We start from the raw sequence: 144,179 nt of genomic DNA, 5'->3' as shown, positions 1-144,179 counted from the left end.
TGGGATCATGACCTGAGCCGAAGGCAGACACTTAACGACTGAGCCACCCAGGTGCCCCGAAGAAGATTTATGATCCCTGCCCTTTGAAATTTTGATTTGTAAGTTTGTGGTTGGATCCAAGAACCATCATTCTTAATAAACACCACAGGTGCTGTTCACCTTATCGATTGTCTATTGATTCATATCGGTTTCTTTCTTAGAGCATAATTGAAATTCCAAACTTTGGAGACACCCAGCATAGTCCAACTTTGGTAGGTCCTACTCCTAACTTTATGGCCTTAGGCATTTCCCCCACTAAGAGTTCAGAAGTAGATGGGTGTCAGAGCCAGTCTCATTGATTGATTGATTGATTCATTCATTCATTCATTCGTTCAACAAAGTTTTTTGAGCACCTGCATCAGTGAAACAAATAGACATAAATCCCTTACATTCTAACTAGGAGGAAAGAGCCAGTAGATCGATACATACACTAGGTGGGCAGTACTGTAGAAAAAAATAAGCTGGGTAGGGAGGTTGTGAGTGCAGAGTATATTGTGGTTTTCAGTGGGCCATCCTGGGTAGGCCTCATTGGCAGAGTGACTTGAAAGTGAGCCATGTGGCTCTCCAGAAGCTGAGTGTCCCAGGCAAAGAGGACAGCCAGTCTAACGTCCCTGATCAGAAGCTGAGCACACCTGGCATGAGAAAGGGAGTGGTGTGACAGGGGCTGAGGTCTGAAAGGGTACGGGGAGCCAGGTCATGCCCTTATAGGGCATTGCAAGGTCATTGGCTTGTACTCAAGTGAAATGGGGAGCCACTGGAAGATTCTGAGCAGTGACATGATCTGACTTACATTTTGAAAGTATCACCCAGGCTGCTGCAGGGGGAATAGGAGCAGAAACAGGCAGATGACTCTGGTAATACAGGTGAGATGTTGATGGCTGGGAACGGGGTGGTAGCGGCGGATGTGGGGAGAGGTGGTTGGATGCTGTATATGTTTCGAAGGCAGAACCAATCATTTTCCGACTGATTAGATGTGAATATTGGAGAAGAGAGATATCAATGAGGACTCTAATCAGGGTGAATCTTGGAATTTTTGCTTGGAATGCTGAGCAGAAGCATCCCCAAATAAGGAAGCGCATGGTCCACATGTTGCTGGCAGCCATCCTGTGTTCATGAGGAGATCCAACCTGAGAGTGGAGCCAATGCTGTGTTTGGTGGGGCAGAGTGGCAGGAAGAAACTGTCCTGAGGGCAGTGCTGAGCCCGAGTCCACACCTGAAGCCTGATCCACCTCTGCACTTCCAGTTACAAGAGCCAATGAGTCCCCTTTGTTACTTTGTTATTTGCATCCCAAACTGCTGACTGGGAGATGTCTTTCAGATGCACTATGTGCCTAAAGGAAATTTTTACAGCCCTATCAGAGCTACCCTCCAGACCTCAGGGGTAACTTTGTCCAGATGTTCTCTCTCATGCCTCTCTCATCTCATTGGTCCCTTGGCACATTGTCATCCCCTTAAGATAAGGGTACTGACTCAAGAGCAGGCCCAGATGGACCTGGCATGGCAGAACGTCTGAAGTGATTAGCCCAACATCCCTGTTAGTAGTAGTAGTCTTAGCTGTGCCCGCATTTCACAGAGTTGAGAGTGGAGATTAGGGGACTTACCCAAGATCAAAAAGTTTTCTATTTCAAATCCAAGATTAGTTTGTCTGATTAGCCAATCACAATCCATGTGTCACATAGAAGAGAGTAGAGCTTTTCAGGAGGAGGCCACCTGGCTGGTTACTTCACTGATTGGCAGTATATTAGGACAGATACCACAGATCTGATACTTAGCTTTACAGATGCAGTAATTATTGGGCCCCTTCACTCAGGGTGATTAAGCTGAGAGGGATTAATTCATCATAGTCAAACTTACAAGAGACTGATGTATAAATCAGTTTGTCATGTTATTTATAATAGGAAGTGTTTTTCAGACTTGAACTTGTGGACCCTTGAATGTATCCCCATTTGAGAAGTATTGCTTTTATACTTACATTATGAGACTTTAGGTGATCACCTGATTGAAATAATCATAAAGGTAAATCCAGTCTGGGCATTGATATTACATGGCATTACTCTGTAAAAAGGTGGTGATCCAGGTGATGCTTGTGTTAAAATTTTTATGTATCTTTCAAATGAAAACACAGCATTTAAAGATTATCCTAAGGAATTCATGGACCTCTGAATATTTGATTAAAGACTCCAATATGAAAAACAATGCAATAGGAGAAAGGCTTTGTTTGAACATTGGGGCCGGTTATGTATACAGGATGCTCTAAAGCAAGTCTACTCAGGAAACCGGATTGTAGATCTGAAGGCAGATTGTTGGGTGTAGAATAAGGGCAGAGGGAGTTGGCTGTTCTCAGGGAACACAGCCCTTAGACAAGGGGAGCTAGTTATCCTATCTGTACTTGTCCTACAAATACTTATGTTTAAGACTACCAGTCATGGAGAACAGAGTCCCATCTTTCTTGCATAGTGGCAGAGAAGCACTGACAAATTATTATTCACTAACTTCCTTTTCCTAGACTCATCTTGAATCTGTGAACCCTCCCTGCCAAAGCATCATTTCTAGGTAAATAGGAAGTGTGCTCTCTTCCTAACAAGGAAGGAGCTTGGACCAGATTGGTGGAATGCCAAAGCCCACGCATGCTCTTTTCAGTTAGCATGTAGCTAGTTTCTATCACTGAACTAAAATTATGAGGGACCCTTATATTCTATAGGAGACAGTAAAAGCAGCTTTAAAAAAAATCTTTTCCAGTGTAGTCTACAGCAGAATCTGAGAATCCATCATTCTTCTCAAATGACTTCACCCTGTGTTCTTCGCCTACTCCTATTTTAGATCTGCCTTTAACAAACCCTCCCCTTTCCCACCTCCAGCCTCAACTGAGGAACTGGGGAGCACTCACAGCGCATTGTCACATACTCCCTCCTAGCTTTGGAACCAGACTGGACTAGAGCCAGACTCAGCGCTGGGCTGCCTCCAAGCGGGCTAGAGAATGCATCCTGTTCCCAGACAGCCATTCCAAGGGCAGCGTTCAATCGCCAGTTCTTCCCTGGCCCATCAGAGCCCAGCAAGGGCATGTAATCCCTTAGGCCATTTGGCCGATGCCTGCCTGTTCTCTAGTAGGGTCAGAAGTAGGGGGAGGGGTGCCTGGGAGGCAATGAGAAATGAGAAGGCTTCCAGGGAGCAGTGCTCTGGAGTATTCAGTCCTTAACACTAAGCCAGTATCCCTTCTGGCTGGTCAGTGCCTAGGCCATACCAGTTGTTAAATATTTTGTATATCAGCCCTGCATCTAAGACAGGCAGCACTCAACCAAATGGCGTAGAAGAAACTGGATTCAAATGCATGGTACAGCAGTAAGACGTTCCCATTGTGTGTGAGGCCCGGGTTAGGTGTGTTGAGGCCGACACTAGAGGGCGGGGAAGTTGGGTGTTGCTGGAAGCTGGAAATCAGGGAATGATATCACCTTTCATTAATTACTTGCATAACCTTGGGCAAAAGAACACCTGGGTTCCAGTTCTGGTGATCGGATCCCGAGCAAATCACTTCATCTTGTCACAGTTAATTCATCTACGCAATAGCAGGATGGTTGAGGTGATAGTGAGACACGGGGTTGCTTGGTGCAGGTAGGAAGTCAGGAATGCAGACTTGAGAATGGATAGGGCAGGGATAGTGTTTATTTCTAGGCTGAGCCTTCCTATGGAAGAAAGCATCCATTTTCTTCCTGTGCTTTAACAGGATGTAGTTAGTGGTTCTAGACCAGGCTGTGGAGTTGAGCATCTGGCAAAAGATGGAAATCATAAACAGGTGTATTCAACGTCAACCTGATAATTTGCCCAAGAGTCTCAGTATTTTTGCGCCAAGCAGGATGTGTCTCTTGTCGAGTCAAATCATAATTAAACCATGCTTCTTTTTTCTTTGTAAAAACAATTTTTTCTTGTCATTTAAGTTCTTTCTTATTTCTCCTCTGAAAGGGCTCATGTCACGCAGCCACATGGGACATTGCCATCTGAGCACAGAGTAGGCTGGTTTAGTTGGTTTAGTTCACTATCACTGCTTTTAGTACTTGGTGTAACAAACAAAAAAAGAATCCTTTGTTGGTTATATTTTTTTCTGTGTAAGTAGAATTGCTTAATAGAAGAAAAGGAACTAGAACAACTGTTACTAAATGACCCAAAAGCAGAAGTTGAGTTCATTTCACATGAGTATTCAAGTGTTTCAGCCACGTACTCTGGTCTTGGCAGCTTGGATTTGGGGAAGGCCTGAACTGTGTCGTGCAAAGTCAGAAGTGAAGGTCTATGAGCCACCAGAGGAAAGTGGGCAGGAGGTAGACGTGTGGAGGTAGTAGCGTTGGGGGTGAATCTCGGAGCAGAACCACTCAGCATGAGCCCCCCTCAGAAACCGAGTTATAATCACATAACAGACACACACTGCATACTTTCTAATTTCTCAGAACACGTTGTGTTTCAGGAACTTTGTCGAAACTGGCTCTGTGCAAGACCAAACCCCTGACTGGCTGAACAGTAAGATAATTTTCTAGATTGGGGAGCCATTTGGCATCTGAAAGTCTTGAAAATACCCGTATTATGAAATAGCTTAGAGTCTGGGACAGAGGTTACGGTTTTAACAATATGCACTTAAATGTGAATTGTTATCATTGGTTGGACAGATATCAAATTTATCCAACACAGAGTTCCTAGCCTCTTTTATCCCCATAAAAGCCATAAATATAGTGCCAAGTGGGAAATAAAGGTTGCTGGGTGAGTGGTAAAACAGCCAATTGTTTCTCTGGCAAAGGGAATTTTCACAATTTGTTCATGTGCCGCTGAATTAACGCAAAGACTTGCTGTTGGCTATTAATTATCCCCTACACAAACTTGGTATCTGTTTTTCATCCTGATAAAAGGGCAGTTGTGATTGTAGTTCTTGGAGGAAGATGGTACCTGACAGAGAACAGCCCTGCCAGGTAGGGCCAGAGTTTTCACAGGGGGAGGTTTGTTACACAGAAAGGATTTGGGAGTGGTATTTTATCACATTCTACCTCAGAAAATTAAGTTTTCTGATTGCTTCTGTTGTTAAAACGCAAGTGTGGTAAATATGTGTAAGGCCCTCATTTCTGCATACTCTGTGCTGAACCCACTGTGAGGTTCCCCCAAAGGAGAAGGCTCTGCCTTTGTTCTCAACATGTTTGCCATCTGGCTGGGGGGGGGGGGGGGGGGGCGGTTATATCAATAGCTACCTACCTATGGTTCATGACTCTTATTAGCAAGACGATCCATCTAAATTTGACAAAGGCATTGCTCCAATTTGAGGGCTTAAAAAAAAAAACATCTCAGGCCAATGAAGATTATTAAAAGCACTTGCAACCACTTGCTCAGACCGGTAACCAGTTTCTTTGACCTGGTGACCAAAGATTTTTAGAAGTAATTCTTTAGTCGTGAGGCTGAGCTGCTGATTTTCATAGTATCTCCATCGCCTAGCTTGCTTGTGATGAAGAGAGCTTGCATGCTTCCCTGCTGTCCTCTTCTTTTTTTTTTTTTTTTTTTTTAAAGATTTTATTTATTTTTTAGAGAGCGAGCGAGAGAGAAACAGCATAAGAGGGGAGAGGGTCAGAGGGAGAAGCAGGCTCCCCGCTGAGCCGGGAACCCGATGTGGGACTCGATCCCAGGACCCTGGGATCATGACCTGAGCCGAAGGCAGACGCTTAACCATCTGAGCCACCCAGGTGCCCTGCTGTCCTCTTCTTGCCAGAAACAATGAGGACACCATGGCCTGTCCAACTCTCTTGTCTGTTCAACTGAGACACAAGTCGGTGCTCAACTCTTTTTTGTTTGGTTTTTGTTTTTCTGTGCTCAACTCTTACCTAGGTCACCAGTCAGAGCCCCCAGGTCCTCCCTAGTGGGTTCTTCAGTCACCGGCTGGTCTCAGAGTCTCTGGTCCCTCTACCTCCAGGTCCCTCCCATACAACAGAGCCAGACTAATGGTTCTCAGTGATGGCTTCCTCCTTATCAGGCCCCTCCTTAGGAATTTATTTAACCGTCATGCACAGAACTGAATGCAAGCTCCTCACCCTAGAATTTTCAGCCTTCCTCAGCTCCACCGGGCTTGGATGATCTCAGCGCCTACGCCTTGCTACAGTGAGCACTGCTCCTCTCCGGTGTCTGCTCTTCTTTCCTCTTCCACTTTCTCCTTTTCCCTTCCCCCCCTTTGCTCTCTATCCTTATACTGATCTCCTTGCCTTTGTTTGTACCGTTTCTCATTTTCTCAATAGACATGGAGCTTCTCCCTATACTGGGCAGTGTTTTGGGCCCTGGGGATACACACTCAGCAATTTGGATGACACCATCTCCTGTTTTCCCTCAGGCCAAGCACACACTGCCCTCAAGAGCCAATTCGAACCTCAGCATCCCAAAGGTCTCCTGACTGACTCCTTTGGACAATGAAGCCAGCCAAGTATAATGGTTAGGAGCAGAAGCTTGGGAATCAGATAAATCTCGGTTGGAATTTTTGCTCTGCAGCAAGCATGTGGCATACTAGGCAAGGTATGCAACCTATTTTTTTTTTTTTTAAGATTTTATTTATGTATTTGAGAAAGAGAGAGAGAGAGCACAAAAAGGGGGAGGGTTGGAGGGAGAAGCAGACTCCCCGCTGAGCAGGGAGCCCCGGAAGGTGCTCGATCCCTGGATTCAGCCTAAGGCAGCTTAACCAACTGAGCCACCCAGGCGTCCCCGGTACACAACCTTTGCAAGCCTTCTAGTGCCTTGTCTATCAAGTGGGGATCGTAGTTCATTGTGGGCTTGTCCAGAGAGTGGAGAAAGGGAGCAGTCCTTGGTGGTGTTGCCCTTATTATCTTTCTCTTCTCTCAAGCTTCAGCGGGCAAGTGGTGCCCGGTTACTTAAGAACAAGTGAATATTGCTTGCAGTGCTTTTGTGTGTCTCATGAAACTCCTTCCTCGCTGAGCAGCACGTAACACGTGCGTGTGAATGTATGGACAGTCAGACCACACTTGGCTGTCTCGTCTCTTCTGCTGGATCCCCAGTTCCTCAGGGACATTGGCTTCTGGCTGTCTTTTTAGACGACCTCCCCCCATCATGACGGACTCTTTCTGTGAACTGAAAGCCATCGAGCGAGATGGAGGTCTCTTGTTTGATCTGAGGCTAATGGGAGAGGGAAACTTTTACAAACCGGAGGGTGCCTGAATTTCCAGCTAGTGTTAAGCGGCCATAACAAAGTATAACCCATGGCTTCAATTTGGTCTGTCAAAGATGGAATTAAAAATAAATTTGAAGTTTCACAACATAGTTCTCTCTATTACGGGTGCTGCTGTGCATTAAAATCGTCTGTGTGAGGCTCATTGGGATGGGCAGAGATTCAATCACTGCTAATGGCTTAAGGAAATGGGGTGGTGAGAATTAGGGTCATCCATCCCAATTGGGGCAAGAAAGAGAAGCAGGAAATGTGTTTTTCAATCTTGACATCTTGCCAGCTGGAGCTAGAAGGAAATGTTTTTCTGAACTCATTGAGCAGCCTACTCACAAATCATAGAGATAGCAGCATTCAGTGAGAATAGATATAATTTTTATGTGGTCTAGCTAAAGACTTGCACCACCCACTCAGAGTTGTACAGAGCACTCCTTAGGGACCCTTGAAACTATACCACCCCAAGAGGTGGAAGCCCACTTTAGCAAATGCCATAACTGGCCTTATGCAATGGGGCTACTGACATATTTTCCAGTAACAGGAATTTATTATAAGAGAAATACAATACGCATATTTAACCATCAATAGGTGGCTAAGATTTCATTTACTTGGTATAATATTTAGGTATGGTATCTGGTTTTGCATGTTGATGTTAAATAGTCTTAAAAAGAATGAATATTCTGAACAGGTTACAAACCAACTTTGTCGTCTTTTTCTTACATGATCTCATCTGGTTCTTATGACAACCCCTGGGACAAGGTTCTGGGTAGAAAATTGTCGTCATGTTACAGGTGGAGAAAGAGAGAGGTTAAATGCTCAAGGTCACCAAGCCTCTAAGTAGGAGAGCCAGGATAAGAGTCCTAGTGGCCATTATGTTGTTTATTATTATTATTATTATGATAATGATGATGATTATATTGACTTTCTGACATACTTCTCTGCTTTTTCTTCTCTTCTGTCCTGTACTCAGAGATTTCTGGAATGCTTGTGCCCCTGAGCCGCTTCTGTCTGCCCTGGGCTGGGGAGTAGGGGGTCCCTGACTGGGTCCTTGACTTTCATGGGGGCAGGTAGGGGCTGGAAGCCTGGCCTGGCCTTCCTGGCCCATTTTCCTAGTTTTGCCTGCAGCCAAGCCTGAGTGGGATGGTTAGAACTGGAGCCCTTTCGTGTTTTTCTGGTTTCTAAAAATGAAACAAGGCAAGAAACCCCTGCAGCAGGGAGCCTTAGTTCCAGGCGGGGCGTTCCCTGCCAGGCTTCTCCTGGAGGAGGGTCTGCCTTAAGGCATTCCGTGTCCCCAATCTTGGTATGCGATCACTCTGACCAGTTTTAAAGATATATCACATCCAATGGCCAGATCTAACTATTGGCTTAGAGAAAAATGCAGTAGGTTACGTGGTTTCATTTCATTAAAAAACAAAAACAAAAAACCTTTCTTATAGTTGGGAGCCGCACATGTTTGCTAATTTATGCTGAAGCTTTATGAAGGGCAGGGCCCTAGCCCCACAGGAGTCAGGCTGGGTGACTTCAGACTGTCGAAGGAGCAGTGGTGACCTGCACTGGGGGACATTTGCTGGTTTGGTCGTGGGGTGCCTTTCGAAAGGGGCCAGGACTCTGGCAGTTCATAATCTGAAAGAGAGATCATTCACTCTCTTTTGGTCTTCTTCGCTTGAATTTGCTTTGGGTGGGAGGGGGGAGGGGAAGGGAAGGAACACACCCCGAATTCCAAGTAATGGAACTTCATTATGTTGGAAGCGCCAAGGTTGCGTGAATGGGGGAGGGTTTTTAACTGGCTTGCTCCCTGGTAGCTGGAACTCATCCACATTGCACATGTGCATTAATCCTTCAGCCTGTGCTTTTCATGGTTGTTGCTGAGGGCAAGGACCTGAGTTCTGGATGTTCACAAATCGGAACCATGCCAGGGGAAAGCCAGAAACATTTAGGAACTCTCCCCGGAGCATGCAAAATAGTCACCCCCTCTCGTTCAGGCCACTTGACACACTGCCTGGATACAGTGGATACGGTGGACTCCAAAGGCTGCGGGGGGAAGGCGTGACTTTGAAAGTCTTTTTAATAGGCTCTAGGAACATGCTTTCCCACATAAACTCGGAGACATCTGGGGAGAGAGAGAGATGGGAAGAAAGATGGGTGGAGGCAGGGAGACCTTCTCCGCAGAGACTGAGCCAGGAGGGCTGCAGCGGCCATCAGTGTGCCAGAGGAAGGCAGGCGGAGAGCCAAGAAGCTCTGAGCAAAAGCTAAGCGCAGCAGAGTCACTGGCCTAGAAGAGCTGGATGGTGCCCGCCAGTTGCCTCAGCAACAGGGGGTGGGAGGTTGGAACCCCCTGGAGTTCGTTAGAACTCTGGGCTTCAAGGGAGGGACTCCTTATCCTTTCCTAACTGCGGGCTGAGCAGCTGGAGAGTCTGAGGGGCCGTGGTGGTTTGGGGCTTCAGGAACCACTTTCTCCCTGGCCGGCGGAGTCCCCGGCCTTTGTGGGACCCGGGGGTGGGGGTGGGGTGGGGACTGTGTCACGGCTGCAGCTGTGTGTCTGTCTCTCCGGCTACAATCTGCGTGTAAAATCATACTTGTTCCTGCATCCTAACCCTTTCAGGATAGATGTTACTTAATTTTTAAGTTGGCCTTTTGCTGACTGGGACGTGTTCCTGTCCGGAGTCTCTGCATCATAGTTTCTGAGTCTCCAGTGTCCTCCACGACTTAAGTTTTTCCCCTCTCCCACGCAGGCAAGAAAGAAACTGAGCATCACGATGCTTCAAGTGTCTCATCTGCCAAGTTCTAAGCGGATCAGGCCCGGGGGAGAGGAGGTGGCCTCATGCACACCAGCTGTGTGCCGCCGGGGGGGGGGGGGGGCAGCCTCCCCCATGCCTCGGCACCACCCTCTCTCTTCAGCCCTCTTATTTTTTAAAACTAAACTGCATTCCCGAGGCTGCCATACTCAATTTCCTGGCTCCCAGAAATCTTTGGTGTGAGAGCAGGCAGAGGAATCTCCTGGGGTGTATTTGGAAGGAAGGGAGTAAGCTCAGGGTTGGATAACTTCCACAAGCAGAATCTAAATCAGTGGTTTTTAATCCTGCTGCACAATAGAATCATCTGGGAGCTGTTAAAAAATTGCAACGCCCAGGCCCTGGCCAGAGATTCAATTCAACGGGCCTGGACAAAGGGCTTTTTTTTTTTTTTTTTTGACAAAGGTATTTTGGGGAACAGTTCCCAGGCGCCTCTGGGATGTGACTAGGGTTGAGAACCCCTGATGTAAAGGTCCCCGTGTGCTACATAACGAGTCCAAACCTTATTTGTCTGCAGGAAACCCCCAAGTCTGGGCCAGTCAGGCAGCTGTGCTTGGTGGTGGAGACCTCGTTCTTCTCTTAATCTACCAGATACATCTTCTACAGAGTTCTAAACTTGAGCGAGGTGGCCCTGGGTAAGAAGAACCCAATAATGGCACAATTATAGTAAGGGAAGCTTTTGGAAAGTCAGCAGAGGAGAGATACAACCTCAGAGCCCTGGGGGGTGGGGGTGGGGAGAGGGAGAGATGAATTGATTTTTTTTCTTTACATCTAAAATAAAACCCAGAGGAGGGTGGGCGGCGGACAAGAGGAGGGAAGAAAGGGAAGTGAAACAGCAGATCGAGTCATGAACGAAAATGAGAGAATCCAGGAGACAACACCCCCGCCCTGCCTCGCACACCTGTTCTTTGAGAATCTCAGGAGGTGGAGCTTTTGACTCAATTAAAATTGCAAGTGGCCTTCCTTGGAAATCTGTCCCAAATCTCTGAATAGCTATGGCTCTGGCAGCTGCTTTGGGACAGTTATTTCAGTGTCCCAGAGGAAAGATATTTTGGGGTTTAGTCCTTGCCAGAAATAAGAAGCCAAGGGAAAAGGAGAAACATTACAGAATTTCCAAAAATATTTTGATAGCAATGCAAAACTTTGTGGAAGCTTAAGGAAGAATTAGAGTACACTCTTATTTTAAAAATGCCTAGTGGACTGGCTTTGCAGTTTGGCTAGTAGATGAGTTCAGTTATCCTGTGTTGTCATCTGCAGAAGGGCCTGTAGGTTCAGTTTGCAGATGTGGGAGTGTCTGTGTATATATGTGTATAGTATGGTTGTATACACTGATTTGTATAGTGATAGTTAGTGTCATGATTTGTATGTATGGAAGAGATAAGGTCTATTTAAGTTTTAAAATAATATGGAACTTCTCCTATTGGGGAAAATGAAGAAAATGACATCAGATCTAAGTCTAGCAGGAAAGTGAAGGACCGAAGGGCTTTAGCTAGTTATTTAAGTTGGACCATGCATCTCAAGAAACCAAACATGACCCTACCTACCTATGGGCATCAGGGCATCGTTGGCCCTTTCCCATAACTCAGGGGCCTGTCGTGGTCCTGCTGGGAAATAATGTGGTCTGAATGAAGCTTGTGGTTTTCCTCTCCCAATCCTTCTTCCTTCCACCAGCTCCTGCTTCTCGTGCGTGAAAGCAGGAAAAGTCTTAAAGTGTCTAACAGTCTTAGTGGTTAAAGGGCTTTGTTCCTCCCCTGTGGCCTGGCAATAAGACTATTTTATGGGTTCTTATTTTTAATTCGCTTAAGCTATTAGTTGTTGTTCTATAATATTTTATTTGTCATAATGTGCTCATTTTCTCTGGAAGCGCCTGAAGGCTGTGTTGTACGGGGTGCAATTTTAAAAATAAAATAAAATAATGTTAATTATGCCCTGGAGGTTGGCAGATGTGGACTTAAGAATTATTGCATTATAAGGGTATCCCTCAGTTATGTGCATACTCATAAATATCTGACCATCAGTCAGCTTGTCCGGGCAGCCAAATCTGTAGAATCATTTTGGGTTCAAGGGTACCGAAAGTGCCAAAGCTTTGTTTATCCCAGCAAAAAGGGCTTTATGCAATTTGGGACCAAATAACCAACATTTCCATAGGGGAAAATGAAAGTAGAGGATCTGAGAGAACAAGATTTTCTTAGCAGTCAAACATGGGAGCCCTTTGGAAGGATGGGCAGCTAATACTGATTCTCATTTTGCTCTAGCACTTAGCAATTGAGCAAACAATATCTGCTCCATAAAGGGTGTATTAAAAAACGGGCCCTAGTGGCTTTTTTTCCTCTAATTTTTCCTCAATAAGGGAAATAAATTGTATTTTTTATTTAAAAAAGGAAAGAAAAAAAGAAAGAAAAAGTATTTTTATTCATGGGATTATACCTGTAGGAATTTGTTTCATTTCTTTGAATTTTAAAATAAACATGTAAACCCCCCAGAGCAGAGTTTTAAGTTCATATTGTTACTAAATTTAAGATTGAGCTTAATTAAGAACGTCTTCAAGTTGAATTGGTAATTGGTAATTATAATTAAAATTTTATACTTCGCAGTTTATAAAAAGCGTTCACATGCTTGCTCACTTAACTTTCACAACGTGGAGAGGAAGATGAGGCAGGTTTTATTATCTCTACTTTGTGGATGGGGAGGCCAAAGCTCAGAAAAGTTAAGGATCTTTCCCCCAGTCATAAAACTGGTACATGAAGCGGGCGCCTGGGTGGCTCAGTTGGTTAAGCGTCCAACTCTTGATTTGGGCTCAGGTCATGATCTCAGGGTCCTGGGATTGAGCCCAGGGACTCCTCGGGCTCCATGCTCAGCGGGGAGTCTGCTTGTGAATCTCTCCCCCCCCCTCCCTTCCCCACTCGTGCGCGTTCTCTCTCTCAAATCAATAAATGAATCTTAAAAAACAAAACTGGTACATGAAGAATGTAAGTCTTCTGAGTCCAAATCCATGCTTTCCGGAACTGCTAATTAGTTGGTAAGGACTTAGAAGCTAAATAATCATGTACATATGTCTTGGATCATATAGTTTCTTACTAAGTTTTACATTTCGTTAGGGTTCTTTAAGAGAAAATCTCAAATGGTAAGCAAACTCACGCTCCCCAGGGTTTGGGCTCTCCCTGTCCCATATTCCTCAGCCTTGTTGGCTCAGGCAGCTGTTGTTCCTAATTCTGATACTGAATGAGATCTAGAAAAGTTCTCTTTCCTGGTAGTGTAGTCTAGCCCAACTGTGACAACACTGGACCCTCTCAAAATTGGCTCATCCTAGTAAACTGAGAAAACAATTATAAAAACATATACATGGATTAGTTTATGGAACACAGATTTTTAAAATTCTAATTTAACGACATGCAAAGACCCTTCTCCTCCAAAGACTTAGCTGAAAACAAACTCATTTGGGGCTCAGAGATGCAAATAACAGAGACAAGCAAGATAATGACTTCCAAGAGTTAAGATCTAGAGAAGATGCAAAATTACCACAAGGACTGACAGATGATTCAAGGATTTTTGTTCTGGTTAATGATGGATCCCACACATAGGCACGCAACACACGCTGTTGAATGATGAATACTTTAAACTTGTGATAAACTAAATAAGCAATGGGAAATTATCTAATTTATCTAACTGTGTTCACCCTAAAATTACCCTGTGTCCTAGGGCTGGTATCTGAGTAGTAGTGGTTAATTCAGAATCACTAGCTAAGCTGCTCTCCATGGAGCCACTAATTGGCCTGGCCTTTCCTACTACTACTTGCACGTTTTTGACTCTTGCCCGTGGAATGGTTTGTCTGACATTTATGACTCCATCCACCATCAGTTAGTAAACATACCCAGAATAACCTTACTGTAACAGTTCAGTCATTAAGCTAAAATGGTCAGCAAGAATCATGCAGTCTTCTAGAGACGTTGATTGTAGAGAACTAAGGGTGTGTTGATGTGTGGGCGGATATGTAAGTAAGTAAATATTCAACTGAGAAGAAAAGAAGAAAAAGAGAATGCTGCCATGTTTCTGCGTGTCCCTCTCCCTGCTAATCAGGCTCAGATCCCTTTGAAAATACTCTGCTGGTGTTCTACTCTGAAAACAGACTTACCACATAAAATGATTCATTAACATCATTTTACATGTCATGATGGCAGCCAGGGTTCTTGGAACACAGGAAAAGCCTGACACAAATAGGAAATAAACCAAATAGGGTCATAGGGCTAGAAAAATATCTGGCAGCCCTGTAGAAGGTGGAGGAGCCAACGGGAGCTCTGAACTGTGGTCCAGCCACACCCCCTCTGAGGCTGAGGCAGGGCGGCATCTTGTCTTGTCAGGGCTCTCCTTCACACAGGTTCAGGCTGCTCTCTCTCTGGTTTCTCTCCTCTTTAGAATGCAGTCCCATAGCCTGATGATTTTGCTCTTTTGCTTTGTTCCTACTAGCAGTTGTTTTTTTTGCTTTTCTACCAAACCCTGTTCTACCCAGGCCTGTGTCTTCTCAAGAAAGATGTCCTGGTGAGTGAGCTGTTCGAAGCACTGAACACATGGGTTAGCCCCAGGTGTTCCTCCCCAGAGGCCCATGGGGTTCCGTAGTTTGGGTTATAGGTGACCCTTGCCCTCCAAGCAGTTTACAACCGACCAAACAGATAAGGCAGGTAATTTATGCATGATGCATAAAGAAGTACATCAATTGGCTGGCAATATAAAGTATAAGGAATACATTTTAAATGCATAATTTACAAGGATATAGGGCCAGTTGCTTTTAGTAAAGAGGATAAAAAGTTCTGGCAGATAGGATGGATTTGCAAATTTGTTCATTCCCTCATCCAGTGGAACTAAGTCAATATGCTATGTTGGACACCGTAAGAGAGAGAAAATGGGGGTAAGACGTGATTCTTACTCTCAAAGGTTATGGTTTGTAGAAGAGACATGATACATGCACACAGATCTAAAACACAAGGTAAAAAGTGTTGTCACAAGAGGTACACAAACAAGGTGGAGGCAAGGGAGCAGTGACTTCTGGGGGGGGGGGTGGAGGTGGAGGCCTTTGAGGTGGGCTTGAAGCATAGGTGGGATTTCATGTTTCTATGTAACCAGAGCTTTGCCAGGTCACGGATGCCTCAAGGTAAAAATAAGTCATATTCACTGAAAAAACAGTGTTTTTCTGGTTTTGCCCATGTCTGTCATTACGGCATTCTCAAAATCTTATAAAATCTGCTTGCTCAATGTTTTCTTGGCAGTTGCCAGTTCTTAGCCTTTTGAGGATCCTATCCTCTTTTCAAAATCTGAGAAACTGATAGAACCTTTACCAGAAAAACATGTATGCCCAGTAAGTCGCACGCAATTTTCAGAAGTTTATGGGACCCCTGTAGCCTATTCTTGGATTCCTAGGAAGCATGGTCTCCAGTTTAAGAATGCCGGATGCAGGCAGGCCCTGAAGTGTTGGAAGCCATGGGTGTTCAGAGCTCTGGGAACTCCCAGGTACAGAAGCCACCCTGTGTTCTCTGGAGTCCTCAGTGCCCCTGGTGCAGGCTGATCTATATAAATCTCAAGGCCAGTTTTGGAGCCAAAGCAGTGCTCCTTGCTAGTGTGCATTCATTTGTGTACATGGCTAGAGAAACACCCCCCACACCAGAATTTGTGGAGGGTACACATATTTTTTACTGTTTCCCTGGTGATTCTGATACCTGTGAGGTATCCCCCATACCCACTGCCTTAGGATGTTGTTTTCTATGAGCTTCCTCCAACCCTCATGCTGAGAGACTGCTGGCAAGCCCATCAGACATGCCCAGACGAATCTGAATCCTGGCTCAGAGCCCAGCTTGGGCTCAAGCTGGGACATCCCTCCACTCCCCTTCCATGCTGAATTAATATTGAAACTGGATGGCAAAATAAGGTCACCAACAAGGAAACTCTAGAAAGCAGGCAGTTTACAAGTCTTAAAGAAAATGTTTTTTTTATTTTTTTTAAGATTTTATTTATTTGAGAGAGAGAGAGAGCACGAGTGGGGGTGGGTGGGGGGGGGGAGTTGGGGGAGGGGCAGAGGGAGAGGGAGAGGTAGATTCCCCGCTGGGCAGGGAGCCTGACTCAGGGCTCCATCCCAGGACCCTGAGATCATGACCTGAGTCGAAGGCAGATGCTTAACTAACTGAGCCACCCAGGCGCCCCAAGAAAATATTTCTATAACACAGCCTCATTGAGCAGGAGCTGGGCTCGGGCCTTTTCGAACCAGGGGTGTGACCTGGGGTCTGGCTGAATGTTGAGTTGTTCTGATGTACGGCTTCAGACTTAGACCAGCTTCTGGGAGTAGTGAGTATGTTGGGGTGAAAACCATATCCCATTTTCTGATTTTTATACCCTTTAACATCAGTTTGGTATCTCCCTCAGGACAGATGACCTGGTGGGCAGAGTAAGCATGTGCTTATAACACTCTCCTCCCAGTGCCTGCTCCCACCCTAATCAAGGCCATAGGGCTCTTGTCTCTATCGAGGGCCCCTTCTCAACTGGAAAGGGCGAATCAGGCAGAACCATAAGCACCCCTTTATTTCTGGAGGGCAGACTGTATCTCTGAAGACTTGGGACAAACACCTTGTTCATAGACCCCAGCACTTCCCGAGAAGGATCACATTTCTCACGGTTACTGACAAATACCCACTCTATCTGGTTATTGGATCAGGCACTTCAGAGAGGTACCATTTATGGTGAATTTGTGGCAGGGAGGCTACTGGGGAATGTGTGAGGAGGAGGCCTTCCCCAGGCCCTTGGATTCACGACACAAAAGTGAGAATGTTTACTGTCCGTGAACCAGGCCTTCTTCTTGCCTTAAGTTTTTCTTTTTTATTTGTTTCTTTTTTCTTGGCTTAAGTTTAATGTAAAACTTGAGCCATCTTACATGTTTTCATAAAAAAAAAAAAAAAAAGAGGAGGAAGGCTTTTAAATCTTTCTGGTTCTTACTTTCAGTCCTGGCATTTGCCCTAAAATTGTTGTGACTTTAGACGTCCTAAAATGGAGGCAAGGAGAAGGGGAAATAGGAAGAGAACTCCTGGCCCCCCTGAGCCAGGCTCTCCTCCCTGTTCAGAGGGAGCTGGGAGACCAGGGAAGGCTTGGAGGCAGGGGTACTCATACGAGGTGGGCTGGGGATCCCCACTGGGGAAAGCCCTAAAGCTATTAAAACAGACGATTTTTGAGGTTTGGGAGCTGAGTTGTCTTAAAAGACTTTTTTTTTTTTTTTTTTTAAACTGAGTTTTTACTATCTTTGGAATTTATTTCCTTGGAAGCCAGTGGCAGCCCAGATTTGGCAGCATTCAGGGCAGTGGGCTTTTGAATTTGTTTTATTTCTTTTTTCTCTCCTAAAGCTTGGTCCTGTGAGGACTCAGGTTATTGCCTCATTAGGAAAAAGAGCATATCAACCTTTGCTGGAATTACTGTGCTGCAGGATTCCTAGACTCACTGAGCTGCCCCGAACAGGAACAACCAGGATGCAGGACTGAACTCATAAAAACATAAAACATAAAAACAAACCCAAACAAACAAAAAACCAAAAACACCTACCAAAGGCAGAAAACAAATGAGAACACTTCATACCTCTGAAAATCTAAACATCATTAAAAAGCAAATGAAAAATAAATATTTGAAACTCATACAAGAGAAGTTTAATGTCCTTAATGCGCATTTTTATTTTTATTAAAGAGATTTTATTTATTTATTTGACAGAGACAGCGAGAGAGGAAACACAAGCAGGGGGAGGGGAGAGGGAGAAGCAGACTCCCCCCTGAGCAGGAAGCCCAATGCGGGGCTCCATCCCAGGACCCTAGGACCATGACCTGAGCTGAAGGCAGAGGCTTAACAACTGAGCCACCCAGGCGCCCTAATGCGCACTTTTAAATCAATAAGAAAATGATGAATGCCTTGAGAAAAAGTTGGATTTTAAAGGATACAAGCAAGCAGTGCACAGTATAAGAAATATACAAATGGCACTAACCATATAAAAATGCTCACCCTAGCAGAAACAGACCTAGAAACACAGAGAACAGACTGGTGGTTGCCAGAGGGAAGGGGGCAGTTGGGCAAAGTGGGCAAAGGGGAGTGGGAGGTCCAGGCTTCCAGTTATGGGATGAGAGGCACAGCATAAGGAATAAGTCAACGGTATTGTAATGGCATTGTATGTTGACGGATGGTGGCTACTCTAGTGATGAGCATAGCATAACTTCTAATAGAGATGTTGAATCACTATGGTGTATAACTGAAACTAATGTAAAATTGCGTGTCAACTACACTTCAGTAATCATATAAAAAAATGGTCACCCTCACTAGTAATCAAGGAAATGTAACTTTAAAAAATGCCATATTTTTTATCAAATTGGCAAAGATGAAAAATAAAAATAAAATCTGAGTTGTGAGGGTCACCTGGGTGGCTCAGTCGGTTAAGCATCTGCCTTCAGCTCAGGTCATGATCTCGGGGTCCTGGGATCAAGCCCCTTGTTGGGCTCCCTGCTCAGAGGGGGTCTGCTTCTCCCTCTCCCTCCCTCCCTCCCTCCCTCCCTCTTTCTCAAATAAATAAATAAAATCTTAAAAAAATGAGTTGGCGAGGGGCACCTGACTGGCTCAGTCAGTAGCGTATGCAACTCTTTATCTTGGGGTCCTGAGTTCGAGCCCCAAGTTGGGGGTAGAGTTTACTTAAAAAAAAAAACTGAGTTGGTGAGTATGTGGAGAAATGGGTACTTAATTTGATAAGTTGCTAGTGTGTGCATAAATTGGTAAAATCATTCTGGAGGTCAGTTTGGTGGTGCATATCAGAGGCCTTCAAATTGTGTGTACCCTTTGGTACAGTGAGTCTACTTTAATGAATTTGATCTTAGGAAATGATTATGGCTCTGTATAAATATTTAGCCACAAGGATGTTAAGTAATACACTTATACTATATTTTGCAGGTATTAAAAATGATGTCATAGATGTTTAATTATATAAAAGGGTATTGATGGTATATCAAATTTTAAGTTAATTAAAATGAGCATATAACGGTATAATCCAATTTTTGTAAAAGATGATGCAATGGATAGAAAAAACACTAACAGCATATACAAAAAAGCTGTAAAAGACTAACAGCATATACAAAAAAGCTAATAGTTGTAACTAGTGGTTTTCCTAGGGCGGTGGGATTATGGGTGATTTGATTTTCTTCCTTTTCATTTTTTCTCTTTTCTAAATTTTCTACAAAGATATATTTTCTTTTCATAACTAGAAAAAATAAACCTTCCTAGCTTTGTTTAGCCAAATGGTGGTATAGTTTTTACCCTCCGAGGACAGTACCAATGGAAAAGCCTCATGACTTCAAAGGTAACTTGGGTAATGAGCCCCGACTTCTCTGTCATTTTCAAAGTTTAAATAAGAATTTTTTGAATTTGAAGCAATTTGACTTTGCCCCTCGTAGAATAGTAATGTGAGAACTGTATCTAGAATAAAAAATTCACTCTAACTCTTGGACAAGTGATTTTATCTTCTTTTAAAAATTAAAGTGATGTTCTGAGAAATTTAAAGTCCACCATGGCTAATGTAACCAAGAAAATAAGCACTGACATTTGTAGAATTTAAAAATTAATTGGGGCCCCAAAGCTCCTGACACCAGTCTAAACATGAGAAAAACATCAGACAAATCCAAATTGACATTCTACAAAATACTTTATAATTACTCATCAAAAGAGTCAAGGTCATGAGAAATGAGGAAAGAAAGAGAAACTGTCACAGGCCAGAGAACACCAAGACACGACAACTAAACACGGTGTGGTATCCTGAATCAGATCCTGGAACAGGAAAGAAGGACATTAGTGGGAAAACTGGTGAAATCTAAATAAAGTCTGGAGTTCGGTTGGTGGTAACTCCCCAGTGTTGGTTTCTTACTGTTGACGGATATACCATGGTAAAATAAGATGTTGACTTAGTAGGGTGCCAAACAATCCTGATTTGCCTGGGAGAGTGATTTCTTGGGATATCGGTCTTTCGGTGCTGACACCAGGGCAGTCCCAAGAAAACTAGAATGATTGCTCAAGTCCAGTCCCCATTAGGGGCAACTGGGTTAGAGGTAGATGGGAACTCTCTATTATCTTTGTAACTTTTTTTGAAAGTCAAAGTATTCAAAAATAAAAAGTTTGCTAAAAAAGAACAAAATAAATTAAAAACAAAATATAAACAAACTAGGGATGACTGACTAATAATGGGATAATAGGCTAAAGAAGTTAAATATCCATCTATTCAATAAATGTATTGAAGTCCTACTCTGTGTTAAGATTTCTGCTGGTCCCTGCTTTCAAGTGGACAAAGCATATATATCCAAATATATACTGCTCTCCTTTTACTATCTTGCTGTGTTCAGAGACATGTGTTTGTGGGGAACTATGTGAGTTTATTCATTTGCCTTTTTATGCATTTACTTTTAGTATACATTAAATAAGCTTTAAATAGTTTGTACTTCTTTCCATTCCATTGCTTCATCCATGGACTTTATCCACGTTCAAAATATTAGTTGCTTGGCCTTTATTCATATGTTCTCATCTCCTCCTCAAAAAAGTTTCCATGATGGGGGTGCCTGGGTGGCTCCATCGGTTAAGTGTCTGCCTTCAGCTCAGGTTATGATTCCAGAATCCTGGGATTCCAAAATCCAAAATCCACTTCTCCCTCTGCCCCTCCCCCCTCCCACCTCATGCTTTCACGCGCACTCTCAAATAAATAAAGTTATGGGATGAGAGGCACAGCATAAGGAATAAGTCAACGGTATGATGAGTTAAACCCCCCTATGTACAGGAATAGGTCCCTATGCTCTTCTTATAGGCTTTTACTTTCAGTATTCTCAGATTTTTTAAAGTGAAGGTTTTCTCTATTTCCTTTTTTCCCGTTAAAAAAATTAATATATAATTTATATTCACTGAAACTCACCCATTTTGGGCATAATTCTATGAATTTTTGACTACTAGATTTTTTTTTTTAAAGATTGTTTATTTGAGAGAGAGACAGATAGTGACAGAGATACCGAGAGAGAGCACAAGCAGGGAGGAGAGGGAGAAGCAGGCTTCCCGCCGAGCAGGGAGCCCAATGCGGGGCTCGATCCCAGGACCCTGGAATCCTGACCTGAGCCGAAGGCAGATGCTTAACCGACTGAGCCACCCAGGCGCCCCTGACTACTAGATTTTGACTATTGTAACTCAAGTATTTTCTTCTTGATTCTTAATAGTTTCTTGAATTTATCAATAAAGGTGACTTGAAATACTTATAGACTATGTCTGTATCAGTTATAATAAGTAAAACCCTCATCAAATTATTGATCATTTCCTAAATATCCCTTTTCTCCTGAATATAAAATTCAGAATTTAAAAAAAAGTTTAATACATGTTTTATTTATTTTTTAAATAATCTCTACATCCAGTGTGGGGCTTAAACTCACAATCCCGAAATCAAGAGTCGCATGCTTTACTGACTGAGCCAGCCAGGCACCCCTAAAATTCAGAATTATTAAGTATAATTTACATGGAAGATAAGACTTTGGTAAACTTTGTAGAAAATCAATGGCTGGAAGTATCAGAAAGTTATGACTTAAAGAGTCAGCATGGATTCACATCTCATCTGCCTCAGTGATGTGAAATAACCTCTGGGTCTAATGACAAATATCAGCTGAGGGAAGCCATGAACCAATTACTTGGGATAAAGCACCATGAAAAGAATACTATACAAACAACTAATCTAGAAGTTAGAGAAGTATGGTATAGGGATGAACTACTTAAGTAGATTAAACATTGACTTTGATATCAACGTGTGGAAGAGTTTGGAACAGATGGATTACAAAGCTCCGGGGATCAATATTAGGACCAATTTTATTCATTTTATATGTCAGTGACTTAGAAGAGGGAACATGCAGTAAGCTTGTTGTACAAAACCAGAGGGAGGGACAGTCAGTACAAAAAGGAATGAAATAAGTTGACTAGACTAGGAACATAAGCAGATAAGTGGCTTACTCAATTCAGTGTGGAGGAAATATGAAGTAGAAAGATTATCTCGCAGTAATGTGAAATCAGAATGTTCAAAATAGAGTAAAAAAAGTAAAAACTCTTGAGATGTGTAAATAAGCATGCTAGAACTAAATGAAAATCATTCAAATGCTGTGAGACAGGGGTATTGACTACAGAATTTCAATATTCATGTAAATGTTAATATTTTAAATAAAATATTAAGTATATTTTAAATATACTAGACTAAGAAAATAACTCACTGGAATATATGTAATTAGAGCAAAAATAATAACACTTGCTGTTAAGTATGATAGAAACCTTAAATTATGGGTGGTCTATCAATACCAGAAACAAATTAGTCACCTAATTTGTGTCACCTAATTTATTAGTTATTATGATTTATAACTTACATATACGTTGCACAGATTTTATATATATACACACATATATATATCAAATGGTAGATAACAAAAATATTTGAAGATTTCTGATTAAGTTTTTGATGATTTGTTCAACTGGCGAATATTAGTTTTGTGGCCCCTTTACAATCAGCAGGTTATTAGCAGTTTCTTCGTTAAAATAAGAAGTCTGAAACTTTAACCCTAACAGATTCCAAATTTGTGGTTTATTGAAATTAATGAATTCAACAGATTTTGTTGGTTATCTTCTATTTGCTCACCACTGTAGATGTGTTTCTTGATCTCTTTTATTAACAAGGTACCTCTTTTGACAGAGCATACAAATCGAACGTTTTTCTTTAATATTTGAAATTCAAATAAATTAATGTCATAGCTTTAAAAAAAAACTCCCAGTGGGACAAACGAAGAGCTGTTTAGACCTCTCCCCTTCCTTAAATAATCATTGCATAGGAGCTGGGGAAGGTGAGACCTCCTGCTTGTACACAGAATGCATAGGATTTAAACAGTGGTGGCAACACAGTCCTAAGTGAAGGGTACATCCTCTAAGGGTAATGGAAAGTTGAAAGGGAGGGAATTACTAATTGCTGGAAGCAATGGCTTTTGGGAAGTGGTTAAGACTTGAGTGGAAGCTTAAAGGCACGTTAGAATTTGCATGAGAACAGGGGGGAGGGAAAGACAGTTCTGGTACTAAGGGTGATTAAATATAGGGCAGTGAGGGGTTTTTGAGAGAGACCCCGTGTGCATTACATCTTGGGAATCACTCACGTGGTAAAGCAAGGTAGAGGCAGATGAATTTGGTGGCAGATACAGAACAGAAAGGAGCAGGAAAGTCTGGAGTACCATCTAGAGCTGCAGAAGTCCAGCCAGAGCCAAGCATGCTTGCGTCTCTTTCAGAAGGAGCTGACCGCCCCTCAGTGTTTTCTGAATTCAAGGGGAACTCCTTTGGCAATGCATCTTTGTTATTTCTGTTCTATATTATCTGAATTTGTGTGTGTTTATATCTTGTCTCTTAACTGGATTATCTGCCTCTTGAGGGTAGGGGCCATGCAGTATCTGGAAGGGTAGCGTTCAATTAATTTTGTGGGTTCAATGAATAGATAGCTGAGAGAGATTCTGCAGCAAAGCTTGTTAACGCCTGGTAGCCGGCTGCCAGTGGGAGAAGAAAGAGATGTGTCAAAGGTAATTTCACGTCTGGGTGTCTGAGAGAATGTTGAGGACATTGCTGTCAGAGATAGGAATGTCAAAAGGGATGGGGGGGCTGGTTCTGTAGAGAGAGTTATGGGTTCAGCTTTGACCATTCTGAGTTGGAGGTAAATTTTGAGACATTAAGAGCATTTTTAGTGCTTGAGGAACTCAGGTGACAGAAGACAAAGGTAAGATTTGGGATTGAATTTAGAGACATGGCTGAAGTTCCAGGAATGGTGCCCCTTCCAGGGGATGAAAGATAAGTTCAGGGAATCAAAAACTGAGTCTGAAGTAATATTTGTATTTAGGAACTGGAAGGAGGAAAAGAAACCCTACAACTACACTGTCCAATATGGTAGTCACTCACTAGCCACACACGGCCATTTAAATTTAAATTAATGAATATGAAATACAATGAAAAATTCTGTCCTTTGATCACACTAGCCACATTTCAAGTGCTCAATAGCCACATGTGGTTAGTGGCTACCGTAATGGACAGTACAAACAGAATGCTTCCATCATCACAGATACCATTATTGGACAGCATTGAAAAGATATAAATATTCACTTGAGAGAAAACCAGAGAGCAAATGACCTTTCAAGGGAAGAGAGAGTTTTACAGTGTCAAATGCTGAAAAACATTGAAAACTGGTAGTGGTGGGGGTGGGGGTGGGGGTCCATGATTTTGTAATAAGGAAGTCATTGCCACCTTTCAGACAGCAATTTTAAGTAGCATGGTAGGCACAGAAATTGAGTATAGCCTTAAATTAGGAAGGCAGTAGGTAAAGAGCAAGTTATTGAGACCTTAGACAAGGAAAGGAAAGAAAGAAAGAAGACGATACTTAGAGAGAACTTCAGAGTCACAAGGAGGCTTTTTAAGGATGGGGAGACTGTTGATGTTTGAAGTTATGAAGGCCTGTGAAGATGGTAAGGGCTCTATCTAGTAAAAATGCTCTGTTTCTCTCTTTAGTCTTACATTCACAATACTCAGAACACTCCCCTTCCAGTCACCAAATATGCGTGTTTATTCCCACAACAACCAGCACCAGCTGAGTGTCCTACAGGTTCAATTCAGTTCTGGCACCATCTGCCTGGAGCTAGCCTCAGATCTTGTAGGTTAAGGGCTCAAGCCCACAAGACTGTTCCCACTTTAGACACCAATTGCAAGTATTTCTGACTAACAGACTATAAATCGGGGTTCTCACAACTCCCTCCTAGGGTTAGTGAATTTGTTGGAAAGTCTCACAGAACGCAGGGAAAAACTTACTTACCTTTACCAGTTTACCACAAAGAATATAGCTAAACAGCTGGATGAAGAAACACATAGGGCAAGGTAGGGGGAACGGGGTGTGTATCTTCTGTACCCACTCTGGGCATGCCATCTTTGTAGCACCTTCATGAGTTCAGCAGCCTGGAAGCTTCCAAACTCTCTACTTAAAGGATTTTTATGGAGCATCCATCACATAGGCATGTCTAATTACTAACTCATTTTCTAGTACCTTTCTGGGGGATGGGGGTGGGGCTGACAGCTCCAAGCCGCTAATCATGGCTTGGTCTTTCTAGTGACCAGCCCCCATCCAGGAGCCCTCCACAAGTCACTTCATTAGAACAAAAGATGCCCCTATCATTTATGACATTCCAAGGGATTTAGGAGCGCTGTGTTAAGATCCAGGGTCAAAGACCAAATATTTGAACACAAGATGCACCTAGTGCTCTTACCACTTGGGAAACCACAAGAGTTTTAGGAGCTCTGTGCCAGGAGCTTGGGGCAGAGATCAATGTATATATTTTCTATTATTTCATAGGCTTCCAAATCCATGGTTTGCATTTGCTTCTCTTTTTAGCTCTGGGTTCAAATTTACAGGAGTCTCTTGGATATCTCATGGATATCCTCCTAGCGCCTCCCCCAACTCAACACATCTAAAACTAAACTCATGATTGTCCATCCCATACCCATTCCCATTTTTTATATTCCTTATTCTGGCTCATCTTTCCAGTTACTAAAGCAGGAAAACTTAGTCATATGTGAATCATTCTCTCCTTCCCCTCCACTCCTTCAGTCAATCAGTTGCCTGGGCATGCTTATTTTACTACCTCTGCCGTAGACTGATTTATTAATTTATTCTCCTTGTTAAAATAATGATTATGAAGTATTTCAGGCAAACAGTAGTAATAGAGGACAGCATCACAATAACAACATACTCAGCATAACTTAAGTAAAACTTGCAAATGCAAACAAAGCCCCTTGAGAAACCCATTCAAATCTCATTCTCCTCTCCACGCCAAGGCTTATCACCATTTAAAATTTAGCATTTATCATTGCCATGCAAGATGTTATAGTTGTACTCCCCATCTAGGATATAAGTTGGTATGTTTTTAAACTTTATGTAAGTGGTATTATACTGTTTATCCTGCTGTAACTAGCTTTTTTTCACTCAATATTATTGAGATTTATCCATGATGAATCATCTTTTTTCATTTATTTTAAATGTTGCTTAATGAATACACTGTAATTTATTAATCATTGCGGGTTATACTATATATGTTACATATATAATACATATATATGTATGTATAGGTAAAATTGCATTTATTTTTTACTCCACTTCTTGGGTTGAAATGGAATGATGACATACATGGTGCAGCATTTCAACTCTTTTAGTGGTAACTGGAAAAACTCTATTCCTTCAAGGCAGGTAAAAACTATTTTCAATATTTTATACAGTTCTATCCAACTTTTTCCCTGCTACCTGGTTCTTTATTTTTTCCCCCTTTCTCTTACTTTCTATAACTAGGCCTTGGGTATAGTTGGCTCTTTGGGGCATACAGTTCACCCTTGAACAACATGGGGGTTAGGGGCGCTGACCCCTTGCACAGTTGAAAATCTGCATATAATGTTGAATCCCTCACAACCTAACTACTAATAGCCTGCTGTTGACTGGGAGCCTTGCCGATAACATAAACAGTCAATTAATTCATGTTTTGTATAGGTATTATATACAGTATCCTTACAATAAAGTAAGCCAGAGAAAATAAATGATATTGAGAAAATCATAAGAGAAAAAACATTTACAGTACTGTACTGTATTTACTGAAAAAAAAATCTGCGTAAAGTGGACCCACTTTACGTTTAGTTTAGTTCAAACCTGTATTATTCAAGGGTCAACTGTAGCTGATGGATATGTCTGCATTACAGGATTAAAGCATAGAAGAAATTCCATTATAAGATAGTGAATCATGAAGTAATGTATGAATATAGTTCATGCTGAAGGTTGTTGCTCATCATTTAATGACACCACACCTTAATGGAATCAGGTGATTATTGGTATCATTTGTTAAATAAAGCTACCTCATAAGTTTGCTAATTTACAACCAAGAGAATTTCTAGCATTCTTCATTATTCTAAGAAAGGTAGTTAAGAAGACACTTTCTAGCATTCAGTATTCTTCGAAGATAGATTAACAAGGTAGAAATACATAAACCATCTTTTTTCAGAAAATTGCAGTGACTCAGAAATCTGTCAGTGCGCTAAGCTTCCTGGACTGACATGAAGATGGTTTCGTAAGTGTCTAGGGATGTCAATAACCTAGATCAAAAGAATGGGATTCCTTGAATTATGAAAAGATGAGTCCTTTTGTACCATGATGATATCATTGGTGTGGAGCTTGAATGAAAATGAGGGTCTAACTCATTTGGGAAAAGTGATCTTGACAGAGGTGAACTATTATAAAGTTGAAGAAATTTTATCATACAGTATTTATGGGTTAATTGTAGTTTTTTATTCATCATTCATTTTCCCACAAGATAATAGTCTTGACAATCTTTCTGCTTAATATTAACCACCCACAATGTGTTAGGTCTTGGTGAGAGCATTCAAAATACGATCCCTAACATAAGGAGCTCACATTCCAAGACTCACTTTAAAACCTTCCTCTTCCGTACCCCCCTGGATCTCTTTAACCTGTTCACACTGGATTTCAAAAATCTTCAAGTCTGTTCTACTTACGTAATCACTATCATATTTCAGAAACATTCTGGTTGACATTGACTAGGTATACTTAACCCCCTTCATACTTCATCTTCCTTATACATATGGACCTATTTTATCTACTTTATTGTGTGTGTGTGTAAGTAATCACTACACCCAGCGTGGGGCTCAAACTCACCACTCTGAAGTCAAGAGTCAGCATGGTCTACCCACTGAACCAGCCAGGCTCCCCTGTTGTTTTTTGTTTTAAAGATTTTATTTACTTATTTGACAGAGAGAGATAGCGAGAGCAGGAACGCAAGCAGGGGGAGTGGGAGAGGGAGAAGCCCACTTCCCGCTGAGCAGGGAGCCCAATGCGGGGCTCGATCCCAGGACCCTGGGATCATAACCTGAGCCGAAGGCAGATGCTTAACGACTGAGCCACCCAGGTGCCCCACCTCTACTGTGTTTTTCATCTTCTTTCTTCTTTTTTCCATAATAGGTATGTGAATCTCTTAAACTGGTCATTTAAGAAAACTTGATATGTTGATTGGTAAAAACTGCCAACATGTGAGTTTGAATCCTTACTCTGCCACTTATTTGAAAAATGACCCTGAGCAAGTCCCATAATCTTGCTTAACTCAGTTTCCTCATCTATAAAGTGATAAACCTAGGATATTTATCTCCTAAGGCTGTGAGGATTAAAAATGTGAAGTAGGTGGTCCACAGTAAAAGCCCCAAAATGTTCTCTTTCTCTTTTGGTAGATTAAGAAAAAATAAGAAATATGGTTATCGAGGTGTATTTTTAAAAAAGTAGGGAAGATGAAGTATGAAGGGGGTTAAGTATACCTAGTCAATGTCAACCAGAATGTTTCTGAAATATGATAGTGATTATGTAAGTAGAACAGACTTGAAGATTTTTGAAATCCAGTGTGAACAGGTTAAAGAGATCCAGGGGGGTACGGAAGAGGAAGGTCACAATCATAGGCAACAAAGGTTATGTCAAAGAGACGTGGATTTAGGTGTAACTATAAAAAATCGCCACCTTTTTAGATGAAAATGGTTGAATATTGGCAGTTTCATATGGTCCACTTAACACATACTCAGGAGGGAAGAAAAGCAGAAAGGGCAGTCCTTCAGGTGTGGTGCAGTTAACCAGGGTTGTCGCTATTTTTAATACAGAATGGCTAGGCTCTTGCAGATGTGAATCAAGCATTATTTAGTAGCCTCTTCTCTTTGTAGAGAAAAAAGGGGTTGAAGAAGGTTGAAAAGTCATGCCATTGGGTGTAGAAGTCTTTTAGGCCCTTTGACATTCATGTTTCCAGAGGATTTAAGAAAACTTTACAAAAACACATCGGAAATAAAAAAAATGTGAGAAAACTGAGGAGAAGGGAAAATACAGTTAACACCCAGATCTCCTACTGTGATGTCAACAGTGGCTAGCACAGAGCTTCCTTCATAAAATCATCTTTGGAAAGGAGAAAGTATAAATGATATCCGGCATGGTGCTTCCCTTCCTGAGAGGCAACTGCAGTTCTGGATTCTTATGTAATGTGCCAGTAGTTGCCACTGAGTCTGCCTTCGACTGAGAAAACAGCTATCTTTTAATTAACACAAGCTGTACTCCAAGATTTGACTACAGTACTGGAAATAACTAAGAAAAGGTGTTCTGTCCAGAGACTATCTTCATCTTTAGCCTTAAGATCTTGCATGACAATCACTCTTTTAAGTGGGGTCTGAGAGGGTCCTCTGAATCTGATTCGTAGTAGTAATACTTTTGGTATACGTATCTCTTAAAAGCATTGCATTAAAAGCAGAATAGTTAGCTCTGGTAGGTTATTTTCTTTTCAGAAAGATTAGATGAAGTGTTTTTGCATCTTGTCAGAATGGTCTATGGACCAAAGAAGTTTGAAAATGATTTCTTCATTCCAATTAAGTGGTATCAATGAGGAAATAAATTCCTGTGGCCAAATACTTTGCTTTCTATGGGTGGCTGAACTAAGACTTTATAAAAGGGGCATGGAGATAGTATTTTAAGACCCATAAAACACATCGCCACTCCTGGAAAAACAGCTGAAAATGCCCGAAATCTCTCTTCTAGGGACAGAGCGATCCTCTATCCAACATATCCATGCCAGAAAAATGGTAATACTGTGCCTTCCCTTTTCCTCCCACTCGTTTTTACTTCTGTCCTCTTCAAGCCTCCCATTCCTCACCCCCCTCCATCAGCTTATTCTATGATGTTTTAATTTTCCTTTAAAATTTAAGTGTAAAATAGTACAGCATTTATACTACTTACCTTTTAAGGTTATTCTTCTATTTAAATATGAGACCGAAGTTCTTACTGTTAGGCAAGATCAACCCCATTCTTGGATCCAGAATTTCAAGCCGTTTTTTTGCATGTTTATGGATTTTAGGTCATTTCCCTGGGAAGTTCTGTCTTTTGTAAAATTAAATGCCAAGTAACCACGCGATGTTTTTGATCCTATGAGCATAGATCACAAGAATTGAGATGCAAATTTATTTAGTGTCTCACAAATGGGCTAAGAATTCTTTTTAGTTAGCACACACAAAATCTAGTTCAGTTGCTTGGACTTTCAACCCCATCCCCCAGCACAACTTTATCACACAAAAGACAATAATCACAATAATTGAAACGCGAATTCTTCAGTCAGCTAATAAACAGGGTTATTGTGGACAATGTTTTCGATTCTTAAATTTAAACTTTCTTGGCAATTAGCTCTAAAGGTAATCAGCAAAAATGTCTTAGTTGGCAAAACACACACACACACACACACACACACACACACACACAGACTGAGCATTCCTCCCGGATGACAGCAAGATATCAAGGATGAAAAGGGCAAAGGAGTGTTAAATATGTGAAACGAGATTTTAAATTAAAGAATAAGTAAAACGTTACAAGAAAAAAATAACTTAGCTGAGAATCACTATTTAAAAAATGTTAGCAATTGTTGATGGGCTTTTTCAGATGTTGACTTGTTACCAAGACGATCAAGAACCCGGGAATAATATATGTTTGAGCAGCAAAATGATTGAGTGGATTAAAAAAAATTCTGCCCTTTGAATATACGTATTAAATGAAATATAAGTGCCCGCTTTGGTGCCACTGGCCAGAATGAAAGCTCTCCTCCAGTAAGCGAGGTGAACTGAGATTTTTGTTTTAAATGCCTGCCTCCAGGGTACGTACAACTGGGAGACGGGTTGGAAACCTGGGGCTAAGGGGGATGGGAACGAGATGGCTCTGACTGTGAATCTAAGAGCTGAATGTGTGAGACAGAAAATCCTCCTCCAGCCTCGGAGGGGGTGTCTCCCCCAATACCAGCTCCCTCCCCCCCGGGCTCGTGGGGCGGGTCTGGTTTGCTTAGAAGCTGCAGCGGCCGTAGCAGCAGCCCCGGGGCTGAGCGGCGGCGGCCTCCTGGCAGCGCAGGGAAGCGGCGGCTCCGAGAGCGTGAGGCCCTGGGGAGATCCGGCGGAGGCTGCCGTCGGGATGGAGAAAGCGTCGAGTGGAACCGGAGCCGCCGGGGATGGATTTCCTCCCCAGCCCAGCTCCCTACAGCTTGGCTGGGCCTGCTCCAAGCACCTGCGAGGTGGAAGAGGCCTGCGTCTAGGGCCTGACAGCTGCAGCCGGCGAACGAGGCGGGCACAGCGGGGTAACAGTTGAGCCGTAGCCGCTCTCGGGAACCTACGCCGCCACGGCCGCTTATTGTCTCTCCCCTTCCACCCGGGGGCAAACAGGAAGCGCGCCGGCTGGCCGAGCGACGGACGGGTATTCGGGCCAATGAGCATTGGCGACGGAGAGCGTGGTGGCGAATGAGCGTGGAGAAGAGAGGCGGGACTTCCGGGCGGGCTGTCACCCTCTTCCCCCCTTTTGGGCTGGAGGCTCCACCTTTTGTGTTTCCCGCACAGTCAATCAAAATAGGAAAAAAAAATCCCCGGACCGCTCCGGCCGTGTCCGCCGCCGCTTCCCGCATCCTCTCCCGCCGCCGCCGCCTTCGCTCCTCACCATGTGTAAGGCGGCGGGGAGCCCCGCCTGAGGTGCCCTAAACACACTATGACCGGTACGTAAAGCCGAGAGAGAGCAACCCTTGCTGCCGCCGCCGCTGCCGCCGCCGCCGACCACAGCCAGCCCGGGGCCGCCGCCGCCGGCTCCCGGCCCCCTGTGTGCGACCGAGTGTCTGTGAGAGGCAGAAAGCCGCACTCCCCTCCGCCTCCCTCCCCTCCCGGCCAGCCACCGTCCACCCCTTAAGCCCCAGCAACGCCGTGTCCCTGCCGGGCCCTGGGGCGGGCGGCCCGGTCCGCCGGGAGCGCATCCCCCCGTGTGCGGGCGCGGGCGGCGGGCGGGCGTGTGTGAGTGACTGACGGTGCGAGAGGAGCGAGCGCGAGTGAGAGCGAGCGGCGCGAAGGGAAAGGGGAGGAGAGGAGAGGGGGCAGGGGCAGCGCGGGGAGGAGGAGGAGGAGGGAAAGAGGAGGAGGAGGAGGGTTACAGGCAGCGGCGGGCGGGGGCAGCAGCAGGAGGGGAGGAGGGATCCGCCGCCGCTGCCGCCGGGGGGCGGGTGGGGGAGGGGAAGGGGACTCGGTCCGGGCTTTCGGAGTAATTTCGCCTCGGCCCGCGGGCCCCCTCCCTCTCCTCCACCCGCCTTCCTCCCCACCCCCACCCCCCCGCGCTGTGCCTGCAGCTCCCGAAAAGCCCGTGAAACAAGAGGAAATGGCTGCCTTGGACGTGGACAGTGGCGGCGGCGGCGGCGGCAGCGGCGGCGGCCACGGCGAGTATCTGCAGCAGCAGCAGCAGCACGGAAACGGCGCGGTGGCGGCGGCGGCGGCGGCCCAGGTGAGGAGCGGCTGAGCCCCGGCCCGGCTCCCCCCTAGCGCCGCTTTCTCCTCCCCTCGCCTCTCCCCTCCCTCCGCGGCTCTCTCCTCCCCTCCCCCCGCCCCGGGAGCTGCCCGCCCGAGGCGCCAACGCTCCGACCCCGCCCGCGCTCCCCCTCCCGCCGCCTTTTTGTGAGTGTGTGTGTGAGTGTGTGTGTGTGTGAGAGTGTGAGCGTGCGAGCGTGTGCACCCTCCCGGGGGTGGGTTCCGGGCGGAAGGTGGAGGCCCGGCGCGCCGCCCGCCGCCCGCCTTCCCGCGGACGGCGGAGTCGGTGTGCGTGCGAGCGGGAGGACGCGAGCCGGAGTCGAGAAGGAGGAGGAGGAGGAGAGCGCGCGGGCTGGCGCTCGCCCGGGCTCAGCCTGCGAGGACCGAGGCGCACTTCCTGTGCGAGCGGCGGCCCGGCCCTAACCGCCACCCCCTCCCCCTGTCTCCCTCTCTGAACCCGCCCATCGGGGGTAGGACACTCAGCCGTCACCGCTCGCCCTGCTGGCCGCTACCTGCAGCAAGATAGGGCCGCCATCGCCGGGTGACGACGAGGAGGAGGCGGCTGCCGCAGCCGGGGCCCCCGCCGCCGCCGCCGCCGCCGGAGCGGTAAGTCTCGCGCGCGCGGCCCGCCCCCGCCAAGGCCCTGCGCCCGCCATCCCGGGCCTGCGGCGCGCCCGCCAGCCCGACAGGCCTCCCCGGCGCCCGCGCCTTCCGCGATACGGACGGATCGCGCAGCCGGGGCGCCCTTTCGGGCTCTTTCGCATGCCCGTGTGGATCGGAGGCCAGCCCAGGCTTTCTCTAAATTGTCACTGCGGCGCCTCGATCCAAATTGACTACAAAATGAAGTCAGAGAGGGCGGGGGTAGAGGACTCCAAAATGGATGTTTGAGCAATTCATATCAGTGCTGAAAACTCCTTCGCTGAACACTACAAAATTTTCAAGCACAGCCTATCGGCCATAGATAGTATCAACTACAGAGGCAGTGTCTTTAAGTCTTTAGTTTCTAGTATTTTTTGAACCTGGAGCTTTTTCTGCTGGAACTTACTAGAGCTTACTGATTTAAATCGCAAATTGCTAAAAAGAAACCAAAAAAGGAATGAAGGTTTATTCTTTGAATTACCCTTTTGTATGCAGCAGTGAACACTTTGTGAGTGCTTTTTAAATGGCCATTCTAAATTGTTGAATTTTAGTTTTTGCAGACTTAAATTTGCAGGAATTTTTCATAAGTGGAGTAAGTGAAACATTCAATTAGCGGCCGTTGAAATTGGCGAAGTTACTTAGATAATACTTTGGCTTTTGAAATTGAATATGAAATACCAGTGTTAGAAACAAAGGTACATGTAAGGAATGGTATTTATATGCATGCTAACGTATACTATACTTACAGTTGAATTTGGTTGGCAAAGCTGTAATTTCATTTTATTACGATTATTGGTCTGATAAGGTGTGGGGTTCTGTTTGTAGTGTCTTTAGTTTGGGGGCGGGGGGAGGAGCTGGTCAGTGTGTTGTATGAGGGCTTAATAAAATTAGCTAGGCACAATTTTTAAGACTGTTATTTGTGATTTTTATCTGTTTGAATCGTCGCTGTTGTGTTAAACATGTAGATGGATTCACTTACTAAAATACTAAAAAGCTCTCCCAGTCGTTTTTGGTTTCTTTTGAGGTGTATTATAGGAATTGATTTGTGTAGTGGTATTTTGATTGGTCACTATAGACAAAAAAGTATGATATTTGGCATAGTCTGCAAGAAATTCTTAGTATGTCTAGACACTAAAAGTGAAGCTAATGTTAAGCTGTATTGTTAAATACTGTATTTGTAATTTTAGTGCTTCAAATGACACTGTAGAGGGAGGGATGTGAATAGCTTTAATTTCTTAAAAATATTCTGGGTTTTGTGCTTTTGTAAGCTGATTAAAATGTAAAAGCATAAAATTATGTTTGTGAGAGGCATGGTTACTTCTAAACAAACTATGGATTGGTAAGCCTTTTTATGAATTCTCTCTCTAGCCCCACAGTGCCAAAACAAATTGACTATTTATCTTAAAATACCACTGCACAAGTAAAATTGCAAAGCAGATTGCTTCTTCCTGTCTTGTACAGTATTTTCAATTACAACGAAAAACTTCTTGTAGCTGCAACTTACCTAGTTTATGTAGCTCACTGATGGGGGAGGGGAGAAGTGAAGGAGGAAGTTATGGGTGAAAAATATGTATATGTACTTGTGTATGTGAATCTCAGCCCTGGCAATAGAACACTGTCTCTGGTCTTATCCTGATGTGCTCATACAGTTGTAGGGAGGTTGTTTCCATGCCTCTTCAACTCCTCCTCTCAGCTACCAAATCTCTACTGACATCACATTTCCCGCCAGATGAACATGAACTAGAATCAGTAGGAGCACTTTTCTTTGTATGTTTGGTACGCATGCATAAAATTTTTCACTGAGTAGAATTAGTAAGATTGGTTTGAATATGTTTGCCTTAGCAAGTGGCAAAATTAGTTTTCTAGTTTAAAAGTGAATTTCAGACATGTACATCTCAGAAAATGGAAGAGAATTTAAGTGATTTTTATGGGCATTTTTTTCTATTTAAAAATGTGCTTAGATAATCTTACTGTAATCATTCAATTACTGGGAATCATCAGAGGTCGTAGAGAGCTTTTTTGTAGCTGTGATTTTTTTAAATTTTATTTTGCAGTAATTTTATATTTATAGAAAAGTTGCAGAGATAGAACTGAGAGTTACCTTATGCCCTTCACCCAGCTTCCCCTAATGTTAGTATAACCATAGTGCATTTGTCAAAACTAGGAAACTAACAGTAATACAGTATTAACTAAAATACAGACTTTATTCTCATTTCACTTTTTTCCCCCACTAATGCCCATTTTCTGTCCAGGATCTAATCTAGGGTACCACATTGCATATAGTATTGTTGTGTTTAAAATCAAATAGAAATATACACATAAAATTCAACTTTGTGCTGGTTTAGTTTAGTATTTTAAGATTAAAAGGGCATTGAAAAGCCAGTCAGCTGCACTGGAGATTTGTTTTAAGAGTTTTGAATTTAGAATTTGTTATATTATGATATGGGTTCTTTCTGGATCCTGGCCAAGAATGGTTATCCCCAGTGCAGTGCTGAATAGGTCTAATCATAAACCATTCTCACCTGTAATGTCCCACAGCATGGACTCCCAAAGTTGGTTTGATGGCAGGTCTCTTTTTTGTACTTTATTATTAGAAGTTGTATAGTTGATTTTAGTAATAAACCAGGAAATATAAGATGTAGATCTTCATGCAATATGTTTGTCCAATCTGTATTGATGTGAGTTTCTGGGTTATTAATTTGCTTAGTCCACTTGTACTTTAGTTTAAATTGTAATCAATTAATTGGGTAATTGTTTTTATTTGAAATTGGTTTTGAGTTCTTCAGTGTTCCTTGAAGATTTTAAGAAACTTGAGTATTTGCCTAAGAGTGGTTCTTAGTTTGTTTCCACCTTAGCTTCATACTTGTTTTTGTTTCCAGTAACACTCTGCCCTTGCCTGTTTCTGGCTTTCAAAAAGCCATTTGTGGGAACTGAGAAGTTAATAATCCTTTCCGATTGCTATGCAATAAGTGGTATGAATTTTTCTTTTTTCCTTTCCACAGGTATTATCTGAGAAGATAGCCTCTTTTTTTTCCCCCATTCAACTGCCCCTCCCCCCCTCCATGCCTGGTTGCACTGGAGAATGCCCTTGTAATGAATTGCTATAGCAACGTCCCAGGGCTACTCTTGGTTTTGGTCCTTTTTACCTTGTGATTTTGTGTTTATGTACAGAGGGAGACTTAAGAGTACCTTCAGTTACAACTTTTTACAATAATGCCAACTTCCATGTCAGATGGTGTCTTGTTAGTTGTCTAAAAAGAATATTAGAATTACTGAGAGAGCACTGGTAGATTTTTCTTGAGGGTTATCTGAACCAAATACTAGTTCTTGCCTGGGTTACGTGTTTTTATGTCTCTCTTCTTTTGTTTCTGTAGTGTTTCCAATAGCCTAACATCAAACATTTTTACAACTGTTCTTTGGTCTCAGATGATTTTCTAATTCATATTTTTTCGTGGTGTACTGCTGATAAAATTTCTCTTACAAATGAATGGGCTTCGTAAAGGTTCTGTAGTTTGGAAATTTGGGGGGCTTCTTGTGGAATTATGGAAATAAATAAGTTTAAAATTGGTGTAGTTTTTCATAGAAGACTAATTATCTCAAGGTCAGTTTTATTGATCAGTTCAATCATTTTCTTTGCAATGATTTTAAAGTAAATACTTTTAACTATTCAATAAATATTTACTGATCTTTATGCCAGGAATTGTACTAGACATTCAGATCATCCTCTGTCCTCATAATCTTACTAATCATAATGTTACCTTAGGATTGTATAGTGCTTTATAGTTTGTAAAGCATAACACTTTCTTTTGGTTCTTATGACCCCACAAGGTAATAATTTTCCCATTTTTAACATAAAATTGAGTCCTGTTCTAAATCACACACAATTCCACAATTCTAGCTTAGGACTAGAAGTCAGTTCTGAGTTCTTTCCTTTCTAGTGTAATGTACTCCCCTCCCCCAGGCATAATGGTAGCTTAAAAATCATGAAGATCTAATAGTTTTCTGACTCCGTGTTTTCTCTCCAATTCCATTAAAACATTTAATACTTAGTAAATTTTTTGAAGCATAAATTTATTTCATTTAAAAGATCCTTTTTGTTGCCTTTTTTCTTAAATTATTTGTTGCTGGTTTTCCTCCCTCTGGGTTTGTGCTTCATAAATATTTCTTGTATATCCATTTCACCTTAGGTTTATTCAGAAAAGTTCAAATACATCATGCTGTCTTAGGTTTGGGGATTTCCCTTCAATTAATGGCCTGCATTGTTGGGAAAAGTGGTACCACAGTTTATTTTTATTTAACTTCTGGAGAGGGGTCCTTGGGTAGTACTTAACTCAGATTTGTCATTTGAGTAGCTGTATTTATTTTCACAGAATTTTTTGACTAAAAAGCTGTTCACTGATGGTTGAAAATCTGTCCTTACTACAATTTTGTAAAAAGTAATACTTAAGATGCCACAAATTTGACGTTTTTTTAAGGATGAAAAAGGACAAAATGCCAGTATTGTAAAATAATCTGTACCTGAGATACTGTATTCTTTGGTATAAGTTGAATAATTGTAAATTTAGTGCTGGTCAAAAAAAAAAATTCAACAGTCAATTCTCCAGAGGTAAACAACAACCTTAGAAAAATAAAGATTGGATTTTAGACATTATATTATAGTGTAGATTTCAGTATGAAGTATAGATGTAAATATCTTTATTTAAAATGCCAAGAGACTGAAATGAAACATGAATTATTGCTCTGATATTGGGAAAGATGACTTAGGCTTGTAATTCCTGTACCAGATAGAAGTTGAAGAATGACATGGAACTTTAATGACTGGTCTTTATTTTAGTAATTTATGTTTGATAAATTTAAATGTTTGTATTTAAAAGATGATTATTTTAGTTCAAGACTGTACATTTGTACTGGGTTCCACATTTTATCTGTCTTTAGTCTCTTCTGGCTTTCTTTCAGTCTCCTTCATTGGCTCTTAGTTATCTTTATAAAACACAGACCTGATTGCACCACTCACTTGCTTAAAAACCTTTTATAGCTTTCATTTACTATCTGTAGGATGAAGTCCAAACTCCTTAGCAGGATCTACAAAGCCATTAACTACAGGCCTTGATAAAAATGTCTAGTCTTGTTCCCCATTACTTTTCTCTATGAATATGAGCCTTTTCTGGATCTTCTCTTGAACTCCAAACTACACATTCTTTAGAGTTTCCTTTTGTCTGTGGCTGTTGTTTTATACCTTTATGAATGCCTCTGTCTCTCTTTTGTAGCTGCCTATGGTGAAGTCATAAATTTTATTCTAAGATTACTTAAAATATCTCTTGTGTGAGATCTTTTTTTTTCCCCCCCATCTTCTATGTTCCCAAAAAGCGTTTTGATCATATGGCTGGTGCACACCACTATTCACATAGTAGTAGCATGTATATGTATGTCTGCTTGGATAATTGGGAACCATTTGAAATAGAGATTGTTTATTTCATGAGCTTACTCATATGCTTATTTCAACTTGGCCAATATGCTCAAATCTCTTGAATCATTAAACTGTGGTTCATCCATTGAAGTAATGCTTTTCAACTATGCATCTGTGTGAAAATTAGGTAGTTTTTTAAGAAACTCTTAAAATCTTCTGGTTCTATAATGGTTGTATTAAATTTTGTGGAATGGTTCATACTGAGAGAACAGTGTATGTCTTAACCTTTTTGTGTGGTCATATACCTCCTTTGAGAATATGATGAAACCCTAGATTATCCCTTTGTCTCCCAATTGCACTTTCTCAAAAAGTTGCTATGTTCATTTAGAGGATTCATAGATCCCTTGAAGCCCAGGTGTGGGTCCTGCGTTGAGAATGCTGGGCTAGATACACTTACGTTTTCATTGTCTGGTGATACGCAGAGTCACAGGAAATTGCATATAGATCTAGAAGGAAGTGGCATAGGAATGGCTTTATTTTGAGGGTGAGTAATTCATATAGGATCTCATTCCCCATTATCTTTACCCTTGGTCTTAGTGGGAGACAAGCTCAGTATAGAATTAAAGGCCTGGCTTCTGCAGTTAGACTTGGCCTAGTTTTAAAAATCCTGTCTTGGCCATTTGAGACCTGTGTGATTTTTGTTTCTCAATTATTGCATTTGTGAAATGAGGATAGTGATAACACCTTCCTTACAGGATTGTTGTAAGGAGTAGATGATATAATCTTATAAATCATTATCATAGTACTTGGCATTAAGAGAATGGCTCCAGTGTGAGACATTACTTTATTCCCTCAAAAAATGTTATTCTTTGACATTGATGTATAAGATTTTATTGCTTTCTGCTTTCCTTTGTTGGTATTTTTCCAGTGTTGCCTAATCCACAAAATACGAGGATGACAAGTGAGAATTCTATCACATCACAGAATGCACAATGGATATGTCTTACTGCAAACATAAATAGAGTAGTAGGTAAAACCATCGTCTATATCCTCCAGCTTTTAGAGTCTAGGAAAACCTTTCAGATGGAGTGACTTTGCCATGTGGTCACAGGGCAATAATCTTAACTCATTAAAAATTTTTAAGGTCTCTTTTTTTTTTTTTCTTGGTAGTTCGTGGGAAAAGTAAAGAATTTGATGGCTTGCTAATGGAATAGCCTTAGCCAAGAAGTTTACTCTGGAGGACATTAATGTATGCCATAAAAGAGTAGCCTTAATAGTTTGACTTAAGGTTTACAGCAATAATATACAAATCTTAACTTCTCTAACTCAGATGACTTGATAACACTGTACTGGTTATGTTTGTTTTTTGTATACAAATATAATGTACCTAATTAGTGATATATATTTTTAGTAGGTTATATGTATTTTTTTTAACTCTTCAGTGTTTGAGATCTTTGGTTTGAGCTGTCCATCATCTTTCCTAGCCACTTACACTTCTGTTGATTTAACTGTATGGATTAGAGATCATAGGTGAGGAATTAGAAGACCAGTTCGTAAAACAACGATTACTCTGAAATTTTTTTCCTGTTCAAATAGCATGGGTTATCTTTGCAGTAACTAACAAAATTGGAAATAATAATTATTGTGGTTTATATAGTACTGCTTCAGTATTTGAAGTCTGCTGTGTTATTAAGAGAACTTTTAATTTCAGGTAGTAGAATTCTGTCAGTTCTTAGATTTTTTTGAGGACTGGTTTAAATATGCCACAAATATATATCACATAACATTTTTTGTTTTCTTTATCCAGACAGGTGATTTGGCTTCTGCACAGTTAGGAGGAGCACCAAACCGATGGGAAGTTTTGTCAGCCACACCTACAACTATAAAAGATGAAGCTGGTAATCTAGTACAGATTCCAAGTGCGGCTACTTCGAGTGGGCAGTATGTCCTTCCCCTTCAGAATTTGCAGAATCAACAAATATTTTCAGTTGCACCAGGATCAGATTCGTCAAATGGTACAGTGTCCAATGTGCAGTATCAAGTAATACCGCAGATTCAGTCAACAGATGGTCAGCAGGTTCAGATTGGTTTCACAGGCTCTTCAGATAATGGGGGTATAAATCAAGAAAGTGGCCAAATTCAGATCATTCCTGGCTCTAATCAAACCTTGCTTGCCTCTGGAACACCTCCTGCTAATATCCAGAATCTCATACCACAGACTGGTCAAGTCCAGGTTCAGGGAGTTGCAATTGGTGGTTCATCTTTTCCTGGCCAAACCCAAGTAGTTGCTAATGTGCCTCTTGGTCTGCCAGGAAATATTACCTTTGTACCAATCAATAGTGTCGATCTAGATTCTTTGGGACTCTCGGGCAGTTCTCAGACAATGACTGCAGGCATTAATGCCGATGGACATTTGATAAACACAGGACAAGCTATGGATAGTTCAGACAATTCAGAAAGGACTGGTGAGCGGGTTTCTCCTGATATTAATGAAACTAATACTGATACAGATTTATTTGTGCCAACATCATCTTCATCACAGTTGCCTGTTACTATAGATAGTACAGGTATATTACAACAAAACACAAATAGCTTGACTGCTTCTAGTGGGCAAGTCCATTCTTCAGATCTTCAGGGAAATTATATCCAGTCGCCTGTTTCTGAAGAGACACAGGCTCAGAATATTCAGGTTTCTACAGCACAGCCTGTTGTACAACATCTACAACTTCCAGAGTCTCAGCAGCCAACCAGTCAAGCCCAAATTGTGCAAGGCATTACACCACAGACAATCCATGGTGTGCAAGCCAGTGGTCAGAATATATCACAACAGGCTTTGCAAAATCTTCAGTTGCAGCTGAATCCTGGAACCTTTTTAATTCAGGCACAGACAGTGACCCCTTCTGGACAGATAACTTGGCAAACATTTCAAGTACAAGGGGTCCAGAACTTGCAGAATTTGCAAATACAGAATACTGCTGCCCAACAAATAACTTTGACGCCTGTTCAGACACTCACGCTTGGTCAAGTTGCAGCAGGTGGAGCCTTGACTTCAACTCCAGTTAGTCTAAGCACTGGTCAGTTGCCAAATCTACAGACAGTTACAGTGAACTCTATAGATTCTACTGGTATACAGCTACACCCAGGAGAGAATGCTGACAGTCCTGCAGGTGAGTCTTAAGTCTTGTCATGCCATAGATAAGTGATTTGTTGACATGCGGGGATATTTTTTGCTTTAAGGTGTTTTCTATATCTGTCTGTCTTTAAAGGTGATGATACATTTTCCTTTGTTTGTATGAAAAGTAGACATCAAGGTGTCTTCCAGATTGTTCTTGAAAGTTTTGAAGTCAAGGATTCATTTCTTCATTATGCCACAAATTACGTTTGTAGTTTTTCTTTAATTTTATATCTGTTTTCACATCTGATTGGTATTGTCAAGCATTACAAAATTTTTTTGGCAGGTAAGGTGTCTTGGTTGTGCTTCTTGTGATGTAAATTAAATATTTTTGCATTATATTTGTCTGGGGAATCAGGTTGTCATGGTGAAAACGTGGCACTGGGAGCCAAGACCATTTATGTTGTCTCACCCACTAGCTAACTGTGTGATTGTGGCTAGATTGTTTTCTCTTGCAAACTCGGTTGTCTCATTATATAAAATGGGGTTATTGGACTAGGTAACTAAATCCTAGGGTACCTTCCAGACTGAAAATGCTTTGAATCTGTGATAGTTTATTCTTTCAAGTGTGTAGTGAGCATTAAATTTAACTGTGCTAGATATGTTGTTATTGATAGTATGGGTAGAAATTTCAGAAGTCTACTCTTCCAGTGTTGGCAGAAATTAAAAATACGGTTTAAAAGAAATGGTATCGTCATTACCTTAATGTTCATTTAGATGACATGTTATTGAATGTTTTGTTGTGCACTAAATCCTTAGTTTTACACTTCTTTGTATTTGGGTTCTTGTGGTGACTACTACTATTATAACCTTCCACTTGAGTCAGATTCCAAATTCTTACATTAGGACACTTGAATTTGATTTATTGAAATAATTCCTATCACAATAGAGATTACCTTTTTTCTTTGGAGAAATTTGTCATCTATACTTAGAAAATTGGAATTGTTCTAAAGCCTCAGATCTGTACTTGGCAAGCCTTTAATTGCATTTGAGCCTTCTGAAGCAATGGTTTAGAGCACCCATTATCAAAGCATGGTCTGTGGACCCCTGGGGGATCCCTGAGACCCTCTCAGAGGTCCTTGATGTCCTTGATGTCAGATTACTTTTCTTTTCTTTTTTTTTTTTTTAAAGATTTTATTTATTTATTTGACAGAGAGAGACACAGCGAGAGAGGGAACACAAGCAGGGGGAGTGGGAGAGGGAGAAGCAGGCTTCCTGCAGAGCAGGGAGCCCGATGCGGGGCTCGATCCCAGGACCCTGGGATCATGACCTGAGCCGAAGGCAGACGCTTAACGACTGAGCCACCCAGGCGCCCCCAGATTACTTTTCTTAATACTATAGTTACTTGCCTTTTTCGTTGTGTTTACGGTTTTTTTTGTTTTTTTTTTAAGATTTCATTTATTTATTTGACAGAGAGAGACACAGTGAGAGAGGGAACACAGCAGGGGGAGTGGGAGAGGGAGAAGCAGGCTTCCTGCCGAGTAGGGAGCCCAATGCGGGGCTCGATCCCAAGACCCTGGGATCATGAGCTGAGCTGAAGGCAAACGCTTAATGACTGAGCCACCAGGCGCCCCTCATTGTGTTTACATTTTCACAAAATGGCTTGTGTCTTAGCAAAAATGAAATTAGTGGCACCAAACTATACTACTAGTTGTTGTATTCTTCATGATCATGTACTTGCAGTTAAAGAAAAATGCACTTTTCACTTAAGAATGATCTTGATGAACCAGTCAAAATAGTTATTTTTACTAAATCTCGACCCTTGAGTGCTGTATTTCCTTTTTTAAAAGATAGCTTTACTGAAATATAATTCACATACCATAAAATTCACTCTTTGAAGTATATAATTCAGTGGTTTTTATGTAGTCACAGACTTGTACAACCATCACCACTATCTAATTTTAGAGTGTTTTCACCAAAAAACCCATGCCCATCAGCAGTTAACTCCTCATTTCCTCCCTCCCCTTAGCCCCTGGCAACCACTAATCTACTTCCTGTCTCTCTGGATTTGCCTATTCTGAATTTGCCTATTATTTCGTATCAGTGGAATAATACATTTTGTGGATTTTTGTATCTGAGTTCTTTCATTTAGTATATTTTCAAGGTTCATCTGTATTGTAGCCTGTGTCAGTATTTCATTCCTTTTTTGTGGCTGAATAATATTTCCACAGTAAGGTAAATGAATAGACTGCAGTATATATCCAGTTGAGGGACAGTGTTTCTACTTTCTGGCTATTATGAATAATGCAGCTATGAACATTTGTGGACAGTTTTTGTGTGGACATGTTTTTGTTTCTTTTGAGTATATACAAAAGAGTGGAATTGCTTGGTTGTATGCTAACTGTTCATGTTTTGAGGGACTGCCAAACTTTTTCTAAAGGGACTACACCATTGAGTGTTCCAATTTCTCTACATTCCTACCAACATTTACAATGGTCTTTCTTTTTGATCATGGCCATCCTGATATCCTAATGGGTGTGAAGTAGTATCTCATTCTATTTTTAATTTGCTGTTCTTGCTGCTTGTCTTTGTAGTATTCATTGTGATAAAATGGGAAGTATGCTTTAACAAAGCATTTCTGCTGTATACCAAAATAAGGTGATTGTCTTAAAAAAATTTTTTTTTTGATTGTGCGGTTGTAGGAGTTGCAAGGTGAATTATATGCTATTTTCATAAAAGATTGTTTTTTCTTGAAAGAACAACTGACAAACTATAGTTATTGAGAGATTCATGTATTTAAGAGCAAATATTTTCTCAAAAAAAAAAAAAAATTAAGTGAGCTGGTTAATTAAAGGAAAAAAGCCTGACGGTATTTGCTACCAATGATAAAATTTGGGTTTTCCAGTGAAAATTAGAATTTTGTAAAACTCGAAACTACTACTATGAATTTGATAGGTTTACTAATAAAATACTTTTCTGATGAGATGGAGAGTGATATTAATAAATGGGATTTTTTTGGGGTTACTGTATTATAAAGAAATGTGCCAACATTTGGAGGATCTATATGATAACTCAGTTAACCAGTAGTTGTCAGATATCAATTCATGTTACAAAATCATGCAGGCGTAAAAAGATCCATTCAGAGTTTGAGATAGACCAATCACAAGTGTGTAGAAAGTTTGTCAATATGGTTTCAGGTTTTACAGTACAGCTGACCTATAAGAAACTGCCACTTGTCAAGTTTGGTATATAGTATCAAAGAATGCTGAAAGGCAATCAAATTACTCCTCCTTTTCCAGCCATGTATCTTTGTAAGACTGGATATTCATTCTGTGCTTCACTCCAAACCACATGCTGCCAACAGAATGCAGAGGCAAAATATGAGACTCTAGTTGTTTTCTTTTAACCTAGGCATTTTTTAAGAGTTTTGCAAAAATGTAAAACATGGTCTTCTCATTAAGCTTTTGTTTATATTTTTGGACAATAGTAGTTTTTCATAAAATGTTTAATTTGTGTTAACATGTAATGGATTTATTCTTAAAACAGAAAAATCATAGTTTCTCATAATTTTTTTTTTTTTTTTTTTAGATTTTATTGATTTATTTGACAGAGAGAGAGACAGCGAGAGAGGGAACACAAGCAGGGGGAGTGGGAGAGGGAGAAGCAGGCTTCCCCCGGAGCAGGGAGCCTGATGTGGGGCTCGATCCCAGGACCCTGAGATCATGACCTGAGCTGAAGGCAGACGCTTAGTGATTGAGCCACCCATTGAAATATATAATCTACATGAACAAAAGTGTTTGGAGACCTCAGTAATATTTAAGAGTTTAGAAGGAGTTCTGAGACCAAAAAGTTTCAGAATACTGATAGAATGACAGACTTCTAAAGATACAGCTGGTAGTTTTTAGAAACCAGTTAAAGTTTGAACAAAATTAAAGGTCGTAGAGATCTATACATGTTAAAAAAATCCTAGGAGATTAATTTGTGATTTTGTGGATTTATGAAGTAGATTGTTACAGAGCACTAAATATTTCAGTACAGTGGTTTATTTCTAAAATACTATCAGAATAGCAACATTGTATGAATTAGATACAAGATGGACTTTTTATTCTCAAATTTTACTTTACAAATTTAACTTAGTTTTGTTTTATGTTTTAGAGAGAGAGAGATCGGGGTGGGGCAGAGGGGGAGAGAGAGAATCTTAAGCAGGCTCCACATCCAGTGCAGAGCCAAGGCGGGGCTCGATCTCATGACCCTGAGATCATGACCTGAGCTGAAATCAAGAATCTGATGCTTAACCGACTGAGCCACCCAGGCGCCCCTAAAATGGACTTTTTAGAGTGGTAATTTAGTTTATTGAATGGTGACAAGGAAGGGTAAAATAAAGGAAGTACTCCAGAACGCCATTAAATGTGAATTTTGTCCCAATTTTAAAGGAATAGGGAAAAAATTTGAGAAAATAAAAGTTAAAGAATGAGAATAAATGCTGCATAGTATACAGTGGCATATTTAGTAATGGAACCTGGAAATTTTAATTTTGGGAAGATTTGGTAATAGGAAAATGCCCCTTGGTGTACTGTCTTTTTAATTGGCAAGAAGCCAGATAAATTATTTTAGGATGTGTTTTACCTGAAACTAAGAATAAAGTTTTTTTGTCTGTGTTAGAGCATAGTATGCCCAGAGGAAATGCTTAAAACTTTTCATCATTGGTTTGAATTTTTGTATTTGATAAGTATGGAAATAATATAATAATTTTCACAATGAATGAGAAGACACAGATTTTTTTACTGGGACTCTGGAATTTCTCCGACTTTTTGTTTTTCTTAAGCTCCCCTTTAACAAAAATGACCTCTACTTCAGAGGCAGTTTTAAAATGTTTAAGGCGGTGAGTCTGACTCTGGACCCCTCCTTGTGATGGGTATGTTTAGTGCCTCTTACCCTTAGAAACCAGATCCCCATTTTCCTTGGAAGGTAGAGCAGCTCATCATGCCCCAAGCTCCAACCCCACTCACTGTTAATATTTGTTTCTTTTTCACTGAGAAAATGCATGTTGATTTAGAGAACTTCTGTTTTTGAAGTTTTACTTTGTCTACCATTGCTGTGTATTTGAAAATGGGTGGGAAGAGACAAAGTATGGATTTATGTATCTTTCCAAAGTTTTTTCTAGTCAGAAAATTTCCCCAAAGTTCAAACCAAGACTTACTCAGTCTCTCAAATTTTAGTTCTTTACCAGATTTTGTTCTATATGAATACAAATTTATCCTTTCAGACTGGGTGTATTTAAAATTCAGTCAGGTGTTTGAGGTAGGAAGAAAAGTTTATGGAAATCATTACTTCTTTAGAGCAAAAAAACCTCATGTTTGGAATTTCCCATTACCCTTGGAAAACTGCATAGTTGTGAACTAATTGGTAGCTGTGCTTTTTAAAATTAATAGTGAATGGAAGCATTGCAAAAAGTTGGATTTTTAAAACTTTTATAGTTAATTTAAGTATTAACGGGCAAAAGGGAGAGAGAGATGTCAGCTACTGTTTAGGTGTTTTTAGTTATGAAATTCTTTCTTGCAGTAATCTTGTTACTATTCTAACATTTGGGTAGGGAAGGAAACTGGCCCAAGGCTTTCACAACAGCCTTTAGGGTTTTGGTTGTTTTTTGTTTTGTTTTTTGGTTTTCTGGTTGTCATTTTTCTGTACTACACTGATTGGATGTTCTGCTGTTTAATTTGCATCAATATGGTTTTTTTTTTTTTTCATTTTTTGGAGAAAGATACTAGCCTATTTTTTCATGGTAAATGGGGCGAGTGTCTTCTGGAACAACTTCATTGGCGATTCTAACAAAATAAAAGTAATGGTTTTTGGTTTTGTCTAAGGAATCACATGTCAGAACTGCCTGATTATAGGAATGTATAAATACTGCTAAAAGGCCAAACCTACTGCTTGAAAAGTGGTGTATGGTGGAAATGCAGTCTTTTTAGAGCTAAAGAAAGAATGGGAAAAAATGTGCATGTCTGTGACCCATGATGATTTAAAGTGATTGGTAGATCTTTTAGCCCTCTTACACAAATAGGGGTCCAATCTAGCTATTGTTTTATGTAGACCTTAAAGTTTTATTATTCAGTATAACGTGAGGACCTTTTAGTTAGGTATTGTACATTATACCCTGCTTTGTTCTAGTTCTGAGTTCTTCAGTTGGGAATCTGTACCCTGTACATGCATGCCATGGTCTTTCACTAAATTTTTATTTCAGAGCTTGGGAAAATCACTCATATTCTGATTTTTCCCCAACAATATTTTTTTGTTCATTCGATTTTAGTGTTATCATAATTATGTATTTTCTGTACTTTATTAAAGTTTGCTTTATCTGCTTATAAAGTAATACATGTTTGGTATGGAAATTTTAATGTAGAAAGTGGAAATCTCTAATCTCTCAGGAATCAAACTTGGTTTCATAGACGTTTTTTAATATTATTATAATTATATTGCCTGTACAGTTCTTTTATCCTACTTAATTTTTAGTAACTTTTTTTTTTTTAAATAGGATGAACATATCTGCTAAGTATTTAGGTCAGGAATTATAGCGTATTTAATTATCTATTAATATAGATAAAAGTAACCCCACATGAGGAAGAGCCAAGGATCAGATTCACTGCTTAAAATCAAGCTGGAATAGGGCTCCCTTGTGTTAGAGGGGAGCTTAAAAAAAAAAAAAAAATGGTGCTGCTCTCTTACTCCAAGGTATGGCTTAAATGAGACTTATACTTACAGAAATGAGAAGAGGACACAAGGAAATAGGACAGGAACAGAATCTGTGATCAGCATCTGAACCGGTCTGAACCATTGAATTGTTAGCTCAGTGTCTGGATTTGTGATATCTCCAGTATTTTCTCTAAAGCCAATATAAGACATGGATCTGCACTGGGGCCAGAGAGACTTGGTGGAAGCACTTGTAAAAATTCCAGACATGGAGCTGTTATACAGAGAAAAATTTTACTCAAGATAAGCCTGAAAACCAAAATTCCAAAATATAAAATCTATGAAAGATAGCCAATAAAATCAACAGTTTGGAAATGAATTCATGTCATATTAAAGAAAGAACAACCTATTGAAGAGTTTAATTAGTATGTTTATAATTGTCAATGAGATAAAGCTGTAGCATTTTTAGAAAAGTTGTAAAAGGAGGGTAGATATGTAAAAGAAGCAATTAGAAATGAGAAACATTTGCTTCTAAAACACATTGTTGAACATTTTGATATTTCTGAAATTGGAGTACATCTTACAATCCATGTCAATGTTTAATTGACAGTGCTTTTTCTTTTTTACTGGTAGTGGTGTGTCTTGTCAGCATTGTCTTAGATGAAATAGAGAAATTTGTGGAGGGGCTGGGGGAGGAAGGAAACAGGACAACTTTTAGGCTAGACCTAGAAAAAGAGTGAGTCAGTAGTAATATACTAAGGAATTTGCCCAAAATACAGCATAGAGATAATGAACGAGTAGTCAGGAGACATGAAAAATAGATTGAGAGCTACCAACGTAGGAATTTTAGAAAAAGAGAATAGAGTGAATGGCAGGAGAAGCAGTATTTGTTGAGATAATGGATGAGAATTTTCTTGTGTTGAAGAAATACAGTTTGCAGATGAAAATCTTACTTCCAAGTATTAAGATAAACAGAAATAAGTTCACCCCTAAAATTATGGAGAAAGGTAATCTTACATTTAGCAGAAAGAAAAGACAAATTATTTACAAAGAAATTACAGACCTACAAATTTGTCATCAGCCACACACACAGATCCCAGAGGATGGTTTAGTAATATCTTCATAGTACCAACAGAAAATAACCAGTGGCCAAGAATTCTATATGCCATTAAACTTCTTCTCAAGAGTTAGGATGTAATGAAGACATTTTAATTCAAGGCCTGAGAGTTTACTATTCAAAGACCCTTACTAAACTTAACTACTGAAGAATTAAGTGGAAAAATGTTTCCAGAGGAAATGAATGGGAAATGAGGAAATAATAGTGATCACAGAAGTGGCTAAAAAATTGTTTATTTTTTTAATTTTTAAAAAAGATTTTGAGAGAGAGAGGGCACGAGCAGGGGGGAAGGGAGAGGGAGAAACAGACTCCCTGCTGAGCAGGGAGCCTTATGCGGAAGGACCCTGAGATCATGACCTGAGCCAAAGGCAAGACACTTAACTGACTGAGCCACCCAGGCACCCAGAATTAACAGTTTAACTGACAATAAAATACTTGTAACTTTAAAAGTTATAGGAAATTTCAAAAATACATACAAGCAGAAAAATGTATAATGAACCTTAATGTAACCACCTCCCAGCTTCAGCATTGGTCAGTATTCTGTCATTCTTGTTTCCTCTATTTCTGCTATTTAAAATTTTATTCTTCCTGGAGTATTTTATTTATTTATTTTTAAGATAGTATTTATTAGAAGGTGTGTGCACGTGGGGAAATGGGAGGCGGGGTTGGGGGGAGGGAGAGGGAAAGGGGGAGAATCTCAAGCAGACTCCTTGTCAAGCATGGCCCTCCATGGGGTTCTTCCCACAACTCCAAGACCAAGTGACTGAGCCATACAGGTGTCCCTCTTGCTGGAGTATTTTAAAATAGAATTTCAGAATTGTAAAATTTTACCCAAAAATACTGATGGAACGCTCAATGTGTGGTCTGGGAGCCCCTGGTACCCTTTTCATGGGGGTTTGTGAGGTCAAAGCTATTTTCATAATAATACTAAGATGTTATTTGCCTTTTTTACTCTCACCGCACATATAGTGTGTACAGTGGAATTTTCCTGAGGCTACACAATATGTGATAACACTACAGATTGAACACAGAAGCTGATATGAAGATCTAGTTGTTTCCTAATAAGCTAGATATTAAAGAGATTTGCAAAAACTTCCTACTGTGCTTACTTTTTTGAAAATCTATTTTCCATTAAAATGTTATTTTTGTTAACATTTAATGAGTTTGTTATTTTAAAATTAATAAATACAGCTTTAAAATTTTCCCAATTTTGATGCCTGATATGGTAATATGGATATATATACTTATGTAAACAAAGGCCCTTTGAGGTCCTCAAATATTTAACCAAGTTTTCCCATTTTTTATAAAGACATAATTTACATGCGGTAAAATTCATCCTTTTTAATGCATAATTCTGCATTTTGACAACTGCATGCAGTTATGTAATCACCACCATACTCAAGATGTAGTATCATTTCATCACTCCTATCAGTTCCCATGTGCTACTTCATAGCCATTCTCCCTCACCCTGTCCTCTGGCAAATAGGTATATTTCACAGAACAAAAGTTCCTTGACATCCTCAGCAATTTTTGAGAGTTAAAGTGATCATGAGTTTAGAAGAGTTAAATGTTTGAGACCTGCTCTGATAAATAAAGATTTTTAAAAATATAAGCACAGTACCGTTATTTACTATACCCTAAATTTCTAGTAATCTTTTAATATTACCTAATATCCTTGCAATGTTTAGTTTTCCCCAAGTGATTAAAAACAGTCTTTTTAATAGTTGAAGGGGATTAAGAGGTACAAATTACCAGTTATAAAATAAATAAACCACAGAGATGAAAGTACAGCATAGGGAGTATAAAATAGTAGTACTGTAATAACATATGGTGTCACATGGTGCTACGCTTATTGTGATGAGCATTGAATAATGTATGAAATTGTCAAATCAGTATGTTGTACACCTGAAACTAATATGACATTGTATGTCAATTATACTTCAGTAATAAATTTTAAAAAACTTTTTTAAAGGCCTTTTTAGAATTTGTTCAAATTAGGATTCAAACAGGGACTGTGTATTTTATTGCTTGATGTGCCTCCAACTCTCTGCTTCTCAACTAATGTTTTACCAGCTTTTCATTGTCATTTGGATTCATTATTTCATTAAGGTTTGTAAAGTGGTGACTTTTCTAATTTTCTGAATCCTTTTGTGTTACAGCTTTGAACCTTCCAGAAAACACTTTCCCTCATTAGCTATTTGGTTACCCAAAAGTACAGTTTGTACAAGAAAGGCAGGATAAACTATTAAATTCATTCCTTTTGTTTATCTGTTTTTGGAATGAGTTCGTCTCCTAGCTTCTATTAGAGATTCTCCTTAGTTTTTTGGAATATCATTATGAACTCATTTTATCAATTGTGTTTTAATATATAGCAATTACTCTTGGTAGTTAATGTTTATATTGTTGGAGAATAAATGGAATGTTAAACATGAAAACAAAGGAATCCAGGTGTGGGTAAAGGTCCTTGTCATTTTTAGGATAATCTTTAGAGAGAATAGTTTTAGTTTTTTTTGCAGAAATTTAAATTTTGATATAGGTATCAAGAGAATAAAAATGCAATTTTTAACTTATAAATTGGGGCAGGAGATAGAAAATTATCAGTCCAATAGAAAAGAAATATAGTAAAGAAAAAGAATCATAGATACAGAAATTCAGGACAGCTCTGAAAAGGAAACAGGAAAAAAAATACTAGTAATACTACCGTGAGTAAAGTTGGTAAGTTATTTACTAGTGTTCTGCTATATAATCTTCCAGTCTTTTTTTTCTGTGTATATTATATACTATTAAGTGTCTTGATAAAATTGAGGTTATATACATGACAGCTTTGTAACTTTTTTCAAACAATGTATTGTGTGTATTTTCCTACAGTGGTTTTTTTCTATATGATTATTTCGTTTCATTACTAAGTATTTTTGTATGGATGTTCCATGATTTAACTAATCCCCTATTGTCAGGTGTTTAGGTTCTCATTTTTTCCTGTTACATAGAAATCTTTGCTCCCATTTCTAATTCCTTCCTTATGCAGAAGTACTAGAAGTGGAGTTGTTAGGTTAAAGAATGTTAACTATTTAAGGCTTTTTTAATATATTGCATAAGTGCTCTTGTACCAGCATTGTTATGAGTATCAGGTTTTCCATACTTCTTTCATACTGGGATATCATTTTATCAAATGAGCAAAGTTTTGGAGGGTATAAGTAGAGTCTAATGCATTCATTTATTATTAGGGAACTTTAACATTTTTGCCTGTTTATTGGCTGTTTATGCTTCATCAGTTGCCTTTCATGTTTTTTTTTTTGTATGTTTCACCCCCACTAATTTGTAAAAAAAATTTTTAAGACATCTTTATATGTTAAGGACGTTAATCTTTTGTTACCACAAATATTTTCTCCATTTGTTTGCCTTCAAGTTTGGTCATGCTGAGTTTTGGGTACATGTAAGTTCTTACTAAAAAAAATTTTTTTTTTTTTTAAGATTTATTTATTTGAGAGAGAGCAAATGAGCTCGAGTCAGGGAGGGACACAGGGAGAGGGAGAGAGAGAATCTCAAGCAGATTCCTGCTGATTGCGGAGCCCAAAACAAGGCTTGATCTCATGACCCTGAGATCATGACCTGAGCTGAAACCAAGAACCAGATGCTTAACTAACTGAGCCACCCCAGTGCCCCTTACTAGATTTTTTTTGAGCAAAGTAATTTAGAAACTTGAAGCATAGTTTTTGAGTTTAGTTTGTGTTGATTTATGGTCATCTGATACAATTCAAGAGTTTCTGCAAGACATTGGGTATTTCGATTTATAATTCTTACATCTAGAAAAATACCTAGAGTATATTATATGCCTTTCAAAATAAAATCAACCTTTAATGTATGTTTTTGGTGACACTTGTTATTTTCTTAGTATTCTATGGAAATATAGCACTCACACATCCATGAGTAATTCTTTGAGGATGATACTTAAAGCAGTCTCATATCTCTAACGTTGGTAAATATAATAGCAGTATTTTTCTGATGTAATTATGCAATTTAAGTCATGGAATCTTTTAGAGGTCAACTAATTGAACTCATTAGATACATGTTTTTTTTTTTTTTTGAGAGCAAGCACACACATGCTCATGCACACAGAGACAGAGGCAGAAGGAGAGGGAGAGAATCTCAAGCAGGTTTCACCCTCAAGGTGGAGCTGGATGTTGGGCTTGATCTCATGACCCTGAGATTATGACCTGAGCTGAAATCAAGAGTCAGAGGCTTAACTGACTGAGCCACCCAGACATTCCTCATTAGGTGCATCTTTAACAAATGGCTGCTCATGTCTGTTTTTAAATATTTTTTTAAGTAGTATATTCAATCTGTCATTAACCGAATTTATTCCATAGCATAGCCAGTAATAATAATGCAAATTAGAATTCTGGATAGACACAACAGAATGGAAATCACCTAATGTGTGATTTTTATTAGTATGCTTTCATTGATACATTGATCTATAGTGTCATATTTTAATCTAAGAATAACTTTATTAAAGCTAGTCTCTAGGGGCGCCTGGGTGGCTCAGTCGTTAAGCGTCAGCCTTTGGCTCAGGTCATGATCTCTCAGGGTCCTGGGATCGAGCCCCGCATCGGGCTCCCTGCTCCGCGGGAAGCCTGCTTCTCCCTCTCCCACTCCCCTTGCTTGTGTTCCCCCTCTCGCTGTGTCTCTCTCTCTCTCAAATAAATGAATAAAATCTTAAAAAAAAAAAAAAAAACTAGTCTCTAAAATACTCGGTCATTTTAGTGGTTCTTGGAATAGTTTTTGTATTCAACTTTATTTTATGAGGGTATTTGACGTGTTGTGATGCTTTTCATAAATCTCATAAATTCTCCTCTGATAAATAGTAACATCATCCTCCCAGCAGCCTAGATGAGAGCAATCTATAGCATTCATTCAGTCAACAGATGTTTGAGGGTATGCTAAAGTATTCCAGGTAATGTTTTTTAGGTTCTTGCAATAGTAAAGAGACAGAGTCCTCACTCTCATGAATTTTGTGTTTTAGTGGATGAAGATAAATAGCCAACAGTAATTTTAGATAATTAGTGTTATGAAGAAAATAAAATAGGGTTATGGAATAGTAGGGAACATGGAAAAGCTGGAGGATGGTGGTTATTTTAGGTAGGATGTTTAGGAAATACCTCCTTATAAGGAAATGGAATTGAAGTACAGATCTGAACATTAAGAAAAGAGCCTGTTATTGAGATCTAGAGGAAAGAGTATTCCTGGAAGAGGAAATGGACTGAGATAGTTGGAGCTTAGTGAATGAGAGGTGTTGGAAGACGAGATTGGAAGTAGGCAGGGGCCAGATGATACAGGCCATGGTAAGCTGTTTGGATTTTTATTTATCTTTTTTTAAGATTTTATTTATTAAGATTATTTATTTATTCCAGAGAGAGAGCGCTGTGGGGAGGTGGAAGGAGAGAGCGTCCCAAGTGGACTCCATGCTAAGCATGGAGCCCACGGATGTGGGGCTTGATTTCACGACCCTGAGATCACGACCTGAGCTGAAACCAGGAGTCAGACGCTCACCGACTGTGCCACCCAGGAGCCCCTTAAAGATTTTATTTTTAAGTAATCTCATCATGGGGCTCACACTCACTACCTCAAGATCAAGAGTCCCATGCTCTACCATCTGAGCCAGCCAGGCACCCCTATTTATCTTTTTAATAGGAAAACACTGAAGGATTTTGAGTATGGAAATGATACCATTTTATCTATGTTTTAAAAAGATCACTCTGGCAGATCCTTGTGGCAGATGGGGATGGGGTGGGTGGGAGTTGGAATGGCAGAAGTCAGCACAAGGCTAGTGCAATAATCTAGGCAAAAGAGGATACTGAATTTGGCTAGGCTAGTAATAAGGAAAGTCTGGGGAAGGGTGGAGTTAAGGGAGAATTAGGACTTCTGTTTTGGCTTTGTTAAATATGAAATGCTTATTAGATATTCAGGTGGATGGTTCAGGTAAACAGGTGGATACTCTGTTGGGCTAGAGATAAAATTTTGGGAGTCATTAATGTAGATAGTTGTGACTGGATGAAATCTTATTTGGCTGCACAATAAGCTGTGACAGGCAACTTTAAAAAAATGCCAACAACTTGTGTTCACTTTCCTCCCAATTCTGATTTAATTGCCCTTCATGAGGTTTAGGAAAGATATATTTTAAAAGTCCCCAAGTGATTTTGAGGTGCAGCTGGCTTGGAGATAATGTAGTAGAGAAAGAATGTAGCTAGAGAAGAGATTGGAAGATAGTGTCATTCTGAGCTTCGAATTATTTTTCTAGGTTTTCAAATGTAATGTTGAGCACAGAATCAGAGGTAACGGCATATGAGGAGATGAAACAGCATGAGTGAGAACCGGCAGACAACTGAAATAAGATACGTTGGAACTCTATAGATACTAGAATTCTCAAACATAGACCCAACACAAACTCTTTACTATGGTCTGAGATAAAAGCCAATCTTGAGCACTTTTTTTTTTTTTTTTTTTAAAGATTTTATTTATTTATTTGATGTGAAAGAGACAGCGAGAGAGGGAACACAAGCAGGGGGAGTGTGAGAGGGAGAAGCAGGCTTCCCGCTGAGCCGGGAGCCCGATGCGGGGCTCGATCCCAGGACCTTGAGATCATGACCTGAGCCGAAGGCAGTTGCTTAACCAACTGAGCCACTCAGGCGCCCCTCTTGAGCACTTTTTAACAGAGTTAGAGACACTAGCAAAAATGACATAGCAGATCTGTAAAAGAACCAAATAGAAATTCAGTGACTGAAACTTAGAACAGCCAAAATTGAGGGAAATCCTTGGAGCTGAATCCCATACATTTTAGCATTTTTAGGGGGCGAGAATTAGAGGAGGTGCCAGCAAAGGAAATGGAAGTAACTTCCAGGAGAGAGTGATATGCAGGAAGCCAAGTGAATAAACTGCTTAAGAATGGAGGAGATAGTTCTTAACTTTTCAGATATCGTGGAGGAAATGAAAAGATTGCTAGAGAAATGGGTTGTTGGTGACAAGGGGTTTCAGTGGAGTGCTGGTGAGGAAGGCCTGAATAGAATGACTGAAAAGGAGATTAAGGGAAGAGGAAGTAGCGATAGTAATTACAGACTAATATTTTAAGGGTTTTTTTCTGTTAAGAGGAATTTTGAAACAGGAGATGGTAGCTGGAGGTGGACTTGAGGTCGAGACATTCTTGTGAATGTCTCAAAGAGTGGGAAATTGATGATGCAGAAGGAAGGTATAATAGAGGAAAATTTTTAAGAGGGCAAGCAAGATGAACTACAGGACACAAGTATAGGGGTTGGCCACTGATAAAAATAGGGATAATCCTGTTTTTAACACAAAGGGCATAAGATAGAGCTTTGCAGATGCAGGTGTGTTGGTAGGAAGATAAGGTAATTCTTGTTATATTGCTTCTAATTTTCTTTTGTAATAAGAAGCTGAGATGGGTGAGGAGGTCAGGTGATAGAAATTTAAGAAGGAAGAAGATATGAAATGGTCGTCTGAGAGAATTAGAAAGTAAAATTACTGATGAAATACAGAATTGCAGGGTTTGCTGGGTGCCCACTTGAGTAATTATTAGCACAATTGTGTTTTTTTTCTCCAGTACTTTTAGCAGCTTGGATGCTGATGCAGGGTTAACTCTTCTCTGTTTCCTTGTAGAAAGTTCTAAGTCCTTTTGGTTTTATCTCTGCCATATTTTTGTGATCAGTTCTCCCTTCTCATATTGTTAATCCAGCTTTTACTGTTCTAGGCTATTGTTTATAACATTTAATCTTTCTCCAAGCCTCAATCTTTCCCCAGTGCATTTAAAATTCTTTTAAAAAAATGTGTTTATTTCTTGAATAAGCAATACCTGCACAAGGCACAAATTCAGAAAGTATAAAAGGATAATTATAAAAAAGTTCGTTTCCTTCCCTCCTTATTTTAACCCCCCAATTCCCTACCCTGGAGGTAGCCATCATTACCAGGTTTTTTTCTTTTTTTTAAGTTTATTATTGAAGTATAGATGATACCTTTTTTTTTTTTTTCAGTGTATGGGATATTTCTAGTGGAAGGATACATGTACAAACATTAACATACCTATATATTCTCTGCTATTCTTGGAATTATACCATGCTATACCCATTCGGCTGCATTTGAAATTTTTATGTTGGATCTCTCAATACTACAAGCATAAAGCTCTCACATTCTTAGCAATGGCAGCAACAGTATTCTATTGAACAAATATCTTGTCATTTATTTAATAAGATCCTTATTGATGGGTATTTCTTTTCAGTCATACTTCAGCTAATATTGCTATAAATATCCTTATATACATGTATTCTTTTTTCCCTTAGATAAAGTGTATATATATATGAAAGATAAATATCTAGAAGCAAAATTCCTGGATTAGAGATTACAGTATATGGATTTTAAATTTTGGAAGATACTGAAGACTGTTCCAATATATTCTTTATTTACAGAAGTTCTCTTTGCTAAACACAGGTCATGCTGTTGCTTTCCTTAAAATCTTCACCGACTTCTCTATTACCTTTATTTTTTTATTTCAACTGTATTGAGGTATATTTGATATGTAAAATTGTATTCCATTGCCTTTAAATTGAAGTCTGTTGAATTCACAGATACTTAGAGAGTTCCTGCTGTGCCAGATGTTGGGGATACAAAGATGCACTAAAGTTGTTCATAATCTAACAGGTTAGACCAGTTTCTCAATATCCACATCATTGATATATTGGGTCTGATGATTGATTGTGGTGGGGGTCTCCTGTGCATTTTATTTTTTAATTTTTAAAATTTAAAAATGTTTTAATATTTTAAAAAGATTTTATTTATTTACTTGTCAGAGAGAGAGCACAAGCAGGGAGAGCGGCAGGCAGAGGGAGAAGCAGGCTCCTCACTGAGCAAGGAGCCCCATGCAGGACTCATCCCAAAACCCTGGGATTATGACCTGAGCTGAAGGCAGATGCTTAACCGACTGAGCCACCTAGGTATCCCTCTCCTGTGCATTTTAGGATGTTTAGTAGCATCCCTTAATTCTACCTACTAGATGTCAGTTAGCACTCCCTACCTTATAATTCATGACAATAAAAAATGGCTTCAGACATTGTCAAAGGTCCCCAGGAGGGCAAAACTCCACCTTCTTCCCTTTGAGAACCATTGGATTAGCAGACATGTATAAGATTGTAATATGACATGGTAATGGTATACTAACATTGAACTACAGTACTTTAGGAGCAGAGAGGAGTAACCTGGTTGACATCTTTGAAGGCTTAGCTTAGGTGCTACCTTGTCCCATAGCCTTTTGTGACTCCTGCCTCCTTTAAATTACTGCTTGTTTAATAGCATCTGTTTCCTTTGTTTTGTATTATAGTTAACATGTCTATCTTCTTTTGGAATTCAGCAGTCATTTCTGACTCATTTTTTTTTTCCAGTGTAGAATGCACCTTTATTTTTTTTAAATTTGAATTCTTACTCATTTCTATCTCGGCTTTTATTGAGAACGAATACATGAAGAAATAATCAGTAGTAGATACAGAATAAACATAGATTTGTGTAGTAATACATAAGGTAAATTTTACCTGTTTACTTCTGAAATAATTAACTTTGTTCAGATGTTTGGGATGCATGGTACCTGTTTATTTCATACCACTCTGAGTTGTGTAATTTTGTTAAATTTATAGCTTTTCAAAGACTCGACATTTAGAATTATGTTTCAGAAACCAACCTATAAACCTGTGGGGGGAAAAGCCAAGAGAAGCAAAAGGAATTTTAGATGTAGTCGTGCCTGAGTGTGAGGGAGTGTAGAAGAATTAAATGACTGCCTGAAGTCTTTTTTTTTTTTTTTTTTGTTAAACACTATACGTTTTGTGTATTATAAGAATAAAATGATGAAAGATTTTAAAAATATAAATTCTATATCTTTGAGCAATACTTACTGAAGTATTTGTGGAACAAATGTTACATCTGGGATTTGTTTCAAAATAATATGGAAGCAGTGTAGATATAGAAAAACAGAATTGTCCCAGAGTTGATTGTTGAATTGGGTGATGGGTACATTGGGTTTTATTATATTGTTCTAATTTTGTATATATTTGAGGTGTCTTTACTAAAAAGCTTTTGGAAATGTAGGTTTTGTCTCTCTTGTTTTTGATGAGGGGACATTTTGGATGGCTAAGTTTTTTGGTGGTTGGTTGGTTTGTTTTTGGATTGCTGAGTTTCTAAAAAAGAAATTTAATATATAAGATTGGACTTAATTTTGGTGTCAAAAATCCCATGATATTTGGGTTACTGAGCCTTGTTCATAATAACAGCTTGGACAGGGTGTGAGAAATACTTAGTTGTTTCATAAGTGTCACACTATTTCAGTTATGCAGGAATAAAGTAAGGAAGTAAAAATGCTGTTAGACATTTCAAAAAACAAATCCACAAGATTTGGTGATTAGCTATTGGAAATAAAAGATTAGTCCTTTGTTTTAAAAAAGGTCATATCATTGGGAGATTTGGGAAGGGAAACTGATCTGGGGGAAGCAAAGGGAAAGCAGTTTTTTGTTTTTATTTTTTGAAGATTTTATTTATTTATTTGAGAGAGAGAAGAGAGAGAACAAGTCAGGGGGAGAGGCAGAGGGAGAGGGAGAAGTAGACTCCCTGCTGAGCAGGGATGCGGGGCTGGGTCCCAGGACTCTAGGATCATGACCTGAGCCAAAGGCAAACGCTGTTAAAACCCACTGAGCCACCCAGGTGCACCGGGAAAGCAGTTTTAATGGATTGAATTTGTAGTTCTAGGTTGAAATGACTGTTGGTAGTAGAGATGAAGGACTGAAATTCTGTAGCAGTGATGGACATGGAGTCGTGAGAATAGATAAAACTGAACAAGAGAGTGGTAAAAAGGAAGGTGTTTTGGGAAATTTTTAGGAATGGGGAGTCTAAATCAGCTGCTTGTTAGCATCAATAAAACATGCAAAAAAACGTATTTTCCACCATCTCTAGGACATTATTGTAGGATTATAAAGTTTTAGTGGGTGAGGGGCGCCTGGGTGGCTCAGTCAGTTAAGCGTCTGCCTTCGGCTCAGGTCATGACCCTGGGGTCCTGGGATCCAGCCCCATGACATGCTGTCTGCTCAGCGGGGATCCTGCTTCTCTTCTGCCTCTGCCACTCCCCCCTGCTTGTGCTCTCTCTCTCTCAAATAAATAAAAAAATTAAAAAAATAAAGTTTTAGTGGGTGATAATTTCTTTGGGTAGCAGAAAGACATTTGTCTGTCTCATTTCTGGCATCAGAAAATTTAGTTTGGACTCCATAGATTTGGTTTCGGATGTTTTGTTGGTTGGGATTTGGCTTTGTCTGATTATTTTCTCTCAGCAAAGCATCCACATGGATTGCTTATCAGTTCTGTTATCACTTTTGCTTTATTTAAAAGAGCTTATTTTATTCTAGACTTTTAATTAATTTAAGTTAGAACACCAGACTTCAAAACAAAGATTTTGTAAAGGAATTAAGTGCTATATGAAACCAGTCCACATATATACCAGTGCATTATTCCCTAAGCAAAATTTGCTCTTATTTACACAAGCCCCTCCTTGTGATGCTTTTTTATTGCCTACTACATATAACTCACTGTCATACTCTTTAATTCCCAGTATTTCATCTAATCCAGCCATTATCATGGGTCCTCAAATATGCCAAAATTCTTTCTTTGGTTGCTTATGTGAAGGTAGAATAGAATTTAATAAGCATTTATCAATTGGAGGAAGAGGGTTTCAGCCTTAAACCTGTGAATATAAAGCCTTAGGCTTTGAAGTAGTAATACCTTATATTTTGGTTAAATAAATAGGCAGTTGATTTTTATGTTACAGTGTTAAATGGCAGTAAGTTAACTTATAAAGATGATAAGGAATTCTTTTTGAAAAATGGTAAAAATATCCTTAGTTATGAATAGTATTATTTGTCTCCTTATTTTTCTTTGACCCCACTTTTGAGGAATTTGGCTTTTCCTCTCCCATTTAATTTTTTTCAGCCCGTGCTTGTTTCAGCAGCCATAATCACTTAGGCTTGGTACAAGAAGTTAAAGAAGATTTGAAGTACTTGTTTGCCAAAGTGAAGTAAAAGGAATAGTATTTGAGCGCTAGTCTTATCTTTTCAGTTGCTCTTATCAGATCTTCAGAAACCTTGTTGAAGAAAAAATTAAGTTCCATAGTAAAGAAACTATATGTAGTCTAGAGTTCAAGTTTTAACTAGCTTACTACTTAATTGTTTTGCATTTTGAAGTAGGTGTATACTAGCAAGAAAGAAAAAATTCTAATTCCTTAAAGACTTACTTTGAAAGTGTTAAAATGTGATTTAAAAAATGGATATAGTTGTCATTAGTGCTATCTACCTAATATTTCTGGTTTTCTTTCTGGGTATACCCACGTTAGGGTGTAGCCATTTGACTTGCTTTGGCCAATGAAATATACCAAAGTGACTACTCTGTTAGCCTTAAACTCTTTTTTTTTTTTTTTTTTTAATTTTTTATTTATTTGCGAGAGAGAGAATGAGAGACAGAGAGCATGAGAGGGAGGAGGGTCAGAGGGAGAAGCAGACTCCCCGCTGAGCAGGGAGCCTGATGTGGGACTCGATCCCGGGACTCCAGGATCATGACCTGAGCCGAAGGCAGTCGCTTAACCAACTGAGCCACCCAGGCGCCCTAGTCTTAAACTCTTAAGTGGGAAAGCATGCAGTATATACCCTCAGCTGACTTATCATGGACATGAATAAAAAGATAAACCACTGAGATTTCAGGGCTTGCTTGCTACTACAATTTAATTTTGCTCTGCATTTCTAATATGGTAGCTGCTAGCTCCCTGATGGAGGTAAGCACTTAAATTCTATACTGTTTACAGGTTGAAATGTAATTATTTTGGGTGTATTGAAATATTATTAAAATTAATTCCACTGTTTTTAAGTTTTTTATGTGGCCTCTAGAAAACTTAGAATTATATATGTGATTTGTATTATGTTTCTCTTGGGCAGCACCTATGTAGCACCTATCCTGACTAAAATCAAAATTGATGCAGTAGGGTGCCCTAACAAAAAATCCGCAAATATGGTTACTTTGGTTCGAGGATCAGGCAGCAAGGAAACTGATATTAGAGAATGGGAAGATGCAATGCAGAGAAGCATCTGGTAAAACTTGCCTGCAATAACTTGCATTTTTAGCTTTAGGGGATGAAGTTGGACAACTGTATTTTAACTGCTCTTAGCTCCATTTGACGAGATATACGGAGGAAATGAGCTAGAAAATGATTGGCTGTTTTGTAAATAGGAATGAGAATCTATACAGAGGCCAGAAATTTGGGGATTTTGTAGGATTGGAAGAAGCAACTGCTTTTCACCTTCAATCAGTAAGAGCTGAACTGAGATAGATAATCAGAACTGTCTAATGGCAAGGACCCAAACAAGGTTATGACCATATTTCATTGTTAAAACATTTGAATGGATTAAGGTGACTCAGAGTGATGGTTTACTAACTCATTTTGGTTAGGGTAAAGAGACTAAAGGTATGGATTCCCTACTAAAGCCAGGTAAAGGTAAGCCCAAGGTACTCACAATTAAGTAGAAGTAGACACAGTCTCATGTGACAGGAAAGCAAAGAAATTTAGTCAAAGAGATGTATCTAGAAAAAAAGCTGTGGTCTATATATTGGCACTTGGAAATGGCTAGAATCAAATAGATAAGAACCTTCTAAGTTTTTCAGGGAGTTGTGTAGCCAAGGAAACCACAAGCATGAAAAAAGTGTGAAAAAAAAAATTGTAACGAATTGAGATTTAATGTTCTTGGTTCCTGCCCCCTAACCTTCTGCCAGCAGGCTGAGAATTCTGCTTAGCTGAAGAGGCACATTCTGTGTCTACTTTACTTGTGGTGAGGAGGATAACAGACAAGGAAAAACTCTTGGAGGGCAGAGCTAACTAAGTAAGAAGCACAGAGAACACTGTACTGAGAAACTCCTCCCATTGATCAGTCAGAGTGTACCCGGTCCTCTGTCTGTTCAGCAGGGTTTATGAATTACCATGAACCACTGACTGTTGTGTCTTCTGTTCCTCTTCTTTTGAACGGGAGTGTTTTTTAATAGTTATACTTACCTCGTTCTTACATCATTTTTTATGGTTATACTTACCTCATTAATATGTTTATACATATATCATTGTATATTTTGTGTGTAGGCGGAGGTAGATAACTTGTTGTAGTAATAGGTTTCTGTAAAGAGGGGCCATATCTGGACATGATAGAGAGGTTATGTCCATATCATCCACAGATCTGGTCTTTGAGCTTGATGCTGTAACTAGATGGGAGTTCCGGGTTATCTTCTGCAGGGTACAGGTGTATTCCACTTGTAGGAAGGAGAAGAAATTGAATGTTTGGCCAGCAAGGGATCTTGGGAGTCAGGATTCTTCATAAGTAGTCCAATTCTGCTCTCTTGCCTTTTCCTGTCATTTTGAAGTCAGGCCATGTGATTTATTATGGCAAGTAAAATGTGAATGGAACTTTAAAAGCAGGATGTGATTTACCACATTCCCTTTTACACTTCTTGTCAAGGCAGTCTTGGAAGCATGTATCAAGTAGAGGGTAGGTTCCTGAGGGACTGATGAACAGATCCCCCTCTGCCAAACTGAATCAGACATGTAAAATTAGTGAGTAGTAAATAATTTTGTTGTGTCAAGCCATTCAGATTTTGGAATTCTTTGTTACTACAGCACAACCTTACTAGTCCTGCTTGATGTGGTAGGTTATAATTATAGTCACAGTAGGTGCTCATTAAATGTTTGAATTGAAGACACTGGAATTTGAGAGCAAAGGAAAATGTACAAATTCTAAAACTGCTGAGATGCAGCTTTTTGGTTTATATTTCTTGTAATAGCCAAAGCCCACGCGGTGAGGTGACTAAGTGCCCTCTTATATAGGTGATATGGCAAAGAGATTATGTAGGTAGAAGACAAAGGAAAACATAGAAAACAATGAAAGTTGTAGTATACAACTAAAAATAACTGTTCAAAGTTATACATATGTGGTATGGTTTCCTATTTCTGATGATAGGAACTCAAACTAAGATTGTTGAAAATACACAGAAAGTATTGTAAATAATCCTTAGGGGGAAAAATAGGCATTTCTTTTTCTTTTTTTGATCCTAAAAGATTTATTTATTTTTAGTGAGATAGTGAATGGGGAAGGGGGCAGTGGGAGAGAATCCCCAAGCAGACTCCCCACTGAGAATGGAGCCCACGGGCTCGTCATGGGTGTCGATCCCATGACCCATGAGATCATGACCTAAGCTGAAACCAAGATCGGACGCTTAACCAACTGAGCCACCCAGGCACCCAAAAATAAGCATTTCTAAAACAATTGAGGAAAGGGAATCTTTTGTTTAAATGGTGTTGTTGTTGTTGTTTTTTAAATGAGGGGGCAGGGGAAAATAAACCCCAAACCATTAGTTTTTCTACCCATATAGTGATAGGCACATTAGTTTTAGTCCAATGGTGAGTAGAACCCCTTCCTCCCAAATGAAGTCTCAGTAGAACCCCAGTATATAAAACTGACCTTGGGGGCACCTGGGTGGCTCAGTTGGTTAAGCGACTGCCTTCGGCTCAGGTCATGATCCCGGAGTCCCGGGATCGAGTCCCGCATCAGGCTCCCTGCTCGGCAGGGAGTCTGCTTCTCCCTCTGACCCTCCTCCCTCTCATGCTCTCTGTCTCTCATTCTCTCTCTCTCAAATAATAAATAAAATCTTTAAAAAAAAAAAAAAAAAAACTGACCTTAAGGGGCTGCTCTGATTTATATGAGAACCTGGGACCCTATATATTCATATTCTCTGCTGATGAACTTAAAGTTTATAGTGTCCTTTAAGGACAGTTTGAAAGCCCCTAAGCTGGAGCAGGTATAGGCACTGTGGTATATTTTTGGGGGTTTGGATTTCTTAGGAAAAGCCTCAGATTCTTTAGGCTTAATTTTTCCAGTATTCATATACAATTTTTAACAATCCTGGGGCTAATTTCCAAGTTTCAGACTGGCTTAGAAGATAGACATTAGAAAGGATGATGGGTATGTGGCTTGGGAGAGAGAGAGAGTTGATACCACTGAAGTTGGGAAGGAGGCAAAAAACCAAAAATTGGAATTCTGGACTTATTTTAGTGCAGTGTTCCAGGACTTGTCTAATACCATAAATTATTTTTAATAATGAATTGGAGTCATTAAACAAAGATTAAATAACATTTTCAGGTTCCTGCTAAAGAAAGTAGATGAGTGTGTAATTCTGGAGAGATTTCCATTCAAAATATGGTGGTAACCTGTAGTTAATCTCATAAACTACCATCCTAAATAGCTCATGCCCTGAAGGTTTTGATTTTTAGAAGTTTCTGATGTATTTTTAAAGTGGTATACAAATAATTAAACATTGAGGGCGCCTGGGTGGCTCAGTTGGTTGAGCGACTGCCTTCGGCTCAGGTCATGATCCTGGAGTCCCGGGATCGAGTCCCGCATCGGGCTCCCTGCTCGGCAGGGAGTCTGCTTCTCCCTCTGACGCTCCCCCCTCTCATGTGCTTGCTCTCTCTCATTCTCTCTCTCTCAAATAAATAAATAAAATCTTTAAAAAAAAAAAACATTGAAGTAGTAATAATACTCTTTTCCAATGTTTAATTTTTTAAAGTTTTTATAATTAAAACTTAATGAAAAGAGCCCCAAGGTATTTTAATTTGAGAAAATGAATTTATGTTATGCTATATGCCATGGCCATTGTGTTTCAAGAAGTTATAGTATAATGTATTTAAAAAGCATAACTGAAATCTGTTCTGTGATGGCTTTTTTGTTTGTTTGAGAGGTAGGGACAGAGGGAGAAGGAGAGAGAGAATCTTAAGCAGGCTTGGGGCTCAGTGTCACAACCCTGAGATCATGACCTGAGCTGAAATCAAGAGTCCAATGCCTGGCTGACTGATGCCCCTGTAATGGCTATTTTTTTTTTTAAGGAATATTTTAAGAGATGATTGCAAACCATGTAATTTGGAAGAGAGTTTTCTTGCAGCATGAAATGAGATTGGATTAGTAATAAAATCAATATAGAGCTATTTTTTGCATTTTTTTTTTTTAAGATTTTATTTATTTGACAGAGAGCATGAGCACAAGCAGGGGGAGCAGCAGGGAGAGGGAGAAGCAAGCTCCCCGCTGAGCAGGGAGTCCGACATGGGGCTCAGTCCCAGGACCCTGGGATCATGACCTGAGCCGAAGGCAGACCTTTAACCATCTGAGCCACCCAGGCGCCCCTATTTTTTTGTATTCTTGGTAAGTAATATATATATATATGTGAATATGGAAGAAGATATGTTTATTGGGTAGGTGGCATGAAAAAGAATAGGATTTGCCAGGTGAGGTTAAAAAAAATCGTATGTAACTTGTTTGCTGTTTTTGTATATTCCCTCCCCCCCTTTTACTAGACTGAAAAAAAAAGATTTTTTTTGGAAGATTTATTTATTTGAGAGTGAGAACACAAGTGGAGGAGGGGCAAAGGAAGAGAATCTCAAGCAGGGTCCCCGCTGGGCACTGGGCGTGGAGCCCCATGGGGGGCTTGATCTCACCCCCCAAGAGATAATGACCAAAGCTGAAATCACAAGTTGGATGCTTAACCGATTGAGTCACTTGGGTGCCCAGAAAAAGATTTTTTTTAAGTGTAATTTTGTCCTCAACTACTTAGACTAGGAAAGTGTTTGCTTATGCCAGGGATAGAATATTTAGATGATTAGGTGGTAAGGAGGTACATTTCTGTAGGATCCAGTTTATGTTACGGTCTGTTTTGAATGAAGAACAATGTTATATCTCCCAGTTTAATTAATGTTACTCATAATATGTTATTTCAGTTCATCTTTAGTTGTATCCAAAAATTGAATCTACTTTTAGGATGAATGTTTTGGTACTATTAAGATTTGAATAGTGAGAATTGTGACAGCTGCTTGTAACAAATCACTTTGTTGTTTCTTACCAGTCAAGGATTATTGGGAACTGGCATCCTTTTTAGTATTTTAACCTGGGGAAGTGGTGGAGAACAACTTTATCTTTTTTTTTTTTTAAACTTTAGAGTAACTTTAAAGTAGTCCTTTCTTATCTGAAGGAGAGAGGAAAACTAGTCTCTCAAACTTACGGGGTGGGGAGGGAGGAGCCTCAGGAAGGAACACTGTGGTAATATATTGATGTGTTCCTTTATAGTTATTCTGAATTTCTTGTATGTGACATTGAAGATTTCCTAAAATGAAGTCCCCCATGGTGGGAAGCAACAAGGGAGATTTTTCCAGATTTTTTTTTATTGTGGTAAAAAGCACGTAACATTAAATTTACCATCTTGACATACTTAAGTGTACAGTTCTGTAGTGTTAAGTATACTTAATTAGTATACTTACTCACAAGTATACTCACAACTGTTCTGCAACAGATGTCTAGAACTTTTCATCTTACAAAACTGAAACTCTGTATCCATTCTCCCCTTCCTACTCCCTAGCCCTTAGCAACCACCTTTCTACTTTGTTTCTGTAATTTTGACTACTTTAGATGCTTCATATTAGAAGAATCATACATTAGTTCTTTTGTGAATGGCTTATTTCACTTAGCATCTAATGTTCTCAAGGTTCATCATGTTGTATAGCATGTAACAGGATTTCCTTCTTTTTTAAGGCTGCACAATATTCCCATTGTATGTATACACAACATTTTCTTTATCCTCCCCAGATTTTAAGTCACATTAATTTGATTTGATCATACTACAGTTAAAGTTACATATTCATATGTTAGGGGGCTAACTTAAGCTCCTGTTCCTGGGAACTAACCCTGGTAGAGAACTGGTTTTTAGCAGTACTTGCAGTATGTTTTGCATAATTCTTTGTCTTATATCCTGGCTCTATCCATTTTCAATTATGTGCTTTCTTACTACTTCAAACTACTAACCTTGTTTTCTTATGTAGAAAGTAGGGGAATATATATTAAGTGCTTACAATGGTGTCTGACAAGTAAATCTTAAGTGCTAGTTATTATCATCATCATCTGATAGAACACTGCTCCCTTAACAGACTTACCTAGTACTTCAGATGAAATAAAGTGAAGTTTTACAGTGTGTTAATTGTCGCATGGCCTTTTTCTTATATATTTGTGGTGTGGCTATAACTGAGGTCTTCTATAAGGCATATTAGAAAATCAGTTATTTCTAATTGTTTACATCTGTGTGTGTATATCCTGTAAAAAGTTGTTATTATTTAGATTTACTAGGATGAATAATCCTATTGTATAATCTCCTAATTAGGTAGAAAAGCTTTGAAGATAATTTGGAAAACTGCTATAAAAAAATAGAAGGGAGGCTTTAAAAAAAGATAGTTGAGATGAAATTAAAGATTAATTTTAAATAGGGGGAAGGGAGCAGTCACAGAAGAATAACAATCCAGATCTGGGGAGATAGGGTTTGTGGGAAAGAGATTTGCTTCATGTACATATATTTTGTTTATAATAGGTAAAGGAATAAAATTCTGTTTTTATAACTATCCCCTAAAGTGTTAACTTCTTTTGATTAAGTTAACGAAGTTGTGTTTATAAGAATCCATGTCTGTAGTTGAAAACTCTCTCCTTGAAAGAAAAATTGGAAAAGAAAGACTTGGTAGCTCTGATACGTCCTTAGGAATGTGAATTGTTATGAATGTGAAAATCTAATTAAAAATAATACATGAGATCTTGTAGGATTATCCTATAATTCTGTTTAGGTGATTTTTTTTTTAAGGCAGGTGAAACTGATTAAAGGGAAAATGTAAAATAAACTTTAGAATCAAATGAAGTAATTTCATCAGGGCTTAAAAAATTGAAGGCAGAGAATATGAAAGCCTTTGATAAGACCAACAAAATCCTAATGATATGCTATTGATAAAGGAGAATATCTCATTTTTTCAACAGTACTGTAATTCATATTTAGTGTTAGTTATTTAAATTAAATATGCATATTCCAGACTTGATAAACCAGTTAAGAATGTATCTTCAATATTCTCTTAGCTCTATTGATAAATAATTAGCCAGATAGTCTTAGGAGGAAGCATTTAGCATTTTCTGGTAATATTTTTAATAGAAATCTAGGCATGCCCTGAGTTATTAATGCTTAACTAATATTGATTATACAGATTACCGTTGGTGCCTTCATTAATTCCATGTCACCTATGTTTGTGTTACATATGCTAATAAGCCTGCTCACTCTCTCACTTTTTATATGCTTTTAGCACGCCTGCTGCATATTGCTGTTTATATAAGCTTGAATTAAATGGATTTATATTTTCTGGTTTGAACTGAATAACCTTCAGAGCAGACTTTAATATCCATGTAAAGAAACCATGGATTGACTAGAAAAGAAAATGAAGGTATCACTGAACAACAAGAAAGTGGCAGAGTAGTCCCTTTCTGCTATTGATAACATTGAATCTTGCCCTAAATATTTTGTTGTGACATATTACCTAATGTTGAGCTATCGTAATTAACAATAAAATTAAAATTGTTTATCTTTTATATGTATTTGTGTTTTACGATATTTTATAATCAGAGTGTATATGCTTAATTAATATTTATGGGTTCCCTATTCACAGCTTTACTAATAGTGCCGTACAGTCAGAAAGATTTGGAGACCGCTGGCTGGCTTTATCTTCCTAATACACAAAAGCTAGCCAAACTCTTTAAAGTCAACAGTGCTATATAGTGGTGGCTATGGGAAGTTAGTTTCATCTAAACCCTCACCACACTCCTGTACCCCAGGAGATTTTGCTTCTGTCACATTCTTTCTCCTTTTTTTGGTATTTCTGCACTTAAAGTGTATTAATAACATGTTCAGCTGTATCATTCTCTCAGTTTTGTGTTTTTCCATAGGCTACACAAGAAAATTAGTCTGTGTAACCATATCGCATGTGTGTGTGTCTATGTCGTGTGTATTTCATCATTTAAAGTCCCTGTTTTCTCTCTTTTCCTTCAAGTCTTGCCCAGATACATAGGTCATTTTTTTCATTTCTGTATCCCTTTGTTTTATTAGGGTACGCCTTGAAAACAACCATAATCATGAGATGTTACTGTCATATACCAGGCCAGATAAAAAGGAAATTTAAACATTTTGAGGTAGAGAGTAAATACAATTTTAAAAAAATAGTACTGTTTATAAAGATCTTAAGTGTGTATGCAAATCTATTTGCATTGCTTAAATTTTTGGCATTTAAACTTGTTTTTCCTTATGTACCCAAAATCATGTTTAAATAAGCATATTCATTTTTTATATTGCTAGTGTATATTATACATGTATTGCTACTAGACATGTTAAATCTGCCTTTGTTGGCTAGCTTAGGAATTTCAGTGACATTTTTATAATGCTTGCTTTCCCAGCATAACTCTTGGGAAGTGTTGTATATACTTGTTTCCAATTCATCTTCCATTCTTTTGAATCTACTCTAGGCAGGGCTGCATCCTAACTTCTTTACTGCAACAGCATTTGTCAAGATCACCTGTGATTACCACATTTTTACATCCAAACGTCATTTCTTAGTCTTCATTTTACTTATCAAGCATTGACATCTCTGATTCTGTTCTTCTTGAAATGATTGCTTCACTTGCTTTCTGAGTACTAGTTTCCTTCTGTCTCACTGGCTGGTTCTTTTTAATCTCTTCTACTTGTTAACTTTGAAGTGCCCCAGAGTTTCCTCCTATCTGTACTCTATTCCAGGTCACTCTCAATAACCAACTGTATATGTTGATGATGTCCAGATTTATAATTGCAGGCCATACTTTTGCCTGAACTCCAGACCCACCAACTGCCTGAGTAGCATCATCACTTGGTTTTTTCTTTGGCACCTCAAAACTTTCATATCCAGTAATGGGTCCTTGATTGGCACCCCTCTCCCACAATCTTTTCTACTTCTGGTCTACCCTATCTCAGTTAATGGCACAAGAAAAAACTCTTAGAATTGTCTTTAACTCCTTTCTTGTTCTCACACCTCACAAAAAACCCTGTTATTAAGCCTGTTAGCAATGTCTTTGACTCTACCTACAAAATACTTCCTGACTCTGACCAGTTCTTACTGTTGCCTCATTAACACCTTAGTTTTAGGCCACTGTCAGTTTTTGCTTTGGTAATTATATAGTAGCTTCCTAATTTAATTAGTCTCCCTACTTCTGCCTTCGCCTCCCAGCAGTCTCTTTAGTGCAGTAGCTAGAGTGATCTTGAATTTATTTTAATAAAAATGTAATTTAAATTATATCACCCCTCCACTCTTAATCCCTTGGTGGCTTCCCTCACTCTGAAAGAAATGTGAAGTCCTTATAATGGCCTATGAGATAATACACAATGTGTAACTCATATATATTCTTATCTCCCCCATATTTTTACCTTTGTGATCTTATCACTTACTATACTTTATTCATAGTCATTTCATTCTAGCCACACAAGCCTCCTTGCTTTTCCCTGAATACACCAAGCATACATCCAACTTGCTTTTCCTTCTGCCCGGAATACTTTCCTCCACCATACTTGATTTTTTGCCTCTAGGCAGTTTTCTCTGACCACTCTAAAATAGCCAGTACCTCACTCCTTTTACTTCCTGCCTCTCTTTACCATTTTTTCCATAACCCTTTATCACCTAAAATACTGTGGATGTATTTATTTGTTCTGTCTTCTTCCAACTAAAAAGGAAGCTTGATAAAGGTATGAACTACATTCTTGTTAACTGTTTTATCCTTAGAACCTACAACAGTGACTGGCACATTGTTGTCATTCACATACTTACTGAGTGAATAACGTTATATTCTAAACATCAGTTTATGGACTTATTTTTTGGAGCACACTCATCTTAAGGGTTTTGTTTTGTTTTAAATTCCTATGTTGGGGGAAGGTGTTACAATTGATTATATAGGAACTAGAGATGAAACCACAACAAAAGAAGTTGACCGACACAGAATTCCTAAGTAATCTCCTATAGATTACTGAAAAAAAAATATTTAGAATAATACTTATATCGAAGTATAATTGAATATAAGTATATTGAGTGTAAGTATATTGAATATACATTCAGAAATATGTAAAATCATATGTGTATAATTTGATGAATTTCCATAAAATGAACACCTAGGAAAAATTACCACCCAGATCAAGAGAATAAGATACTACCAACAACCCAGCAATCTCCCTATACCCAGTCATTACCCCTCTTAAAGGTAGGCAGTCACCATACAGTAGTTTTACCTGTTGTTTTGAGCTTTATATAAATGGAATTTGGAGAGAGTGAAAGCACGTGCGCGTGAGCCTTTTGTTTAAAATTATGTTTGTGACATTCGTTTCTGTTGCATATAGGTTGTTAATTTTCATAACGTTTCATTGTATGAATGAATATATCATGATTTATTTTCATCCCAATACTAGTGGATATTGGAATTGTTTCATTTTAGGGTGAATTTTTTTACTTTTGGTGTCATGTGTATGCATTTTTGTTGGAATAAAATTGCTTGAGGTATAGGGTATACATAGGATTAGTTTTAGAAGATATGGTTATAAGATTTTCCAAAGTTATACCAATTTACACACCCACCAGTAGTGTGGGAGAGTTTCAGTTCCACTACTTTGCCAGCAGTTGGCCTGGTCTATTTTGAATTTTAGCCGTCTAGGTGGCATGTAGGATATCTCATTGTGATATTAATTTTTATTTTCCTGATACCTAATAATAATGTGTACCCTTTCATACTTGTGTGGGCCATTTTAATGGATTATTATTTCCCCCTTTTCTGAGCTTTATAAATCGTAGATTTCTAAGAATAAGTAGGCACCACATGTAGGACATTAATAAATAGAGCACAGTAAAAAATATTTTCCTAACATCTACACTAAGATATTGAGGAAGATGTAACCTTGACCACCTAGTACTGGAGACTTATTTTTAAGGTGTCTGTAATTAAAATGGTATGCAGTTGGCAAAGGGGAATTGTTTCAGATTTATTGGATTAATTATTATTATCATTAAGATTTTAAAATACCCCAGATTGTGTATGAGCAAGTGAAGTGATTAAAACTTGGTGTAAGACTTGTTGGGCAATTAATCTATTATTTTTAGTGAGCACTTTGTGGTCCTGTCCCCATGAAATGACTCTTAATCTTATAAAAAATCTCTTTATGTATTATTTGCAGATAGAAGGAGCATAGAAAAGTAGAGGGCAAAGTCTTTCCAGGTAGATTATTACCTATATTGGAAGTTCCTCCTTAGGGAAAGTTTGTTCATTTAGTTTGATTGTATTTTCTGAGCACCCTGGAGTGAAGCATTTATTATCTAAAGGGATGTATGAGCCAATAAATCTAACTACCGTAAGTATATATAAAGGAGATGATATTTGAACTAGCCTTGAAGAATAAATGGAGGTTAGATGAAAAAGGAAAGAACTAGGAAACAGTCTAGGCAAAACGCACACACAAAGAGTGTCATTGACAAAGGGCATTTATTTTGAAAATGATGAGAATTTTAGTGTTTTTAATACTGAAGTTGGAAGAGCAGGTTGGGGCCAGATTGAGAACATTCTTGAATATCAAGTTAATGAGTTTGGTCTTTATACTGTAGAAAATAGAGAATTAGTGTAAGTATGGTTATCAGGAAAGTGATGCCATTAGATTCTTATTTGGGAAGAAAATTCTGGAAGCTGTGGAGAAGATGGATTGACAAAAGAGGGAGATGAGAGGCTGGGAATGGACTGACAGGAGTCACCTAGAGTTGATAGTTTGAGCAATTAGGTGGCTTATGATGCTGTAAAACTAAGAGGGATGCAAGGAGAAAGTTTGGTAGGTGGACCAGATGTGTTCAATTTATATGTTAGGTTTTATGTCCTGTGTTGTGAATATTCATGTCCATGACACATTGTTTAAACGTATTTTGTAGGTTCCAGTAAGAGAATTAGCAACAGGAGCAGGAATGTGCTATAATACCCTCATCCCCTCGGTCAAGTTGTCCTCTCTTATCAGTTGCTTTTTTTGTTCTCTTTATGTCTGTAAAACTTTTCTTCTCTCTAGACTCCTTTATCCATTCTTGATATTAGTATTTTGTCCTTTTTACTTGCTGTCTTGTCACAATAATGTAAGACAAGCAGCTTTAAAAACATCTGATAAAATTCCTCATTTTGTGGACTTCAAACTTATCCAACTTTGGATATATGTTATCCATATATTATGTCTTTTATTTAACTGATAAAGCTAGTACTGTGCAATGTTTTTGCAAGTTACTTAGGTATTTTGTCATAGTGATGCAGATGGACATCCGATTATAAAGGAACAGAGGTCAGTACTCATTTATGTTGTGTATTTGGAGGAATTTTATACATAGTTTAATTCTTCATCCTTTCACTGAGGAAAGAGAAACCAATTTTCCCTTAATTTCCAGTCATCGAATTCTCTCTGGGTCTGGAGTCTAGCACAGTTCATGGCACATAGTAGCTAATTATTTACTGGACGAATGAATATGCTTGTATTTTTTCTTACTTCATGTAATAGAGGAAATTGTGGCTAAACCATTAGCTAAACCTGTAAGTGCTGTGGCTTACTATCCCTTCCTCACATTTTAGGGATTTCAATCCTGTATTTTCAACCTGTCTGTAATGGATCTTTCTCATAAGCATTTAAACATGTTCAGGTTTTTCCTGTCTTTAAAAACAAAACACTCCTCCCCTTAACTCTCCTCTTTGGTCCCATTAAGCTACTGCCATGTTTTTGTCTCTCAAACCAGACTTCTTGAAAAACTTACCTGTACTTTATATTAAACACTTTCTCACTTCTTACCCATGTTCTTAGTTTAGTTTCTTCATTTATCTGCAAGATTTGATGTTGACTACTTCCTTTCTTTCTTGAAATAACATTCTTTGCTTTCTTTGATGTAGCACATTTTTCTGGATACTAATTTCCTTTGCAGGTTCCTCCTCTTCTGCCGGTTCCTTAAATGTTTGTATTCCTCATAGGCTACTTTTTTTCTCATTCTATTTATAGTTGTGGAGTGATCTCACCTACTTCTTTGGATGGACTTCATCACTGTATATATGCTGAGAATTTCTTTTTCTTTTTTTTTTAAGATTTATATATTTATTTTAAGAGCAAGTGTGCACAAGTCGGGGGAGGAGCAGAAGAAGAGGGGGAGAGAGAATCTCAAGCAGACTCCCCGCTGAGCATGGAGCCTGATGCAGGACTGAGTCTCACAACTCTGAGATCATGACCTGAGCCAAAACCAAGAGTTAGATGCTCAACCGACTGAGCCACTCAACATCCCTATAGTGATAATTTCTGTATCTGTAGCACTTGCCTCTTTTTTTTAAAGCTCCAGAGCTGTAGGTCCAACTTCTTTACTTGTATGTCTCATGAACAGTTCAGACTCCATGGTCTTGAACCTTGAACTCATTAATTGTCCTTCTTTACCTCTATTTGGACCTTCTCCAGTATTCCTGTTTTGGTGAATGGTACAACTATCTACCCTGTTGCCCAGGCCAGACTCCCCTTTCTTCCTTCTTTCCTGCCTGAATCTTAGTTGTGGTTATTCTGATAAAATAAACTAGTTTTAAACTGTTTGAGGCATTTTTCTTGATTGTTGGCTATATATTCTAGTTTTTATTAGTTTAAATTCAGGAGTTACTAGGCACATTTGATTTCTTAAGGCTATTTTTGCCCCAGTAATTAGTGACTGATCTAGATCTAAAAAAAAAAAAAAAAAAGATTTTTAGTTTACATAAGTCGAAGTAAAAATCTACAAGAATTTGTTTTACCAAAGATGGTTATATTCAGTATTTGTTCTAAATCCTGTATTGTTTCTTTAAAAAAGTTTTCTGAGATGAAAAAACATCTTAGTTTCACATAGAAAATGATACCGTATCATTATCAGTATAAATAAAGGTGATTGGCTCTGCTGAGAAAATGGCATAACTTGCTGCCATGTCCACTCTTCCTTACCATTGCATCCTCATTCTGTTTCCCAGTCTGGTTTGTAATAAAACTCCTTGAAAAAAGAAACTGTCTCATAGTTCTGTACCCTTTTCCACCATGATGTTATGGCTATTGTAGATATTTTAGTAATGATTGACTTAATTTAAAGCTTAAATTTGTGAGTAACAGATTCAAGTGAATGGACCCCTTCTTTTGCATTCACATAGTACCTATAGATAGGGATGATTAATTGATACAGGTTATGAAAAAGAGGTTTAAGGCATTAGAATTTGTTCTAATCTGAATTGATTGTTGGATTTATTGACTAGTTGAACAATATATAATTGAAGTTTCAGAATTGATGATTCAGCTTGCTCAAAAAAATTGTTTTTCTTAAAAAAAGCAAGCTCTCATGCTGGCTTTATTCCCTTTTTTGGCTGAATTCTTTGATATTTAGAATAAAATAGAAATAGTTTTAAAAGAATAAGTCACAATAAGGACCAATGGTTATGTTCCACAAACATGAGTTTTGACTTTTATATAGTATTCACTTTACCTTAGAGAGGCTCAGATCTCATGCTTTTTGGGCCAGTGGGCTGCTTCTCATCTGTATTTGCTTTTTTCTTTAGATATTAGGATCAAGGAAGAAGAACCTGATCCTGAAGAGTGGCAGCTCAGTGGCGATTCTACATTGAATACCAATGATCTAACACATTTAAGAGTACAGGTGGTAGATGAAGAAGGGGACCAACAACATCAAGAAGGAAAAAGACTTCGGAGGGTAGCTTGCACCTGTCCCAACTGTAAAGAAGGTGGTGGGAGGTATGCACACATGAAACATACTCTTTTTTTTTTTTTTAGGCTGCTAATATCATCACCCTAATTTTTGAAATACTGCATGTTGTATCACTTAATTATGGGAACTTATTCATTACATGATCATTTTGTGTGTATGTCTGTATGAGTGTGGCAGAAAAAATTAGAGAACAAAATATATTAGATAGAATTTTTAGATTTAAACGCCTTTTTTAAAATTAAAGTTACTTAATTTGCCTTAAAAAAAAAAAAATGTAGCAGATGCCATTTAATAGGCCCATACCAGAAATTAGCCTATTTGCAAACCAGCAATGAGATTTGCCTAAATAAGATAAAGTTGATTTTTAGCTTGAGAATAGCAGTTATATAAAAATAAGTTCAGAAATAGTTGATAAGCATAAACATTTTCTAAACATTTTCTATTTTCAACAGAAATGAATAATAAGCCTAATGATGGAATTTTTTAAAAAAGTGGAACTGTAGTATTTCAGTTTAGTGCTTTAAAAAAAATAAATGTTAAGACAGAATAACATGACAGGAAAAACTAAAAACAGATTACTGATTATATTAAATGTGGATGATTAAGAACTTGAAACTCAGATCATATTTAAAAAACGAAATCCAGCCTTATGTTGATTATAAGGAACATCTCAAACTGGCACAGGAGTGTTGAAGATAAAGGGATGGAAATAGATATATTAGGGAAATGTTAACAAGAAAACTTGGATAGCAATGTTACTGTTAAGCGATGAAGGATTAGGGTGAATATCATCAAATGGATAAATAGGGGTAGGTTTCTTAATAATGCGAAGTTTTCACCATAACTTTGAAATACATAGAGCAAAAACTGATAGAACACTGTAAAGACATAGAGATCAAATCCCCAGTCCTAGTGAAAAGCCTTAGCACATCTCTCCCAGAAACACTGTTTAAATTTAGATAAAACATACTATTAATTCAGTTAATGAACTTCATCTATTAGAAATAGCCTTTCTAGCTGCCTTTGAGTTGGTGCTATTAGTTGATTTGCACATTGGCCAGTTCATTTGCAGTGATGGTAATAATGACTAATAACTGCTAACATTGAGAGTTTTAGACCGTTTTAGACCGTCTCATAAGTGAGGCACAGAGAGGTTGAATGACTTTTAAGAGCAACATGCAAGTGAGATTTGGACTCAGTGTCTGACTCCAGAGCCTTAACCACTATACTGTACTTACTGCCTCAAAAGTGGATTTGCTTCTGCATCTGATCCTTAGGTATTTGTATTTACTGTTAATTATTCTAATTGTTTGAAATATTTATTCTTTGAAATGTTTTGGTCAATTTAAATAAGTAAATGTGGAATTTTGGTTAGGCAATAACTTTTCTGAAACTTACTCTCATTTTTAGAATAACTTTCAGATATATTGTTCATGAAAGTCAAATCTAATTGAGGGTCAAGACTGGCCTATGTTTTACTTGTCATTTTCTTGAAAATCCTTTAGATTTGCTTTCACTAAACTAAAACATGCACATAAAAATTCAGAAACACAGAATAATGTTAAAAGAATACCACACTTATCCCCTATCAAGATAACCATTATAACATTTTTTTATATATCCTTCCACATTTTACATACTTTTAAAGTGGAATCATCTTATTCTTACTGTTTTGCCTGTGCTCTTATTTTGAAAAATTTTGTGACCATATTTCCAAGTCTGTATAGAGTCTACATCAATTTTTTAATGGCTGTTCTGTTATTGTATGGATGCATAAGAATATCTTTTTTGAGAGTTTATTATTGTCATTCCAATCCTTACACATATATTTTTACACATTTGCCTGATTACTTCATCAGTGTAAGTTGGCAGAAATGAAATTGTTGGATCAAAGGGAATTGTCTGCTTTTCTATCTGTATCAAGTTATACTCCTACCAGTGTTGTATGAGAGTATCTGCTTTCCCACATCCTTGCCAACAGTAGATTTCACATTTTTTAATACCTTTTAAAATCTGACAGATAAAAAATAATTCCTCATTATTGTTTCATTTAGTATATTTTTTGTTACGTTGTGAGATTCATTTTTTGGTATGTTATTTTACCATTTTAAGATTTCTGTTGTAAATTATTTGTCTTTTGTGAATCTTTTAACAGTTTGTGTGTTTAACTGTCATATATGCAGATGTTTTTTTCCTGATTTTACATCGTCTTTCAACTTTGTCAGTGGTTTGCATAATGCATTGTTAACACAAGTAAAAGAAGAGTTCTATCAATTTATGCACAAAATTTTTAGTTGGTCGGTCTTTATGAAATACCTTATAAGGAGACTTAACTTTAAATTTTTTCTAGAACTTTTGTGAATTTTTTTTTAAACTTATTATAAGCAATCAAAATTGAAGTTCTTAAGAAAAAACTGTATTGTTTCTTAGAGCTAATTTGAACAAACTTCAACTAACATACGTGATAGGCACAATTGTGTCATTGACAGTTGCTGCATCTAATTAATAGAAGCATAGCATATAGTAAATCCAGAACATTCCAAAGTATTCTGCAAAGGTGAAATAGGGAGTACTTTAAAATTTTAGAATATTGGCCTTTTTTCCTTAGCCATATTCTTTAGACACACACATACACACACACGTGTACATGTATATGTGTGTATAAAGTGACAACTTTAGAGAACAGAATTTTGTTTACCTTCTTGAGCAAGGTGTAAAATTATTTTATATTTATAAAAAATATAAAATATAATTAAATATTTAAAATTGTATTCATCTGGGCATTTAACCAATATTTATTAAGCAGAACTAGCCTTCAGAAACTTTTTACTCTAGTGGGAGAGACAAATAATTTTAATAAAGTAAAGTAAATTCTAAAGGCATTATTGTTATGTGGGTTTTGTGTGGATTAAACATTGATCCATATTTTAAAAATTTTCTTCTCTGTCAGCATTTCACTTGGTGTCTCATTTCTCCCATCCCAAGCAAAAGAAAGCACTTGATATACTTAACTTTTAATTCCCATACTGAGAATTAGCTTTATTTATTCTGTGTCACTCTGTCTTGGCATTGTTAAGTTATTGAGAACAAGTTTAGGCAATCAGGAATAGAAACTTAAAATTGTTTTTTCTAGGTTTATGATAGGTATTAGTGGTCTGATTATGTAAATCAAGAAGAAAACTTATGGCCAAATCTGTTATTACCTTTTTAGTTGTTGAGAAAGTCAGTTCTCTTCCTTCATATCACATGCCATAAATCCATATCTAGCATATATAGATATTATCTTGAATAAAATCTCCTTTTTAAATAGAAACTTGGACCCGGGTATTTGGCTTTTCCCTTACATTACATATATTTGTGTGCATCCCTGTCCCCATTTTTTTTTTCTTAGATGCCTGTCCCATTTTCAAAGAGTATTTCTTGTTTTCTTAAATTCAGTTGAAAATAATCTTTCCCGGGCATTTTGGTTCTTTGAGAGCCCAGATTCATTACTGTAATTTATTAAAATCTTGTGCTTTGTTAGTTCTCTCAAGCTAAATTTTGCTAAGTTAGTAAAATAGCACTTTTGAGTTTATTAAAGCACATCAATTCACTCGAGTGGTATGCTTAGCATAGAGGCAAGAAGTCATGAGTACAAGAGTGAACTGAATTGGGTTCTCTGTGAAATTGCTATGGTGAACACAATATGTAAAATTGGTTTGTACACCAATAATCACAAACATTGCTCTTTTTCTTAGGGCTGTTTAAGAATAAAATAAATTTTAAAAGCTAAATTAAATGGAAATATTGGCTTTGGTTAATACTTTGGCATTGCAGGTGAGCCAGAAAAACCTGTTTCACTCAACTCAGCTCTTGGAAAAGAGTTGTAGAAATTGGGGGTGGACTGGAGCAGAAATGAGAATTGTGTTAGATTATGACGTCCTTGCCCTTAAGACAACAGCATGACTCCTCCTTGTCTTTACTTATGCTATTCCTCTGCCTGGAATGCCTTCCCTCCTTTCTATCTAAATCCTACCCACCTCTTCCACGAAGCCTTCTCTAACTACTGGAGCCCACATTGATGTCTCCCTGTTCAGAACACCTATGGCATCTAACAGCCAGCACTGCACCGTTTAGCACTGTTTGTCCTATGGCAATTTCACATGCTACTGAGTGTGAGTACATTAAAATATAAATGTGGGGAAATATGCATTTTTCCAGTAAAATTTGAAAAACGAGAGGTATAATATATAAAGGAGGATTTGCAGGCTTATGGAAAGTTCACAGGCTATACCTAGACTGTGAGATTGTGGGAGGAGGGGAAGTCGGGGTTCTTAAATGTACCTTTTTTAAAATCTCAGAAACATTGCAAAGTTTATATGATTTTGACAGTGAGTCTAAAATGTCATGTTTTTTGTGAACTCATTTATTCAGTAACTAGCCTATTTTTTTTTTTTTTGAGCTTGAGTAATAACATTTTCTATAGTGTTTAATATTTATTTGAATATCAGTTCTGGAATCAAAAAAGTTTTCTTCTTGCTTAGGCCAAAATACTTGTGTTCATTCATCTAATAAGCACATATCCCCCAAACCTTGTTCTTGATATCAAATACTAAAATGTAACAAACATCAAATTTTGCGCTGTGGAAACTGAGAACTGTATTTTTATTATATCACTGATGTATATAATTTGGGATATCTTTGCATGGTTAATATGAAGGGAATTTTAATTGTAAAGATAATTTTGATTTATATTTATTTCAAGGGAAGCTGAGACAATAGCTTTGTCTAGATTTTTTCCTTTGATTTTTCTCCAAGTCAGTGTATACTCAGGGTGTGGCTATACAAATATATGAATAAATACGCTTAAGTCATGTTAAAGTCTGCTTAAGGTGCCTATCTTTTTTTTAATTGTACGTGTGATTAGTTTTGCAGTCATTTCTTGGTTTTAATTTAATTTTTAAATTAGCCGACATCATGACTTTGAATAGACTATTTAGTTTCTTATACAACTAACATAAGGTGGATTGGGCCTATGCATCAAATTTGTGAATGGTTCTGACAGAATAATAAAAAGCTTTATTTATACATTCTTTATGAAATGTCCTTTTAAATTATGTAATTCTTGAGCATATTTACATTTGGACAGCAATCATATTAATTCTGAAGTAAAATTAATATGTAATACTTATATGTTTGAGACATACAAATTTTTATTTAAATTGATTTTAAATGGCCTTGGTTTCTGATTGACCTCATGGTGATAATGTCTTCTATTTGAAATTCAACACGGGAATATATGATATAAGTGGTAATGTTTATTTGAATATTTTCATATAAGTATATATTATTCTTTGTGTGTTTTTTAGAGGTACCAATCTTGGGAAAAAGAAGCAACACATTTGTCATATACCAGGATGTGGTAAAGTCTATGGGAAGACCTCACATCTGAGAGCTCATCTGCGTTGGCATTCTGGGGAACGCCCTTTTGTTTGTAACTGGATGTTCTGTGGTAAAAGATTTACTCGAAGTGATGAATTACAGAGGCACAGAAGAACACATACAGGTTACTAATATTTACTTTTACCAGACAAAAATGAATTACAGGGCAACATACTACCTTGAAGTTTTTTGTTTTTTTTTTTTAAAGCATACTTTACTGATCTGTATCTTTTAAAATATGACCAGTTAATCCATTTTTTATCTTCAGCAATACCAATGTAAAAACAATAATTCCGGGCCCCTGGGTGGCTCAGTCACTAAGCGTCTGCCTTTGGCTCAGGTCATGATCCCAGGGTTCTGGGATCAAGCCCCATGTTGTGCTCCCTCCTCAGAGGGGATCCTCCTTCACCTTCTTCCTCTGCCTGCCGCTTCCTCTGCTTGTGCTCTCTCTCTCTGTCTCTGTCAAATAAATAAATAAAATCTTGAAAAAGTAAAAGAAACAGTAATTCCAAACAAGCCAATATGGCTTACCTTGTAAAATAACATTTTATTTTATTTGGGCTGCTTTTTCCCCCCTTTTTTAGTTAGCTTTTTTTGTTTTGCTTTAACATCATTGAATGTCTTAAGCCACACTTAATGCTTTTCTTGTTTATTATGTTAACATTTTAACATAATAAACATTTTATTTATTTATTTTAGAGAGTATGGAGGGGAGGGGCAGAGGGAGATGGAGAGAGCATCTTAAGCAGACTCTTCGCCGAGCGTGGAGCCAGATGCGAGGCGATCTCATGACCCTGAAATCATGACCTGAGCTGAACCCAAGAGTTGGCCACTTAACTGGCTCACCACCCAGGCGCCCCCTATGTTAACATTTTAAATTAGTTGTCTGCTTTTACTCTTGACCTTTCTTACTCTTCTTCCTCAATACTACAATAAAGAGTAATTCCTTTTTTTCTGATAAATTCAAGCATTTCACCTTTTCTCGTTTTAGTATCTATGAGGTAAGCAAAAAACATTGCATTGAGGATTAACCAAGATGTTATTGATGGAAAGACTTAATTGTTTATACACCGTATTGTGTGGTTATGTGAAAAGAGCCTAGGAATGACACAAATTAAATCCTAACTTAATATATCTTAGAGATAGTTTTCTCTTGCTACCATATAATGGTCAAGGTGTTCATCAGTCTATGCTCAACACTGAAGAATTGAAAAATCTATATTTACAGTCACTAGAGAGCTTGGAAGGAAGAAGCGTGGTGAAATGAAAGACCGTGTGTTGGTTTTTGAAGTCTCCTAGATCTGGATTCAAATCCAGGTTCTCTGTTAGATTAGGCAAATAAGCTGTCTCTGACTCTGCTTTCACACCTCCTACGTTCTCTTTAAATATACAAAATAACCTGTGAAGTATGTAGTAGTATATATATTACATGTTCTGCTTGTTTTATTTTCTGTCTCACTTGTTCGGTAAGTAGATGAGCTTATTATTAAACTGTTTGAAACTGCAGCAGTGTAGGAGAGTACATAAAGTATGCTCACAGGCAGAGATCATTACTGCTTGGGATAGTAAGGGATTATTGGGCAGTGGGCTGGGATAGTAGACTTTAAGATGGCCTGATGACAGAAGTTTTGTCTGTGGAATTTGATCAGCAGGATATAAAAAGGAATAATGTGAAAGGAAAAAAAAATCTGATCAAATGAATGTGGGAAACACTTGGTTAAACAAGGTCACCACAAGTACCTTCAGGGCAGCACCTCTTAGGACCTTTAAGTGAACGTTAGCAATACTGTATGTCTGAGTGGGGAGATGCAGTATGCATAGCATTTCCCAACTTCCTCTGATGTGCCATTTTCCATGGAGCATCTTTCAGGATTAATTCCAAGAGAAACGCTGGGAAATACTTTCCCAGAAGAATAGAACAGTATGTGAATAGAAGAGGTGAGAGACCATTTGCCATGAGTGAAGATGAGATTCTATATAGCACATTTTTGTTAATAAGTAGGATTGAGCCACAAAGAGGTCCTATTAAGTTAGGCAGTAGAGAATTTAAACTAGTTAGTTATCCGCAAGTTACACTTGTATTCCCATACCACTTAGTATAATGATGGAATTTTACACTGTAATACAATTTGGTATTTCAAGAAGATTTGTCTGGCATTGATTTATTGGATTGGAGAGGGAATAAGTCGACTTAAGGTGTCATCAGAGCATAGATCAGGCATGAAGCCTGGTGAAGACCTACTTAGGGTGGAGGTGCTGGAACGAGATGGTAAGAATTTTGAAGGAAATTAATTAAGAAAATACAAGATTTGTTTATTGATTGATTTCTCTCTGGATTCCCTTTAGATTGGCCTTTTGCTTGACCTTCCAGTAACTCTCTTACATAGTAGGTCTCCAACATTAAATAGACTTTCAGCCTGTCTTTTGTATTTAAAAAATGTATTTCGTTCATGCTGGGAAATAAATTTAGGCATCAGGGTCTTAAATTAACTTTAATATCATGATATATCAGGCTTGCTCTTGACTGTTCCAGCTAAAATCAAGTCATCTAGCCATCTCCATTATTCCTGGGATTACTCAGTCTTAATGGACCTCAAGCTTGTGTTTTTGCTTTAATCTCGAAGTACTCTGCATAGTTACTTGAATTCACATTTAAGAGTTGAAGGTTTAGTTATCATGGATATGACATGTTAATAATATCTTAAATAACAGTACACTCTTTAAAGAAGTCATTTTTTAGCTGTATGGTATCTTTCTTGTAACAGATGTTTCAAAACTATTGGCATAGTTGAAAGATTAAAGTCTCATCTGAGTATCAGTCTGTAATATTTGAAGATCGCTTCTCATCGAAAAGTAAAGATGACAGATTTATTTTGAGGGAAAATACTCTAAGAGATCTTGCAAGGGCAGCTCATGGTACTAATACAGTTTTAATTGAACTCTGCTTCCTGTCCCTGTCAGTTAGGTTGGCTTTCTTTCTCAGCAAATGATCAGTCTATTAATGTTGAATTTAAAAAATTGAGTAACAATTTTTTTTTTAACAGGTGAGAAGAAATTTGTTTGTCCAGAATGTTCAAAACGCTTTATGAGAAGTGACCACCTTGCCAAACATATTAAAACACATCAGAATAAAAAAGGTATTCACTCTAGCAGTACAGTGCTGGCATCTGTGGAAGCTGCACGAGATGATACTTTGATTACTGCAGGAGGAACAACACTTATCCTTGCAAATATTCAACAAGGTTCTGTTTCAGGGATAGGAACTGTTAATACTTCCACCACCAGCAATCAAGATATCCTTACCAACACTGAAATACCTTTACAGCTTGTCACAGTTTCTGGAAATGAGACAATGGAGTAAATATTACACAAATACTTATTCATTGTGGTTATTTTTATACAGTAGTGAGAAGAATATTGTTCCTAAGTTCTTAGATATCTTTTTATTGATGTGCAAAAATTTTTGGATTGACAGTAACTTGGTTATACATGACACTGAAATGCCTTACTTTGTATGATATTCCATAGTATATTAAAAATGGTAAAATTGCATGGGTTTTGTAGGTACTTTTGGAATCTAGAAGAAATGAAATTTTACCAAGTTATATAAAGAGAAAATTGAATTTAACAATGCGAATGGTAGTCTAACCAAATGCATCAATCCTGTGTGGTTTAGTGTAAAAATGAGAACATGTTGGTATTTATCTATTGTAAGATAAAAAAAAGTTGGTGGGTGAAAGAAATCATGTTATGATAAAAAAAATTTTTGTAATTTTCTTGATGACTGGAATTTTTATTATGCATAACTGACAAATCAAGTTTCCAAGCAAATGTTACATAGTGTAGGCTTTACTTAGCTTATCAATTTGTCATTTTGAAGCTAATTATTTTAATTAGGTTAACTATGTACAATATTTTAAGCATTACTCTTGTAAGATTTTGAAAACTACATTTTAACATGGAACTCTAGGGATAGTCACCTTTTAAATCCTGTTGAAAAGCCATGTTTAAGATTTAATTTGCCAAAATAATGTCTTGTTAATATTCTTTCAATAACGAAGTTGGGCAATATAACCAATGTTTAAAAAAAAAAGTTTAAAATGTATAGGTTGAGGCATTTGGGTGGTAAGAAAATGTTACAGTGAATTATCCCTTTTCTTGAATATTGGAGGACCAAAAAAATAAGGTGTATTGCGTCTTAGCAGTAATTTTTTTATCCAATCTTGTTTCCAAAAACCATATGTCTGCCAGGGCCTTAAAAGCCATCATGTAAATTACCAGTAAAGTATAACATATGCAAACATAACAAAATCACTTCCGTAGTGACGATACTCCAACCATACCGATATTAGTCATAGAAAACTAGAGGTTTATGATATTTTTTTAAGTCTTTTTTTTTTTTGTCTAGGTAGTCAGTCTGCACTTAAATATCAACCATTTTCCTTTTTTTGCTTCTTCCCTTTAAATTTATATGTATCCAGTACATTTAATTGAGAAATGTATGTTTTTTTATTATGCTGTATTTTCTTTTTATTTTTTAATTATTGTTTATATTTTCAATTATTAAAAAAATGTACAAAATAAAGTTTCATTGCTGGTCTTGTAAGAGCTATACAATTTTCCTAAATGTATACCTATAACTGCAGCAGTTCACCTATTTCAAAAATTTGGAATTCTGTTCATTTGTTATTCTTAAGACCACCTCAAATTTAAAGGCTACCTTATTGTACGTTTAAAGTGTATTATAACAGTGTGGTAGTTAATAAAACACTATTTTTTTTCTTTTGAGTTTGTTGTATTCCTATGCATTTAAAATATTTGCAGTGGTATGGGGTAAGAAAAATCTGTGGTTTATTTTCTTCATCTTAGCCTTTTGTTCACAGATTCTTGATTTCAGACACTAAAATTATTGTGAGCAGATATATTTACTTGGAAGAGTAGGGGCACTAACAGATTACTAATTTTTCACCTGAGAATGAACTAATTATTAAATAAAACTTGAAAAAATCTTTTAACTCTTAAGTCCACATTGATTCATGTTAATTGAAATGTCATTTTGCAAACCTTGTTTCCCTTGTTAAAGCAGTGCAGAATATTTTGATTTATTAAAAACTTGAATTTACATGAAGATTCTTGAAAATGGTAACATGTTTTGGTAAACCATGGCAAGAATTATTTGAAAGTTATGTTTTGGGTTTATGTATGTCTAACGTTTAATAAAAACAGAGTAAGAGGAAGGGAGAAGTTAACAGTGACTTTATTTTAGATATTTTAAAACTGAAAGTCCAATTACTTTCCACATGTGTACAGTGGGGGTAAAGATTAAGATTTCCATTGTCTCTTTTCCAGGCCCAGTCTGACACTGTCAGTAATATCTTTGAATGCATAGGACAACTCTAGATACACATAAAAACACAGGCAGAGTTTTCCTAAATACAAGACTTAAGCTTGTGATGTGCAATAGGAAGTATTACTTGAATTATAGAAATTAATGGAATGTACAGTTATTTTGAAGTTAACAAGGATTAGAATTTGAATCTTCAAACTCCTTCAGATAATTTTTAGAATTTTTTTCACTATTGAGGATGTGTGAAGAGGATTATGTGAGAGGGTTGCTCACTTAAGCAAAATACACATTAAGTCAGGAGATTAAAAATCTTTTTAGAGTGTGATAGTAGAGATGTTTTAAAATATTGAAATTCTACAGTAAGTTTATAGAGTGTTGTTTTTTTTTAATATTTTATTTATTTGACAGAGTCAGAGCGAGAGAGGGGACACAAGCAGGGGGAGTGGGAGAGGGAGAAGCAGGCTTCCCGAGGAAGTATTTAAAAATGCTGAATATATTGATTTTTTTCTAGTTACAGAATCTTAGTATTGAGTATATTAATGCAAGTATACTCTTTAATAGGTGTTTCGTCAGTTGCTTAATTTTCATGAAGGATAGAGTGTATATTCAGTGTATTTACATGCAAATAATTCCTGTTTATCAGAACATACTCATCTAATGAGCTAGATGTCTGTACTCCGTATACCTTAATTTAAAGAAAATATCACTTAAAATTTTCTTTATCTTGAGACTTAATGACTTTGAGAGGTAATTCAATTAACCAAAAAGCACATAAAGCTTTAAAGGAATACACCTATTGCAAAAAGTCAGGTGCCCTGTAAGTGACTGGGCAAAATAGTGAAAATGCTTAAGATATTTCAAAGTAGTGAAAATGCTTAAATAGTAATAATACATGGATGCGTAAGTTGAAGGCATGTCAAACATACATCATAGAAAATAGTGCTTAGCCATTACTGTTCATCAGAAAATGCTGGGAACATTTAAAAACATCCACAGGTCTTGGTGCATTCTTGGCCTACTAACTCGACATTTCTGGGAATGGAGAATATATGTGTGTTTTGTCATCACTCCTTAAGTGGCTCTGATAAACACTCCTGGATTAGAATCACTTAAAAAGAGCAAGCATCTTAGTATCTTAATAGTTCAAATCCTAATACTACTCTCTTGATCCCAAAGTTCTTGTTTTATTAAAAATCTTGTATTCAATATTGTTTGAACTTCGTGATTATTACTACTAACAACATTTGGTTTTTTTTTTTTTAAAGATTTTATTTATTTATTTGAGACAGAATGAGAGAGAGAGAGCACATGAGAGGGGGGAGGGTCAGAGGGAGAAGCAGGCTCCCCGCCGAGCAGGGAGCCCGATGCGGGACTCGATCCCGGGACTCCAGGATCATGACCTGAGCCGAAGGCAGCCGCCCAACCAACTGAGCCACCCAGGTGCCCAACATTTGGTTTTAAGATATGTAAGTTGATGTGTTGGGTTGTGCTACCCTATCAGACAATTTGGTTTTTAGTTTTAATTAAGTTGGTAAGAATTGCTTTCAATGTAAAAACTATTTGTTTCACTAAATAGTATGTTTAAAACTTTTTGTCATAAATGAGTAGGAAGTCTTTGTTGTCTGATAATGAGCACAAAACAAATTGGTTGATATCTTGGGAACAAGATTTGGTATTTTAGTGAAATACCTCCTCGTGTTGGAGACACAAAGATACTGATTTGGTCCTTTGGACAGATTTGTATATAATCAAATACATTGTGGTAAATATATACTAGCGGCAGATGCAAAGTGCTGTAGAAATGTAGAGGAGGGAAAATACTGCATGGAGAAATCTGGGAAAGTCAGGCAGAGGAAATGGCATCAGCAAAGGTACAGTGTGGTTTGTTACGCATGGTAGGGGAAGTTGTGAGAGTTGGAGGAGGGTGGTCAAATTGCAGAGGAGTTCAGAATTTAATCTTTACCAGTGATTCCTAAACTTTTCGGAATCGTAGTTCTTAGAAAAATGCACATTAGCTCTCATTCAAATCCAGGTTGTTGAAACACTGCATGGGGATGTTTGAGCTAAAGTCTGAACCTTGGAATACTTAGGGAACTGGGGGAGAAAGAGGAGTCATCAAGGAGGCTGTCAGAAACCGTAGAAAGTGTCACGATGGTGATGAACATTAAACAGTGGAGAGGGTAAGTTGGATGAAAGGCAAGAAAAGGCTCTTGGTTTTGGCAATAAGGAGTTGCCTGCTGATCTTTGTAAGCAGCTGATGAGAGTATTTGGGTGAAAGACTGGTTGAGAGCATAGGAGAAAGAAGAGGCTTTGGGGACAACAAGTATAGCATATTCAGTTTGGTGGTAAAGAGCAGAAGGGCAGATGCTGAGTCAGGAAAGAAAATTGTTCAAGTTTCTCATAATAGTGGTACATTTTTATACTGATAAATATTAAAATAAGAGTAAAAATTTAAGTGACCTCTAAGCTGGAGTTGAAATTTTTATAAAGAGCTGCATATGCTGTCATGTATTCTTAACATTTCGTCAGTTTTTAAATTTAAATCAGTTTTTTGATGTTAAATGCAGTTTTAAATGCAGTTTTTTGGTATATTTAAATGCAGTTTTTTGGTGTTAAAAATGCTGAATGGGAGGTCTCTGTTTCCTTCAGCCTTTCCCCACTCCCCAGTTTTTAAGTCCCTTGCTTCTCTTCTGAATCCATATTAAGCTGCATACTTGATGTGTGAAAACATACTTGATGTTCTTAAAACCCAATTTTTATCATCCATAAAAAAGGGATAACTAACGGTGGTATCCCTCATAGGATTATTGTGAGGATTAAAATGTAAGCATTTAACATAGTGTCTCTAGCTTATAGCAGCAACTCATTTTTTTCTCCCTCCACATCTGTTACTAACTCTGAAGACTTCATTTTTCTGTAGTAAGGGGGCCAGTGTTTGGGGGTTTCCATTGTTTGACTATGGTTCGTGCATTGATTTCCTCCTTCAGAAAGACGGTGTTTTTTAAATGAAAAAAAAAAGTGAAAACTACAGAATCTAAATTGTTGGTGGACAGTATGTCAAGTGACTGCCCCATCAGAAAGGGTGGAAATAAGCAAAGAATGAAGCACAGAAAAGTGTCGTCTTAAGGAAATTACACCCTAATGTAGAATTCTGTCCCTGTTTTAACATTCCTAAGAACTAGCCAAAGAATCTTTGGTTCATTTTGATTGAATTTAGCAGTCAGTGGTTCCAACCTTGAGAAATGCAGCTTATTTCTCCCAAGAAAAGTCTAAGCCTCCAATAGACAACAGAAATACAGGAAATGTTACAGTAGATAACTTTTAGGATGTCTGCCCAACTTTTGTGTCATTTTCTGAGGATTACTTCTGCCACTTTCAGAGAGGAGCTATTCAGAGGATTGGACAAGGGGTGGACGTTTGAGCCAAATAGGTGATTTCTTCTGAGAATTTGGAATTGGAAAACCAATGTCCTGGGAAGCTGCATTTGGAACATGGATGTGAAGCCAAAGAGGATCAAGCAAAGATGAGAGACCGTACAACTTTAGAAGAAAAAGATGATGAAAACAGCTGCCTTGATTGCTGATAACTGCACTTTTTCCCCCAATGTTTTGTGCCTGTCTGCATTGCTGCTCCTGGGTTCCATAAGATACCCTTAAAACCTTACAGAGAGACTCCCCCCCCCCCCTTCCACCTTTAGTTCTCAAGGTTGGGAGACTGTTACTCGCTACCAAATGCCCAACTAAAACATCTGCGATAAAATTCCTTCTTGCATAAAATACAGTGGTCTGAAGTAGTTGATGACTTGATCCTGTAAAAATACCACAAAAAGTCATCGTAGTGCCAGATGAGTCAGGTTTCGATGTGGGAGAACAGTATAGAGCCTGAGTGAGTCAGAAAGGGTGAGCCTTGACGGGCCAGTCAAATGTACCCAAGGGAACTGATTAAAAGGCCTGAAAGTCTACCTGCAGTCTGAGGACTCCTCTTATGAAAGGGCTGTGTATCTGGGGTTAAGGAATTCTGGTTTTCTTGCCAACGCCAGCTTTATTGTTAATGTCTCACACCATATGTTCTTCCCTTTATATTTTCATTATACAAATTCAGGTTCGGTTTAGGCCTCACTTTTAATTGTGTATACCCAGTTACCGAGTCTTCCTTACACCCTGATCCCTTAAAAATCTTGAGTTAGTTGCCTCTTTCCCATTTTTACTCTTGGTAAATTTCTGTGGCTTTTTCATCTTGAATCATTTAATAAAGGTGAAACTTTTCACATTGTAACACAGTGCACAGATTTTGGACTTAGACATTCCTGGGTTTATGTCCTGGCTCTGCTGCCTAGCTGTGTGACCTCGGACTCTTATCATTCCACGCCCAGCCTCAGCTTTCTAATCTGTAAAATAATAGTAGCATTATCGTCACAGGGTGATGGAGGAGATGAAGTAAGTTAATGCATGTAAACCACTGTTCACAGTGCCTGACACATAGCTAAGTATTAAGTAAATGTAAGCCTTGGAGGAATCAATGAATATTCTTCCTACACTTGGAAATAATTATCCGTGTCTTGTATTAATGTGTTTATCCACTTTGATCTAGTTAGTTGTCTGTCAGCAAACATTAACAAGATTGCTATTATTTGTATTGTGCCTTTTTATTATGAAGCATTTCAAACATAGAGAAAAAAATACGGAAAACCATATAAATGAATACCCGTGTATCCACCATCCAGCTTTTACAGTCTTAATATTTTACACACATTTGCTTGTTTCAAACTTTTAAAAAAGTTATAGCTACAGTGAAATCCATACAGCCCTTTCTCATTCTATTTCCTTCCCTCTACCCACAGAGGTAACTGCTGCTCTCAGTTTTTATGTTAATCAGAATGATACCATGAATGGTTTTATATGCTTATATATATGCATATATAGGATTATCTTCATGTTTTTGAAACTTTATATAAATGGTATCATACTGTAGATTAACCTTATGAGACTTGTTTTTTCACTCATGTTGAGATGTATCCATGTGAACACCTGTTTCTCTAAAGTATTCATTTAAAATTCATTGAATAAGTTCATTGAATAAGTGTATCACAGTTTCTCCATTTTCTTGTTGATGCACGTTTCGGTTATTTAAGATTTTTCATTATAAACAATGCTGCAATGAAATACTTGGCACATTTCCTTGTGCACTTGTGTGTTTGAGGTATGTATCATGAACTTCAATTACTGGCCAATTGAATATTCTTATCTTCAAGTTTATCAGTATCGCCAAGTTGATCTGTACAGTGTACATACCAAATTAAGTCCTACCGGCAGTGTATAGGAGTTCACATTTTCCCATACCCTCTCTAACCATTGGCCTTGGCAGATATTTTTTCCAATGAAAAACAATGCAATTTTATTTTGAAATTTGACAAAATGATTTTTGGGAGAAAAGTAAGTGTAAAGTTAAAAAGGAATCGGAAAACCTAAGCCACATATATATAAAGAAATTGATACCGGGAGGCATAAGCAGACATTTGTCAAGTGTAGCAGAAACAATGTGTGGTTTTTTTACAGGTTCCACCTTTTCAACTCTCATTCAGCCCCTGCCCTGGTACGCTACTCCCCACAGCCTCTCACTGTAGAGGCCTCTACACAGTAGACCACCCTCTTGAATCGAATATTGTAAAGGAGTCTCCAGCCCAACTAGCTGTCTTCCATGGTGTTCACTTCGTCCAGGGGCTGGGAGTATAGGCTATTACTGCCCCCGGGCCTCATGTCTGCCCTGTTCTCTCCAGTTCTTCCCCTGCATCCCTACCCCCACTCCAAACCAAGTACCCCTAATTGATCAGCCTGTCAGGTGCATAAGCCCACTTCAAATTGGGGAAACCCTTTCTTGCAGACCCCCAGTATTGCCGTATATTCCCACATGATGGATGTGAAATAACATGATTTTGATTCTCATTTCCCTGTATTCTGGTGAGGTTGAGCATATTTTCACTAAGTTTACAATCCATGTTCCCTCTGAAGGGAATTACCTACTTGAATCCTTTACCCTTTTGCCTTTTTGGTATTTGCATTTTTGCATCGATTTTTAAACATTTTTAATAAATTCCAGATAGGTATTATTTTAGAGATACATAGGCTAATAATATCTTCTCCCAATATGGGGCTTGTCTTTTAGCTTTATGGTGTTTTGTGTATAAGTTGTTTTGTAAGAGTTTCATGTAATCTCTTGGTTGCAGCTTTTGTTTCTGAAGAAATTCTCTGATGTCATAAAAATATTTTCCTCTAAAAGTATTAGGATTTTGTGTTTCAGTTTAGCTTATTAATCCTATTTAAAAGTATTTCTCATTATGGTGTGAAGTCTCTAATATTTTCCTACGAATGTCTTGGCACATTATTGAATAGCCCAACTTTCCCCTCATTGATTGTAATGCTACTTCTGTCATTTATCAAGTTTCCATTTGTGTGTGGATCTATTCCTTCAGTCCTTTCTGTCTTCCCTGTGCTAGGATCATACAATCAGTACCATGCCTTTCACATCTCCATATCTGGTAGGGCAAGTCTCTGCTCACCCCTAACCTGTCCTTCAAAATGGTTTTGACTATTCTTGAGCCCTAGCTTTTCCTGTGAGCTTAGGATTAAATTGTCAAGTACTGTTGAAAAATCATGTTAGGATTTTTATTGGGATTATGTTGAGTGTATATATTAATTTGGAGGAAGAATGTTATGTTCCTATCTGTGGATGGTCTGTATCTTCACTTTAATGCTCCTTTTATAACCTATTTTCTCTTTGAAAGGTCTTAAACATCTTTCTACATTTTTTTCTCTGTAGCTTTTTTTTTTTTTTAGTTGTTGCTATGGGGATAGGTTTTTTCTTTTTAAGTTAAATATGTGAATTGGTCAATACTGGTCTATATACATGCTGTTGAATTTTATAAACTGATTCTAACAATCCTACATAATTCTCTTGCTAGTTCTAATAATTTGCCTCTGGATTCTATAAGATTTTTTTATGGAGATAGTCATATTGTCCTCAAATAAGAGAAGGTTTGTCTCTCCATTTCCAATACTGATACCTCTACTTTTTAAAAATATTGCATTACATTGATAGCTTACTGTTAACTAGAAGTGGTGGTAACAGACATCTCTGCTCTGTTTCTGACTATCATTTACTTTTCTTTCCCACATGTAACCTTATTTGATCCGTGTGCTATGTGCTTGGCACTTGGGATAAAAAAAGATGATCAATTCATAGTTTCTGTCCTAAAGGATACTAGGCTGATGACATTCTGACTACAGTGGCCTTTCTGACTTTTAAAAAAATTCTCTCTCATTAATCTAGTTTCCTGTACTTTTTCCATTATAACAACACATTCCCTTTATTTCAAAGTTACTGGAGAACTAGCTTCCCTCCGCCACCAAATATTATCCTCCAAGAGCTCCAGCATAACCCTGCTAAGTGTCCACAGATGTGACATCTGGAACATCATACCCCAAGTATGCAAGAGCCTGAGTGTAGGCCCTGTGTCTGCTTGGCACAGGGTTATATGCATGAGGGCACCTAATAAACCTTTTATGACATTCAAAGAAAGAACATAGGGGCTTACTTGCTCAGGCTCTAGCGTTAAGCTCAAGGCTTGCTTGATAGGCCAAATTCGGGGTGGGGAAAAGAAACAGAAAAGTTGCTTACGGGGTCTGTTTTTCTGGCTCAAGTCTCCTCAAGTCTACCCTAATACTGGAGACAGTGAGTCAACCCTGAAACAGAAAAGCTAGAAACTACGAGGCAGCAACATATGCATGCAAACAACTTTCTAATCACAGTTCTGAAGGAAAGAAAAAGTAATATTCTACCCATAAAATCATTATTTGATGACATACATTGGCAGGAGCAGTAGGTGTAAACACCACCCAGAACCAGGGGGCTTGTAGTATCTGGGCTCCTCTCTGCTGGGCTGGTCCTTCTTCGGTTGGCGAGGGATAAAGGGACAGTTGTTGGTATTTCTTCAGTCCCAGAATTTGAATGAGGACACAGGGAGGAGAGGCTTGGAGGAAGGAGGTGAACGGTGAAGACGAGTGTGCAGGGGAATAGCGGGGCAGGCTCAGCCTTCAGCGTTGGCACTGGGTGTCCTCTGCTGTCGTTCACAGGAGCCAATGACTTGCTGCTTGTAGAGAGTCTTAATCTTATTCTAAGATGGCATTTTGGATTCCGGCCCATTGTGATCATACCTTCTGTGTCCTTGAGGCTTTCCCCCCACAGCTTGAGAGCTGCTGGGAAGCAAGCTGCAAACTTAAGTTTCTCTTTGGTTTTGCTCTGCAAGGGCGGAGAACACTGTCCCTTGGCAAACAAGTCACAAAATTAGCAGGATCGCAGTGTGGCTCCTGTCAAGTTGCTGGACAGTCAGGCCTCCAGCTGCAGAAGGACCTCATCCTGCTCTTCACTGGTCTCTAAACATTAGCAGCACCATGTTGCTAACTCCCTTGTTTCGGGCAAAGTCTCTGCTGCCTTCATTTCCCTCTTGCCAGATGGCCAGCGAGGGTGAGTGAAGTCGGGGTGTGGCTTGTCTCACGATCACTGCTGCACACCTTCGCAGTCAGCTTCTTGGAAGGGCTGTCAACATTTTCTCCACCTCCTCTTCTCGGTTTACCCTCGTCTGCTTTCTGCCCCATCACTCCACTGACAAGCTTTGGAAAAGCTTGATATTGACCTCCACGTCATAACCGTATAACACTGAAACATTCACATCCTGCCTGACCTCCAGAGTGTTGAGGTCAGCTGCTGATTCTCCCCTTTGTGAAGCCGTCTCTTGCCCTGACATCTCCTGAGTTTCCTTCTACCTCTTTCCACTTCTCTTCTCCTTTGCTAGCTCTTCTTCTTCTACCTGACACTTAAATGTTGGGCTTTCTCAAGGCCTGATCTGAGCTGAATTCTCTCCTCATTTTGCACTCTTACTGGATGATCTCATTCATTCTGGTGATCTCCTTTTACACCAGACAGGACAGCACCCAAGTCTTCTATCGCTACTCTGTTCCTCACTTGAATTGCTGCCAAGACATTGAACTCTTTGTTGGAAGTTTCATTTGTCTTCTCTGTTGAAAGTTTCACAGGTACCTCAAAATTTATATGTTCAAAACTCCATTTCAGAATGTCTGCCCCTAACTGTGGACCGTCAGTATCTATCTTAATGAATAGACATCCTCATATGCATCTAAATGCTCATGCCAGGAAAGTGAAAGCTAGCCTTGACCGTCCTCTCCTTCTCATCCCCCGTATCGAGCCTGTTGATATTTCGAGTGTTTCAGAGCCATGCATCCCTCACTAGTCCACTCTCCAAAATAGTAGCCCAGAGTGATTTTTTTGAAAAATACCAGTCTCCTTAAAACTCTTTATTGGCACTTCAAATAGCATCCTGAGTCTTTGTCATGGTTGGTCCCCTGCCAACTTCACCAGCCTCCTCAGTGAGTCTGTCCCTCATTTGCTGTGCTCCAGCCGCCATGCCTTCTCTCACTTCCTCAGATATCTCAGGCTCCTTCCGGCTTGCCTCTGGCCTTGCGGATTCTGTCAAGGCCGCATGATGGCTCTGGTGCGCTCTAGGCGCTTTTGCCTTATGGGCCCCTTCATAAACTTTCTGAAAAATTATTTCTTATGATAACATTGGTATAAAGATAAATATAATCCCGGTTGGATTCATTTCTTTTTTCTATCAAGATAAAATTCACATAACTTAAATTAACCATTTAAAAATGTACAATTCAGTGACATTTAATATAATCACAATGTTGTGCAACCACCACCTCTATCTAGTTCCAAAACCCTATCTGAAAAAGTAACCCTGTACCTAGTAAGCACTTACTCTTCATAACCCCCTTCACCTAGTCCTTTGAGAACCACCAATCTGCTTTCTGTCTCCATGGATTTCTCTCTTCTGGATATTTCAGATAAGTGGAGTCGTACAGTATGTCTCCTCTTGTGTCTGGCTTCTTTCACTTAACACAATGTCTTGGAAGTTTACCAGGGAACATTATCAGGACTTCATTCCTTTTCACGACTGCATAATATTGCATTGTATGGATATATCACCTCTTGTTTATCCATTCGTCCACTGGTGGGCATCCGGTTGTTTAACCATTTTGCTATTGTGACTAGTACTGCTATGAAGGGTCACGTATGAGTACTTACTCGAATGCCTGTTTCAATTTTGGGGGGTATATACTTAGCATAATCATGGATTCATTATTCACCTGATTTAAAAATGAATTAAAAACATTTGCATGGACCCCTAGATGTATTGTGAGCCTAGGCACTGTGCCTACTGCACCTGATGATTAAGTGGACCCTGCATCTATTCCTTCCATCTGAGATGCTTCTCTTGCATCTTTGCTGCACCATGGGAGGGTGCCAAATGCCCATTGGGAAGAACGGGTGTGCCTTGCAGAGGAGATGGGACCCACTGAGTAAGGTGGAGAGTGGATTAATCTCAATTTTCATCCCAGGGAGAAGTGAATTGATGGCAGTAGTCATTCTGCACTCAAAGGGAAGAACTGCTCTGCATATCTGTGTAATCAACTCACTCTCCGGCTCCCTCAGCTGGAGCCTATCCCATCTCCCTGGCTCCTGGCACCAGGGTCCTCTTGGTCTGCACGCTCTCACCCCAGCTCACTGCCTCCCCTTGGGGAGCCTGACTTCAACAAAAGAAAAATAACTCCTGCCTCTAGTCTTGACTGTGGCACTGGCGGTAGATAGTAACATACCACCAAGTTATTCTGACCCAATTAGTTTTTTCAAGACATTGGGCTATTGGAAAGTCTCAAGTAAAATGTGAACTTTCTGAAGAAAGAAATTCCAAGAAGAATAAAGTATAAATAGATAAAGTTAATAGAGCGCACGGTGATCTCCGTGGTACTCTCTCATAGATCCCCTCTGGTACGTTTGCAGGAGCCTGGTGGTAGCACAAGAGAGAGGATAGCCATGTTTCGTTTGAACATGGCTTTCTCTTTTTATGTTAACCTCAAGTTTCTTTATTTCCCTTCTTCTTGCTTCTTTTTTCTTGCATATTAATTCAGCTAAAGACTAAAGGGGACTAGTACAGGGTTTTAATCAAAGAGGATGAAATATCTAAATTTACCAGCCTTACCATCTAGACTTACCTCTTTCTCGCTACTTGTCTGCATACCAGGTGGTTAAGAGGAAGAGCCCGGACAGATCTGCCATTGTTTCATGTTCTTTGCATCAATACTTCCTTATGCTGACATTTGTAACAAGAGAAGATTATAGTCAGAAAAAGTCCCTACCCAATTTTTTTAGGCAAACCCACAATATTTTCCATTCCCCCTTTTAATTACATCTGCTCTGTGGTTTGGGTAAGCAGACCACATTGCTTGCTGCCTAAATTATTTTCCAACTACCAAATTGCTCTCCCTGCACACATCCCCAAATCATCTCCTATGTGTTTTCAGGCAAGCTGTCTTTTAGTACATTGAATTATATCCTCTATTATGATATATAATTACAGCATCAATGTCTATACACCTTTTGTTACAAATACATGCTAATTATTTTTTCCTGTTTCAAGATTATTAAAGCAGTTCTTAGGCATTAAAGGATACTGTCAAGAGTCAATATTGAACAGAAGACTGGTTGGGGGGAGAATAGAAGTTTCCATAGATGAACCTAATAACTTTACACTTGCCATGATGCCTCTTAATATGTTTTTGACAGTTAGTAATTGGTGGATTCTCTCTACTTCCCTTTGAATTATTTTGTGAAGTCAAATGGGTCATTATGAAGCCTAGATACTCAGTAATCTTATTTTATTTTATCATGTCAAAATTAGCTCCATTTGGAGATGTGCAAATTGTATTTGTCAGTACTTAGCAAATGTTTCACCGTGATGGAAAATTGCCTCTACTTTTGTCAAGAGCTCAAGATTATAATAAACACCATGGTGATACAGAATGGCTGATGGGTCTGGAAAACCTGAAGAAATGGGCCAAGACTATCATGGACTTAAAAAAATGCAAAGAGGAGAAAGAGTAAAAAGGCTTTCTGAATCCAAGATTCTGTGAATTTCCCCAAGACTCCCAATTTTATGAGAGAAACTAGACATTAAAAGGTTTTCTTAGCTTGTCTGAGATTTTTTTCTCTTCTCTAGTTTTCCTTTGGTTTTCCATCTTTCACTATGAATTATAGGTCTGGTTTCAATTTCAAATTTTGAATGTGGGACCTGGGACCTTAACAGTCTTCTCAATTATAGGATCTATTTACCAAAATCATTCTGATGTCCCAGGAATGTGGAGGAAGACATGAGAAGGTACCTTGTTCAACTCAAAAATAAAATCTAGGCTAGAAGTCTCCTGCAGGAAGAACTCTGGCTCTTTGCCCACTGATTCTTGGAAACTTGGATGAAGAAGGCACTTGTCCGTGGGAGCAGGTGTTCATGGTGCACCTAATGAAGATAACAAAGCAGAGCCTCTCAGGGCTTTGCTGGAGTAAATCAGCACTCCCCATTACCTGATCTTTCATTACTTCTAAAGTTTCTTCTGGAAAGTCTCGCAAGAGGTGTTTTATGAACAAGTTGTAACTATTTTTATGGATTTTAGTGATTTAGACCAGATTCATGACCCACAACCACATTTGCCGTTATGAGCAATATAGACTTTATTTTTTCCAGATTTTGGGTCATGAATATCAATTTTTCCCTCCTTTGAGGAGCACTTAGGGATGACGTTTTAAGAGTTATTTTATGTGTTCCTTTACAACTGAAATGAAAATGAAAGGAGATTTTGAGATGTAAACTGACCTTTGCCCCTATTTGAAATCCTGGGAACTGGGAGTTCCCTTTGAGTGTTAGTGCCATACGGTGTGCACAGAATGTTATGGGAGACTAGGAGGGGGTCATTGAAACCAGGATCAGGGCTTATGGAAGGTTTCCCAGCGGAGTGACAAAAGCTGGAGGTGAAAAGGGGCTGGATAGATAAGAAGGGCGAATAGGACGGGACACTCCCTGTGTCTGTCTTGGTCATCACTGTTTCCTCAGGGCTCAGCAGAAGACTTGATTAAGGCAGTCAGTAAAAAAATTGATCTGTGATTGAGGAAAGGCTATTAACATGCTGTCCCTCCACAGCAACATGCTTGCATTTAGCGCAAACTTAGCCCGATGCAAATATTTTGGGCAGCAGCAGACTCTTGGGAGGAAGAGCTTCAGGGCAGATGGTGCCTCAGATGAAAAGCTCTTTGGTGGTTGCCTCCTCTATCTTCAGCATCTGCATTATGTCCTGATTAGGAATATGGAAAGGAAAAACTGTGGAAGTGAATGCCAATGGTGATCGCCTCAACTGGAATTTGGGCTCTCATATGGGCTCACCAAAGGGGAGTGACGTGCTACAGAAGCAACCGCAATCCTGGCGGGACAGCAGATCAGCCTTGGGCTTCAACTACTGGCCAGAGAAAAAGCAGCAGAGTTTGGGCAAAACAAAAATGAGCATTTGCTGGTTATCCTCATGAGCTAAGATACTCTACGGCCGGGGAGGCTGGGTGGCTCAGTCATCAAGCGTCTGCCTTCGGCTCAGGTCATGATCCCAGGACCCTGGGATCGAGCCCCGCATCGGGCTCCCTGCTCCGCGGGAAGCCTGCTTCTCCCTCTCCCGCTCCCCCTGCTTGTGCTCTCTCTTTTGCTGTGTCTCTCTCTGTCAAATAAACAAATAAAATCTTAAAAAAAAAAAAAAGATACTCTAAGACCAGGGGCACCTGGGTGGCTCAGTTGCTGAACCATCTGACTCTTGGTTTTGGCTCAGGTCCTGATATCAGGGTCATGAGATCGAGCCCTGGGTTGGGCTCTGTGCTCAGCACAGAGTCTATTTGAGATTCTCTCTCTCTCTCCATTCCTGTCTGCTCTGCACCCCCCTCCCCACTCTCTCTCTCTCAAATAAATAAAAATCTTAAAAAAAAAAAAAAGATATTCTAAGGCCAGGTGGGGTTTTCTCTGAGCCTCTCTGCTCAGCTCTAAAGAGATAATGAGCTAATTTGCCACTTTCTCCCTGTCAAAATATATTAGAAGCAGCCCTGCGAATTAACACTGTCCTGAAAGCAAGAGGGAGAAGGAACTCACAGGGCACGGCATTTTCCCTAACTTTGACTAGTGTTTTTTGCAGTAAAAAATGTGGCAGGAAAAGAAAAAAAGAGGATAAAGTTGTTTAATTTTTGATTTTTGTTGAGGCTACTAGTAGAAGGGAAGCTTTTCACCATTGTCCCTCTCCTCTAAGCGCCCCAAAGCCTAGATCGTATACGAAACGTTTCCAGCACAGACTGCTCCAGCAGCTCTGTCACTGAAAATAATTTGATAACTGCTGCAACGTTCTTTCCAGAACTACAGCCCCTGTTCTGCCTTCTGTCACCTCCCAAATAAGCCTGAGCATTAGGAGGGTAACTGGGTGACAGTGGCTTGGGAGCCCCGTTGATGTGGAAGGCAAGATGATCTTTTGTCCCATTCCCCAAAGTGGAAGCAGATGGGGCCACCAGAAAGTCTCAACACGCTCTTGTCCCTCCATAAAAAAGGCTTGAAAATTATTTTGATGCAAGGCTGCCCCTGCAAAATATTTGTATCAATTGCAGCAAGGCGTCCCTGTTGGCAGATGCAGCCCCCTCCTGGACTCATGGCTTGGCAAGAGCCGCTTGGGCTGGGTTTCAGTCCCTACTTGTGCCCTTGTCTGGGAACAACCAGCACAACTGTACTTGGCAGCTGTAATCTAACATACCCCTTAAACAATGCTTATGTTAGTACTGCGAATGTGGCTGCCGACAGGAATCCTGGGCAGGTTTGTTTCTGGCACTGCACCATTCCTCTTTCCTATTCCTTTTCTCTCTGCTCCTCCCTCTTCTCTCCGCCTGGGACCTTCAAGCTGGACCCCCAATGTCTCAGCACATTATCTAGATGTCCCCTCTTGCACTTCAGATTCTTCCCCCCGCTTGGCTCCTTTATTACAAATTACACATCCTCTGCCCCATTCCTCCGAGGTCCTCTGAAGGGGCCGAGCTTAATCTGGTTCATAAATTGGGGCTAAGTTGCTAATGGTTGATAATATATTACTCTTCCAGATGGAGCCTGGATGAGTCTTTATAGACTGGGCCACAGGATTTACATTTTAGTAGAGATCTTCAGGGCCTTAACCGCAGAGGAGATGGATGCAGTGAATTTCATGAACTATGGCATGACCAACTGGAAGATGTTTTAGGGTTGAGTTTTCTTGCCTTTCTCAGGCACCCTAGTAGGTAGTATCCCTAGACAATACATGAATTCAGCTGATAACCTGAAATGGTATTCAGAAGTGTGGGGCAAACTGGAGAAACATATTTACAAACATTTCAAGTTTTTTTTTTTTTTAAATACTAATGACACTATTTTAACATTTGGCCGTTCTCCTTGCTCTGCACTTTTCTTCTTTCTTCTCAATGGCCTGGACATTTGCTATACTTATTTAAATGTACTGTTTGGTAGAGTAAATTTATTTGCACGCTTGTCCAGGAACAACCAAAAAGTCTTGGAGTAAATTAGCTTCACTCATGGTTTGGTCCAGGAGCTCATATCTCCAGGCCCTGGCCTCTCTTTCCTCCTGCCCCATTGCCCAGTAATCTTCAATGACCCTTGACGTTGACACTCTATATTAAAAAAAAAACAAAACTGTTTAAAACTTTTTAAAAATTATTTTAAGTCTTGAAAAATTTAACTGAGATATGATTGACATATATTCGTTTCAGGTGTACAACATAATGATTTGATATTTGTATATATTGTTCAATGACCATCACCTTAAGTCTAGTTAACATCTGTCACTATTGATAGTTACAAATGTCTTTTTCTAGTGATGAGACCTTTTAAGATCTATTCTCTTAGCAAAATTCAAGTATGCCATACAGTGTCGTTAACGATAGGACCCATGCTGTACAAAATCTATTTTGAAATGATTTTAACTTGTGGAGGAGTTTCGAAAATCGTTCAGAAAGTTCTTGAATACCCTTCATCCAGCTTCCACTAATGTTAACTTCTTATGTGACAAAAGTACAGTGATTGAAACTAAGAACTTAACACTGATACAATATAAAGACTTGGAGTTTTGCCAGATTTTCCATGAAAATCTGCTTCAGCATCCAATTGAGGTTCTCACATCTTATTTAGATGTCCCATCTCCTTAGTCTCCTCCATTCTGGGACAGCTCAACCATTTTTGTCTCTCATGACACTGATACTTTTTAAAGAGTACTGATCAGTTATTTTGCAAGATATCACTCCACTTGAGTCTGGGTGATGTTTTCTCATGATTAGACTGAGATGGTGCATTTGTGTTAAGAATATCTCAGAAACAGGGGCACCTGGGTGGCTCTGTTGTTAAGCATCTGCCTTCGGCTCAGGTCATGGTTCCAGGATCCTGGGATCGAGCCCCGCATCGGGCTCCCTGCTGGGAGGGAAGCCTGCTTCTCCCTCTCCCACTCCCCCTCCTTGTGTTCCCTCTCTCGCTGTGTCTCTCTCTGTCAGATAAATAAATTAAATTTAAAAAAAAAGAGTATCTCAGCAATGATAGACCCTTCCCAGTCCGTCGTATTTGGGGTACTTGATGTCAGGATGTCATGATAATGGCAATGTTAATCTAACATGGTGTCAGCTACATTTCTCCAGTGAAAAATTCACAATATCTTTGTAACTAATAAAAATCTTGGAGGAGATACTTTAAGACCATACAAATACCTTATTTTTCCTCAAACTTTTGCCCACTAATTTTAGAAATCATTGGTTGATCTTGCCTGCAACGAGTATTACTATATTATTCTAATAGTAATTTCCTAGTTGCTTCCTTCCATCTATATTTATTGGTTGGAATTTTTCTATAAAAAGAGCTGTCTGTTCTCCTCCATTGACTTATTTATTCAATTATTTATTGGTATCATTATGGACTCAGGGACACTTATTATAATCCAATACTGTCATTATTTATTTTGTCATTCAAGTTGTTCCTCTTTGGCTATTGGAAGCCCTTGCGTGTCCTTTGATATGCCTCCGTCATTATTTCGGAGCCCTTCCCTACTTTCGGGCACCTTGAGATGCTACAGACTCATATTTTGTTTTTTCTATCGTAGTCCTGGAATCGATCATGTCTCCAAGAAGCCCTGGTTCCTTTTATTGGAGAACGGTATTTGGAACCCAAGATCTGGGTCCTTAGGTGTGCGTATCACCCCTGGGGTATTGTCTCAGAAGACCAAGCTAAGATATACGCTAACTCATGCATACACACACATATATTTATTTCTGAGCATATCAAAAATCCATCCACCTCTTTGGGTACATATTTAAAAACCACAAATTTCTACTAGTATCTCCAATTTCAACCCAAAATCTTGGGGTTCATTTAGCCTCCCTTCTTTCCTGGCTTTTAATGTTTTTCTCTGACAGTGAGAAACCTGGCTCTCATTATCTACAATATATTTACCTAAATATAAAGTTGTCACCAAATTGCTTCTTTCTCTTTCCTAGGAGTTCCAGAAAAAGTTCCAAGGTGGATTCTTATCAGGCTGGGTTCTGTGCTTATCCTTGACCCACTTACTGTGGCCAGAGGAATGCAACAACCTGACGAGTCAGGCCTGAGATACATGCCCGCTCCTGAGCCTGGGAGGGGATGACTGTCCCTCTTAAACCATGAGGATGAGTGTAGATTAGGGGTGGTTTTCAGAAAATTAGAGTCCCTATCGGAAGGTAGGGAAATAGTTATGCGAAGGTTCAAACCACAGATGTCCGCTGCTCCATCAAGTGGTAGAACAGTGCAGCAATGTCAATGTTGGGAGGTGTCAGGGGTGGGGGAGTGAAGCGTAGGTATACTGCAACGATGCAAATGACTGCCAAAAGGTGAGGGTTTTTTTTTTTTTAATTATGTAGAATTGATATGAACAGGAATATTGCTCCAATTTAATAAGAATTATTGCCAGGCTTGTTGGCTTGACCTAATTTTTTTTTTTAAAGATTTTATTGATTTATTTGAGACAAAGAGAATGAGAGACAAAGAGCATGAAAGGGAGGAGGGTCAGAGGGAGAAGCAGACTCCCTGCCGAGCAGGGAGCCCAATGCGGGACTCCATCCCAGGACCCCGGGATCATGACCCGAGCGGAAGGCAGACGCTTAACGACTGAGCCACCCAGGCGCCCCAACACAAAGTATTTTTTATAATTTTTTTTTTTTGGAGATAGGGTGTGTGCCAACTGGGGGGGAGGGGCAGAGGGAGAGAGAGTCTTTTTTTTTTTTTTTTAAAGATTTTATTTATTTATTTGAGACAGAGAGAATGAGAGACAGAGAGCATGAGAGGCAGGAGGGTCAGAGGGAGAAGCAGACTCCCTGCCAAGCAGGGAGCCCGATGCGGGACTTGATCCCGGGACTCCAGGATCGTGACCTGAGCCGAAGGCAGTCGCTCATCCAGCTGAGCCACCCAGGTGCCCCTATATCCTACACTTTTGAACCTTTTTGTCAATTGATGTAGTTCTCTAAGGTTTTTAATATCAGAAGAGGCCTCAATGGCATCTTATGGTCCTTTCTAGGTCTAAGAATCTATTTCTTTCTTTTTTTTTTTTTAAAGATTTTATTTATTCATTTATTTGAGAGAGAGAGAATGAGAGAGAGCACATGAGAGGGGGGAGGGTCAGAGGGAGAAGCAGACCCCCCCGCTAAGCAAGGAGCCCGATATGGGACTCGATCCCGGGACCCCGGGATCATGACCTGAGCCGAAGGCAGTCGCCCAACCGACTGAGCCACCCAGGCGCCCCTATTTTTTTTTTTTTAAGATTTAATTGATTTATTTGACAGAGAGAGACACAGCGAGAGAGGGAACACAAACAGGGGGAGTGGGAGAGGGAGGAGCAGGCTTCCCGCTGAGCAGGGAGCCCGATGTGGGGCTCGATCCCAGGACCCTGGGATCATGACCTGAGCCGAAGGCAAATGCTTAACGACTGAGCCACCCAGGCGCTCCCTTTTTTTTTTTTAATTTTTTTTTTTTTAAGATTTTATTTATTTGCGAGAGAGAGAATGAGAGACAGAGAGCATGAGAGGGGGGAGGGTCAGAGGGAGAAGCAGGCTCCCCGCCGAGCAGGGAGCCCGATGCGGGACTCGATCCCGGGACTCCAGGACCATGACCTGAGCCGAAGGCAGTCGCCCAACCGACTGAGCCACCCGGGCGCCCGGCTTGACCTAATTTAAGAAGAAATAAAGAGAAACTTGATTAACATGATGGTGTTTGTCCAGTTTCATGCAGAAATTCCATGACATGGCCTCGAGATTCTGCTTGCTTCCAACAGGTTACTCCACCCAAGGCTTGAGCAACTGCCACTTGGACGCCCGGTGAGATTGGAGGGGCCGGTCGAGCCCTCTTGAATTGCTGCCTGCGGGTTTGGAGATCACTTCTTTATATTCCTGATCAACAGCTGTAACTTAAAGCTTCTAGACAGTGGAAAACTTCACAACTCAATCTGTCTTGGCAAAATTGGAAAGCCACAGGAAACTTTTAAGTAAGATGGAGAGTTTTTTGTTTGTTTTGTTTCGTTTTTTTAAAGATAGAGAGTTAATGATTGCTCTTTAGCCTTGGGCTGTGAATTTGTTCTAAATCTTTCCTTCAGGCCAGGCCTCTTTGGGTTTTGCTTGCTCTGGTGTCCAGCCCTGAAAAGAAACCAGTGCCTGTCCTGAGCTTGAGAGAGAGAGAGTGTTCCAGAGACAAACGTGGGGCTCTGTTAGCCCCGTTCTAGGCAGCGCTAATATTTTCTTTGGTGTGCTTGGTAACCAGGCTGCTCCCTCTTTTACTGCCTTTTGTCTTATTAATACTTCATTTGCACAGAAACTTCTTGAATGAAATATTGCACTTCATTAATGTAGCATGCTGTTAAAAATCACATTTTAACAAGGCTTTAGATCTCCCAGCCTCTCTCTAAAACTCAACTGTCTCTTTAAAGGGGCTTGGCCCTTTTTCTCTTCTGAGTTGTTAGAATGTGTCTACCATAGAATACCATAGCTTTTATGCAGCTACCCAGGGGCTTAATCACAATGCAAAAACAACATTGCTAATCTGAACAATCTACATGGATGACAACTCATTGAAATAACTATCAATTAACAACATAATTGTCATTTGTACATTGCCAACATTAAAATAGGCAATTGTTACTTCTATGAGGCTTTTATGCTTTTTTCCCTCCTTCTCTTCGCAGGGTGCGGATATAGGGCAGGGACCTGGGTTGAAAACTTTAAACTGATGACCAAGTTGCTTGTTGTTTGCTTGTTGTTGATCATTGGATCATCTTTCTTATAGTTGTTCTGAAACAGTGGTGCTAGTCATAAAATTTCACGCCAGGCTTGGTAGATTGACCTTGCTTTGGTTCTGAAATCTCTATAGCATCCAATGCGTTGCCAGGTCTATATTCCCTCTAATCAGTGGCGATCGTAGACAGAGCATGACATGTGAGTTTTCTCCCACTTTGTTCCAACAAGTTCACGTCGAAGAAAACCCAGCCTCTGTATGAAGACAGAGTCTGCTCTTACTAATGCAGCTGAAAAGAATTTAGCCCGGCATCCTCAGGATAATGACCTCGGTGTTTTCCAATCTACGCTATTGCAACATAAAGACCTGAGCCTCTATAAGTTAGTGGGCAAAAATAGCGGAAGGAAAAGAATCAGCATTTAGTGGAGGGAAGGCACTGTGAGCATCAAAAGTACCACGACCACCTTATATGTGTTGCCTCTCTCTGTCTCTTGGCAGAAGACTGGTGTCAGGGTGGAACCAGGTTCCTGGTCATGCAGGAACACCTTCAGGAAGAACTGCCTAAAAGTAAGACTCCAGCTTGTGTTTGGGCACAAATCACTTCATGGGGAAGTGATTTCTAGCAAAGCTCTAGAACTAGCTGAAATCAAAATTAGGAACATACATCCAACCGGCTCTTTTGCATTGGGCCAGTTCATCTGCACATCATCACCTGGTACTTCTCCATTTGCAGACAAAAGTTTGACTTGGAACTTGCAACGAGTACTCACTCCCTCCTTGGGGAGCACCGTAGAAGAGTGGAAACACAGGCTTTTGAGCCAGACCCCAGGTATTGGAATAGCAGCTCTTCCGACTCCTGCCAGGGGGTGACCAGGTTCCTTTCTTGGATCTTTAATTTCTTACCTCTGAATTGATGAGAATCTTTCCAATCTGCAGGGTTGTTTCAAGGCTTAGGGGCACTGATGTGCTTAAAATGGCTGGTTGTTATTAAAGAGACAGTGACAGAGACACTTTTACTGGCCTAAAAATATTTAATGAAGTAGCTTTGCTTCTTTGATCTTAATGAAAGGGAATTTAAATTCTTAAATTTCTAAAACAAATCATCAATGAGTGTTTACATTTTAGAACTCACTTCTGAAATTCAGTGGGCTATTACTGTTACTACTATGCATAATCACTTCATTAGTCATCAACTTCTGAACCAAGCCTTTCTGCGCAGCTCGTAGGTGCTGTTTGTAAGGGACCCGGTTTTGCAAATCCACTGTGACATGTACAGATGGCATTTAATAACAATATAGCAAATATCCTTTGTCCTCCCCTCCTGGTTACATCATCTGATTGTTTATAGTATAGTCAGCATTCCAAAGACAGCAAGAACGCTTTCTCATCCTAATTTAACAATCATGTCTTGGAGAAGATACAGCTTTGCTTTTTCCGTCCATTGGCTTACGATGGGGGGGGGGGGTCGTCTTTCTAGGTGTCAGAGAATAAGGTTTCCATTTATTTACTATTTTGCATATTTTTTTTCTCTAAATGCTTCCCTTACGCCAGCCTGTTGTTGTGCTTGTCACTGACTACTTGGGTGGTTCCAGCCACATGTATGCTTCTCCAGCTGTGCGGGAGAAGCTCTTCACCTTGCCGCTCCGCCCTCCAAAGGTTACGTTTGTCGCATGGAAGAACAGTTGACTCTGCCGATCGGGAACGTCTCATTTCACCCCTTTTCCACGCCATCTGTCTGACCTGGACCCATTCCAAACACTACGGCTTTGCTGGCAGAAAGGTCTTCCTGCTACAGGAGTTTTGTAATCTGCTAATTGACAGGGTAAGGAAAATTTGTATTTGGGTTACAGCTGAAAAGTTGGATGTTTCTTTGATGGGGCTTTAAATACTGACATATGCTGCATTGGTTTTTGATTTTAGGCATCCCGTTTGTGCAGGATCACGCACTCTCCCCTGTGTTCTCTGCCTCATTGAGAATATGGCATCCTTCGGAGAAGAACACCGATATGATCTACCAGAGAATTATCCTCTACTTAGTTTACCCATTAAGCAATGATTTTATTATTATTATCTCTTTGTAGCATGAGACAGATGGCAAAGAAGGAGTTTGCTTTGTGAACAAGATGCAGTGTTGGGCATGGCAAATCTCCTGAATGGTTAATATCTCTGGTGGTCATTCTGCTTAATGAGCATCTTTGCTTTTGTACAAGGCCGGGGCCTACACTCAGCTCTTAATTTAAGTGCAAAGTTGTCATCAATCCTCTTTTTGGGCAGAGAGGCTAAGGGCAGAAGAATCCTAGAGAAGGAAATGCCATTAAAATCGTGCTGCTCAAGTTCACATTTGTGGTCGTATTCATCTTGAAATCTTGGTGTGAGCAAACCCCACGTCAGCAAGGGTGGTCGTGGCAATGATCAGACTGTGTCCCTAGAGCACGATCCTCTCTACACGGGAGCTACAGGCCCATGTTGGGGGTAGTGCATGAGTGTGGGGTGATCCTGAGACTCTGGCCTCCACAGGCCCCTCTCTCAGTTATACCCCTCCACCTGTGCTGAGCGATGCTTGGCTTGAGGAAAGATGAGAACGAAAGAGGATTTCTTCCCTACCTTTGAAAACTTCAAAGAAATTGTTCCCAATCTGGTTCTGATGATCCATGTTTCAGTGCAAAGCATACATAAAGATCTGAAATGTGCACACTGATCAGAAATAGTTTTTGGAAATTCGGATTTAATCCCATGAGCCAAATGATCACTACCAACAGCCATCAGGGAAAACCCAAGTCCACAGCAAATTTTAATTTGGCAAATGCATAAAATGTTCAAAAGAGCAGAGGTCTCATTTACATTCCTCCCGCTCATATGGGATTTTCTTCTATATTAGTAATTAAAGGGTGCAGGCTCTAGAGTGCAACTATATCACATAATAGCCATCGGGGACACACTAACAACTTCCTTGAAGTAACGCACACTAGGGTGTTTATGGTTCAGTGTCACATAGACTCTCTTTGATCTAAATTAGGATTCATTGGCAAACTCACAATAGGCTCCACATGTACCCCTCTCAACCTCTTTCTTTTAATCATGGAAATTAGAGATGGAAAATACCCATTAAGTCACTTAGTCCACTTCCCTGCCAGGGTGAAATTGTTGCCTGTGATACACGGGTAGTGCTTGGTCCAGCTTAAATTTAAAGGTCTCAGGGGATAGGCAGTCTCCTGATTTTATATTTTTCCCTTTTCACTTAAAATTCAGAGAGGGGCAAAAACATAAAACAGAGGAAGAGATTTCCTCTCCCCCCCTCCCCCCACCCCCGCCACCATCATGCATTTGGAGGTAATGTTGGTGCATGAGTGAATGGGCTCATGCGGTGTCACAGCTTTCTGGAAACCACACCTTTTGCTGTGGCAATTTCATTACTCATAAGCCACAGTTAAATTCAAACCCCGTCCCCAAAATGTTTTACCCTTCAGCTCAACGGAACTATTGAGATTCCTGGACTTCTTCTGTACACTCAAGCAAGCAAGCACCCCAGGTTCGATGGGGGCAGTGAGGCCCAGGAAAGGAGAACCTATCTATTTCAGGGTTTCTCGTTGATTCGTTAGAAAGCCCATGGGCCCTCCTGGTCAAGTGTGATGTCACCGACACAGTGTGAGCTCATAAATGGAACACTGCCGGTGTTATTCTGGTGAGTGACCCGTGGAGGTATTTTTATACTTTGAACATTTGGCATCTGAAAGATGAGAAATGTGTGTTGTTGCATAATGAATTCTGTCTCTGACTCGTGTTCAGCAACAGAAGACTCACTCAGCATCTGCCATCTGCCTGTATCTCTGGCTGTTGAAGTCAGTTCCATGGGAAAGCAGCGAAATCCCAATGACCAGCGTCTCTCTCTGAGTCACAAGGTGGTGGCTGAGACTTCCAGAAGGAGCCGACGCCCGTGATGACATTTGCATGTGGGGGTTGTTTCAGAGGCCTGTTTTAATCTGCCACCATCACCAGCGAGCTTGCGTTAACTCAGGAAAGTCTGATAAGTGAACCTTTCAAATCCGGAGGCAGATTATTCACATTATAAGATGGAAGTCTCCCCCATCCAAATTCACTGCAAGTTGCATTAAATAGTTAACTTCCCAAATGCATTTGAAGGAGGATCAGGTTTGCAAAACCTGATGTACAACCGTGTCTTAGGAAGATCCCTATTGTGGTTTCTATTAGGCAGAAAATGTTTGCCTTTCGGTAGGACTGTATTAACTATGCATTCACAGAGATATTTTCCAGGGCTTCTACAAAGGACAATGTATTCCTGGGATAATTCTTACTTTAACTACCTCTGAGTGGTAATTGATAATGGGTCTTTGAATGGAAAAAAAAAAAAAAAGATCAGAATTAGTTACAAGTTGATGGTCTAGAATGAGAATTCTCCGGAATGCAATTCTAATACCAAATCCTGCTTTGCTAAAATCACAGATTTTCAAGCGGATGTGGCAGAGGCTGCTTATTGTTCTCCCAGTCTCCATTCTCCCAGACTTTTAATGCCTACGATACCCATTCACTCTACCTGGGCGAGGCGGTGCGAGGGGGAGTGGTGTGGAGCCCTGTGCTCTGTGCGCCTAAGGGACGTCACCCTTCCGCACCGGTCTGGGTTGTTGGCCTGGAGAACAGCCTGGAGCTCCGGCCACTGCTGCAGATCACAGACACGAAGACCACTCCTGGGAGTGACTGAAGGTGGCTGAGTCCCAGAGAATTTCGTGAAGCTGCCAGACTAACCCTAGAAAACCTCCCTCAACACTTCTTTTTCATGAAAGAATCAAGCTTGGTGTTTAAAGTCACTGTTTTCTGGGGCGCCTGGCTGGCTCAGTCAGGTAAGCTGTCTGCCTTCGGCTCAGGTCATGATCCCAGGGTCCTGGGATCGAGTCCCGCATCGGGCTCCCTGCTCCGCGGGGGGCGGGGGGGTCTGCTTCTGCCTCTGCCCCTCCCCCTGCTTGTACTCTCTCTCTTTCTCAAATGAATGAAATCTTTTTAAAAAAATAAAGTCATTCTTTCCTGAGGGTTTCTGTCATTAAAGCTAATTCTGATTTGGTAGATACTTAATGTCTTGTCAAAGTCTAAGTATTTCCATTTCAGTTGCTAGTCAATGTCAGCTGACCAAGACCTTGAAATATTTAGAGACATAGGTATATGGAATAATCCAAAGGTTATTCCCAAATCTACAGATCCCCAAATGTATGATTAGCTAAAGTAATAGTATGGACATTGAGAAAGAGCATTCTTGTATAGTTTCTTATAAGCCATCCTGTTCACGACATGTAGGAATGCACATGCAAGTTCCATAAAGGACTTAAGGAGGACCCAGGCCAGAAATAATGGTTAGTAGAAATAAAAATAGAGTGACTGTGGGGAAAACACATGAGTAGGAGGTCAGGACCAGGATGAGGTAAAATGAGATGGAGGGGAGAGATGGACCCGGTTCCAGAGGGGTGTGCATCAGATCAATTGTGGGACTGGAAGAACACACATTAGAATGTTCAGTTAGAGACATTTTTCATCTTAAAATGAGAGGCATTATGATTTAGTAATATCTAGCGTGCGCATGTCACGTGCGGCCCTCGGCCTGCCTTCGGCACTTCCGGAAGGTGTCCTGAGGCACGCTCTGGGCACATGTCCCACACCCAGAGGCTGCAGAGCCTCCTCCCTGACGGGGTTGCTTCTGGAAGGCTGTGGCATCGTGCGGCGCATGTGCATCCAGTCATGTGGATTCTGGTTTCTGTTACCTGTGTTTAAGTACGTCCTCAGCGAAGGAGGAGAGTAACTTAAAAAATATTCCTGCAAAGAAACTGCTGGGTTGGGCTGCCCGACTGGTATCATCTTCAAGCCAAGAAGAAAATGGCCAAGCGGATGCTTCTCATGCTGCCTGGCCACGCTCTTTGTCAGCCTCATTAAGCGTAAATATAATGACAGTCCAATCGAGTTAGGGCTGAAAGAAGAGGCTAAAACAATTTTGAAATCATTAGAAGGCACTTTGAAATATGGATTTATATCCTTAGGCATTAACAATGAACTTTGGCCTCTGTGTGTATTGTGCTTTAAAATATCAGGTAATATAAAACATTTTTGAAAAATCAGGTAATAATATATAATCAGGTACATGCATATAATTTATAAATAAGGAAATAAATAGACATCTACCAGGGAGTTGTCCTTAAAATTTTCCCCCAAGGAGATGGTGAGATTACAAAAGTTTTGCAGTCCCTCCTATAGACTAAAAAGGCCCATACCTTCAATTTCAAGTTTGACTCTGAGCTTCCTAGAAGCTTTAAAAAGTGAGAGGGAGATAGAAAAAGAGATGGTCTATTAGGACATAATTTTCATGCTCAGAAATGACAAAGCATACTATTTCCTCAAGATAGGTAAAACTTTTTTTTCTTTCCCTGCAAAAAGCTTTGTTTTCATTTGGTCCACGGCTTGGGAGAGGGCTCCAGGGTGGTTGAAAAGCTGCCTCGTGGCTGCAGGAAGAGACTCAGGTACAAGCCTTGGCACCAGGGGGGTCCCAGGAGAGCCCCCCCAAAGGCCGCCGGGCTCTGGAGGCTCCTAGTGGCGCGTGAGGGTGAGCCTTTCGAAGAGATACTCGCCCAGCCCAACCTGGGCAGCTGAGTCAGGCGGTTGCCCATCTTCTTGTTGAGTTTCACCTCCTCCTTCAGGAAGTGGCTCTCCGGGAAGTCACGGAGCTGGGGGTCTGCGCTGGCAGAACCCAGGCATGCAGCCCCAGAGCGCAGGGACACGTTCTTCTCAGGGACCCTGGTGGCTTCCAGCTCCCTGGTTCTGGAGAAGAGCCCCCTCATCTTGGGACGAGGGTTTCCCCCCCTCATCTTGGGACAGCTTCTGCACATCCTGGAAGAGGGCGCGGCCGCCGCGCTCGTTTTGCATCTTCAAGAGACACTGGGCGCCCTCGAGCTTCTCCTCAGCCGGCTCGAGGAAGAAGTGGCCCACACCTTCCAGAGCCACATCGTCACGGTCGAAATAGAAGCCCAGAGAGAGGTAGGTGTAGGAGGCCTGCAGATGCATGTTGACCAGGCGGTTGACAGCGCCGTCCCCCTCCGTGGAATAGTTCTGGAAAATCTGGGAGCTCGCAGTTGATTGGTGATGAGGAGCTAAGCTCAAAATTGGGTGTTGGCTGGTCCCGGAGGCAGCGGGTGGCCAAGAAGATGGCTCCCAAGGTTGCGACTGGAAAAAAGGTTGGAGGGTGGTGGTTGGCTGGTAGAAGGGGCATCCCTGGGTCTGTTCTGTCCAAACGCTGTTGAAGCAAGAGACAGATCTACAGGACCGCTGGGCGCACTGCGATAAGTAAAATTTTTTTGAGCTTAAAAAAAAAAAGGGAAGTTTTTTTATGGGGTGTTTCCTATGGGTGCTGGCTGATACACTGGACAATATCATCATATTCTTGCCTTTGGTGAGAGTTTCATTTAACTGCTTCACAAAAGATTTTTACTAAATGTCAACAGCAAAATATCTAAATGCAACTCAAGGGAAGAAATTCTGCAAGGGAGGAGGATGACATAGCCCGGGTATTTGACTTTCTGGTGGTCTGTCCAAATGCAAGAATCGAACCAGTGTAAATATATCTTCCCACGAATGTGATTCCCTCCAGTGGGGTTCTGGGTTGGAGTAGGCTGGCAGTTAGGCTGACCTTGGGTTCACTGATGAAGGCTGGAGTGCCAGTTACGTGTGGGGCTAGTTGGGGAAGATAAGCATACTTGGGAAATTACATAGATAGGGCTATCTTTTTGAGAAAACAGAGTTCGGGGGGTGGGGGGCCTGACCTGGGTGGAGAACCATCCCACCTGTGCCAAGAGGGTGGCACAAAGGGCAAAGCCATGTTTGTTAAACTGGGCCCTAGCTCATGAGGCAAAAACACCAACGGGTATGTTTTTCATCTGTTCCCATGATTCTTCCGTCCCTCGTGTGGGCAGCCAGATGGAAATTTTCCCTACCCATGACCTTGATCAGATTTCAGGCAGTGGGGTTCTTTAATGCTTTTAAGATCTCAGTGAATGCTTTCCCTCAACTCTGATGTGTGTGTTTCTTAGGCAGTTATGGGCCCGCCAAGGAGTCCCAGAACCGGGCTACATAATTCTGAACCCTGGCTCTACCACATACTCTGAGATCTGGGGCAAATTTAGATCTCTTCTCTGTGCCTCGGGTTTTTTATTTCAAAAACAAATAAACCAGCAAACAAAGGATGAGGAGACTATCACATAACAATGAGAATTAAATGAGTTAATACCTGTACATCGCGTAGGACAGTGCCTGGAACATACTAAGGGCCCAGTAAATGCTAGTGCTTGATATCAGCAAAGCGGACATAAATATAAAGAAATGATGGGTCCCGGAGTCAGGCTGCCTGGAGTCAAACCTTGGCTCTGGCACGTACTGGTGTGGTCCCCTTAGCTCCTCCTTTGTGGCACCCTGCACTTGGGGTTGCAGTGTGGGTTCCACCCACTAGCAAGAGGACAGGGGCCCGCCCATGGGAAGCACTCCCTAAGTGTTACTACTGTGAATGCTGTGCCGATAGCCGGGATCTTTGCAGTGCTAACATCTAACTTTTAGATGAATTTTGCATACAAATAGCTCAGTTTTCACTGTTACCCTGTCACTATAGTCTAAGGGTTTGATGTTTGGCTTGGAATTCAAACCAGGCTCCCTTACCCTTTTGCCTGACACAGGGACGGGTGATGGATGCCCCCTCTTTTTGGGCTCCGATTTCCTTACGTCTGAGCCGGGGTAGTGTATAAACTATATACACAGTCCGTGTTCTTCTTAACAAATTTTTATTCCATAATTTGGTTGACATCTCTGAAGCAGCAAAGTTGTGATTTGTTTTCACTGTGTTCTCTTGAGACTCCCAGCTCTGTTGCAATCCTCCAGACCTTTCTGTGGGCCTCCTCCTCCCTCCTCCTCCCTCCTTCCTCCTTCCTCCTCCTCTTTCCTCTCTTCCCCTTCCTCCCTTCCCCTCCCTCATTCCTCCCCCTCTCCCTCCCTCACTGGGGGAGGACATTTTCTTCGAAGTTGCCCAAACTGTGAAGCTCTGGCCTAGCAGCCTGAAAACTTGGAACACTGAAGGAATGAGCTACTCCCGTTGATTATATTTTGGGTGTGTTTTTCCCAGTACAAATGTGAAAGTTGAGATAAATCTGGGCGTTGTTTTAGGAATCTCTTCTCCTCTTTCCTTACCACTCTACCCACCAGGTTCGTGTGTGCGACAATTATTTGCCTCAGCTGCTAAACGGAGCTCCCAGGATGGCCTTCTGGTGGAGGGAGGGGGAGCTCCATGTCCTCACAGATGCAGTTAGATGTGCTTGGGCTTGTGACCCAGTTGAGACATCTGGGACCTCATTAAAGATGGGCGCCTGGGTGGCTCAGTCAGTTAAGCGTCTGCCTTTGGCTCAGGTCATGATCCCAGGGTCCTGGGATCAAGCCCCGCATCGGGCTCCCTGCTCAGCGGGAAGCCTGCTTCTCCCTCTCCCTCTGTCTGCCACTCCCCCTGCTTGTGCTCGCCCTCTCTCTTTTAAATAAATAAAGTATTTTTTTTTTTAAAGATGGGTTAAAGAGGATGCCAAAGGCTTTAAAAAATTTTTAATCTCCTACACTACAAAAAACCTTATGTTCTGTATCAGCACAGGGTCAAAGTAGAACTCATCTTTTGCTGGTGCACACTGATGTGTGATTGGTTGTTTGAATGTGGAAACCCTTCTGTGCCCATTGGTAGACCGCCCCCGCCCCATACTCCTATGCTGCCCTCTCACCCTCCTCACAGCTGCTCTGGACCCCACCGGAACATGCTCCTTGCCCCCACGCTTCCCAGGGATGCAGAATGTCACACCTGGATTCGACCAGATGGTGAGCTGGATGTTTGAGGAGCCTTACGTGCTGCAGGTGTGGCCCTAGCAAGCCTCAAGCATCCTCCATCTGCCCTCTCAGAGCCTCTTTTCTGTCCCTTGACATCCCTGATCCCTCACAGCCTGTGCTTTTGACTGGTGAGTGCCTCTGCCACTCAATGATGTGACTGCGGGCAAGTTCCTAGCCTGCGCTTGGCCTCAGGCTGCCCACTGCAGCTAAGAGGTGCCGTGTGAGGTTAGGGAAAGAAACGACTGGGGCCCTGAGCTTGGCATATGGGGACCTCTCGAGGAGGTTAGTTCTCCTTCTCCTCTTCCCCTTCTTCCTTTCCTCCCTGTCTCCGCTTCCTCACCATCATTGTCACCATCATTCAGTACCCAGGGACCCAGACCTGCTATTTACCAAGCCACTAGGGGGTCAATGTTAATTAAGATGCTAGTAGTGCTCAGCTGTGTTCAGAAAGGGTCAAGGGGCCTTCATCCTTTCTGTTCTGACCTACCTACTTCTTGCTGAGTCTTGAGGAACGTTCAAGAGGATGAGAGTGTGTTTCCAATTGTCCAGTGACTTCTGGGAAGCAGCTTCTAGTCATTTTATCCCATAAAGCATAGTTTCCTAAACATCCGTGCTCCTGAACATTTCTTCTGAAGTAGTGAACAAATGAAGAAAGCTCTTTGCTGGGCCTGCTCTCCTTCAAAGGGATGCTTCTTGAGCCCTGCAATAATTTGTTCCGCTGATGAAAGGGCACTCTGTACACATTGGTAGATGTCTATGAACTTTCTTGGGCTCAGGAGGATTTAATGACTTGTCCAATATCACAGATCCTGCTTTTCAGTGATTGGCCAGGACGGAGTGCAGCTTACTCGGTTCCTGAACCAAGATTCGGGATGAGTGCCCATCTCCAGTCCCCAGCCCCACCTCTGTGCTTGGTCACAACTCCACGGCATCCCTAATGGCATCCTGTTTCATTCTATCTCCGAATGCTAATCCTAGTGTCTCCCAGATGCATGAGGTAATTTGTGATAAGAGTAACTGACAGGGTTGAGCCAAAATCTGCTGTCTTTAGATTTAAGTCTGGCATAAACCTTGATTCCCAAAGACTAAAACTGTCAAGCCATGTAGAAAAGCATTCCGTCAACTCATTCACTCATTTATTCATTCATACACAGATCTACGGAGCCTCTTCTATGTATCAGCGTTGTGCTTGGTACCAGAGAAAAAGTATACAGCAAGGTCCCAGACATAGGCTTGTAAACATTAAATTGCAGCCCCAGGCAGCCTTTGCTTAAAGTACTGAGCCAAGTACTGAGACTGTAAGTAAGAGCTTAGAGGAGAGTGCACCCATGGGCTGGAAGAGTTGAGAAGCCTTCGTGGAGGGAGTGGACCTTAGAGCCAGGATCTGGGCTGAGTCAAAGCTCAAGGGGGTGGAATGAACCTGGCAGGTGTTAAAACTCGACTGTACAAGACGCCACAAACCATAGGTGATGAGGAGGTGTGGCCGCTGCCTTTAGTCACCCACGTGTGTCTGGGGAAATGGAAACTGGGGGCAGGTGAACTCTAGGGAGTCATCAAGACATCACGGTCATTTACAAACTGGGGGAGCAGATGACGTGGGGACTATGGAAGAAAGGGATGAGGACAAGGAGAAGGAGTGGAGTTTGATTCTGTGCCACCATGGAAACATTTAAGTTTCATACTATTTTATCAAGAACAGATGTTTGTGTGAGTCAAATTGATTCAAATGCAAAAAACACCAAATCTTAGATGTATTAAACTCTTTGGGAAAGCCTTGGGAAAACTGGAAATTTTACAATCTATTGATTTCAGTGCTGCATTGGTGTGGTAATCTTACTGAAGAAATGTGTAATATGAAGTCTTTTTTCCTCTCATAAAACTTAAGGATGAAGGGTATGAGGGAAGACAACATAGGGAATATTTTTGTAGAACTAGTAGTAAATTCAAGTTATCCTACTGCACAGCTGGGTATGTTCATTGGCCTGACTCCAAAAAGTTATAAAGGGAATATGAGCAAATGCAGCTTTTGTTCCTCAGAGTTCATCAAAATCCAAATCTTTTACAATTCTTTTTATGTTGGTCCTAAAATGTTACTTGACTGAAATAATCTTCCCCTCGATAGCAAAGACCGTCTCACAAGCTACAGATTAATTGGTCAACTTGACATTCCAGGTTCCCAATAGCTAATGCTGTCCCCCCTCCTTTTTCTAGAACATGGGTCTTGTGGGTGATTTATGGGTGGGAATGATTTAAGGCTCAATTACTCTCCTTCTAACAACTCCTATAGTGCCTCTTACTTTGAATTGTATAGCATTTCTCATTTGGTTCCCTGTGCTCCAAAAAATTTTCCTCTCCATTTTAATGTGCTCACTTCTTCCTTGACTTTAAGACTCACCTTGAAAGAAAAATGAACATTTATTGATGCTTCGTATATACCAGACACTGCGCCAGCCATTAACATCGCTTGTCTATGTAAAATCAACAGCTCTTTGAACAAGGTATTATTTTTGCCTCCTCCCTGAACTTTTCATTTTATAACAAAGAAACCAAGGCTCAGAGAAGTTAAGAAACTTGCCCATTGCCCCATGTCATGATAAATGTGAATTAGGGTGACTGAAGAGCCCTCTCTGATGTCCGGTCTTCTGAGAAAAGCCCCCAGTATCCAGGGATGGGAGTAAGCACCTCGCCCTTGTCAGAGCAACCGAATCATTCCTTGGGCATTTTGCAACTGGAAGTGGGGAGAGGGGGCTAATCTCTCCCTAATGGTTAAGCTGGGGTTGAGGAAGAGTTCAGGGTTTCCCGACAGGGACAACACCAGCGTGGGAGAAATCATGCTGCCTCAGAGGGAGATGCAGAGGAAAGAGCATGCTGGGGCTTGTGAGTCCCTCGTCCTAGCTGTCTCTGATGTCCAGTAACATTCCTGCTCTTCCCTGATGGGCATGTGGGCCTTCAAATAAGTTTGCTTTTTGCTCAAGGTGGCTTGGGTCTCTGTCATCTACAATCAAGAGTTCTACTTTTCCTAGTGAGGTCGACAGAGATTCTAGAACACATGCCTTTTCTGTCTGCCATATGACATGGTCAGAAGTTGTCCTTATCAGGCGTTCCAAGGCTTAGTCTTGTGGATAACCTATAAGTGATTTCATCTGGTCACTCCCACTCCGTGGCCTCCTTTGGGAAATAAGGAAGAAAGGCGAGAGTTTGACAAGGCAAAACTAAATTCTCTGCTATGACCTGAACAAGTGCTACATTCTGTTCCCATGTAAGTTACCTGAGCACAGAGACCAGGACTTCGGAATTATTATATATGGTAACAGAACATTTTAACTGTAAACACAGTGAATAATGTGACTTTGAGACTGAATCTAAATGAAGTCGTGCAAGAAAATCTGGAATTAAACTGTCTTTGAGTTAACAAACAGGTAAGCAAACAAATGTCCAAGCTCATAGAATATGCACAAGGCTACATTTGGTTGAGAAACAGAAAAAAACCAGTCATTGGAAAAGAGGTAAACAACAAGAGTGCATGGAAGAACGTGTGAAAACCTAGTGCCTCGCCATGAACATCGATCTGCCTGTACAGCTTCCCGAGAAGCCAGGAACAGAATATGTAAGGTGGAGGTCACATCTGCAGGAGCTCTCAGTCTATTTGGACTATGAGGGTGGCTGAGAAACATGGATTCAACAGACAGGCTCAGTGTTTGGAAGGTGGGGATGGAGAGACCTGGCAAGGCTGGACCTTCTCAGTCACCTCCCTTAACCTCCCTTGGCCCTGGGCTCCTCCCGGGGAATATGGAGGTCGTCACAGAGCTCCCTTCCAGCTCCAAAATGCAATCATTCTGTGAGCCGCAGTGGAAAGGAAGAAAAGCATAAGCAGCTCTCTAATGGAATCCCAGTAGACATCTGCTTAGATAATGTGTATCTGCCAGAAGAGGCAGGGGAGACTCGATTAGCATTGCCACAGCTCTGTTCAGTCGAGGCTGATGGCGGAAATGCACGAATGGGAGCCAGAGAGACAGTGTGACTCCTATTATTTTCCATGACTGAGTTGTCTTTGTCATCTGCTTTTAATTAAAAAGAAAAAAAAATGTCTCCCCTTCCCACCCCTGGCCCTTTGTAAGGAGTAAAATCAAATCTAAAAATAACAGGAGGGAACAGGCTTAACTGAAAGGCAGGGAAACCCTGGAAATGAGAAGTGGAACACGGCGGGGTTTCAGTTGGAGCATCTGCACGGGAATTGCCTGAGCTGGGATGGAGGGTGCAACACATGAGATCATCCCTGTGACCATGGGGCTACACTTCTGATTTCGGCTTCAGGCTCTCAGTCCAAAATGGCTGATTCCTTCTATGGTAAAGGAGAGAGAGAATGCAGAAATACGAGTGTTCTCTTATGAAGAGGCGAGAAAGTAGCATCTCTAACTAAAGTCCTGAGGTGATTCTTGGTCTGCTTTTTAGAAAAAAACAAGCTGTGAATTGAATTCTTTGAGTGGACTGGAGAGGAGCCAGGAGGCCAGCTCAACCAGGAGAGTAGCCTGAGGGAGCTAGCTGGTGACTGGACATGAGCTTCCTGGGAGGAGGATGCTGGAAGCACGTCTTGGCTGCACAAGAATCACCAGTGGTTATCTTCCCCGAATGCCCAGGAATGTGATTGGGAAGATCAACGGAAGTGTGCGGACGTGGGCCAGAAGAAAGAGTGTTTCAGGAGGTGGAAGTCACCTCCTGGAGGAGTTCTGGGTCTGTGCAGCTAAATTTATGTGATCTTCCCCAGGGTCGGAAAGTAGGGCTTGCTGGAGAATGGGCTGAATGTTTATAGGGGAATAGCTGGTCCAGATGGCTCAGAACAATGGCCGCTCAAGTCATTAGATCCATCAGAACGCTGTAGATGCAAGTGATGCCAAAGCTCAGTGGTTTAACACAGCAAGGACCTTCATTTCTGGCTCCTGTTACTTGTCCCCCTCAAGTTGGCAGGGGGCTCTGCTCCACACACTGAAAACCCATGATAACGGAGGCCCCCCACCATGTAGCTGTGCCATCTGGAATACGCTGCTTTCTCCTTACCCTGGAAGATACCAAAAATGACACTCCCTTCTTCTCATAGTCCATTGATCAGGACAGTCCCATGGCCATGCCCAGCTGCAAGGGGGCTGAGACTTGAGAGGTGTTCTGGGCACTGCAATCAAAGAAAAAGTAGTGAGGCTTCACAAGGCATGCAGCTTTGGTCGCTGAGCAGTGCTGGAGGTGTGACGTCTTAAGGGACAGTTTAGCATCATCTCTGACAATACAGAAGAGATGGGGGGATGGGTAGGCGGTAGGAATGTGCACTTACAAAGAAGTAGAGTATTCCCAGATGGTCATTGACAGGCATCAGACTGGCCATTTGGCAGGTGGCATAAATTGGTTGTGTGTTTGTGTGTTATAAGGGCAGAAATCCAGGCTAGAATAATTCCTATGGTATTGTTTTGTTGGACACTCCTGGAAACTCACATAGGTAATTCGTAAGGCATTGAAGTGTTTGTCTTTTGTGTGTGTGTAAATGCTTGTTCAGAGTATGAAGAGTAACAAAGGCCTATTTTTATGAACACATTGGTTAAGTCACTTTGGGTTAATACTGAGTTCATATTCACATGACATGGCACTCTGTGCCTTCTCATTTCTGCTCCCCGCCCAAAATAAAGAAGTAGAGGAGAAACTTAAATATAAGAGCAGAGATGAAATCTTCAACTAAATAACTCTTCAGAGAAATCAATTACTCTGTGTATAATCGAAATCCCACAAGAGTGCCTAGTAGTACAAAGCGTGGAAGTTCATCTAATTTACGGTTGTGCGTTTCTAGCTAGAGTCTGCCGATTTTCCAAATGCTATAGTAATTTCCATGTAGGTTGCATTATCCTTGGATAAAAGAATAAAGCAGTGATTGAGACATTCTACTTTTTGGTTGTTTTGGTTGTTTGGTGGATTATTAAGCAAATATTCTATGTATCTCATCGTACTATTTCAATGGTAATGCATTGATGGTATGTGGTGAATTTAGTGTCAGTGAATCTATTTTTTTTAAGGTAACCATTTAGCAAATATTTGTTGGTTTGTTTTGCTGAATGAACCCATCTATTATTTTTTTCTCTTAAGGAAAGTCCTCTGTAACATTCAGTTAAAGCTGATAATGAACATGATCACTTCTTATTTTGTCATACAACTTTATAAACTTTAGCTACAATAATTCTTTCCTCACATATTTATTGAGTACATCCTTTATGCCAGCCTTACACACATCTTATTCTTAAGATTTAAAAAAAGAGGATATAGAGGACACCTGCGTGGCTCAGTTGATTAAGCATCTGGCTTTGGCCCAGATCATGATCCCAGGGTCCTGAGATTGAGCCCCACATCATGCTCCCTGCTCAGTGGGGAGTCTGCTTCTCCCTCTCCCTTTGTCCCTAACCCCTGCTCATGTCCCTAACCGCCCCCCCTCTTTCTCTCTCTCTGTCAAATAAACAAATAAAATGTTATAAAAAAAGATATAGAAGCCTTTAAAAAGTGGATGTGAAGTAAGGAAAGAAAGACTTTGAGAAACAATACAAGTATTTCAAAGTTTCCAAGCAACTTCAAACATTCACCAGGAGGGACTCCATCATGGTCGAAAGGGTGTCAAGATGCTGCTTTCCTAACGGAGCCTGAGTAGTCACTGTGAGGCTGATGCCCATGAGGGGATGCTCTCTTTCTTCTCACAGTCATGCCTCACTGAGCATCTTTCCTTTGCCTTCGGAGTGCAGGCTGGCTCTAAGATGACCCTCAGTCAAACTTTCTAAGAAACATGAAAGATCGTCAAAGGGTTGCTGGGCTGGAAAGTAGAGGTCACCAACATTGATATATTTTAAGGTTGTTATAAAAAATTAGATATAAAATATAATGGGAAAGTTCTCGACCCTTCTCGCATCGTGGCACTGACAAAACACACAGAATTTGAGCAGCCCAGCTGGAGAAGATGCTGCATAGTATGGCCACTCTAGATCGTACTCTGGAGGCAGAAGCTACGCTAAAATCTCACAGGTCAAAATAATGATTAGGAATTCAGGATGTTTCCAAAGAAAGCTACATAATTCCTGTCAAATATATTTTCCATTTTGGGGTGCCTGGGTGGCTCAGTCGTGAAGCGTCTGCCTTCGGCTCAGGTCATGATCCCAGGGTCCTGGGATCGAGTCCCACATTGGGCTCCCTGCTCAGCGGGAAGCCTGCTTCTCCCTCTCCCACTCCCGCTGCTGTGTTCCCTCTCTCACTGTCTCTCTCTCTCTGTCAAAAAAAATAAAATCTTAAATATATATATATATATATTTTTTCCATTTTAAGTATAAGAAGCAGGTTCAAAAGTTCTTTTTCTACAAGAGCTAGTGGCCCCCTGCCATTTCTTGGCCTACGTATAGCACACTCCCAGCCTGCAGTGAGCTCTGTCAACCAGGCACTGAAGACTCTGTTGTGATGGGAGTCAGGAGCATGGGAGTCTTTGTTTCAGCTCTGCCCCTAACGAGCTGTGTAACTCCCGCTAATCTGTTGACTCTTTTTTATCGTCTCTAAAATCATTAAATTGATGATTTTTAAGGATCTCAGTGCTGAAACTGCATGATAGCCAAATGTTCTTCAGAAGGCTGTGTATAAATTTTTTTTTCTAAGAGGACAACCAGATTTGACATGTCAGGTGGTCTTGGCATATTCTTTGTTGATTTTCATGAAGGTTTAATAAAGAGATCTCCAGCTGTCAAGAATACTCAATGGGGAAGGGATGGTCTCTTCAGTTTTCCCTATGTTGGAAAAACGGATAGCTGCATGCAAAAGAATGAAATTTGGACCCCTCTTGGCGCCACTCACAAAAATTAACTCAAAGTGAATTAAGGACTTACCATAAGAATGGAAACTGTAAAACTTATAGAAGGAACGTAAGGGAAAAGATCATTGACATCAGTCTTGGCAAAGATTTGTTTGGATATGACACCAAAACCACAAGCACAAAAGCAAAAACCAACAAGTGGGACAACATCAAACTGAAAAGCTTCTGCACAGCAAAAGAAATAATCAAAAAGATGGAAAGGCAACCTATGGAATGAGATAAAATATTTGCAAACCTTATATCTGCTAAGGGCTTAATATCCAAAATATATAAGGAACTCCTACAATGCAATAGCAAAACAAAAACAAAACCCCCAAAAAACCAAAACCAAAAATAAAAGTCAATCAATTAAAAATGAGCAGAGGACTTGAATAGACATTTCTCCAAAGAAGATATCCAGGGGGCCAACAGATCCATGAAAAGGTGCTCAACATCACTCATAATCGGGGCAATGCAAATTGAAACCACAATGAGGTGTCACCTCACACCTGTTAGAATGGCCATTATAAATAAAAAACAGGAGCTGACAATTGTTGGTGAGGATGTGGAGGACAGAGAACCCTTATGCTCTGTTGGTGGGAATGCAAACTGGTGCAGCCGGGAAACAGTATGGAGTTTCTTCAAAAAATTAAAAATAGGACTACCTGTGATCCAGCAATTGCACTTCCGGGTATATATCTAAAGGAGACGAAATCACTATCTTGAAGAGATATATGCACCCCCTTTTCGCTGAGTGTTATTCACAATAGCAAAGACACGAAACATCCTGAGTGTCCACTGATGGTCAATTGATAAACAAAGTGTAGCCTGTGTATACCAAGGAATATTATCTAGCCATAGGAAAGAAGGAAATCCTGCCATTTGTGACAACATGGGTGGAACTTGAGGCTAAGTGATATAAATTGGACAGAGAAAGAAAGACAAATATCATATGACCTCATTTACACGTGGAATCTAAAAACACCGAACTATAGAAAGGGTAGAATGGTAGTTGCCAGGGGCCGAGGGTGGGGGAAACGGGGAGATGCTGGTCAAAGGATACAAACTTTCAGTTATAAGATGACTAAGTTCCAGGGATGTATAATGTATAGCATGGTGACAATACCATATTGCATACTTGAAAGTTGCTATGAGAGTAGAGCTTTACTGTTCTCACCGTAATGTCAACAACAACAAAATGGTAACCATGTGAGGTGAAGGATGTGTTAACTAAGCTTTTTGTGGTAAACATTTCACAATGGATACGTCTATCAAATTATCACATTGTACACCTTAAACTTATACAGTGTTATAGGTCAATTCCATCTCAATAAAACCGGAAGAAGAAGAGAGGTCTCCATTTGCCGGACAAGCCTAGCCGCATTGTGCCTTAGACAGGTCTTCTCTTGGCCCCATTGGTGCCCCTGGAGGCAGAGAAAGGTGCTTTTCAGTGGTGACTGAAGAGGCCGAGCACCAAGTGGCATGAACTAAGGGTTCCTTCTGAGAAAATCAAGATGGGGGCCCGGGGAGTGCCAGGAAGAATGACTGACAGTGCTAACCAGAGCTCGTGGTTAAGCCCAGCCCTCAGTTTCCATCGCAGTGAGCTGGATCCTCACTCTTTGTGCTCAGGGCAATGTACTAGCCCAGATGCATTTGGTGCCAGCTCACTGCTGACATTTGGCAAGGACTTGGTAATTTGATATTTTCGTTTATCCTTTTAAGTGGGGGTAGAGGGAACACCTAACTATTTTTTCCAACTAAAACTAAAAACCACTCGCTCCCAGAACACATGAAGTGAAAACATGACACATGTTTTTCCTTGAGCGCTTTGCACCATGCGTTATTGCTCCAGATTCTTTTGTTTGGCCTGCTCTGCCTGCGGCTTCCCCATTGCAGATGATGGCAGCTCCATCTTTCCAGTTAGTCAGGCCAAAACCCCTGGAGTCTTCCCACAGGCAATCCTCTTGGCTCTATCTTCACTCAATACCCAGAATCCAGCCTCTTCTCATCACTGCCACCACTGCAACCCGGCTCTGGGTCCCCATGATCCCTCGGCTGGACTCTTGGCAGCCTCCTAACTGCTCTCCCTGCCCCTGCCTCTCCTTAGCATAGCAGCCAGAGTGATCCTGTTACAACAGAAGTCAGCCCACACCACACCTCTGCTTGTGAGGTGCCCCACTCATGGTAAAAGCGAAAATTCTGCGTTCTGTAAGGCTTTATAGGAGCTGCTTCGGTGCTGAGTCTCTGACCAACTGTCCTACTCCTCTTGTTTATTCCTCTCCAGCCACAGATGGCTTCGTTTCTCAAGCAAGCCAAGCACACTCCTGCCCTAGGGCCCTTGCACTGGCTGTTGATTCTGTCTGCAACTGTCTAGCTTGCACATTCCCCTTCTTTGGGCCTTGACTTAATGTCACATTCTCAGGGAGGTCTTCCTGGGCCCCACTATCTAAAAGTGCAAACTACCACCGATATCGTCTATACCTCTTTCTGCTTTATCTTCCTCCATACTACTTACCCCATCTAGTATCTAGAATATTTTCACTTCATTGATTTTTTCTCTTTCCTCATTAGAATGAAAGCTTCTTGGAAGCAGTGATTTTTGCCTGTTTTGTTTGCTGTGGCTTTCCCAGCAACTAGGAGAGTGCCTGGCACAGAGTGGCGGCTCAGTAATGACTGGGTGGTGGAAGGTGGATTGCGAACACTGCCCCCTAGGCCACAGAATATGTGACAGGAACACTGTCCTGCACAAGGCTGTGCATTCAGCTCTGCTTTCTGCTCCTTTTCAGGGAACACTGGGGAATCGTCCCCTTCCACTTTTCTCTGGACTTTGATACCCAGACCATGCCCAGAATTGCTGACCCAGGCTCCAACACTTCTCTTTCTCCAGAGATCTATGTCTTGATGAGAATCACGGTAATGAGACAGTAGTAGACTCTTGACTTTGGGCTCAAACTGTAGCTTTGGGGCTGGCTATTTTGCCTTCTGGTGCAGTGCTGCTCACCCTCAGGGGTGCACATGAATCCCCTGGGGGTCCGCTTAACGTGCAGATTCGGACTCAGTACATCTGGAGACCAGTCTGCTCCCAGGTGCTCCTGCTGCTGAATTGGGGCCACATGATCTATAGCAAGGTTCTGGTCTACGCCTTCTCCACAGGCAAGCATTGCAACGGGGCCTCATGAATATTGCATTGGAGCCCTGAATCAGCACTGAAAGAGACCAGAGCTCGGGGCTGGGTCTTGTTAAAGAAAGGCCTCTGGGGCTTCCTGACTTTATAAGCAGCCCTGTTCTGGGAAGGCCCAGTCTTTATTAGGGCAGCACCCATTGCTACCCCTTCTCCCAGGCCTTCAGGGTCCTGGGCACCTTCTGGGAGGCCTCATGCTTCCCCACCCCACTTCCAACTTTTCCACACAAACCAACATTGGCTTTTCAGAGAAAATATAGACTGTTAGTTTCCTGAGCGCCCCTGCCCTACCCCACCCCCCAAGTTCTTTAACCTTGCTCACATTCCCTCCAAGCTCAGAGGAAGAGACCTCTCCTTCACCGCGCCCCCCATCCCTGCCCCATCTGGTGCCTTGCTCCGGTGGAGACAGCAGAGCAGGTGGTTCGGGGCGGGGGGGTGCTCCTACATGACAGCCAGGATCTTTCTGGCTAGATGATCTCACCCAGCTTATCACCAACTCTAAGCCTCATCTTGCTTATCTGTAAAATGGGGATGATGACAGTGTTTACCTCATGGAGTTGTGGGGTAAAAAGATCAAAACAGGAAAAACATTTAGAAGAAGCAATCAGTTAAAAGTTCTTATTTTGTTCAATGATCTCTTCCCTCATATCTTCAGTGTTGGATGGGAAGAACAAAGAGGACCGCGTATTGTCCCTTTACCTGGAAGGTTCGGGGAGAAAGCTTAATGTTCTTTTTCTTGAGAGTGGAGAGAATTCTTCACAAGAAGGTTCTCCAGTCTTTTGTTGGGAGGTGTCCTCAAGGTCACTAGTGGGAGGTGGTCAAGGGTGTCTGCTCCCATCCATCCTGTCTTTTAAACCAAGTTGACCCATCGGGGCCACCTGGGCTCTTCAGCTCTGTCCACAGCAGCATTTCTGGACCTTCTCTCCTTTCTTGAAACCTTGCTTTTGGCTTCCTACTCAGTCTCCGCATCTTCTTGCCCTTCTTGCCTTTGATTCTCAATGCCGCCTCCCACTAGTGCCTTAACCCTGATGACAGATTCTGGCTTTTGTAGCTTTGACCCTTGGTGCCCAAAGGATACTTCTTTCCTCATCTTCTGACTTGTTCTACTTTTGATCCCTCTGGGTTCCCTTGCCCACCGAGCCTCAGCCTGCCCTGACCTCACGGCAAGGCTGGGTGGCCCGGCCAGCCCGGCCCTGTGTCCTCGGGGAGAGCTGGAGAGCGGTGCATGATAACAAAAATGATGGGGCTCTATGTGTGTTGAAGACTTAATATCGTCTTAGGTGGCTTAAGCGGATTGTGTCATTTTATTTTAGCTGCAAATCTGCAAAGTTTTATCCTCATTTTGGGGGTGAGGAAGGTGAGGCTCGGTGAGGTTAAACTCCAAGCCGCAGAATATGTCGCTCCAACATGTGCTGATTTGGTGTAAGGATTATTTTAAGCTGAAGGCAATTGAGAATCAACAGATGTGGGAAGAGTTCTCTGCCCTCCCTTTATCTGCCTAAAACTGGGGCATAAATTTCCCTTTTTGGAGGTACCCTCTCCGCCCATCAGGAAGGGAAGAGCAGGATTGCGGAGCTGACACTGGATTAAGCTCACATAAACAGACCTTAGGAAAGTCTTGTCTTCCATTAGTTCCCCTATATCTTTTCTGGTTCCTTCCCCATGATTTATCCCCCTCTGAAGCTCAAACCCCTTTGCCTTCATTAAAATGGTACATGAGCCTCTAGGTCTAACTGCTCTTTTGAGTTTCAGTTCTTTTCTCCTATGCAGGTAAACATTAACAAAAGTCATGTGCCTTTTCTCCTTTTAATCTGTCCTTTGTTAGTTCAATTCAGGGGTCCCTACGTACTAAAATTAAGAGGGTCCCCAACATGGTAAAAATAATGTAGTTCATGGGTCCAGGGAAAACCTTGTCCTTCTTCAGTCCTGTCTGTCCCCTGTCCCTGCCTTAACCCAGACCCTCTCAGCTGGCTCGGCTATTCATGCAGGACCTTCCCAGTGGCTCAGTGTCCTCAGGCTCCTTTTCCTTAACCCCCCCTCCACACTGCTTCCAGGGAGCTTTCTGTAAGGCAGGTCTGAGCGTGCCTAACTCTTGTGTGAAGCCCTTCAGTGGCTCTTCCCACCAAGAGAAGTCCCCATACCCGTCCACTCTCCAGACTTCCTCTCTTGGAACATTCTGGGCTCCTTTGGCACTTGCTTTCTCCCCTGCCCAGATTTTCTTCCCTCAAATGTGGCCATCTGCACAGATGATCTATTGAACTCACTTTTCCAAGCTCATCTTGAACAGCACCTCCTCTGTTAAGCATCTCCCAGGGTGGTTAGTCACTTCCTCTCCTGCTCCTTGCCTGCTCGTCTCCCAGAACCCTTGCAACATTGCGTTCTCATGCTCTGTTTCCACGCCGGGCTCCCCTCTGCACCCCAAGCTTGTGTACTCCTTAAGGACAAGGACTGCAATGTACTCCCTGGACGCCCAGCCCAGAGGGTGGCAAGGGGCGGAGAGACATTTCGGAAAGGAGAGGCTGACGACTGGCTTTACTCCAAGTGATTAAACAAGTGTCTCTTTCACATCCCATTTACGCTAACTTATTTTGTTAGAATTATATTTTAGAACTGGAAAGCATCTTAAAGTGTATCTCCCCCAATCCTATCCATCTGATGGCCAAGGAGAGGATGGTGGGGAAGGGTAGAGTCGCTGGCCTCTGGTGAAGGCTGGCCTCCTGTTCCCCTGGGTCAGAGTCCTGTGTATCGGTTGGTTGTGGTGCTCAACACTGAGCGGAAAAACCACCTTCATGCTGGCTCCTGCTATTGCTCTGTCACCTCTGTGTGATGGAGGAAATAGCCATTTCCACTACGAACACATGTTTATGGTACTTCCATTTGGTGTCCTGGGCACTGCTGACATTTGCTGAATTAGAACAATTTTGGAACATTTACTTTTATGTGGAAAGATTATTAATGGCACTCTAAAATTATTAATGTGGCCTATTATAAATGATGAGAAAAGGAAACCTTAAATGTTTTCTTTTACCTTTCAAAAGACTTACTTGAATGCTAGAAATTAAAAAAAAATCTTCACCTAATGTCACTATAAAATTATTCCTTTGTGTGTGTGTGTGTAAAAACCTAAGAATGAACTATATTATTTTTTTTCTAGATTCCTTAAGGTATGATTGATAAATAAAAACTGAATATATTTAAGGCGTACATGATGTTTTGATATATGCATACATTGTAAAATGATCATCACAATCAAGCTAATTAACATATCCATCACCTCACATAGTTACCTTTTGTATGTGTGTGGTGAGAACATTCAAGATCTACACTCTTAGTAAATTCCAAGTACACAGCACAGTGTTATTAACTAGTCACTATGCTGTACAGTAGCTTTCCAGTACTTGTTCATAATTGGAACTGCATAATTGAACCTTTGTACTCTCTGACCAACATCTCCCCATCCCCCTGGCCCCTAGAATTATTCTTTTCCATGTTGCATCGTTATTAATGATTCACACAATTATAATTTTATTTTGTGGAAATAAGGCCTTTGAGATAAAATAACTTATGTTGGTCTCTGGCATCTCGAGAGTCATAGCGGGGCAAAACCTTCCCTGGTAAAGACTGGACAGTCATGATTGCTGCATAAATGGAGTGAGCATTTATTACTCTGCTTACATAGCACTTTCCTTTCCTTCTGAGACTGTATTTCAGGAAGTTCCTGGTCTAATACATGATTTGAAAGGGAGCTGCACTTTTTAAAGTGGGCCTCACCTCCCTGGCATTGTGCTTGTCCCCAGACGGGAAGCTGGCAAGAGCTGGGCCAATCACAGGACCTTATTCCCTGGGAACAATGATGGGTCTGAGAAGGGGGCACGTGTCTTGAGCTAGACTGATCGATGTCTTTCTGTGACATTTATGAGAACAGCAGCTGGTCGGAGGGAAGAAGAGGTTCTTTACTCTCTTGCCTTGATCCTGGGAATTTGCAAAGATATGAAGTGTAGGTAGCTCTGGTTCTAGCCGGATAGGTAAGGGTGACTTGCGAGAATGAAGTCAGCCAGCAGAGAGAAGCAGGGAGAAAGGAGGAGGCGGGGGGTGAGGAGAAAGAGATCTTTGATAGCCTTGTGGGGCCTGGTCCAGTTGTTTGAGAGACACCCTTCTTCTTGGGCTCTGGTATCAGACAACAAGATACACTTTTTCTTTTTTGCTGGTTTGTGTTTTGAGGATTTGCAGTCAACCATTCAAAGAGTTCTAACACATGCAGATTTTGTTTTGCTTTCTTAGATAAACCAGCTAAGCAAATATGCCTTCTCTACCCTAGAGTGTAGACCACATTCTCTGTGTGAGGCAGATATTTACCAGCGCGCCACATTATTTTTTTTCTAACTTCTCTCCTACTTCAACATTCACTCTGTATCACTGTGTAATGGGAAGTCAGGAAAAGAAAGTTTGAGAAAGGTGGCTAGCCACCTGGCGAAGCTCATCCCACCGCCAGGAAGCCTGGTCTTCCAAGCAGACTTTAATTTGGCATTTTCTTTGAAAACTAACCAGTTTGATGCAAAAGTTTTTGTTGAAATGCTTTCTCCTGCAGAGAGGAACTGGCTCTCTGAAGAAGCAGCCTAGAATAGCAGGTAATGCCTTTGAAAAAAATTTTTCTTGTCTTGAGCCCCTGATCACATATAATAATAGAACATTGAACAGTGTGTTAATCAAATAAAATATTTACCTTTTGTATTAAGTTCTGGAAATTTGAAGGCAGGACAACAAATGGATTTCATTCAGCGTAGTGTAAATCATAGTTCGTTTGATGGGGAAGGTTTTGATTTCTTTGAGATCTTTCTGTAGGAAAGGGCTGTAGGCTGGTGCATGAGTAAAAGAAAATGAAAAGAAAAACATCATTGCAAGAGTCATAATGCTGGCACAATGTTCATGGGCACCTGAGAATGACAGGCTCAAGGAAAACCACTGTTCTCCAACACTGTCTACTGGCTTTTGAATTGATTCTTGTCTGATGTGTTCTTTCCACAGGTGAAAGGGAAAACAGTAGAAAATGAGAAAATTTCTATCAAGTTCTGCAGAACCAAGGGCAAACCATGCTTGGATCGTCTGACTTTCATATTTAAAACTTCATTCTGAATGCATTCGTGTTTAGAAGGTTTGTACAATTTTCAAGGTAAACAGGAATGGAGACATGCACCGAATCTAAACTCCTCTGTTTGCAACCCTCCCCTTGTCCAGAATTCAGCAGATGCCTGATGGGATAGCTGGCAGGAGGCTTGGATGAAGTCATCAGGGAACTGTCTGGCTAGTGACTCATGATTTAAGTTTAACTGTTTTGGCAAAGTCAATATGTTGCTCATGTGTAGAAATAGAAATAATGAGGGTATTTGGGTCGATGCTGTTTCTGATTTTTTGAAGGAGCTGCAGTAGAGTTTCTGGTCTTAATAGAATGGAGATCCGGACCCAGAGAAGGAAGACGTTGGGTGACGACACCCATTGCTTAACTACAGGTTTTAATGAGAACTGTCCTCCAGGAAAAGAAATTCGATCCTCTGAAAAACAGTCTTAGAATATAGAGGAAATGGCAGATTTTTGGACAACTTTCATCTGTGAATATTAAAAATACTTTGTAGCTGGAAATCGTTTTGTGAATAGAAACTTGTAAATTTTTAAAAGATTTTATTGATTTATTTGAGAGAGAGAGAGAAAGCACAAGCAGGGGGGAAGGGCAGAGGCAGAGGGAGAGGCAGACTCCCCACTGAGCAGGGAGCCCGATGTGGGGCTCAATCCCAGGACCTTGAGATCACGACCTGAGCCGAAGGCTGCCACCCAACCGACTGAGGCACCCAGGCGCCCCGAAACTTGTAATTTTCTTGGTAAGTATTCCTATTTATATTTTTGTGTATGTCTGTTTATGGTGACACCTAATTTACCAATATTTCTGTTAGCTGCAACTTTGCAGAGACCCAAAAAGTGAGAAAAAAGTGGCCAAATGCAATGCCCCCAAGTCCATTAACAAAACCCCTTGCCCTTTATCCATAGATGTTCTTGTGATCATCTAGTATTTTCTGTCTTGAGTAAAACACCGGAACTTCCCTGTCCACCCTCTTGCATGAACCAGACCCCTTCCATCATCCTAGCTCATCCCTTCCAGGTCATACCCCACCGTCCTCCTAAATAGCTCTCAAACCGTCTACCCCACTTCACCCACGGGAGTCCTTCACTTATTTTGTGCAGTGGGAACCTTTAGCAGTCTGGTAAAGCCTATGGGCCCCTTTTTAGAATAAGACTTAAAGTCATTAAATAAAATGCATACAATTACAGAGGAAACTGATTATATTAAGAATACATTTATCAAACTATTTTAAAAATTGAGTTATAATAACATATGTGCTCTTTTATTAATGCCTTGTGTAACCCGACATCGCGGCAAGCCTAACAACTACAGTAATTCTCCAGGAGGGACGAGCATAAGTGATATCTTGATATGTGTGCAGCAACCGTGATGTGATCTGCGAACGCGGGAGATTCCTCTTGGTTGTGGTCACAGGTGCTGCGGACACCGCTGTGACATGTTGTCTATATTCATCATGGAAGGAAATACTACACTGCATTCCGAAGCTGGTGGAAATAAAGAAGTGCTTGTTTTCCCACCCAAGTTCACAGATGTCTGCCGAGCCCACATTGAGAACCCCTGCCTCCATCCAAGCCACCATCTGTGGATGGTGCCACGCTCTCCTATTGGATGCACTGCACGCACTTGCCCACATCCAAACCATCCTCCACTTGACACCCAAGGTAGTGTTTTCAAAATGCAAAATTTGGTGTCACCTGTCCCCCACCCACTTACACCTGCATTGCTCTGAGAATGGATACCAAAAGGCCTGGGTCTTGGCCATGGGTGTCCCGTGTCATGGGTTCCCTGCATCCTCTTTGACCTCAGGGCTTTTGCATGTGCTGGGAATGCTCCCCTGGCCCTTCCTCATGGCGTTAACTCTTTAGATCAGCTCAACCATCGCTTACTCAAGGAAGACTTCTCTGGCCTCCCTGAAACTTCCAGGGGCTCTCCCACCATAGCCCCCTCATTCCTAAGATGTGATGTCGCATTTATTTCTGTGATCCTTTGACTAATGTCTTTGTGCACTCACCGGCTGTGGGCTCTACAAGAATCAGGTTCTATGCTGTCTCTAGGACAGTGCCTGGCACCTAGTAGAACCTTATTAAATATGTGTAGAATGAAGGAAGGAATGAATAAATCATTCTAACAAGCATTTCAGGGGCAGAAAGTGGAAGGGTTTGGGGTGAGGAGGAAAGAAGAGTGTCAGAGGCAGACACCTGACAACAGGGAGAAGTGATAAATCTCTCATTCTCTGGGTTGAGGTGACAGAAATCCTGCAGCAGGCAAAGAAGTAACCCCAAACAGACACGGTCCTCCCCCCCCCAAATCAAAGCCTTTCAGTGTAACAAAAAAGGGGAGTTCTATGTACATTAATAGGCCCTGAGAGCACCACTGTGTTACAGGAGAGAACATTAACTTGCATTTCTAAACTCAACCCTAAATATTAAGAAAAGGTTAAATTGCATTATTGTAGTCACACATTAAAAAGAAATGTCATAAAAATGACAAAAATTAAGATTTGTTCTTAAAGAAAAGATTATTTGGAAAATAATAGATGAGGTCAGATGACTATGCTGTGTGTAGAAAAGAAATATATGTACGTGAATGTTGTATATGTGTATACATATGTATATTTATTTATTTTCCGGAACTATATTCTTTGATGCCAACACCTAGATATTTAATTTCCTTATTAGACCTAAAACCTATTCCTTCAACAATATAATTGAGAAATAAAATATTCAGTGGGTTGTTGAGAGGAGTGGAGATTGATATTAATGAGGCCAACTGATGGGTAATTTTCTCACAAACTGAGTGATGCTGTTGTGTTCTGTAACAGAGATTTCACTCCCACCTCCAGCTAGCAAGGTACAAATGCAGGCCTATGGGATTGGATAAAAGTTTGTGGAGAAAGACTAAATATTCATCCTTGATAATTAAGAACCCATTGACTTGAATAACACAATTTTGAGTACCTATCATGTTCAAGGCTTAGCAGTAGGTACTGGGCTGTGTGGTGATCCCATGAGAACATTGGATCTACTTTCCTATATGAATGATGGATTATTACCAGAGTTGGACTGTTGTATGGGGATTTCCCCATCTTTTAATGGGGAAATATGTATAGTATAGATATTAATCCTTGGCCATCAAAAGGCAGCACGTTTTCATTCTGAACACTCCTAGTAAAAGATGATCATTAGGCATTCACCCTGCACACCTTCAGCCTCTGAGGCAAAGCTTGGAGCAGCGACTCCCGAGAGGACAGCTCCCTCTGAGCTGTTCCAAGTAACGCTTCTTAATCTTTTGGGGAGCACCTCACAAACGCTGCCCAGGGTTTGGATTCAAACAAAAAGTTAACTGATTGGCTTATTTCCATGTCAACTATTCATTCTTTACTTAAAGCAAAACTATATAAAATCCTCCTTCCCGAGGATTAAGTTGGTGAGCCCAATCTAGAAAACTGATGGACTGTGTTGGCTGGGGTGGAGGGCTGGGGTCCAGCCATCAGTGACTCGTCGGGCCGATTTTTATTCCCTCTTTTCCACTGAGTTTGGATTCAGCAGCCTGAAACAATGCCTATGAAGCTGTCACACTCTGTTGTGTCAAAGCGACTCAAGCACCTTTGGGCTGGGACCATTGAAATGATGGACTGTTATGGTCTTCCCTCTTAATGCTCATTTAATGCCCATTCAGGGAGCACTTCATTTACACATCATTTACATGCTAGGCTTATGCGATTTTGGGTGAAAATTCAGTATTGCTCTTGCACAGGAGCCATGTTTTCATTTAAATGAGTCCCTTGTACCCCAAGTGCAGGCCTGCACATGTTATTTCTAAACTAGTTGCAGTAAGACATATCATGGATTACATGACAATTTTTGATGAAAACAAACCCCAGGCTTCAAAGGAGGAAAAGTAGGCTGCAACAAGAAAACATTCATATTTTGTGTATGGTAATTCTTTTTTTTTTTTTTTAAGATTTTATTCATTTATTTGACAGAGAGAGCAGGAGAGCACAGGCAGGGGGAGGGGCAGAAGGAGAGGGAGAGGGAGAAGCAGGCTCCCCGCTGAGCAAGGAGCCCGGATGCGGGGCTCCATCCTAAGACCCTGGGATCATGACCTGAGCCGAAGGCAGTGCCTTAACCGACTGAGCCACCCAGGTGCCCCGCGCATGGTAATTCTTAAGAAGAATTCAGAAAAATTACAGTCTTGTGTAATAAGCTTTAGCTAGAGGTTTATCACCTTATCTACATCTTTGGTTTGATAGTAGGGATACCAACCGCCAGTATAATGCAAACCTTGGAGTAGCTGGTCAGACCTTTATGTGGTGTATTCACCAGGCACTTTCAGAGATTACGAAGATAGTTCCTGATTTGTATGTCATAGAATTAAAAGACATAGAAGGTGACTTTGGGCATATACAGAAATAATCCAGATTAAAGTTTAAAAAATATAGAAAAAACTATAATGGTCCATGGACATCTCATCATACCCAGATATTGAAACAGAAGAAAATTCTTTTTCAAGTCTGAGTTCTGTTACGTTGAAGAAATGAGTGGGTAACAAACAAGGTCTCTTTCCTTAGAGGTTAGATAAATAAGGACGCAGATTTCACTTCCTTCAGGTGATTATAAGTGACCAGGATGAGAATTTTAAAGTCATCGCCACAAGGATAGTTACCAAGAAATAGACTTGCAGTCTATTTCTGTGTTTTAATGGGTGTGTGAAGCAACGGGACATGCAATTTCTTAGGCTGTTCTTTTAATTAAAATTGGAAATGAAAGAGTTATTTGGGGATGTTTCTCTGAATGAAGAATATTGATATTTTTAATTGAACTCTGAATTGAATTTCCGAGAAATCGGACTTCGGGGCTTTCTTTCCAGCTGCAGGGAGTATTTTCGCAGATTAATGACTGATCATTTCAAGAGTCAAAAGGACTGGAGCTGGCTTTTGATGTGAGAAAATGAACTACTGTATTACCATTTTAAGAGTTTATTTGGCTGTGGTTTGAGATACAGTAACAACAGATAGATTTCAAAGGCAGAGTGTTGCTATTACTCATTTACAGTGGATGGTGTAGCTGGCAATGATTTAACCGTGTAATTGCACCTGTCCTAGCCCACCTGTGTTCCACACCAATGGTTTAGAAATGCTGCTTCCCCCCAGCGATTATGAAGCTGGAGATGCCTCTGTGTACAAAACTCACAATTCTTTTTACCTTTCACGGCCTTCCACACATATAAAACTTTAGGGTTCAGAGGATTTGGGGGAGTGTTTTATTTCGGGCCTACACATGTTGAGATGGCACCCATGAAGGGGCCTCCATTGGACCGATGACCGAGGTCTGTGAGGGGTCTGCGGTCCCTGCAGGAAAGGCATGAGAAGACGGCAGAAAAAAAGTGGGAAATACAAACACTGAAGGCAATTCCCCGACCAGCATGACAAATGATTTCCGGGAGCCAGTGAGAGCCCTCCAGCACCCCACGTCCCTCTGCGTGGCAGGACGAGTGGACAGACCCCACGCTGCACGAGTAGCAAGTGCAAAGCTGGCTGTAGATAAAATACTGACGAGCCTCTGGCTTGTCTTTTGCTTGCTCGGCCTCCCGGGTCTGCACCACTTCAGCCGCCAGCATCCCACTTTGCTCTTCTTATCTGCATATAGCTGGCGAGGGCTACTCTCTGGGCCAGGAGCACAGGGCCCAGGGCTGCCGGTGCCCAGCCAGCGGGAGCCGGCAGAATGCGGGCAACCTCCACCAGCTCTCCAAGGCCGCCCACCCACTTGTGTCCTCAGCTCCTAGACACTCCGATTGCCAGCCCGCCCTTCCAGCGCCCGGAGAGCACCAGACACGATGGCTGCAGGTTAGCGGAGTGGGCCCTGAGGCCAGGAAGGAGGAAGCCGAGATGCAATTTTGTGTATTCTCGCTGGCCCATCTTTTTACAAACCTGATTTCACAGAAGCTTTTTTTTTTTTTAAATCTTATCCTAGAATCAACACTGGGCTTTGTGGAGCTCTGTATTTTTTTGTTTTTTATTTCACTCATATCTACATTTATATTTTTATCATCTTTTTTGGTTTTTCTTTTAATGTCCTGAGTTGCTTAGCTTGTTAATTCTTAGTTTCTAAATTGTCTAGCTTATGCATTTAAGGATCTACAGTTCTATGTACTATCTTTGCTGCATCCGCAAGGTTTGATGTGTAGTATTTTCACTATCGTGAGTTTCTGAGTATATCTAAATGTCTCTGATTTTTTTCTTGCATGATTAAAAGTTTCTTCTTACAATATCCAAATATGCGGTTTCCCCCTCATCTTTTTGTTACTGACTCCTCATCCCTCACAACTGAATTGTTTTATGGTTACAGGACAGGTTCTAGTTGACATGGATTTTTTGAAATTCGCTGAGACTTGTTTGTTGACCTAGAACTGCGGTCGTGCACACCACCCATGTGGTGTGCTTCAGAAGAATGTATATTCTCCAATGGCTGCAGCCAGGGTTCTACTTTCCTCGGCACCTTCGCCTGTAAATGATGTTCAGATCAGCAATGTCTGTGTTGAATCTTCTCCTTTGGCCCCTTCAGGTTTACGTTCTAGGTTTCCTCACCCTGATATGTGCTGGGGGAGGCTGACCTGTGTGAACTCCATCAAGGGCTCCCTAGCCCTGGCCTCTTTGGACTCAGCCAGAGGAGCTTTGGGGAGGTGGGTGGAAAGAGGTAGAGAGAAAGCTCAGAGCACTAGCTCACGAAGCTCCCTCCTATGGGGCCATCTTGGCAAAGATGGCAATCTTCTGTCAGAGGTGGCAGACCTTGTCAGCCTTCGTCTTCAGCTACAGCTCTCACTGATGTGTGTGACTAAGTCCTCTTATGGCCCTTTTGCCCCCGTTGCCCTGTCACTAGTCCTGCACCTGCTGCTTCGTCCATCTTCGGGTGGGGTAACTTAACCTGGCCCGTACCTTGTGAATATTTCATTAAACTCTCTTCACTTCCTATCAGTGTGGCACCATCTTGCCGCCGGGACCCAACTGATATAAACTCTGGACTCATTTTTGCCTACTTGACTCAACAATAATTGAGAGAGATGGGATTAGATCTTCCTTTATGACAGTGGATTTGCCAATTTCTATGCTTTATATAATTTGAGGCTATTTTTTTTTTAAGTGCATGCAAGATTAGGATTGTTGTATGTTCCTGGTAAGTGAATCTTTTATCATCATATAGTGGCCTCCTCGGTAGTTTTTGGTCTCAGGGATCCCTTTATTTTCCTAAAAATTATTGAGAACCCCAGAGAGATTTTGCTTGTATGGGTTATATCTATTCATATTCACCATGTTAGAAATTAAAACTGAGAAAAGATTAAAGTATTTATTTAATAATTTGTGAAAAAATAATAGTAATAGTCTCATTACATGTTAATATAAGTAACATTTTAAAAATCTTTTAAAGTTCTATTTTCTGAAACAAAAAAATAGAAGAGTGGCATTGCTTTATATTTTTGTAAACTTCCTTAATGTCTGGCTTATTAGAAGACAACTGGATTCTCATATCTGATTCTGCATTTAATCTGTTGGGATGTTGTTTTGGTTAAAGTTGAAGTATTAAAAAAAAAAAATCCGGCTTCACACAGATAGGTAGTTGGAAAAGGAATCAGCACTGTAATAGCTTTTTCAGATAGTCGTGGAAATTCATCGTTGACACTACTCTCAAACTCAACAAGTGTGGTTACTAGATGGTTAACTACAATATGAAATTTGAAAACACATCAATGAACTTCTCATATTCTGTTATGTTATAACCCATTGATCTATCTTGTTTTGAATGGATCACTTACCCATGCATGATTTTATGTTATTCAGTGTTCATTTGGAACATATGGTTCACTGAGCTATGTAGATCTTCTAAATGTTGACACATTTCATTATACAGTATACAAAAAAATCACATTTGTACTGTGCATTTTCTATAATGAACTAACTCTAGCTTCAACTCTGCTTCCAATTCACTGTCCTTAGGAAGTTATTTCTAGGCTTAGTTTTCCCATGTGTAAAATGGGGGTGATAATTGTGCTTTTCTCTCATACCGTTTTGGAGGGAAAGATAAGATAATGGCTATGAATGTATGGTGCGAATGTTCAGATGCAATTTAGACAGCTGCAAGGATTAAAAGATTAGCAAATCGTGTCTTTATCATCTCTTCTTTAAAAATGTCCAGATATCAACCTTTTCAACAAAGGCATGATTATATTATCATTCATATTCTTTTATTCATAGAATAATTGAAATAATATTCTTTTTTTTTTTTTTTTTGCCCTGGGGATCAATAAAGTAATTTGTATTTTGAGTGAACAAAGGGACACATTTGGCCCATTGACATGTTTATTTTTCTTGTATTGGTCCTCACTAAGGATGAGGTTCAACCTTTTCATTATATGGAAAAAGTAGCTGAGAACCAGATAAGTTTGGTGACTTTCCCAGGGATATGGGCCATATGAAAGGTAGACTTGGGTCAAAGCCTTCCTTTTCTGATGCCAGAATTTGCTCCATTATACTGTCTCTCAAATTTCTAGTGGTGACATTTTGGGTATCTTCAGGGGGAGGAAGAGAGTGCATATGACTTATTTTTATTTTTAATTTCTAGGTTTCTAAAATCGTATCATCCTTTCCGCCAATTCTTTCTGAATTCATGGGGACCTTCTGAATACTTGGAGTTTTTGGCAGCACATTTGAAGGTCAACACCTCTTCAAAGGAAAAAAAATGAGAACATTGAAAAAAGTTTTCAATAGTCTCCACATTATTTATTTGCTGACTCTTTCAGCACCAAGGTTTAGACTTGCTAACTGGCTGGGCTACACTCTTGTAAATTCATAAGGGCAGAGGTCTAGTGAGCTGCATTGAATGTGGGATCTCTTTTTCAGGCTGGCTTGACATTATGCTATATCTGTTTCCTTCCATTGGCAGGCACTTGTACCAGACTCTAGGCTGCATACTGTGACCCATTCAGCTCAAGATTTTATCTGGCGGACATTGCCAGTATGTATTCTCTATTATAGCAAAAATACAGTTTACACATCGATCAAACTTTGATGGCACCCCCGGTAGGGTTCGAAGTTCACCAGGGTACCATGCACAGAGGGGAATGAGGTGGATGCAAGCAGTTGTCATAATGAAAGTCCTGAGGATGTTAGGCCCTGCCTCACTGCCTCTGCCTCCCCCAAATCCTTTCCACAGGATCATCACGAACTCCTTGTAGAATCTGTCTTGCCCTGTCTCCTGAACCAGCCAGGAAATACAGCCAAGGTTCAGTGTTAGCCCTCCTCTACTCCCTTGCTCATTCGGTGGGGTTTGGGATGAATCTTCTCCTCCCTTGTCTCAACAGATACAATCAGTCAGTCTTATTTGTTCCTAAGGTACATTAGGAACAACCCCATGGCCCAAAGAAAGGACCCCAGGTATCTGAGTTGCTTTGGGATTCTCTTCTCTTGAACTACCTCCTGCCTCATCCCCAGCCCCTTTCCATGATGCTACTGGCTTCTTCTGAACCCCAGAGTGGTGTGTAAGGGCCTGTCAGGGATTTCTGCCTTAATTTTGCTGGTGTTCTTCCCAGAACTGGGACCCTCACATTGAGAGTGGGACAGAGCAAGGGGCTGGGGCTGGGTAGGGTTGGCGGGGGCAGTGGAATTGAGAAATCATCTTCAAGTGTCAATTTATTTATGGAGAAGATGTTGGAACCCATATCTCAACTCTAGTGAAATATTCTCTAGAATCATCCCCAGAAAACACACACACACACACAGAGTTCTACCTAAGGGGCAACCTCTCTAAAGATACAAAGGATATAAACATGGAACAAAAGAACACATTCCAAACTATAGCCCTAAGACTGGACCCAAAATGAACATCCCTTTCCCACAAAAG

At 40.4% G+C, this 144,179-nt stretch overlaps 1 protein-coding gene and 1 pseudogene across 1 annotated transcript; one reads left to right on the top strand and one right to left on the bottom strand.

Moving 5' to 3' along the window:
- The first annotated feature begins 31,498 nt into the window (after positions 1-31,498).
- SP3 (Sp3 transcription factor) lies at positions 31,499-87,400 on the top strand. Its single transcript, XM_021702891.2, has 7 exons — positions 31,499-31,685; positions 32,304-32,455; positions 32,953-33,084; positions 40,332-41,691; positions 77,025-77,217; positions 82,540-82,736; positions 85,657-87,400. Exons 1-7 carry the CDS (start codon positions 31,679-31,681, stop codon positions 85,971-85,973), a joined length of 2,358 nt encoding a protein of 785 aa, XP_021558566.1. The 5' UTR covers positions 31,499-31,678; the 3' UTR covers positions 85,974-87,400.
- Positions 87,401-114,801: 27,401 nt separating this feature from the next.
- On the bottom strand, positions 114,802-116,502 carry LOC110592099 (annotated as a pseudogene).
- Positions 116,503-144,179: the final 27,677 nt, after the last annotated feature.

Source organism: Neomonachus schauinslandi, chromosome 3 (assembly GCF_002201575.2).
Source record: "Neomonachus schauinslandi chromosome 3, ASM220157v2, whole genome shotgun sequence".
Classification (NCBI taxonomy): Eukaryota; Metazoa; Chordata; class Mammalia; order Carnivora; family Phocidae; genus Neomonachus; species Neomonachus schauinslandi.
This window is presented reverse-complemented; position numbering and strand designations above follow the sequence as displayed.

What these genes read in the sequence shown, in the direction of transcription:
- SP3 (XM_021702891.2), top strand. An exon ending in CCGCCGCCGCCGCCGGAGCG is followed by an intron (nt 33,085 to 40,331) that starts GTAAGTCTCGCG and finishes TTCTTTATCCAG; the next exon opens with ACAGGTGATTTGGCTTCTGC. An exon ending in GCACAGAAGAACACATACAG is followed by an intron (nt 82,737 to 85,656) that starts GTTACTAATATT and finishes TTTTTTTAACAG; the next exon opens with GTGAGAAGAAATTTGTTTGT.